We start from the raw sequence: 144179 nt of genomic DNA on the forward strand, positions 1-144179 counted from the left end.
CTGATCCAAACTTAACGTGGGTAAGAAAGTGTAAGAAACAGAAAATGAGCACTCAGGGCCGGACAGAAGGACCAAGACAGGGAAACGGACGAAGACTGCGGGACAAAAGCAGATTCTGGGCAGGTCCATGGCTAAAACATGACAGCACCCTCCACCAAGGCAGCCAACACCGGGGGCTGCTCACACCCCCCCCCCCCCCCCCCAAATCCCGAGCGGGACAACACCACCTACAGATGACTACAGGTGGGAAGGAAGGTGGACGGAGGAGGGAAATAAGACCCCTGAGACCTGGCAGGGTCCCACCCACAGCCTAGGGGAGAAGAGGCAAGTGGCCGACATAACAAAAAAGGACTCACAGATGGGTGACGGAGAAGCATGCAGGGGTTAGCCAGGGTATCAGGCAGGTGAGCACCGACAGGGTCCGGGGGGCGACCATGTCAACGGACAAGGCCAGAAACTGAGGTAAGGGGTCTGTCAGGAGGATCACTAAAAATCGAAGCCGTGAGACCTGGAGGACTAGGAGCAGAAACAGAATCAAAAACAATGGAATCATGGGTCTTAGAAAAACTGTCAAAATGGGAGGGGCAAGAACCCCCACCAGGGCCACAAGCACAGTTAACCTGCTTCTGCTAGGAGAAACAAAAATGAGGAAAGAGATTAAACAGCCAAGCAATCAAAAGCATAAAACAAATAAACACATGAATCCAAAGAAAAGAAGGAACACAGATGAACAAGACAGGAAACAAAAACCAAAGTATTTCTGAACCCAAGAACCATAGTACCTCAAATACTAAGAAAAACTTAAGAACTGAATCAAGAGAACCAACCAAACATTGTTTTGACAGATAGACACCATCCACTTGCTCATGGAATGCAAAAACTGAAAAAAGTTACAAAAAGCAATGCAGTGAGAGCTGCATACAGAAAACGGATTAGTAAAGGTGCCACGTGGAGGCAAAACTGCATGGCCAAACACAAAAAAACCCCAAATGCACAAAATGAATGTGAGCAAATAGGAAAAAAACAAAACATATATGTACGTGAGGAGTAAACTAAGGTAATTATACTGTGAAATGAGCGGGAAACTAATTCAAATACTGAACTGTGAACAGGCAGAACTGAAAAGGAACACCACAAAATATAAAGGCGCAGGCATAAAAAAATGCGTAAGATGATAAATCCACAAAAATACATTCAGGGACCACTCAAAGATGGAAACCCTAGCCAGAAAATAGCGAATGGTGCGCACAAAAGATTCCAGTGAAAAAAGAAATTGCCTAAACCAAAAGGATGAAAATTAAGAAACCCACCAAAAATAAATAAATAAATAATGCAAGAACCAAAGAAACCAGCAACCAGATTGCATGAAGAAAAATGCTTGGCAAAAGAAAACAAAAAATGTGAGAACCAATAAAGCAAAACCAGGAAGTAATCCAAATATATCCAAAAGACATAACAGGTGTGGAATAAAAAAGAAAAGCATGACCAATAAGTAATATAATGTCACACCAACTATCCAGAAAATTGAGTCCAACAGTTGTCTTTGGGGAGGTCACTGAAGGTTGGACACGAAGAGGAGGTTCTGGAGATGCTGGCTGGGCTGCAACGGTCAGGTGGAAGTGAGTGCTTGTGGACGCATCGGGTGATGCGCTCTCAGGGAAGTGTAGTGATGGTTTCAGCACCCTGGGTGGTGTAGCTGCAGCAGGAGATGTGACGGGTGCACAAACAGGAGATCCTGCAGGTGCCACCGGAGGTCCGGAAGCAGGGCACGCTGTACAGTGTGATACGAGCTGTTCTGCAGATGGTGCTCCGTAGATCTTCCACAGTGCCACTGATGAGTTGGCAGGTGCACATGTTGCTGAAAGCTCCAGCGATGTGATCTTTTCCATCGGCTCCTCTGCCTGTGGTTCTGGGACCGCAGGAGGTGCAGATGACTCTGGAGGTGCGCGGGCCGCTGAGGATGCGGGGAGCGCCGCAGGTGGAGTCCTCAGTCTGCACAATTCAGCTGGTGGAGCCATGGTCTTCTGGTGCGCAGATTCCGAGGGAGGTGCTCTCACAGCTGGATAATGCAGTGGAGCGCATGCCGCGAGTTCTGCTGGCATACAAGCGGCGAGGCGCAGAGCTGACGAAGCACTTCTTGATGGCTCCGATGAAAATTCAGGAGATTGTGGAAGCGGAATCACATCAGAGATGTCAGGCAACAGTGGAGCTCCTGCTACGGTGTCAGATGCAGCCGGGTACCACAGCAGTTGCGCTCCGGGGCATTTATGTGGCATTGGCACCAGGGGCATGGCCAAGGCGGTGCGGAGATTTGCCTCGGGGAAGGTATTGGTGGCTGGCCACGTCGAGTGCGATGGCAGCACTGAAGGCTGACTGGGTGCCGGCGAGGAAAATCGGAGAAACAAGATGGCTGCGTCGGCCAGAGTGATTGATGAGGGTGTGTCACAACAGAAGTCATTTAGCTCTGATTCAAAAAGAAAGTCCATCGGATCTTCATTATAGGGAGGAACTTGACCCTGCTTGAACCATGTCTTAATCTGAGCCAGTTCCGGGTAAGCAGACACAACATCAGTGTTATGTGTCGGACGCAGCCCGGAGAACCGACCAGCGTTTGAAGGACCCAGTATAAAATAAGCAGAGCACGGTACAAAGGATAACAGAGTTTAATAAACATAACAGTGATGTGATGAATATAACAAAAGAGTGCGCGGTCTGGCGTGGTGGATTACGGTGCGCTCCCAGCAGCACTAACGGTCCGGAGCCAGAACCAGTTCTGACCCAAGGACCCCGCCGACACCCCCAGGTGGCCGAGACAAACCGAGTCTGTGAATGAAAGAAATCATCATGTGAGTCCACACTCCACACACAGAGAGAGACCGCTCAAAGGTGTACAAACAGCAAACACTTCCTGGCTTAATTACTAATCAGCTTCCCACCCTGCAGGCATGGAACACCCCTGTTCACAAACTCACTGCAGTGGAAGCTGATTAAAACGACTAACATAACAGTCTCAATATAATAAGGTGTGAGGGACACCACATTTACTGACTGTACAAATGTTAGTCACAAAACCTAACGTACCTCAGAAGTGTGCTGACGAGCGTGAGACCTCACCCTCTCCTCTTTCACAGATCATGCATTCAAACCTGGACGTTCTCTGCATCCACTGATGATGAGATGGCTCTCGAGAACAACGATCTCACCCGTCTGGTCACAAGGTCGAGTCTCTGGCAAATACACACTGTGTACTCCAGACTTAAATGGCCACCATGTTCCAATCCGTGTAGATGCACCACAGCTGTGAGTCCTGACGAGCCGCAGATGATCAGGGTGAGGTCCTGATAACTCAGCCACACAGCCACTCAGTCCTAAATGCGCACCACCTGGAAGGAAAACCAAAAGACAGAAACAGAAGACCAACAAAAGCCAGCCAGGCACGCCAGCCACAACAATCAGGTTCTGTTTGCAGGATTTGATCAAGTGCATACAAAATCCGTTTTCTGTTCTGCCGGTCTGGGTTGTCCTGATATTCAAAAAATAAGTCTTGAATCCTGAAAAATATATTTGCCGTGTCTTGGAGAGCCAGCCCTTCAGCTTCGGATTACGTGTCATCTTCAAGGTCAGTCCATTCTGATTCGCTGTCATCCAGCGGGGGGCTGGCCGGCAGGTGCAGCGCTGGTTCTTTAATCCAGGCTGGGAGCTTTTTGCTAAGAATAAGTTGTCCAGATCTTCTAACTCTGGAAATAAATCATAGAGCCATGAGTTTCCCTCTAGAGTTTCCCACGCTTGATCTAAATAATCAAATATCTCCCTTGGAGAGATACAGTTATGATTGAGTGCAGCCATATCCGGGTTTGAGTCCGCGGAATGACTGCTTACCAGCATGATGGGATCTGAGTCCGCTGTGTCCAGGTTCTGGCTAGTTCATCCTGTCAAGAACTGTGAGGACATGGCACGACAGGCAGGTGGACACAAATGCAGACTCATCGCTCAGAGGTGGGATTTAGGAAAAGGTTTAATCAAAAACAGGCTCAGGTCAATACACAGGGTGGGAAGCAGGCAGGCGGCGGTACAGACAGTCTTGAGGCAGTGGCATGGTCAGTAACAAGCAGAGTTCCAGCACGGGCAAACAGGTGTATCAGAGGAGACAAAAATGGAGTCAAAAAACAAGCAGGGTTCAGGCACAGAGAAGCAGGTTAACTGGCTCAGGCAAAAGGCAAGGTCAAAACAGGCGAGGGTCATACACGGCAAGAAATCAGACTATGGCAGAACAAGAAGATGCTTGGAACGAGGCAATACGCACAACAAACTAGCAGTGAGTGGTGGAAGACAAGGGATTTAAAAGCAGAGGATAATCAGGGCGTGATGAGATGCAGGTGCAGGAAAGAAGGCGTGGCTGAGTGAGATAAGAGTGGAGTGACAGGCAAAAGAGGAATGTGACAGAACAAATGTTAAACAATTAGGTAATAATCATACCTAGAATCCAAATGTGAGAAAGAATAAACAATGAAAGGCAGAGAAACAGAACAACAGAAAATTAAAGGCTGGATCTAAACTAGAGAAGAAACTCAACATGTGGCAGGAGTGTACAGAAAAAACCTGAGGGACTAATGTGCTCAAAACAGAGTGACTGAATAACCAGAAAAATAAAAGACGAAGACTAAACTAGAACAGAACTCAATAAGTGGCTAACGTGTGACATAATTCTCAAACCCTAACTTGATAACACAGAATGACTAAATAAGAAACAGAGACTAAACTAGAACCAAACTTAATGTGGGTGAAGTGTAACAGATCATAAAACCAAGTCTAAAGTGTAGAAACAGAAAATGAACACTCAGCCGGACACGAAGGACCAAAACAAGGAAACGGACGAAGACTGGGGGACAAAAGCAGATTCTGGGCAGGTCCAGGGCTAAAACATGACACTGTCAAGGAAACCCATCAGAGGTGAGGGTCCAAAAATATTCTTTTTTTTCCCTTTTACTGCATATATAGTGATGGTAAATGCCAGACTGGCACAACCGTTTATGAACATTAATACACATATATGCAATTTATTCTTGCAGGACAGAAGGTATGTAGTGCGTGAGTGAATGTGGTGTGCGTGGTGTGACCCCCATCCCGCCCTTCCCGATTCAGCCTACAACATCCTACTCAAAGCCGACTAACAACTTCTATCAGGAGGGACCGACCACCAAAACAACATGAAGACAGACAAAAATGAAAAACAAGTGGTGAAAGCAATAACTGTGAAGTGAGACATTGAGAAGACAGGTCCCCAACATAAAACATGCCAGGACAAACCACCACACATGAACAAGCAGTGACAGAGATAGTCTTTTGTCTAGTTAGTGAGCATTCATACCCTAATGTAGGACACCAGAGTCTTGATCCCCTTGAGAGCACCCAAAACCGAATTGTGGTGTCGGCCACGAACACATAACCAACCACACACAGAGACCCAGATCACAGCTATATATCAAATCACTACTGTGGCTGGTGTGTTGAGCCAAGATAAAATCACAGAACCCTATCATATGACATGGACCACTCCGGCACGTTGGAAGCCACACGGCCGACCACAAGCGACGACGGAAATGGGTCCAGGATGCAGGGCCCCAGGATGAACCACGCAAAAAAGGGAAGTGGAAAGGCACAGGGGCCAGGAAGGGCAGCCACCAGGGCAGCACAACGGACCAACAAGGGAGCGGGCCGACGGCGCCGGAACGCACCCCGATACCCGACGGTTATGGGTTTGTACCCTATTGTCTTCCTCCCCGGATTTTATCCTTTTGGTTACCTTTTTGATCATTTTGTATTATGTTTTCTCTGGTTGCATTTATTATGTATCTTTGGTGTTTTATTATCTTGCATTCTTTTTGGTTTTGGTATTGTTTTCTGTGATCATTTGTTCTGGTCATTCCATTGTTTTATTGTAGGTTCTGGTTTTGTTTCTGTTCTTTCTTTATTTTCTGTGATGTCAGATTTAGATTTGGTTCAAGTGGTGTTTTTAGTCTTATTATTCTTGTGCTTTTTTTAGGTCTGTTACTGTGTTTCCTAGTTTGCCCTTTATTTGGTTCATGTTTCCTTTTGTTGGTCTGTGGGCACGTTATACTTTCACCATTGGTTTTCATTCACAGACTCCTTTTGCTTTTGATCTGCTTCATTTTCACTCACACTCTCTTTCTCTCTCTTGCTTCTCATCCCGTCTCTTTGGTTCACCAGACCACACCTCCTTCCAGAACCCTCGATCACACGTGCACCTTGTTACATCACCTGTTATTTAGCGCTCACTTCCCTAACCGCGGTGCCAGCTCGTTGATCTTCGTATCTTCGTTCCAGCCCTGATCTCGTCTCGTATACCTCAGTGTTTTTTGACCTCACTTTGTTTTTCCAGATTTTGCTCTCTGCCTCTGACTCTGATATTGTGTCTCACTGTGCCTTCGACCTCAGCCTGTTCCTGACCACGTATTTTGCCTTGCCCTCATCTGTACCTTTGCTATGTGGCCTGCCTTTCTGTGTACCGGACCCTGGACTGTCTGTGAGATAAAGATTATTATTACACCTTACGCATTGTCTGAGAGTTTGCATTTGTGTTCATTCACCTTCTGTGTCACGCGACCACAAATCCTGACAGAACGAGCTGGCCAGAACATGGAGTATTAGGCTCTCACCCAGTTATGAACTTAGCCTTGACGGATTCTGACATTGCCACTATCAAGGAGGTTTTTGCTGATCTGAATTTTTTTGTGTGTGTGCTTTCATGGCGTCCTCTCTTTGAGAGAAAAGTTTGATTATTTGGATCAAGCTTGGGAGTTACTGGAGGCTCACTCATGGCTATTTAAGGTCTTCCCTGACCTTCAAGGGCTGGATGATTTATTTGCCGAAGAAAGACTTCCTGACTGGGTGAAGCGCCCTGAGGCATATCTTTTCAGTCACACCGCCACCTCCTGACAGCAAGTCGGAATGGGAGTACATCGAGTATGACGAGGATGAAGATTGTGATGCCGATGAGTCCTCATCTGAGTCGGCGGGATTTGCGCTTTAGAGACGCTGTTTAAAATACAGGACTTATTTTTTGAATTTCTGGGCAAATCAGGACGGCGACACAAGCAGCATATTTTTTCCGCTCTCGATCAGTTACTTCTAGCGGAGCCAAATATCATCTCAGCCTTCCCGGAACTGGCAGATATTAAAGCCCAGTTTGAGCGAGCTCAAATTCCTCCATGCGTGAAAGACCCAATGGACTTTTTGTATGAATCCGAAATCCATGATTCCTTGTAAAACACGCCAAAGACCATCATATTATCCCCTGCGGCAGTCTCGCCACCTTAGATTTTTGCTCCTTCATTGGTGACGTCACGCCCGCCAACGTTACAGGCCCCACAGCTTCCTTCTTCCATGCCAAGTATGCATGACGTGCCACCTAAACCAGCTCCGCGGCACATCTTGGTATGGGAGTCGGCGGTGCCAAGTCTCATAACCAGAGCAGCGGTACAGCCATGTTCGGACTCCATGCCCCGTTTGCCTCCGGTCCCTGCACCACGCAGATTACGTGCACTCATGGTGTCCAAAGCCTTCATGTTGCCTGACTGCCTTCCAGCGTTCTCGTGTCCTGGGTCACTGGAGGAGCCATCAGGAATGGCTGATTCCATTCTGGGGCGCACGACATAAACTGCGGTGACACCCCCCCCTGCTGATGCATCAGTGAGGATGGCGGACCCGGCTCCAGCATGCATCGCTGCTCCACACCTGTTCACAGCACAGGATGATGCAGTTACGGCACGCACTGCTCCACATCTGATCAAGGCACAGGAGGACGCAGTCACGGCGCACGCTGCTCCACATCTGATCATGGCACAGGATGACGCAATCACCGCGCGCTGCTCCACATCCGATCACGGCACAAGACGATGCAGTCACGGTGCGCGCTGCTCCACATCTGATCAAGGCACAAGACGATGCAGTCACGGTGCGCGCTGCTCCACATCTGATCACGCAGTCACGGTATGATTATTTATTAGAAAGTGGAGCAGCGTTTATCCCAGAACTTTACGGCCTGCCCACCGAAGGTTTTACTGACCCGACAGTGTACAGATTTTACGCGCTGTTCCGTAAGTGGTCTTTTCATCTCTTTTTTTTTTTCTTTCCCAGAATTTACACCTTACAGGCTGACTTTACCTCACACCTTATACCTTACACCTTATAGTCAAAAGACAAACCTGAAGACATTATGGGGTTTTTTTACGCTGTGACTCCCAGCCACACGCCATGCATGCACCAAGAAAAACAGTTCTCACACGTGGTCAATCTCTGTTGCTGAAATTCGAATGCATTCACCCTGATAAGCGCCGACCCATCAGGGAGGAGTCCGCCCCCAGAAAGGGTCTTTAGCGGGATGTAGTCCCGGCCGCGGTCTGTAAACGGAGTCATCCTCCTCCATGGCCCAACAACTCCCAGGTCTATTGGCATCTGGCTCCGAAGGACCATGAAATGTCAGAGTTGAACCTGTGAAAGAGACAACTCAAATTATCACAGAAAATGACCACTCAGAAACACTGTATTTCTTTCCTGATCAGGAGAGAGCCCGGCGGGCAAGACCCCTCTTCACCACTCGCCAGTCAGCTCTGAAGGGCCCGCCCACTCATCTCCTGTATTTATTGAAGAAAAATGAATACAGGCAGATGCAGAAACCAACACAAAACATCTTGGAGTCACACAGTCTGTTCTCACATAGATATCACATTGTTATGAACTTCTTAAACAGAGACAAAACAGGATCAGTTTGAGCTGGTGTGAACAGGGCGCAACGTTCCTACTCAAGGCCAATCTACCAATTAAAATGTACTACTGTGCTCAGTAAACAAGATTTACACTCTCACATATTAGGCAGCAAGAGGTCATTTTACCATGTGAAAGGTTCAGTGGTTAACCTGGAAAGTAAAATCACACAAATATACAGGTATATGAAAAATCAGGATAGAGACATTATAATTGGTAACATATATTTGAAATTTCTACCACACACAAGAAGAAAAGATGGTCCAGTAGGTCTTCAGTTCCAGTCTCACAGAAGCCACAGTTACCAACATCCATCTGGAATATCTGTTTTAAAAACTACTTAATTAATCATAATGGTTCTGGTGATGACATCAGACTAGGAGCGGCCGAGCCAGATAGCTCCCGACATACCGATAAAGTTATACATTTAAGTTGTCTTTGCAGCTATATGCACGTCCAGCTGATAGATAAGCGTCCGCAATTATGTCTGGGAAAGAAGGGGCAACGAAGAGCTCCGACAAGCGGAGAAATACTCAGAAAAACTACCTCCAAGCGGCCGAGTCCAAAGATGGCGAAGGTGGCGAGGCTACACGGGCTAACGCAGGTAGATAGCATTAAACCATGCATGCAGGACGACTTGGTTGCCTTATCAAAGAATATAACTGACAAGATTGTGGCTATTATAGACATTAAAATGATGGAGGTCTCCAACAAGCTTGACACGATTAATGCTAAGCTGGATGCTGAATCCCTGCGTATGGACGTGGCTGAGCAGCGCATTTCGGTCACAGAGGAGAGCGTGGAGGAGCTGGAGACTAGATTGGCAAATGCCGAAAATAAATTGGCGCTCATGAGTGAACGGCTGGACAACCAAGAGGCAAGAGGGCGCAGAGACAACCTCAGAATTTATGGTGTAAAAGAAGGAATTGAAATGGGTAATGCTCTGACCTTTTTTGAAACCTGGCTGCCCAAATTGCTCAACTTTGAAGCCCCCAAAGGCCGTCTGGTACTGGACAGATGTTACCGGACTGGGGGTGCTGGTCGTGTTGGATCAGATACTCCCAGAGCTGTAATCATGAAGCTTCACTATCCAGCAGATAAAATGAGAGTGTTGTCACTGTGCGCCGGGCGTAAATTGACGTGGGAAGGTGCCACAATCACCATCCGTCAGGATTTTCCTCAAAGTATTGTCCAGCGAAGAAGAACGTTCAACACTGTGTGTCAGAGACTCATCGCCAAGAACATCAGGTTCCGGATGAGGTATCCAGCGATCCTCGCGTTTTCACATAACAAGAAGGACTACTCTTTTGACAGCGTGGCAGCAGCTGCAGTCATCATGGACGCAATGGAGCAGGAGGTCTCCTGTGAGTAGTTGCAGACGTTGAGTCGGTCTGGGAGCGAGTGGGCGCAGGTGAGGAATGTAGATTGGGCAGATTCTGTACATGCGCCTGCAGTTTGCTTGGTTATCTCCTGGTATCTCGGAGCACGGACTTTAGAAATAGGGGACGTTATTCTCCCTTTTGTTAGTATGTATGTGTGTTATGGTGTGTTTGGGAGTGCATGTTTGTGGCACTCATTTTTTTACACTGAGCAGACTCTTTATGTTGTATTTTAATGTGGATTTTATTGGTCGAGATTTAAATCTTGCATTCTGGTTTTACATTTTGAAAATTTGTTTTTGTGAAGAATAATGGAAACGGTTAAATATATTTCTTTCAACGTAAAAGGTATCAACAATGTAATTAAACGTAAAAAATTATTAACCTGGCTAAAAAAGGAAAAAACAAATATAGCTCTGTTGCAAGAAACCCACCTTACTAATAAGGAGCATGATAAATTAAAGCGAGACTGGGTTGGGCAGATTTTTTACTCTTCATTTTCCTCTAATAAAAGGGGAGTTGTTGGGAAGGTGTCGTAGCACGGACCCACAACAGGGGGTGCAAAGGAACGGACAATGAATAAGCCAAAAAGTAACAATTTAATGTTGTGACAACACACAACTAAACACACAAGATCTGTAAAGTCAATTAACACCAGGTGACGTGTGGGCAGACTCGAAGATAGAAGACCCCCGACGAGAGATGAGCTGCGTCCCACACGGCTTCCACCACCAACGGCCTGAAGAACACCGGAGCCGCCAAGTCCCAAGTCCCCAGGTGGCCTCTGTCTTCGGCTGTCGACCCTGGTACTGCTGGCAGAAAACAAAAACAGTTCTGGATGAGTGTGAATTCGCACACTCAGTAATCCACAGTCTGCACTCAGTTAGGAGGGAGCACCTCCACCTCCAATCACACACTCGTGCAGCTCCTGTTTAAACCACTTATCTGGTATGGGGTGTGAGGCGAAGCCGTCGCTGTCACACCAAACGCCAATCCCACAGATAAGGACAAACACCACAGGATAACGGCTGCAAAAGAAGTTCAGATTATCACTCAACGATTTGAGTCAGCAGAGAAAATTACCTCTTCGGTAGTTGATTTCTCGGCGAGGGGGTGGAGTTGCAGTCCGGCCTTTATGGTGATGATGATGATGATGAATGAGTGACAGCTGGTGCTGAGGATGAGTGACAGCTGTCACTTCTTCTGGGTCTGGCGCCCTCTCGTGCTTGGAGCCCGCACTCCAAGCAGGGCGCCCTCTGGTGGTGGTGGGCCAGCACTACCTCCTCTTCAGCGGCCCACATAACAGGAGTGGCTATTCTTATTAATAAAAACACTCCGTTTACTTTGGATAAATGCATAAAAGACACTCAGGGTAGATATGTGCTAATAACAGGTTATTTATATGGGGAATATGTTTTTATAGGGTTTGTTTATGCTCCCAATGTTTATGAGAAAGACTTTTATTCTAAACTTCTGGCAGATGCTTCCACCATGACACAAATATTCAGTATCTTAGCAGGAGACTTCAACTGCCCGATGGTTCCAGAGATAGACCAGTTCCCCTCAGCTAAACCAACCAGTTCCAGAATGAGGGATGCTACTAAACAGCTTTGTGCTGATCTTCAGCTGCTGGATACATGGAGAGTGATTAACCAAACAGAAAGAGATTATAGTTTCTATTCTAATCCTCATCGTAGTCACTCCAGAATTGATTCTATTTTTTCTACCAGAATATGGTGCTTGACAGAAGTGAGGAATGTAAAATAGGTGCACGTTTACTCTCTGATCACGGTGAAGTTTCTTTGGTGGTTGCCCCCCCTTCTCTTCAACCTTCATCACATTAATGGCGTTTAAATACGTCACTGCTGCAACAACCAGATTTTGTAATACATTTAACTAAACAGATTAAAGAATTTTGTGCTTTTAATAATAATGAAGACACTAATCCCTCTATTCTCTGGGATACATTGAAAGCATACGTTAGGGGTGTTATAATTTCTTATAGCTCGTGCAGAAAGAGGGAAGCATTGAAAGCTCAGCTTGAATTGGAAACGCAGCTCAAGACACTTGATCAATTAATGAAAACAAATCCATCTCCCAGTCTGTCTAAAGAGCTGGACGTAACTCGATCGGCCCTTAACCAACTTCTATCCCAAAAAGCTGAAGCTAGTCTATTATATGCAAGACACAGGATATTTGAAATGGGAGACAAACCAGGCCGTCTGTTAGCTCGCTTAGTAGCCGGTAGACGGGAAATATGATCAATTTCTTCTCTTCAGGATGAAAATGGTAAAAATCACTATGAGTCTAAAAAACTGATTGAAATTATGAAATCATTCTACATAAAGTTATATACCTCGGAGCTGAAAAGTTCTGAAAGTCAAATTGAAGATTTTCTGAGTGGCCTTAGCCTCCCTATCCTTTCAGAAGAAGATAGGGTGTCTTTAGGAGATCCAATTACCAAAGAAGAAATTACTAGTGCCATTAAATCGCTCCCAAATTCAAAGGCCCCAGGGCCAGATGGATACGGCACTGAGTTCTACAAAACCTTCCATGATTTAGTTAACCCACTCTTGCTGGACATGTATCTGCACTCTTTGCAACAGGGATCCTTGCCCCCTCTTTGTATTTAGCAAATATTTTGGTAATATTGAAGAAAGATAAACCTAATGATAAATGTTGCTCATATCGCCCTATAAGTTTAATAAATGTAGATAGTAAAATTCTGTCTAAAATATTGGCCAAGAGGTTGGAGGCTCTCCTTTCCTTATTAATTAACAAAGATCAGACAGGTTTTATAAAACACAGGACATCTTTCACAAACATGAGAACTTTACTTAACTTAATCCAACATACAAAACATAATAATAAAAAAGGTATCATTGTCTCTCTTGAGGCTGAGAAGGCGTTCGACCGGGTCGAGTGGCCTTATCTTTTCATGGTCATGCAAAAATTTGGATTGGGTAGTAACTTTATAAATTTGGTCAAACTCTTATACTTTTCCCCAATGGCTTGTGTATTGGTTAACAGAGTTAAATCTCCACTCTTCCAATTGGGCAGATCCACTCGGCAGGGGGAAACATTATCACCATTAATGTTCGCTCTGGCAATAGAGCCCTTGGCTCAGGCCATTAGGGGTGATGATATTATTTCTGGATTCGAGATGTACAATAAAATATATAAAATTGCACTTGCTATGCTGATGATGTGCTGTTGTTCATCTCTGATCCAGAGGAATCTATCCCAGAGCTTATGGAAATTATTAAGTTATTTTCTTCACTTTCTGGCTATAAAATAAACTTGGATAAATCAATGGCACTACCACTGGGTTATGGTGAATGCCTTCCCTCTATACCTAATTTTCCATTTACATGGTCTGTTTCAGGTTTTACTTACTTGGGAATTTTTGTTTCCCCATGCATAAAAATCACTCTTAAAGTGAATCTTCAGAATGTGTAGAAATATTAAAAGTGACCTTCTCAGGTGGAGGGATTTGCCAATATCCTGGATGGGTAGAATCAACTTGTTAAAAATGAATGTAATTCCAAGACTTTTGTACCCATTGCAAATGTTACCTGTGTATGTGTCAAGAACAAAAGCTAAAGAGATTGAGAGAGACTTGAGTAAATTTATCTGGAAGGATAAGAAGCCCAGATTAAGGATGAGTGTTTTACAATGTTCAAGAGACAAAGGAGGTTTGGGCTTTCCTAATATACTTCTGTACAACTGGGCTTGTCAAGGCAGGGTCATCCGGGAATGGTTTCAGTTTTATCTCGCACCCTTTGGAATCCTGGATATGTGCCCCATACAATCTTCTAGGGGAAATTTTGGCCAAGAAGATTCAGCCAGAGATGCGGTCTAATCCAATCTGGATGAAATATCTGAAAACGTGGAGGGACATGTCTACTCATATGGGACACAGGAGCAACTTTTCTTTTAATATGCCTATTGTGGACAATAGACTGTTCCCCCCGGGGATTAAAAGTAAAGTTTTTTCAGACTGGTATAAAAAGGGAATACGTGTTATCAAAGATCTTTATGATGAAGGAGGCAAGCTTATGTCTTTTGCTCAGGCACAGAGCCGTTTTAGCCTTTCTAAGAATGATTTTTTCGCTTTTCTTCAATTTCGTCATTTCATTAACACATGCAAACTGCAAACTCCGTTGTTAAATCCAATTGAGGTTTTTATGGTTACATTTAAACTGTCAAAAGGTTTTATTTCACACTGCTACAGGACTTTACTATGCGTTAAGAGAGACGAAATGGAGAAAGTTGTCGGAAAGTGGGAGGAAGATCTCCAGGGCACATTTACAGAAACTGATTGGCAAGAATCCATCAAAAATATTCAAGCAGTGTTTCTGAGTATTAAATACAGAGAAATGCATTTTAAAATTTTTCATAGACAGCATAGAACTCCTTATGTTCTTAACAAAATGGATCCTAACAGATCTTCAGCCTGCCTTAAGTGTTCACAGTGACCCGCTACCTACATACACTGTTTTTGGAACTGTCCCAAAATATCTAAGTTTTGGTCCTATATTACTAAAGAAATTGGTACAATTGTGAAATGCAAAATTAATAAGGATGCGGGACAATTTGTACTTGGATTACCAACAAAAAATATATACCCACATTTTGAATTAATTAAAAAGTTTCTTTCCCTGGCTAGGAAATGTATACTAAATAATTGGATTAAAGACAAACCTCCATCAGTTACAGAGTGGTATCGAGAAATTTTTAAAGTGCTGCCTCTGGAAAGAATTAGTGCTAAATTGAAGGGTAACAGTAAATTATTCAGTGAAATATGGCAGCCATTTATAAATTATTTGCCTCCTCATCTGAGATTTACTATTATGAGAGGTTCGGGTACTTAAGGTTAAATATTACTTTGATTTCCATTTCCAATTTTTGAGTGCGCTGGTTGAAAATGCATTTTTTTTATTCTTATTATTATTTTTAGTTATTTTCCTAAATGACTCACTACATCCCAGCATATCCTTTTGTATAACTTGTAATTATACATTATTGTTTTGGTTTACATTTGGTCTGCTCAGTGGTGTTTTTGGTGTTGTTAATGTTTGTCTGTTTTAATATGTTAAAACCAAATAAAATATAATAAAAAAAAACTACTTAGTTGGATAAATCTTTTTAGTAATTTTAAATTGGAGTTCTTTTTTCTTTGGTCAGACTGGAAATGTTAAATATTTACTTCTAATCTTTTGTATTTCCTCCTTTCTAAAATCTTTAAGAATATAATCTCTTTTGGGCAAATTGGTGAGATGATTATTAAGTAAGCTGCTTCTTATTAATTTGTTGTTACATTTGTAATCACAGAAATCAACACCGTGAATGTAAAGTTGTCCTAAGGCAGGGGTGACTTTCACATACATCATATCCTGGTTAATCACAGCTAGAATGGATGTTGGAGAACTTTCACAATCTGTTTATATTTGCTCTGGGTACAATTGATTTAAAATTTGTCACAGAATTCAGTATGATGTAAAATATTTCCATTATCATCCATGAAGTGGACCAAAGCCCAGATTCCTCTCGGGAACCATTCAGATATAAAACAGAGTTTTTTTGTTAACGAGCATATATATATATATATATATATATATATATATATATATATATATATATTAGCGCCATGGCCTCGATTCGCCCTAATTAAATCAATACATTAATGCTGTCTCAACAAAAACCTGAGTTTGAACTGCAGACAAAAGACTGTGTTTTCCCTCTCAGTTGAGAAATTCCTAAGTCATCTGAAGATCTTCAGATAAGCTTGGAGATATCCCCCATGGGCCAACACTGGGATTCACAGCAAAACAAAACTGTAATTCAAATTTCTTCAAAGAGGAGCCCTTACCTTTTTATCAGTGAATTTCGGTCATTATGAATTAACTGACATTATAATGGCTTTACATCAGAATCTGAGTTTCTCCAGGCCAGGAGAGCCCAAATTTTATGACCTCACGCCAAGGCCAGACCCTCTCAAGACTGCGAGACGAGATCCCTTCCACAATACAGGGCCATAAAACTTTGTCTTGATAACAGATATTATCTTTAGGTTTAAGTGAAGAAAGACATTATTTTAAAATAAAAGAATTGCATCAGTATTCTTTGATTCATATATCTAAAAAACTTATAATGTTGGTGGTATTGATTAATCAAATAAAATGCTTTGCATATAATCATTACATTTAATTGACGTGTTCCTTAACTGATGTGTGTTTAAATGTGATCTTTCTGCATTATCAATATTGTTGATGGTGAAATATTCTGGTTTATCCAAAGGATGTGTTTAAGTGACGATTAATAATGTGTATCCATTTGAGTGTCTTAAAACACAGTATAACAAAATAGTTAATGTGTTTAAATAATTGAACCATTTGTGTCTGCACTGTGACCACATGAAGTGTCTGTGAGATTACATACCCTAAATGGGTGGAGTTTGGTGACATCAGTCCCCTTTAAAAAGTTAGAACAGAGTCTTGCTGTGCTCTCTGCCACTCTTCTCTTGCTTCTCTCTCTTCCTTTCTTAAATGCTTAATTTTTATTCTTTTTGCCAAGGCCCCACTGCTAAGCTCAGCTAAAGCTACCATGTGGCATTCATTCTTTGTTCATTTTTGATAATTTTAACAAAGTTTTAACCTGGCGCTTGAAGGTGCATCAAGTCTTTTGAATTTTTAAGAGAACTTCCCAGCTGAACTTTTCCAATTAATAGTGAATTTACAGAAAAGCGACTCTCCTTTTCTGTCTGCTATTTTGTTTTTTAAACGCATTTAAAGTTTTAATTTTTTTCCTAAATTCACAAAGATTTTTAATCTGGCTTCAACAAACCTTTTAAAAGCTACCAGAAACCCAGTGCTTAATTTGTAAAGTGGGAGGTCCCGGAGCATAGAGGATGGGTGGCTCCGGTGCAGAAAAAAAAAGAAGGGCGGGGGGCTTGTGAACAACGCTGTGCGCCACACCGAAAATAAACTGGGCAAGTATTGTAGGCCTAATAACACTAGTCACACCAATCCGGATAGAGTACAAATTCCTCAGTGGTCCCTCATTTATCGCGGGAGTTACGTTCTCCGCGTTCACACCGGGTGCGACGTGAGCGACTGCAGCCACAGGTTGCCATGTAATCCCTATGTAAGGATGCGTTTTGGCGCCAAACCACGTAGCGCGACGCGAGTGAAGCCATTTTGCGTGTTTGTGGCGCGATATTGCATCACGTCACGTCGTGTTGCTCTCCTCCCCGAGTTGAAAAATCAGAACTTTTTTGTCTCGTCACGCCGCAATGACCAATCGGGGACTGAATATGTAGTGACGTGGAGATGTCTGGAGTTTGACTGAGGATGTCCTGTCTCTGGTAGCAGCCTGTGAGCAGGACTTATGTCTCTTTTGTCCTTTATTTCACAATTATGACAGAATTTTTGGGGGGAATAGCGAGCTGCAGCAAGCAGCGGAGTTTCTTTTTTTTTTATTGTTTACATGTGCGCGCGTGAACGGGACAGTTGGTCCTCAAACTGGTTCCCGCAGAGGCGGAAGGACCGCTGAAAGCGGCTGTCATCCAGACGCAGCTCCTGCAGCAAATAATGATACTCTCTGTATTGGGAGCTTTTCACAACAACTCGCTCCGTTTGATCAAGGTCCGTCATGATGACTTGACGCCGAGCGGAATGGAAGGTCCTCCTATTTGATGATGCACCGGGGCGAATTTTCGCAGTGAAAGTCCACCCAAGCAGAGCGCACCCCCGGGCGAAGGAGGCACATCCGTCACCACGCGACCCCCGTGAATTTGTAGCGTCTGATCATGCCCGGTGTGAACGCGGCATTACATCCGCGAAGTAGCGCTATTTTTTTACACTTATTATTGTTGTGTGTTGGGGGGGGTGTGGCTGGACATTTTGGTGTTCTTTTCTTTTCTTTGCTCTCCAGGTGGTATGCAAACTGATTTATTGTCTGTGGAGAAGGTGCTGGCAGAAGAGTCCTTCACCCTCATCAACGTTATGTGCAGCACCTGTGGATGGTGCTCACGTGCAACCTTAAAGACTTTCAGCTGAAGCAGATAATGAGATGGCGTTCTGCATTAAGCCATGTGTGATTCAAGCAGAATTGCCGGGAACTCGACCTTGTGATGTTCGTTTGTGAGACGCTGAGGACCGCGCCTGGGTTTGACACATCGTGCCTGTGAAGAAGGAAGGGTGAGGGACACATGCTGTCAGCACACATCAGAGGTGATTAATTGTTTGACTAATTGTTGATAGTAACTTGGTATTTTGTTACGCAGTATATTTGAATTGTGATGAGAATTGTGCAGCTCGCTTCTCACTGCCGTGGCGTGCGGACTGGTGATCCTCCACCTGTTGTGAGAAGCTGCTCATTTACATAAAGCTTAAATACAGACCTGAATGTGTTGCTGATAGTGTGTGCCTTTTGAAGGATATTGGTTGTAGCTGCTGACTTACCTCACCTTTTCGATCCTTCACAGAGAGTCGGTTTGTCATGTCCACCTGGGGGGTGTTTGGCGGTAAATGTGGGTCCAGAAGCGCCGGGCTTCGATCCTTTAAGGCGCTGGAGAGCGTGCCAGCCTTCACTCCACCAGACTGACGCATCTTTTGTTCATACACTTTATTATGCACCAGAGGGTGGAAAAATAATTGTTTTGTTATTGGAACCGCTTTCTGGTTATTTTAGCGCTGGGTTCCGTCAGACACAGGTCCGCTCCTCAACCCGCGTCGACACAATTATAGATGTTTTAAGGCTGTAAAACCCTCACTACACACTTTTCTCAAACAGGCATTACATTTTCTCACTTTTCTCTCTTGTGTAAACACTCTTTTTCTTCTGTGCGAGAAGATTATAACAGACACACGCAGAACACAATACGCGGCTCTCCCTTCACTCACTGCCTCCGGGGGTACGGATGCGGGACCCGCAAAGAATCCAAGTCCTCTCTCGGTGGCCATGGAGCTCTGCGGCTGCGGTCAACATCCGGATCAAAACAGTGAGTGTAGCCTCTGGACCTGTTGCCAGATTTGGTGCAATATCGCACAGCAGACAGGAGGGCAACGGTGTGATTGGCAGTGAGAGCAATCACAGTGATTTTTTTTTTTTATATATATTTTGTTAGTCAAGAGAGGTGGCGGATCACAGATCCAGTATAAATAGCTGGCGGAGCCAATGTCAGAGGTTCCGGAGCGCGCATCCGAGGTTCCGGAGCGCGCTCCGGCTTGCTCCCCCTCAAATTAAGCCTTGCAGAAACCATGTTCAACAAACACCTTCCACCTTTGGGTTGCTGCAAGCTAACGATGGTGCTGATTTCAAACTTTTATCAGCCATCCTGTCGGTAAAGCAGACACAAGCCTTTGTGATCGCCTGGGGAGACCGCTGAGTTAACCCTCTGGGGCCGATGCCATCGTATACGACGGCTGACTACAAGTTTTACTAAATTATAAATAACTTTTTAATGATATGAGATAGAAACTTACTTTTTTTTTGCAGAAAAGTGAACTCCGTGGACCTTCAAGCCAGTTATCCACCATGTTTATACTCCTCATAGAAGCTGTGTCATGATGTGTGCAGTGTGAGTGTCCAATCAGAATTGGTTCACTGTCGCATCGTTTTTCCAGTATCCAATCGTAGGGCAGAGCAGCCTCACATGGTATTCCAAAGATTTTTCGGAGCAGCGATATGTTACTCTTTGGGATGTGAATGCTGTTTGAACAGCCCTCTAGCTGCTGGCTCCATGTGTAAAAGCGCAGCATTGCGCATATGAATGAAGTGATCAGCATAAGAGCGTCTCATACAATCTCACGTGGTCGACCAAAGAGTGTCATTGCAAGCAATCCAAGAGGGAGTCAACTCCATAGAATTAAAAAGTTTGTGTTGTAAGCCTTTGTGTAGTAGCAGACAGAAAATGCTTTGAGATGTGGCATAAAGACAAACAAAACACATGGACCATTTTGTATATAGTGTTCAAAATGTGCATTTGTGTTTATTGCTTTAACATTTATTTTGTAAATTCTCTTTGTACAAGACCCCAAACTGCCTTTATAAAGTGTCAAAATAGTTGTTTATTATAGTTTGCTGTATTTTGAATAAATGTGTGTGAAAATTATTTTTCCCTTTATTTTTTCCTTTCTTATTTCTGATTGTAAACCTTTAATACACTTATAAAACCACCACTATAACATATATATTCTGAATGTACAGGTTGTCCTGAAAAAAAAAAAATACATAGCACTTGATTGTGGGATGCAGAGTGAGCTGTTAACAGCAATAATAAAACATTTATGCCAGGTGAGTAAACTGTCCAAAAAATGCCCTCGGACCCCAGAGGGTTAACCCCTTGACCCAAGTGAGCACGACGGACAGACGGATCCCTCCGAACCACCATTTCAATGGACCAGCTAAGTGACCCAGTAAAGGTTCCAGAAAAAGGGTTTGTTGTTAATGGATACAAAGTGGCTCCTCCTTATTATTCCTCCTTTTATGCATATTCATGTTTGTTTAATATTTTTCTTAATAATCGGCTTCAAATTTCATCTATAAATTCTAATCAGATTTATTTACTTATAGTCTTTAAGCTCTATCTCTCCTTCGCTTCCACTATCTCATGAGTGAGTAAGAAAATTGTTTCCATGAATAAACTTGTTTAATCACTGTCCACGAAAATGCCAGTAAACTGTTCATTACTTGTAAATAAATTATAAATATTTCTGCTGTGGTTCATTTTGTGTTCAGAAGGAAACCCTTGGTTAATTGTATTGTGAATTTAGACTTTCAGATCGGAGACTGATTAATTGAGACTGATAAATTAAGTTGAGACTGATAAATTAATTTATGTTTAAAGTACCTATGCTATAAATAGGTGGTGCCCCGAATAATAATTAAATAATAAGTGATAACCCTAAATTGTTAATTATTTTGGTGACTCATCAGATCGGGCCTAACCCAATCTAATTCAATTTGGGAGTTTAACTGCTTATACACTACATTATTTATGTTGCCCGAGTGTGACGTTTTATTTACTAGTTTGGTTACATCTTTATGGTCCTCCGATGTGAGGCCTGAATATTTTTTAATTATATTACATTTTATTGGTGCCCCATGTGAGGCAATTCAGCAATGACCATTTGTTTCTGTGACTGACACAAATTAACCCCTCATGAGACGTTCTTAAAAAACTTTTCTTTGAATGAAACAAAGCCACAAATTTAAATTTCTATGAATGAATTAAGCATTTATTTATGTCATTTAATGCATGCAAATTTATTAAGGCCTTTGACAAAAGTATTTATTGTGCGACTTTTCCACATAACTACTTTTCGTCTGGACCAAAGTTTATTTGTGCGATTCTCCAGAAATTAAACCACTGATTCCAATGCTACAGAATAAATATCAGGCTGGATGGTCTGGAATTGCAGGACACAAATGCACGGCTCAGACAAAAAGCTCTGGTTTTTAGAAGGTTTTACTATTGAGGATAGCGGCTGTCGGTACATGAGTAAGCAGTCCAGAAAAAACAGCAGTACAAAAAGCATCAGGCAAACAGGCGTGGTCGAAGCAACAGGCTGGAGGTCAGGTACACACAAAGAGGCAGGCAAGACTATGGAACAAAGGGACAGAGTTGGAATGAGGGCAAACTGGCGGGGGATAAACACACCCAGTGAGCTTAAATAACTGCAGGTGGTAATCAACAAATCAGGAACAGGTGTGCACAGAAAGCACCAGAACTAGGGCGGGCCAGAGAGAGAAAGAAACACCCATTACCAAGATCCAAGGGAGAGAGACAAGAGAAAGAAAAACAGACAGACCCAAGCAGAAAAACCCCATCAAGAGAAGAAACCAACCGAACCCAATGAAATGCAAAAATAACAAACAGAAAAAAAGAACAAAATAAAACAGAACACCTAGCAAAACTCAAACCTTGACAGTACACCCCTCTACGGCCAGCTCCAGACGGCCCAGGCACAGCAGGACGAGAGTCACAAAACTTACGGATCAGAGCAGGATCAAGGATGCAGCAAGAGGGAACCCACAACTGCTCCTCGGGGCCATAACCCTCCCAGTCCACCAAATACTGAACCCCACGACCACAGCGGCGAGAGTCCAAGAGCCACCGCACGGTAAAAACAGGGCCCCCACCCACACACCGGGCGGAAGGCGGGGGAATGACCAGAGGGCACAATGGGCTGGAACAAACAGGCTTGATGTGGCTAACATGAAAGGTCGGGTGGATACGCATAGTCCTCGGGAGGTGGAGGCAAACAGAAACTGGATTAGTGACTTTGGAAACCAGGAATGGACCAACGAACCTGGGAGCCAGTTTTCTGGGCAGTCCTTTGAGAGGAAGATGATGCGTTGAGAGCCTAACTTTCTGCCCAGGTTCGTATACAGGCGCGGAAGATCTTTTTTGATCAGCTGCCATATTATAGGCCGCTGAGGACCGTAGGAGGGCCCTATGTGCCCGCTCCCAGGTTTGTCGGCAGTGAAGGATGAGTCCTAGGGCAGAGAGAATGAATGAATGAAAACTGTTTATTTCGAACATTTGATACAACAACAATTACAAGATAGATCAGTAAAGACAACAACAAAAAAGTTCCTACTGTGTACCCAACATGTCCGAAAAGGGGTAGGGTGAAGCATCAGCTTATTTATCCCTACCCCTTCTTCCCCACAACCAGTAATACCCTTTGCCACATATACACATAGATTCCTACACACCTAAACCGATATCAATATATATATATATATATATATATACATATATATACACATACACATATACATACACACATCAACATACATACACATATACATACACATATATACACATATACATATATACACATATCAATCAATCAATCAATTTTTTTATATAGCGCCAAATCACAACAAACAGTTGCCCCAATGCGCTTTATATTGTAAGGCAAGGCCATACAATAATTATGTAAAACCCCAACGGTCAAAACGACCCCCTGTGAGCAAGCACTTGGCTACAGTGGGAAGGAAAAACTCCCTTTTAACAGGAAGAAACCTCCAGCAGAACCAGGCTCAGGGAGGGGCAGTCTTCTGCTGGGACTGGTTGGGGCTGAGGGAGAGAACCAGGAAAAAGACATGCTGTGGAGGGGAGCAGAGATCGATCACTAATGATTAAATGCAGAGTGGTGCATACAGAGCAAAAAGAGAAAGAAACAGTGCATCATGGGAACCCCCCAGCAGTCTACGTCTATAGCAGCATAACTAAGGGATGGTTCAGGGTCACCTGATCCAGCCCTAACTATAAGCTTTAGCAAAAAGGAAAGTTTTAAGCCTAATCTTAAAAGTAGAGAGGGTGTCTGTCTCCCTGATCTGAATTGGGAGCTGGTTCCACAGGAGAGGAGCCTGAAAGCTGAAGGCTTTGCCTCCAATTCTACTCTTACAAACCCTAGGAACTACAAGTAAGCCTGCAGTCTGAGAGCGAAGCGCTCTATTGGGGTGATATGGTACTACGAGGTCCCTAAGATAAGATGGGACCTGATTATTCAAAACCTTATAAGTAAGAAGAAGAATTTTAAATTCTATTCTAGAATTAACAGGAAGCCAATGAAGAGAGGCCAATATGGGTGAGATATGCTCTCTCCTTCTAGTCCCCGTCAGTACTCTAGCTGCAGCATTTTGAATTAACTGAAGGCTTTTTAGGGAACTTTTAGGACAACCTGATAATAATGAATTACAATAGTCCAGCCTAGAGGAAATAAATGCATGAATTAGTTTTCAGCATCACTCTGAGACAAGACCTTTCTGATTTTAGAGATATTGCGTAAATGCAAAAAGCAGTCCTACATATTTGTTTAATATGCGCTTTGAATGACATATCCTGATCAAAAATGACTCCAAGATTTCTCACAGTATTACTAGAGGTCAGGGTAATGCCATCCAGAGTAAGGATCTGGTTAGACACCATGTTTCTAAGATTTGTGGGGCCAAGTACAATAACTTCAGTTTTATCTGAGTTTAAAAGCAGGAAATTAGAGGTCATCCATGTCTTTATGTCTGTAAGACAATCCTGCAGTTTAGCTAATTGGTGTGTGTCCTCTGGCTTCATGGATAGATAAAGCTGGGTATCATCTGCGTAACAATGAAAATTTAAGCAATACCGTCTAATAATACTGCCTAAGGGAAGCATGTATAAAGTGAATAAAATTGGTCCTAGCACAGAACCTTGTGGAACTCCATAATTAACTTTAGTCTGTGAAGAAGATTCCCCATTTACATGAACAAATTGTAATCTATTAGACAAATATGATTCAAACCACCGCAGCGCAGTGCCTTTAATACCTATGGCATGCTCTAATCTCTGTAATAAAATTTTATGGTCAACAGTATCAAAAGCAGCACTGAGGTCTAACAGAACAAGCACAGAGATGAGTCCACTGTCCGAGGCCATAAGAAGATCATTTGTAACCTTCACTAATGCTGTTTCTGTACTATGATGAATTCTAAAACCTGACTGAAACTCTTCAAATAGACCATTCCTCTGCAGATGATCAGTTAGCTGTTTTACAACTACCCTTTCAAGAATTTTTGAGAGAAAAGGAAGGTTGGAGATTGGCCTATAATTAGCTAAGATAGCTGGGTCAAGTGATGGCTTTTTAAGTAATGGTTTAATTACTGCCACCTTAAAAGCCTGTGGTACATAGCCAACTAACAAAGATAGATTGATCATATTTAAGATCGAAGCATTAAATAATGGTAGGGCTTCCTTGAGCAGCCTGGTAGGAATGGGGTCTAATAAACATGTTGATGGTTTGGATGAAGTAACTAATGAGAATAACTCAGACAGAACAATCGGAGAGAAAGAGTCTAACCAAATACCGGCATCACTGAAAGCAGCCAAAGATAACGATACGTCTTTGGGATGGTTATGAGTAATTTTTTCTCTAATAGTTAAAATTTTGTTAGCAAAGAAAGTCATGAAGTCATTACTAGTTAAAGTTAATGGAATACTCAGCTCAATAGAGCTCTGACTCTTTGTCAGCCTGGCTACAGTGCTGAAAAGAAATCTGGGGTTGTTCTTATTTTCTTCAATTAGTGATGAGTAGAAAGATGTCCTAGCTTTACGGAGGGCTTTTTTATAGAGCAACAGACTCTTTTTCCAGGCTAAGTGAAGATCTTCTAAATTAGTGAGACGCCATTTCCTCTCCAACTTACGGGTTATCTGCTTTAAGCTACGAGTTTGTGAGTTATACCACGGAGTCAGACACTTCTGATTTAAAGCTCTCTTTTTCAGAGGAGCTACAGCATCCAAAGTTGTCTTCAATGAGGATGTAAAACTATTGACGAGATACTCTATCTCACTTACAGAGTTTAGGTAGCTACTCTGCACTGTGTTGGTATATGGCATTAGAGAACATAAAGAAGGAATCATATCCTTAAACCTAGTTACAGCGCTTTCTGAAAGACTTCTAGTGTAATGAAACTTATTCCCCACTGCTGGGTAGTCCATCAGAGTAAATGTAAATGTTATTAAGAAATGATCAGACAGAAGGGAGTTTTCAGGGAATACTGTTAAGTCTTCTATTTCCATACCATAAGTCAGAACAAGATCTAAGATATGATTAAAGTGGTGGGTGGACTCATTTACTTTTTGAGCAAAGCCAATAGAGTCTAATAATAGATTAAATGCAGTGTTGAGGCTGTCAACATATATACACATATATATACACAAACATAAATACACACCTACACATACCTACTTACATACAAAATACTATATATTTACAAGCCAAAGCAAAAAACAAAAACACCCTAACCCTCATTACCCTTCCTCCTCCCTATACCTAGAAAGTCTATCCACCATGGTTAAAACAGCAGTATTTCCTATTGAAGGTGGCAGACCAGTTACAAAGTCCAACATGATATGTGACCAGGGACGAGTAGGGAAAGGCAGTGGCATTAAAGAGCCTGCAGGCGGGCAGTTAGAGGACTTATGAATTGCACACGTTGCGCAAGCATTAACATAATCTGTAATATCTTTTAACATCCCGGGCCACCAAAACCTTTGCTGAATAACAAACTCTGTCTTTTTGATTCCCGGATGACAAAAGAATCGACTGTCATGTCCCCACCTGATCACATCCCAACTGAGAACAGCCGGAACGAATAGTCTACCCTGGGGAAAAACTGGAGGAACCGGAGTATTGCCTAAGGCAGACTGGACCCTAGATTCTATGTCCCACGTTAATGCTGGCACAAAGCAAGATGCTGGTAAGATAGTCCCCAGATCGGTCGATGCATCGACTGGGTCGCCTGCCACGATTTTGCATCAAACTTGCCATTCTTGGAGCCAGCTCGGTAAGAGATCACAAGAAAATGGCCCACCTGGCCTGGCGAGCATTAAGCTGCTTAACGGTTCGTAGGTAGGCTAGGTTCTTATGATCGGTATAAACCAAAAAGGGAATCTGTGCCCCCTGCAACCAGTGGCGCCACTCCTCCAAGACCACTTTAACTGCCAACAGCTCACGGTCGCCGATGCAGTAGTTTCGTTCTGCCGCAGTCAACTTCTTTGTCAAAAAGGCGCACGGGTGCAACCTGTCAACCTGTTGTCTGAAGTTTTAACTTGTGACAGAACAGCTCCAACACCAGTGTCTGAAGCATCTACCTCAACCACGAACTGTCAAGCAGGGTCAGGGAGGAGTAGCACGGGGACCATGGTGAAGCAATGCTTTAGAACCCTAAAAGCCTCGTCGCACCTCGGTGTCCATACGAACGTCTGGAGGGACAATGTGACCTCGTGAAGTGGAGCTGTGACTGTGCTGAAATTACGGATGAACTTGCAGTAGAAATTGGCAAAACCCAGGAACCTTTGGATTTCCTTAGGGTGGTAGGAACCGGCCAATCCCGCATGGCCACAACCTTCTCAGGGTCCATCTTAATCTCTCCCTCTGCAATAACGAATCCGAGGAATGATACAGTGGGTTTGTGGGATTCATATTTTTTGGCTTTACCAAATAGATTGTTTTGCAGCAAAGTTTAAGAATGGTGCAGACGTGGTGTGTGTTTCCAGATTGGTGGAAAAAATCAGAATATCATCTAGATCAGGGCTATTCAACTGGCAGCCTGTGGGCCAGAACCGGCCAGGAACCCAGGAACCTTTGGACTTCCTTAGGGCGGTAGGAACTGGCCAATCCCGCATGGCCACAGCCTTCTCAGGGTCCATCTCAATCTATCCCTCTGCAATAACGAATCCGAGGAATGATACAGTGGGTTTGTGGAATTCATATTTTTTGGCTTTAACAAATAGATTGTTTTGCAGCAAAGTTTGCAGAATGGTGCGGACGTGGCGTGTGTGTGTTTCCAGATCGGTAGAAAAAAAATCAGAATATCGTCTAAATCAGGGCTATTCAACTGACGGCCCACGGACCAGAACCGGCCCTTTAATAAGTTTGGACCGGCCCGTGGCCCATTTACCCATAAATATTAATAAATACACGATCAAAAGCCACTACAAAGCGCATTCACCAATTTTCAGCATTTTACGACACTTTGTGGCGCTTTGCGGCACGTTGAATCCTTTACGGCACGTCAGCACTGTTTCCAAACAGCCCCACCTCACGTGAAGGCATTGCGGGCACTTGAACAGTTGGTGGCCGGTAATGTACCGTATTGGTTTGCAAACCGCCAATAAACTCGAACGAAGAAGAAGACAACAACAGAGCGCATTCAAAGGAGAAGAGACGTAAAGTTGACAACGAAAATAGAAGATTTAATAATGACTGGACTGATGAATACGTGCACGTAGAAAATGCAGAAGGCAATCCTATGTGCCTGCTGTGTTCTGACTGTTGCTTGGTGAATAAGGAATGTAGTGCGCGGAGGCACTTCATTACAACTCACTCCCGTTTTGACAATGAATATCCACCAGGTTCTGATGCTCATCAAATAAAAATAAAAGGACTTAATATGAACTACAAGCGATGCACTGCAATCTTCTCCCGTAGCTGCACTCTGCAACAGAAGACAACAGCAGCATCCCTGCGTGTTGCGTGGGTTCTTGCTAAAAAGAAAATGCCGTTCACTGACTCCAAAACAGTGAAAGAATGTATATTAGCTGCCGTCGACGAGGTGGTAGCGCACAAGCTAAAACAGCAGGTAATATCTTCGTTCAAGTTAATCCCTCTGTCAGATACAACAGCTGCAAGACGACTGGATGTTTTAGCCACAGACGTTTTCGAGACTCTTCTAAGTCAGTTGAAGAAAGCTGAATTCATGTCGCTGGCTGTGGATGAGTCAACTGACAGCTCCGATATAGCACAACTTTGATGTATGTGCGGTTTTTCAACGGTGACTGTTTCAAGGAGGATCTGTTGGGTCTAATTCCACTGGAAGGACAAACAACAGGGAAAATAATTTTCCAAAAGCTTATTGCTTTTTTAAAGACAATGGACTGGACCTGGAGCGTGTTAACCTGCTGGTTACACATGGAGCTCCCTCAATGGCAGGAAGCGTCAAAGGACCATCTGCTGTTGCACCAAAACTACAGTCTGTCCACTGTCTCGTTCACCAGAGTGTCCTCTGCTCTCAGCTTAGTGGTGAGTTGAAAAGTACCATGGACTCTGTGATTGCTGCAGTGAACTTTATCAGAGCAACATCCAGTCTTCAGCACACTGACCTACTTTTACACAACGTCAGGTGGTCTGTGAACTGAGGGAGGAAATTATCACCTTTCTATGTGAATGCAAGCACAAGAAGGCTGAAACATTTCTGACAAAAATGCTGGATGAGAAATTTCACTCAGAAATGTGCTTTTTAAGTGATATCATGCATCATTTGAATGGTCTTAATCTGAGTCTTCAGGGGAGGATAAAACAGTGGCTGATGTGGTTGAAAAGCTGACTGCTATTATAAAAAAAATTTGACATTTTCATATGTGAGCTTAATGACAGGCTGCTGCACTTTCCCACACTCAGTGACTTCATTAGTATATATACTTTTGATGTTCTGTTAAATAAAAAGGGAAAAAGAAATGCAGTAGCATTTGTCTCAATTGTACATCCGAGAGTAATAGTACAGGTCACGAGAATGTCCGGCCCACAGATGAAAGTATTCTGACAAATTTGGCCCCCGGAAAAATATAGTTGAATAGACCTGGTCTAGATAAACGAAAATAAACTTATTCAGATACTCGCGCAGCACGTCATTAACCAGGTTCTGGAAAAACACTGGGGCATTAGTAAGACCAAAAGGCATGACTAGGTATTCGTAGTGTCCTGAGGGCATATTAAAAGCGGTCTTCCATTCATCGCCTTGCTTTATATGAACCAAATGATATGCATTGTGGAGGTCAAGTTTTGTGAATATTTTAGCTCCTTCTAAGAGCTCAAAAGCAAACACGATGAGTGGCAGTGGATATCAGTTCTTTACTGTAATGTCGTTGAGCCCCCAGTAATCAATACATGGGCAGCGGGATTTGTCCTTCTTTTCTACAAAAAAGAACCCCACTCCTGCAGGTGACAATGACGGTCTAATCAAACCAGTGGCAAGAGATTCTTGAATGTATTCATTCATAGCATTGCGTTCAGGGGCTGACAGAGAAAAGCACTTCCCTCAGGGTGGGCTAGCCCCGAGGAGGAGTTCTATAGCATAATCGTATTCCCGGTGAGGTGGTAATGATTTAGCTTTGCTTTTACTAAATACTGGTGCCAAATCATGATAGCACGATGGCACCCCCACCAGGTCCGGGTTGGAAGTGGACTGAACACATACAGGTTTAACACTTTAGAGCCTGAGCCTGCACAAATTTGCGCAGGGAAAGGTACCCCCCACCTCTACTCCAAGAGCCCACCATTGTGGTACAATGGTTCATTAACAAGCCATTCACTAGCCTAAACATATGTTAATGCAGCATGCAGTCCTCAATCTGCATAGACAACAGGCTGCGTGGGGTTAGGGTTACCTGATGTAACCCCTGGCAATAATTATGGAATCACCGGCCTCGGAGGATGTTCATTCAGTTGTTTAATTTTGTAGAAAAAAAGCAGATCACAGACATGACACAAAACTAACTAACTGGCTTTAAGAAACACTATAAGAAATCAGGAAAAAATAATTGTGTCAGTCAGTAATGGTTACTTTTTTAGACCAAGCAGAGGGAAAAAAAATATGGACTCACTCAATTCTGAGGAATAAATTATGGAATCACCCTGTAAATTTTCATCCGCAAAACTAAAACCTGCATCAAATCAGATCTGCTCGTTAGTCTGCATCTAAAAAGGAGTGATCACACCTTGGAGAGCTGTTGCACCAAGTGGACTGACATGAATCATGGCTCCAACACGAGACATGTCAACTGAAACAAAGGAGAGGATTATCAAACTCTTAAAAGAGGGTAAATCATCACGCAATGTTGCAAAAGATGTTTGTTGTTCACAGTCAGCTGTGTCTAAACTCTGGACCAAATACAAACAACATGGGAAGGTTGTTAAAGGCAAACATACTGTAGACCAAGGAAGACATCAAAGCGTCAAGACAGAAAACTTAAAGCAATATGTCTCAGAAATCGAAAATGCACAACAAAACAAATAAGGAACGAATGGGAGGAAACTGGAGTCAACGACTGTGACGGAACTGTAAGAAACCGCCTAAAGGAAATGGGATTTACATACAGAAAAGCTAAACAAAAGCCATCATTAACACCTAAACAGAAAAAAACAAGGTTACAATGGGCTAAGGAAAAGCAATCGTGGACTGTGGATGACTGGATGAAAGTCATATTCAGTGATGAATCTCGAATCTGCATTGGGCAAGGTGATGATGCTGGAACTTTTGTTTGGTGCCGTTCCAATGAGATTTATAAAGATGACTGCCTGAAGAGAACATGTAAATTTCCACAGTCATTGATGATATGGGGCTGCATGTCAGGTAAAGGCACTGGGGAGATGGCTGTCATACATCATCAATAAATGCACAAGTTTACGTTGATATTTTGGACACTTTTCTTATCCCATCAATTGAAAGGATGTTTGGGGATGATGAAATCATTTTTCAAGATGATAATGCATCTTGCCATAGAGCAAAAACTGTGAAAACATTCCTTGCAAAAAGACACATAGGGTCAATGTCATGGCCTGCAAATAGTCCAGATCTTAATCCAATTGAAAATCTTTGGTGGAAGTTGAAGAAAATGGTCCATGACAAGGCTCCAACCTGCAAAGCTGATCTGGCAACAGCAGTCAGAGAAAGTTGGAGCCAGATTGATGAAGAGTACTGTTTGTCACTCATTAAGTCCATGCCTCAGAGACTGCAAGCTGTTATAAAAGCCAGAGGTGGTGCAACAAAATACTAGTGATGTGTTGGAGCGTTCTTTTGTTTTTCATGATTCCATAATTTTTTCCTCAGAATTGAGTGATTCCATATTTTTTCCCTCTGCTTGGTCTAAAAAAGTAACCGTTACTGACACAATTTTTTTTCTTGATTTCTTATAGTGTTTCTTAAAGCCAGAAAGTTGCCATTTGAAATGACTTTAGTTTTGTGTCATGTCTGTGATCTGCTTTTTTTCTACAAAATTAAACAACTGAATGAACATCCTCTGAGGCCGGTGATTCCATAATTTTTGCCAGGGGTTGTATGTGGGCGTATGTGTGACATTTTGACTATAAAAGCAGATACGTCTTCAAGTCAAGAAGACAAACATCACAATGGCAGCAAGACGGTCAAGCAAGAAATACACTCCTCTGGAAGCCTTAGCTCTTTTGCAAGCACTCCCAGATGTGGACTCAGGGAGTAGTGATGAAGATTCCTTCGTTGGTGAATCAGAGTTCATCCCCTTTGATTCCTCCTCTGATGAGGACATGCCAGCACCAACAGATTCACAGCCGAAACAGCCTCTTCACACGAGACTTGCACATAAGCGGACTAAAAGGCTAATAATTGTTACAGAGGAGGACGACAAAGAGAAGCCTTCATCTGTGAAAGGAAAGTCTTCCTAATTCAGAAATGTCAAACAGCATGCTGAAGACAAACTACGGTGCCAAAAACGCAGGCGCACTGGAGAAAAGTCTTCTTCATTCCAGAAGCGCAAGCGCACTGAACAGAAGTCCCAGAAAAGAGAAGAGAAGCGAAAACTCCAAGGTATTTACATTTTGCTTTTATATTGTAGCATTGTCTGTGTTCACGTCTTTCTGTTTATGGTTTTATTTATATATGCTCCTAAATGCAAAACAATTCTTCCATTTTGGGCAATAGAGGTTTCATCTTATCTCATGTTATCTTTAGGCAGGACCTTGTGAGAGAGCTAGAGACGGAACTGTTTGGGTTCGGCGACAAATTGAGGACTTCATCACCGTTCAGCCAACGTAGACAACCCAAGATATCAGTCAGCAATGCAGGACCGACGGAGATCGCAAGACCCAAAGTGATTAGTTGCTTGCAAAGCTTCCTTTGTCTATTTGACATCCACAATATGAGGACCATCATAGACTGCACAGTACACAAAGCCCGCAAAACAAACCCTGACTGGAGCACAAGTGTCTACAAGCTGATGGCATTCATCGCTGTTTTATTCTTCAGAGGAGAGATTGGCAGAACCGGTGCCATGCATGACTGCTGGTCAATGGTCAAAATGCTTCGGCATTCCAGAAATCATGTCCACAATGTCCCGAGACTGATATGAAGAGTTGATGCGCTATTTACGCTTCGATATCAAAGACACCCGTTTGGAACGCATGCAGACGGACAAATTTGCTGCCATTTCAGACATTTGGGGGTGCTTTGTTCAGAACTGTGTGCTGTCGTACAACCCAGGGCAACACATAACAGTTGATGAACAGTTATTTCCAACAAAGGTCCAATGTCCTTTTCTGCAATACACTGCATCTAAACCAGACAAGTTTGGAATAAAGTTTTGCATTGCAGCAGACATGGACACTAAGTACATGTGCAATGCCATTCCTTACTTAGGAAAAGACCTGTTAGGAGAGGGTCGTAACACGAACCCGCAACAGGGGGCGCAAAAGAACGGACAATGGATAAGAAAAGGAGTAACAATTTAATGTTGTGAATCGCACAACTAAATACAAATACAGATAGTGCCAATTGTACACAAGGTGACGTGCCGGCAGGCTCGAAGATAGGAGACCTCTGGCGATCTGAGAGCTGGGACCCACACAGCTTCCACCACCAATGGCCTGAAGAACACCGGAGCCGCCAAGTCCTGAGTCCCCAGGTGGTCACCGTCTTTTGTTGCAGACCCTGGTACTGCTGGCAGAAGATGACAAAAATGGTTAAGGTGAGTGTGTATCCACACACCCAGCAATCCTTGGAACTAGTTCCTTCGGGAGGGAGAACCTCCACCTCCAATAAAGAACAAACGTGCAGCTCCTGTCAGTCGCTTCCTTAGGAGGAGTGAGAGGCGAAGACGTCACTGACTCTCACTGTATACCACTCCAGCAGGGACTGAGACGCAGGAACACGGCTGCAAAGCAGAATAATAATGATAATAATATCGTTAGGTACAGCAGAGAAGATTACCTGTGACGGTAGTAGATTTCTCGGCGAGGAGGTGGAGTAATGATCCGGCTTTATAGCGATGACGGTGATTGTTGACAGCTGGTGTAAAGGAGTGACAGCTGTTACTCTGTCTCGGCGCCCTCTCCTGCTTGAAGCCCGCACTCCAAGTAGGGCGCTGACTGGTGGTGGTGGGCCAGCAGTACCTCCTCTTCAGCGGCCCACACAACAGGACCCCCCCGACCAGGCTTGTCCGGGTGTCGGCGGTAGAAATCGGCCAGGAGGGCCGGGTCCAGGATGAAGCTCCTCTTCACCCAGGAGCGTTCCTCGGGTCCATACCCCTCCCAGTCCACCAGATATTGAAAACCCCGGCCCTTCCGACGGACGTCTAGGAGCCGACGAACAGTCCATGCCGGCTCCCCGTCGATGATACGGGCAGGAGGTGGTACGGGTCCAGGAGTGCAGAGTGGTGAGGCGTGGTAGGGTTTCAACCTAGAGACATGAAAAACCGGATGAATCCGCAGTGAAGCCGGGACCGATGAACCGGTCTTTGAGCTTCTGTGATTCCACCTGCAGTGGGATGTCCTTGGTTGACAACCACACCTCCTGCCCAGGCTGGTATGCAGGGGCCGGGGAACGCCGGCGGTCTGCATAGGCCTTAGCCCTCGTCCGGGCCTGCAACAGGGCAGAACGGGCGGTCCGCCACACCCGGCGGCACCTTCGCAGGTGGGCCTGGACCGAGGGGACCCCGACTTCTCCCTCAACAAGCGGAAACAAAGGGGGCTGATACCCCAAACACGCCTCGAAAGGGGAGAGGCCGGTAGCAGACGAGACCTGGCTGTTATGGGCGTACTCGATCCAGGCCAGATGGTTACACCAAGCCTCCGGATGCGCGGAGGTTACAGCAGCGGAGAGCCTGCTCCAACTCCTGGTTCGCCCGCTCTTCCTGGCCGTTCATCTGCGGGTGATACCCGGACGAGAGACTCACGGTGGCCCCCAGTTCCTTACAAAAACTCCTCCAGACTTGCGAAGAGAACTGGGGCCCACGATCTGAAACGATGTCCGCTGGTATCCCATGCAGACGCACAACATGGTGGACCAGGAGGTCTGCTGTCTCCTGGGCCGTCGGGAGCTTCGGGAGGGCCACGAAGTGGGCCGCCTTGGAGAATCGGTCCACTATCGTGAGGATGACTGTGTTTCCCTGGGACGGCGGGAGGCCCGTGATGAAGTCCAGGCCGATGTGAGACCAGGGGCGATGAGGCACAGGCAGGGGCTGGAGGAGGCCCCTGATCTTGTGATGATCCGCCTTGCCCCTGGCACAGGTGGTGCAGGCCTGGACATAGTCCCGGACGTCGGCTTCCAGTGACGCCCACCAGAAGCGCTGCTGGACTACCGCCACGGTCCTACGCACCCCGGGATGACAGGAGAGCTTTGATCCGTGGCAGAAGTCCAAGACGGCAGCCCTGGCCTCTGGTGGGATGTAGAGTCTGTTCTTAGGACCGTTCCCCGGGTCCGGGTTCCTGGTCAGGGCCTCCCGGACGGTCTTCTCCACGTCCCATGTGAGGGTGGCCACGACAGTGGACTCGGGAACGATGGTTTCGATGGGGTCTGACAACTCGGCCTTGGCTTCCTCTTCGTGCACCCGGGACAGTGCATTGGATCGTTGGTTTTTAGTCCCGGGACAATAGGTGATCCGGAAGTCAAAGCGTCCAAAGAACAGGGACCAGCGGGCTTGCCTGGGGTTCAGCCGCTTGGTGGTCCGGATGTACTCCAGGTTCCGATGGTCCGTGAAAACCGTGAAAGGCACCGTAGCTCCCTCCAACAGGTGTCTCCACTCTTCAAGAGCCTCCTTCACCGTGAGGAGTTCCAGATTGCCCACGTCATAGTTGCGTTCTGCGGGGGTCAACCTGCGGGAAAAGTAGGCACATGGATGGAGAACCTTGTTGGACTCCCCACTCTGGGACAGAACGGCTCCTATCCCTGAGTCAGAGGCGTCCACCTCCACTATGAACTGGCGAGTATGGTCAGGCTGCACCAGAACTGGTGCAGACGAAAACCGGCGTTTCAACTCCCTAAACGCGGCTTCGCACCGATCCGACCAAGTGAAGGGGACTTTGGTGGAGGTCAGGGCAGTCAGGGGGCTAACAACCTGACTGTACCCTTTAATGAACCTCCGATAGAAATTTGCAAAACCGAGGAACTGTTGCAGCTTCCTACGGTTTGTTGGTTGGGGCCAATCTCTCACCGCCGCAACCTTGGCCGGATCCGGGGCGACGGAGTTAGAGGAGATGATGAACCCCAGGAAGGACAAAGAAGTGCGGTGGAACTCACACTTCTCGCCCTTCACAAACAACCGGTTTTCTAATAACCGCTGCAGGACCTGACGTACATGCTGGACATGAGACTCAGGGTCCGGAGAAAAGATGAGTATATCATCCAGATATACGAAGACAAACCGGTGCAGGAAGTCCCGCAAAACGTCATTAACCAATGCTTGGAACGTCGCGGGGGCATTAGTGAGACCGAACGGCATGACCAGGTACTCAAAATGACCTAACGGGGTGTTAAATGCCGTCTTCCATTCGTCTCCCTTCCGGATCCGAACCAGGTGGTACGCATTCCTAAGATCAAGTTTGGTGAACATTTTGGCTCCATGCAGGGGCGTGAACACCGAATCTAACAGGGCAACGGGTATCGATTACGAACCGTAATCTCGTTCAGCCCTCTGTAGTCAATGCATGGACGGAGTCCGCCGTCTTTTTTACCCACAAAAAAGAAACCCGCACCCATCGGGGAGGTGGAGTTCCGAATCAACCCGGCGGCTAAGGAGTCCCGGATGTAGGTCTCCATCGATTCGCATTCCGGACGTGAGAGGTTGTACAATCTACTGGACGGGTACTCAGCGCCCGGAATCAAATCGATGGCACAATCGTACGGTCGGTGCGGGGGAAGAGTGAGTGCCAGATCTTTGCTGAAGACGTCAGAGAGATCGTGGTACACCTCGGGCACCGCCGTCAGATTGGGGGGGACTTTGACCTCCTCTTTAGCTGTGATTCCGGGTGGAACCGAGGATCCAAGACACTCCCGGTGGCAGGTTTCGCTCCACTGCGTCACCACCCCAGACGGCCAATCAATCCGGGGATTGTGCTTCACCATCCATGGAAATCCCAGAATCACTCGGGAGGTAGAAGGTGTTACATAAAACACAATCTCCTCCCTGTGATTCCCAGACACAACCAAGGTCACTGGCTGTGTCTGATGTGTAATCAACGGGAGTAGAGTGCCATCTAGTGCTCGTACCTTCAATGGTGAAGGCAGGGCCACCAGAGGAAGCCCTACTTCCCTAGCCCATCTGCTGTCCAGCAGATTCCCTTCTGACCCCGTGTCTACCAGTGCTGGGGCATGAAGGGTTAAATCCCCAAACAGGATGGTTACTGGGATTCGTGCTGATTTATGGGTTTTCTCTGTGTAAATATTATGACCCACCCTTAACCCAGTTCCTAAGGATGGGCGTTGGAGTTTGATCGTTTGGGGCAGTCTTTTAACATGTGCTCAAGAGAGCCACAGAAAAAACACTCCCCGCGGGCCAGCCTCCTTTGTCTGATATTAGATCTTAATTTGGCCCTGCTCGTGTCCATAGCTTCGTCAGCAGGGGGAGCTGTTGCCACACGGAGCCCTCTGGCAGTGGAACGTGGGGAAGACGACCCCCTTTCGGACCCGGAGGAGAGAGGGACGGCTTGAGCCCGACCACGCCCCCCGGCCTGCTCCCGACGGTGTTCACTCAACCGGTTGTCTAAGCGTATAACCAAACTGACAAGCCCATCGAAGTCTTGCGGTTCGTCCTTAGCCAATAAATGCTCCTTCAGTACTGGAGACAGTCCGCTTATGAAGGCGGCGCGGAGCGCAACATCATTCCAGCCGGACCTCGCAGCCGCAATGCGGAAGTCGACTGCGTAATCAGCTGCGCTCCGGCACCCCTGTCTCATTGACAGCAGCACGCTCGAGGCGGTCTCGCCTCTGTTGGGATGATCAAACACCTGTTTGAATTCCCGTACAAACCCAGCGTATGACGTCAGGAGCCACGAATTCTGTTCCCAAAGCGCCGTAGCCCAAGCGCGTGCCTCACCTCGAAGCAAATTAATCACATAAGCCACCCGGCTGGCGTCTGATGCGTACATAACTGGACGCTGTGAAAAAACGAGCGAACACTGCATTAGGAAGTCTGCGCACGTTTCGACACAGCCTCCGTACGGTTCTGGAGGGCTTATGTAAGCTTCAGGGGATGGTGGGGGGGTTTGTTAAACGGCCAGTGGAACGTCTGTACGTGGCCCAGAGCCAGCAGGAGGAGTCACTGCAGCAGCGCTCGAGTCGCGCGCTTCCACTCTGGCGGTGAGAGCCTCCACCCTCCGATTGAGGACTGCATTCTGCTCGGTTACCAGATTTAACTGAGCAGTGAAAGCGGTAAGGATTTGCTGCAGATCACTTACCACGCCTCCTGCTGACGCCTGCGCTCCTTGTTCTCCCATTGGCTGCTCAAGCTGTGGTTGACGCCCCTCAGGATCCATGACGAATGGCCGAGAAATCCTGTTAGGAGAGGGTCGTAACACAAACCCGCAACAGGGGGCGCAAAAGAACGGACAATGGATAAGAAAAGGAGTAACAATTTAATGTTGTGAATCGCACAACTAAATACAAATACAGATAGTGCCAATTGTACACAAGGTGACGTGCCGGCAGGCTCGAAGATAGGAGACCTCTGGCGATCTGAGAGCCGGGACCCACACAGCTTCCACCACCAACGGCCTGAAGAACACCGGAGCCGCCAAGTCCTGAGTCCCCAGGTGGTCACCGTCTTTTGTTGCAGACCCTGGTACTGCTGGCAGAAGATGACAAAAATGGTTAAGGTGAGTGTGTATCCACACACCCAGCAATCCTTGGAACTAGTTCCTTCGGGAGGGAGAACCTCCACCTCCAATAAAGAACAAACGTGCAGCTCCTGTCAGTCGCTTCCTTAGGAGGAGTGAGAGGCGAAGACGTCGCTGACTCTCACTGTATACCACTCCAGCAGGGACTGAGACGCAGGAACACGGCTGCAAAGCAGAATAATAATGATAATAATATCGTTAGGTACAGCAGAGAAGATTACCTGTGACGGTAGTAGATTTCTCGGCGAGGAGGTGGAGTAATGATCCGGCTTTATAGCGATGACGGTGATTGTTGACAGCTGGTGTAAAGGAGTGACAGCTGTCACTCTGTCTCGGCGCCCTCTCCTGCTTGAAGCCCGCACTCCAAGTAGGGCGCCGACTGGTGGTGGTGGGCCAGCAGTACCTCCTCTTCAGCGGCCCACACAACAAGACCCCAGCAATGCCATAGCAGAGCGACTTGCAGACAGTGTTGTGACAATGCTTATGTAACCCTTTATGGACAGAGGCAGAACTGTCACTATGGACAATTTTTTCACATTGTTGTCTCTGGCAAACAGGCTTCTACAATGCAACACAACTCTGCTTGGCACAATAAACAAAATTCGATGGGAAGTTCCAGAGCAGGTAAAAAACACCAGAGAACGTGAGGAGTTTTCAACAGAGGTGTTCACTTCTTGCACTGCCGTACTAACAGTTTATGCAGCTAAAAAGAAGAAAAATGTGTGTCTTCTCAGCACGCTGCATAAGAAAGTGGCGCTTGAAGAAGATTTGCAGCGAAAACCAAATGTAATCATAGACTACAACCATTTGAGTGTTGATGTGCTGGATCAAAAACTGTGTGCTTACACAGTGTGCACAGGAACACGGAGATGGCCTATACCTGTCTTCTACTACATCCTGGACATTGCTGCTGCTAATGCACATGTACTGTACAAGGCATGTACAGGATCAAAGGAGTTGAGGCAAAAGTTCCAGCATAAGCTTGCAATTGAACTGAGAAATAGACACATGCAGGAACACGCACTGGAAAGAGAGAGAGGGGAGGTACTACGAGAAATGAGAAGAGTTTCTGAAGAGTCAAATAAATGTTGTTTTTTCACTGAAGTCCTTTGTTTGGTCTATCCTTCAATTTAAGCCAGGGATGCTCATCCCTGGTCCTCAAGACCTGTTTTCCTACGTCTCCCTCTTTCAACACCGTCTGAGTGGCGCAAGGGAGCAGATACTGATCTAATTTGCAACTCAAAAGAACCAGTCACTAGGGTGATCACCACAACACTAATTTGAGAGGGGGAGGAGGGCCTTGCAGCAGCAGCAGAATGTTCCAGGCATTCTAGTGTTAAGCATATTCATGTTTGTTTTAATATTTTTCTTAATAATCGGCTTCAAATTTCATCTCTAAATTCTAATCAGATTTATTTACTTAAAGTCTTTAAGCTCTATCTCTCTTTCACTTCCATCGTCTCATGACTGAGTAAGAAAATTGTTTCCATGAATGAACTTATTTAATCACTGTCCACGAAAATGCCAGTAAACTGTTCATTACTTGTAAATAAATTATAAATATTTCTGCTGTGGTTCATTTTGTGTTCAGAAGGAAACCCTTGGTTAATCGTATTGTGAATTCACACTTTCAGATCAGAGACTGATTAATTGAGACTGATAAATGAATGAATGTTTAAATTAAAGTACCTATGCTATAAATAGGTGGTGCCCCGAATAATAATTAAATAATAAGTATTAAACCCTAAATTGTTAATTATTTTGGTGACTCGTCAGATGGGGCCTAACCCAATCTAATTCAGTTTGGGAGTTTAACTGCTTATACACTACATTCTTTATGTTGCCCGAGTGTGACGTTTTATTTACTAGTTTGGTTACATCTTTATGGTCCTCCGATGTGAGGAGGAATCACCCTGTAAATTTTCATCCCCAAAACTAACACCTGCATCAAATCAGATCTGCTCATTGACATTGACCCTATGTGTCTTTTTGCAAGGAATGTTTTTGCAGTTTTTGCTCTATGGCAAGATGCATTATCATCTTGAAAAATGATTTCATCATCCCCAAACATCCTTTCAATTGTCCAAAATATCAACATAAACTTGTGCATTTATTGATGATGTAATGGCAGCCACCTCCCCAGTGCCTTTACCTGACATGCAGCCCCATATCATCAATGACTGTGGAAATTTACATGTTCTCTTCAGGCAGTCATCTTTATAAATCTCATTGGAAAGGCACCAAACAAAAGTTCCAGCATCATCACCTTGCCCAATGCAGATTCGAGATTCATCACTGAATATGACTTTCATCCAGTCATCCACACTCCACAATTGCTTTTCCTTAGCCCATTATAACCTTGTTTTTTTTCTGTTTAGGTGGTAATGATGCCTTTCGTTTAGCTTTTCTGTATGTAAATCCCATTTCCTTTAGGCGGTTTCTTACAGTTCGGTCACAGACGTTGACTCCAGTTTCCTCCCATTCGTTCCTCATTTGTTTTGTTGTACATTTTTCGATTTTTGAGACATATTGCTTTTAAGTTTTCTGTCTTGACGCTTTGATGTCTTCCTTGGTCTACCAGTATGTTTGCCTTTAACAACCTTCCCATGTTGTTTGTATTTGGTCATCAGTTTAGACACAGTGGACTGTGAACAACCAACATCTTTTGCAACATTGCGTGATGATTTACCCTCTTTTAAGAGTTTGATAATCCTCTCCTTTGTTTCAATTGACATCTCTCGTGTTGGAGCCATGATTCATGTCAGTCCACTTGGTGCAACAGCTCTCCAAGGTGTGTTCACTCCTTTTTAGATGCAGACTAATGAGCAGATCTGATATGATGCAGGTGTTAGTATTGGGAATGAAAATTTACAGGGTGATTCCATAATTTTTTCCTCAGAATTGAGTGATTCCATATTTTTTTCCTCTGCTTGGTCTAAAAAAGTAACCGTTACTGACTGCCACAATCTTTTTTTCTTGATTTCTTATAGTGAATGAACATCCTCTGAGGCCGGTGATTCCATAATTTTTGCCAGGGGTTGTATAAGCTCACTGGGTGTTTGTCCCTTGCCAGTTCTGTCTTGCCTCCATCGCATTGAGTCAGCTGGCTGTTGTGTAACCTTCACTTGGATTCCTGGGCACTCTGGCATTATAGGTAATGAGATTGCAGATTCATTGGCCAAAGAGTCCCTTCTGAAGAATAAAGTTGATGTTACTATCCCTTTGGGAAAGGTTGATTGTTTTAGTATTTTTAAAGAGTTGAGTGATCAGAAGTGGCAAAAGCAGTGGGAGAGTGAGTCGGTAGGGAGGCACTATTTTATGTGTCAGCCTTCGATTAAAAATAAGAGACTTCTCTTCTCATCCTGTCGTAAGGATCAAGTCAAATTGATTAGATTGAGACTGGGGCATTGTGGGTTGGCAGCATATTTAAAAGTGATTGGAAAACATCCAGACGGGTTGTGTCAGTGTGGTCAGTTGGAAAGTGTTCATCATGTTTTAATGTGCTGTCCTATGTATTCTAGTGATAGGCGGAAATTGTTCAAAGATTTGTCAGACTGTGGATTGACTGTGTTTTCTTTTAGGTCAAATTTTTCTGAGAGCAGTTACTTGCATTTAGTGGACAAAGCTGTGATTAAGTTCCTCCATTCCACCAACCTCTATCTGAGAGTCTAACATAAGATAAAGTATTTAACTATTACCTGTGGGGGGCAGCATTATGCTACGCCAGCATACAGCCTGCCGGAATCTATTAGAAGAAGTCCCTTGCCAGTTTGTCGTGCCTTGTGCCTTCATTCCAGCTTTGTTTCTGTGTTCGTATTCCTGCCTGCTTCTTTCTGTGTTCCTGATCTCCAGCCTGTTGCCTCAACCACACCATTTGCTTGATGTTTTTTGCACTTCTGCTTTTTCTGGAGTGCTTACTCGTGTACAGACCGCTGCTATCCACAACAGTAAACCAGTTCACTAAACCAGTTTGTACGAGCTCTTTGTACAAGCTGTGCATTTGTTTCCTGCAATTCCTGACCATCCAGCCTGATACACCTGTTCAACAAAGATTTGCAATTGTCAACATTGTCTTTTATATTTAATTTTTCAGAGATCGCTTTGTCTTTGATCACCACAATACCCAAATACTTGATCTCTTTTTTCACCTTTACATTGTATAATGATTGCATGGACTGCTCCTTTAATGACAGTAATTCACATATGTTTAAATTTGAGTCCAGAGGCTTTTGAGAAAACATTGAAACCCTGCAATGCTATGGGAATTTGGAATTCATTTTTAAGTAATAGTGTTGTATCATCAGTGACTTATCATTTTTTGCCCATAAAATACAGTCTGTTTATCACACTGTTTTTAATTCAAATAGAATTTCTGCAGCCATTATTAACAACAATATTGAATCTTTTACAGGTCCCATGTCCTAAAGTCACACAGCTATTTAGAGTGTGGCAAATAAGTATTTGATCCACTGCTGATTTTGTAAGTTTTCCCACCTACAAAGAATGCAGAGGTCTGTAATTTTTATTGTAGGTACACTTCAACTGTGAGAGACACAATCTAAAAAAAAAAATCCAGTAAATCACATTGTATGATTTTTAAATAATGAATTTGAATTTTATTGCATGAAATAAGTATTTGATCCAATAGAAAAACAGACCTTATTTGGTACAGAAACCTTTGTTTGCAGTTTCAGAGGTCAGGTGTTTCCTGTAGTTCTTGACCAAGTTTGCACACTGCAGCAGGGATGTTGGTCAACTCCTCCATACAGATCTTCTCCAGATCTTTCAGGTTTGGAGTTTCAGCTCCCTCCAAAGATGAGGGAAGGAGGTTGTTTGACAAAACCTTATGACCCCATCCATCCTGCCTTCAGTATGGTCCAGATTTGGACTTTTTGTTGTTGCGCATTCTTAGATTATTTTGTTGTTTTTCCATTAATTTTATTGTCCTTATGGTGTTTTGTTATGTTTATTTTGTTGATTTTATGTCAGTTTTATTATGTTTTGTGTTTATTTTGTTGATTTTATATCAGTGTTTTGTTTTCTTGTATTTGTGTTATTTATTTGGACTTATTGTTGTTGTGCATTCTTGGATTATTTTTTGATAATGTTTTTGCTCTTCTGTTTTATGTTTATTTTGTTGTTTTTACGTTAATTTTATTGTCCTTATGGTGTTGTGTTGTTTTATGTTAATTTATTGTCCTCATGGCATTTATTTTGTTTTGTCAATTGTTAATGTACTTATGGTGTTGTGTTGTTTTATGTTAATTTATTGTCCTCATGGCATTTATTTTGTTTTGTCAATTGTTAATGTACTTATGGTGTATGTGTTTATTATTATTGTCCTCATGGCATTTATTTTGTTTTGTCAATTGTTAATGTACTTATGGTGTTGTATGGTGTGTGTTTTTGTTGCTTTTATGTTCATTTTCTTTTTTTTCTTTTTTTTGTTTTGCAGAAAAAAAACAGCGCCACACGCGGTGGAAAGAAGCACAGACTATGACAGTAGTGGCCAATCAGAGCGGAGGCATTCGACACACTTGCTTGAGTGGCATGACCTTCAGCCAATTGGCTTTCGTTTGGCTCACTTCAGTGTAAGGGCGGGACTAAGCGACGCTTCGGAAAACAGCGGAAGAAAATGGCGGCCGTGGCTGCAGAGCCAGCGGCTGCGGTGGTTCCAACAACGGCGTCAGCGGAGGAGGACTCGCCGCAACCGGGTCCCAGTGGGTCGGAACGTCCACGGAGCGATTGGGACAGCGATGGATCGCTGGGGCCGGCTGCGGACCAGGTGGGTCCACGTGTGGAGGACGGTTGTGAGGGAGAGGAGCGCCGCCATGTCAGGCCGGAGTTCGCGGCGGGAAAAGCTCGGCCCGAACCCGAAGAACTGCTGATCAAAGCGCCGCTGGACCGGGTCGGACCCGCCCCGGAGCCGGAGGTCGGTGGGAGCGTGTACCGCAGCATCCTGGAGGACCCGCAGCCCCCCGCGGTCTTCCTGCACTCCTTCCCGGAGGCGCCGCGGGTCTCCGAGGCCGGACTGTCGCTGGCGGAACCAGCGGTACCGACCACGGAGCGGCCCGACACCGAGGACCGAGACGCTGGCTACACGGCTCTGGTCCAGCCGGAGCTTAGACCCGACCTTCAGGCAGACGGGACTCTTGCCCGGCTGTCGGTTCCGAACAGCCGTGACGCAGAGGGGGGGCGCGGAGAACCTGCTTCCAGCCAGCTGCCGGGGCGGGCAGAGACCGACTCCTCCCCTGACACGAGTCCGCCCGAAGAGGGCCTGCCCCATCCCTTGTCGGCCATCGTCGCTCCGGGACTCGGCTCCGTGGAAGAACTGAGTCCCGGGACCGAGGTCCGGGTCTCTCTGGACCACGTCATCGACGACGCGCTGGTGGTTTCTTTCCGGCTGGGAAATAAGGTTTTCTCCGGAGTGCTGATGGATATTTCCAAAAGGTAACTAAAAACAAAACAAATTCATCGTAATGTTTTTGAATCACGTGACGGAAAAAAAAGAATCAAAACAAGATCCCTAAAAATAATTAAATAATAATGTGACGGGCAGAAATGAAATTGAAAAATTTAGCTTTCTTATTTAAGCTCTTAATCCTGAATAAGGAAAAAGGTTTTTTAATATATAAACTCAAACACAAGATCTCTTGCGACGCACCACCTCTCACATTTGGCCTTTTTATATGTCGCGCCTGCACTCTGCGTTGTGTTGTTATGACTCCGCCCATTCGGTCCCCTCGGGACGCGCACTCACGATCCTCGTCATGGAAGTCTCGAAGCAAAAGCTTAAAACCCAGGGCTCTGGTCTTGTGAGCAGTGAATCCTTTTGAGCTGTTGGGAGTGAGGTTTACGAACCACATTTGCACAGCGACACCTGCTGGCCTCCGTTACATATGGTAATACTTCCACGGTTTTTAAGTGAAATTTAGCAATTGTGCTAAACTGCATCCTATATTTTGTACTGCTTTTCATCAATATGCACTGTCCTATGTCAAATAAACTAATTAATAGAACAGACCAGAAGGAGTTACATTGTGTGTATGTGTATTTAGAGAAAGTTTATGACAGGGTGCTAAGAGTTGCAGTGTTGTATGAGGAAGTCTGGAGTAGCAGAAAAGTATGTGATTGTAGTACAGGACATGCACAAGGACAGTGTGACAGCAGTGAGATGTGCAGTAGGTGTGACAGACTCATTCTAAGTGGAGGTGGATTACACCAAGGATCAGCTCTGAGTCCTTTCTTGTTTGCAGTGGTGATGGACAGGTTGACAGATGAGATCAGACAGGAGTCTCCATGGACTGTGATGCTTGGAGATGACATTGTGATCTGTAGTGAGAGTTGAGAACAGGTTGAGTCTAGTCTGGAGAGGTGGAGATATGATCTGGAGAGAAGGGGAATGAAAGTTAGTAGAAGCAAGACTGAGTCCATGTGTGTGAATGAAATGAAAATAAATTGAAGGAGTGGAATAGTGCCATTACAAGGAATAGAAGTGGTGAAAGTAGATGAGTTTAAATATTTGGGGTCAACTGTCCAAAGTCATGGAGAGTGTGGTAGGGAGGTGAAGAAGAGAGTGCAGGCAGGGTGGAGTGGGTGGGCAGGAGTGATTTGTGACCGAAGAATATCAGCAAGAGTGAAGCAGAAAGTCTGCAAGACAGTCGTAGTGAGACCAGCTATGTTGGACGGCTTAGAGATGGCGGCACTAACAAAGACAGGAGGCAGAGCTGAAGATGTGATTCTCTCTGGGTATCAAAAACTGATTCCTGTTAAGAATTGATAATTGATTCAATCCACCAACATCGGTAGCCTTTTTGCTTAATGATTCCCTTATTGGTCCTTCAGTTGACATTACACCAGAGCGGCCGTTGCTTTTTTGGGTGTGTATCAGGAAAATGATCATTTCTCTTCCTTGATTGTGGACCTGCTGCTTCTTCAGCGGGTCTGTAATTTCTTAATTACCCCCCACCCAAAAGCCATTTAAAGATGTCAATCGTGACTCACCTTTGTGCTGATTAAAGTCACAAACTGGAACTCTTTTCTTGTTGTGAGCAAGAAACGAGAATCGTCCTCTGTTCCACACCGGAGTTGTGCATTCCTCATTAACTTTTCGTGGGGCAGCGCACGCGAAGGTTTTCTGGCGTGAGCTGGACCCACTTCACTGGTTTGTAAACTGAAGTTACTGCCCATCAGGTAAAGGAAATAATATAATGCGCGACGCTCCGCCACAGGAAAAACACCTCTGTTGGAAGCCTTAAGGACAAGTTGGAACATGTCCAGCTGTTAAACAATTTCTCATATACTCACTCCACTGAAAGCCATCAAAAGCCACCTGGATTTTACAAATGGTTATCAACACGGAGGTGTTTTTCCTGTGCCGCCGCTCCGTGCCGGCTGCGTCCCGACGCGCGGACCCGTCCGCACGTCTTTCATTAAAAAAAATCTCCTTTAACAGTGGAATATCCGGATAAAATGCTGAAACCGACTTCTTCTGAAACTTCTCTGTTCTCTCACGACGTCCTGGATCAATAGAGCCTGAAATGTGGAGGTTTTCAGCTTGAAATGATGACGCCGCCTGAGAGCGCAGCGCGACGTCTCGCACCGTGGGAAGTCCTTAAAGCCACAGTGTCACCTCAAAATCTCTCATCAGCTGTTAAAATTTTCACTGAAAACCAGCTTAATTTTTCGAACCATGTCCACTTCAATGTGTCTCACAGGTTTAGAAAAAATTTTGATCAAACAAAGCGCCAGTCTCTCAGCAACTTCTCAGACAAAGGAATTCCGACGAGGGGCTGGACGGCTCCTCCCACAAGGAGTGCTCACAGGCGAATGACGTCACCGACAGGCGTGGAAAAACACACGCATGCACACGAGGGTTCATGCATGTCTGACGTAAAAACATATGAATGAAATCCATATAGTTTTTGAAAAAAATAAAAAGGACCTATACTTTATGGACAGCCCTCGTATATTGACAAGCGCTCACTTGCACAGTGTCTATGGCTTCTCCACTTGACACAGAGGCAAAACTGAGTATTTTCAGATTTTTTTTTTGTTTCATTGTTTTGTGGATCATGGCATAATTTCGTCACATGAGATGTTATGAGCAGATGAGGAACTCTGGGAGTCTTTTAACTTGCAGCGCAAAGCGGCTCGTTAAGAGCAAAGACTCGATCCATCAAACACAGTAAAGGATTGCAGCGGGCGCTGGAACCTGGCACTAAACTGGACTTTTCTTCAACCAGGACAGAAGGAATTAAATTTTCAGGCATTGTTTTATGAAGTTGGATAAGTTTAAAGATGCTCTCACTGAAATGGACAGGTAAGACTACAGGCATTGACATTAAGCTTTTTAGTGTACTTATCCATAGGACAAGTAACCCTGGCAGTTTACTTTTCCTATAGGAAAAGCTGGTTGTCTGGGCGACCCGTGAGTGAGATTCAAATTAAATATTTATCACATATACTTTCTCTGACTTGTCCCTTAATAAAAACCTGTTATACTTCTTTTGTTTGTAAGTACTTTAACTTTTATATTCCAACATAAGAATTGCAGCTGAAATAGAAAAATCATTACATTTCAACATTTTCTGGGACTGAGATTCAGATTAAATATTTATCACATCTACTTTGCTGTGACATATCACTTCATGAAAAAGTTGATACTGTTACTCTCCTGTGGGTGGTAAAAGTTTGCAGTTTTATTTCAGATGTGGCAACAGAAACAGTTCATCTGTGGTAATACAGGGAGGCACTTATTGCCTTAATCCAAATAAAAAAAAAACCTTCAGTAAAAGACACAAAACATAATGCATGGCCTGTGGTCTTAGTTTTTTCAAAATGTGGTGGTGGTGGACACGTAATGATCCTGACATTTACTTTGTCTTCTTTTTCTGTAACTGCAGACTGTATGAAACCAACATATTTCATTCATGTTTTGTGAGACCAGCTTTATTTTTATTTATTTTTTGTTAATATATATCCATTCTTGCAGCCGGTCTCCTCTGTGTCAGCCTGATCCCGTCAGATCTCAGAAGCTAAGCAGAGCAGGAGCTGGTTAGTACTTGGATGGGGGACCTCTTTGGAACACCATCGGCTGTGTATGTTTCTCCAGGTAAAACTGGAGTTGCATCAGGAAGGGCATATGGCGTTAAAAAAAACCGTGCCAATTACCAATGCGGATCTGGCTATATCTGCTAGAGCCCGACCGATATGGATTGTTTGAGGCAGATGCCGATAACGACATTTGGATGAAAAAAATGCCGATAATTGATAAATCGGCTGATTTGCCGATAAATCAGCTGATATATATTTTTTTAAATGAATAAAATATTATTTTTTGGACCCTTAACAGAAAAGGTCTGAGCTAAAAGCTGAAGCTTTGTCCTCATATTGATTAATTTTATAACAGAAGAATTTTCAAATTCAAAAAAATGCAATCAAGAATTAAACCTTTGTGAAAAGAGTTGTGAAATACATCTGATCTTGTACCTCTTGTTGCTGCAACTTAGATATAGGTTCAGGATAAGGATATAGATCCTTATAAACTTACTTGTATGCTTTTGTCAGCCGAACAGTGCAGTGTGACGGCGAACTACAGGGGCTGGTGATGAACACATTTAAGCAGGGGTGTAAGCAGCTCTCAGTTGAATGGAGTCAAAGCTCCATCTACTGGACAAACGGTGCAAGGACATTTTAAATTGCAGACACAAACATTATTTCAGTAACTGTTCTGTTTATGAGAAATTATCAGCATTCTGTCATCAAAATTTCATCCGATAGTGAGTACTTTGAAAAGGGCTTATATCGGCCGATAATATCGGCCGGCCGATATATCGGTCGGGCTCTAGTATCTGCTGTGGCGACCCCGAACATACCGGGAGCAGTCCAATGAACAACAACATATATCCATTCCTACATTTGAGGCCTGCAGCATTTTCCAAGAAAAAAAGCTTGGGACAGGGCAGTTTATTGTTAATGGAAGAATTAGTTAATAATATTTACAGCCAGTTTTCTTGGGAAATGTCAGAGGATGAATACATGAACATTTCCAACTCACTGAATAGTTCTTAGACTTCATTTACATCAATCAATCAATCAGCAATACAAACAGTGTGGTGCTTTATGGTAAATCTGTGTCAGGTAGGCAGTTCTCAAAAACTAAATGTCCATGCAGGAAGAAAAGTGAGGGAAGCCACCATGACACAACTTTGGAATAATGTTTGGCTTCTGTGGGTGTGAGTGGAGAAACTGGGAATATAACATTTTTATTTTTATTTTCATTTTACATACAGTCCCTACTTTTTTTTATTTGTGGTTGTTTCTGTTCCATTTCTGAAATTAAAGAACTGCTATAAGGAAAAGTGTTAACATTTTATTGTTTTTCAAACTTTGTAGTAGAATAAACTAGTGATGGGATGATGACGATGATACCTCAAGGAGTGTATTTATTGACACACTACACAAACTGTGTCGGCACTGTGTTGGTTGCTCAATAGTGACCCCTGCAGTAGTTATAAAATCATTGCAGGTAAATAAAATGAAAATAAGATGGAAAAGCTAACGTGCTGCAAATGCAACATCAGCCTGTGGAATAGTTAATCGCCAGTCCTCTATTTAAAATATGATCTCACCATTGCATAATTTCATGTGCTTAATTTGTGTGTCGAGTTAAGCTGTTTATGATAAGAGTTTTTAACATTTGCTTAAAACCTTGTTTGTGTAAATGCTAAACTGAGTTGGTATGTAGAATATAGCAAATTTGTCTGTAATAAAATTCAGAGTTAAAACTTGTAACTTATGTAAGGAAATTTCTTAACTTAAGTGTTAAAGCATACGAAATAAAAGACTAAAAATAGATTCATTTATGCATTTTTGTTGAGGAACAAAGGTTTCTGAAGTGTCTTTGCTCCAAGGCGATTTCTCCTCTTACACACCAGTTCCCCTGCCTTAGAAAAAAACTTTCACAGGGTACAGATGAAGATGGTGAGCATAACAATTTCAGTGTGAGTTGATAAAGGTGTGGATATGTTTTGTGGTTATTCTTCCAGTACTGTAAAGGAGTACAAACATATCTAATTGGAAAAATAACAGTAAACAATGCTCAAAGGAGAAAAAGATTTACCTTATTCAAAATCAAAATTATTCCAGACTAGGGAAACGTCTTTGAACGATCCATGAAGTCAGTGGAACAAGGTGAGGGCAATCAAAAATCCAACATTAAAACTCCATCCAACAAATCCGCAACATGTCAATACAGTTTGTTTCCTTATAAACACAATTTGGCACGGCGCAGTCGAACGACACAGTTCCTGTATCGGTCACATGATTTTTTTCTTAAAGCGATACACGCACCAATACAGGGTTTCACTCTTGTGTGCTCGGCACAGTGTTGACGCACCAGTGTTGTTCATCCAATCACTAGAATAAACACAAAAACCAGACTCTTACAAAGAAGGAAAAAATACACTTAAACGTGCAGGAAAAACTGAACAATGCAGACTGGTTTGACTCGTGATTTTTTAAAATAATAAGCAGTAATTTATTTTGAAATAAATGAAACGCAGAGCTGCAGCCTCATTTTGAAAAATAAAAATCAGCAGCTTGTATTGTTATTCAGACGAGAGTTCATTTCCTCTTTTCTCCTCCTCAGTCACGTTTTGTGCTTGAACATTAAACTACATGAAGTCATCTAAAATAAATATCGGAGGAAAATAACAGCCTGTTAAAGTTCAGAGTTCTCAGCTGCTTTATGTGATTTCTGCTTCTGAACATCACTGCAGAGTTTCTCCACATCAGGTTTGTTTTTTAAACACGTTTGTGTGATTTTTTTTTTTTTTTTTTTTTTTTTTTTTATAAGGTTCATTCATATATTCTCATTTTAAGGAATTCTGACCAATTTATTTCACGCACACAGTGTGAACAGGACGTACCGTCAGAACAGTCCAGAGAGAAATAAAGGCAGCGCCACAGTTTAGTTTGTATTGTTTTTCACTCTGCACTCAACACACCCATCTTTTTCGAAAATTGGCCGCTCAAATGACAGCAGGACGGCTCACTGCCTAAAACCTTGGTTCCCGCTCCCGTCTGCTCCCTTGAATTTTTAATCCCGTATCGTCCCAATCACGTGATAAATAGCAAAGTTGACTCCCATCCCGTGGGATTCTCGAAAAAATGTCAGCCTCTACTACGAACACACACTCCATACAGTGGTCTCGCGCACACGTTGTTGTCATGTTTTCCGATTGTCCGCTGCGTGAAGAGTGGCGGAAAAAACCGAAGACGCTCTCTCGTGAGGTGCGAGACAAGACATGATGTAAATTACAAAAACAAGAAGGCGGCAGTCAGGTATTTTGGTTCCGAGCGATGAAAATAAAGAATTTGAAAGTTTTAAACCAAAAAAATGCCACTTGTCCGGTCGGACAATGATTAGAGCATATTGCTTGTTCGATCACATTTTACACTTGTACTGGACAGTTGGACAAGCGTTCATGTCGATGCCTGGACTATATTATTTACTCCTTCTGTGAATGGTTTTAATATTTATTAATAACTTGTTATGCTCCTAATGTACAGTACACTAACTGTATTCAAAAAGGAAACAATATTTATTTTAAAAATAACTATTTTCAGTCCCTCATTGTTATTTTCCAGATTTGAAATGTATGTACCTTTTTCTAAGAAAAACCCTAAAAAAAAAATTCACACTTCACATTTTTCTGATGTGAAGGACAGTATAACAAACTTAATAAAATTATCACTCAATTACGACCACAGTGCTGGGGAAAAAAGTTTATCATCTGCTGCATGCCAAAATTGCCTGCATTATTTATTTTATAGTCACTATTCTGTCTTCTGAATTCTGCCAATAAGTATCATCACTGTTGTTAGACTGAAGGTTTTCCTCCAAGGTTTCGTCTCCCTCATTGTGGTCTAAGTAAGGCTCAAAACCATAAAGCTGTGTTCCCACAGCTGCTTCAGAAAAATCTTCAGACTGGACTTAAAAAAAAAAAAAAAAAGCTCCACACTAGGAAAAAATCGGCCAAAAGCAGCTCGACCTCCGCTCTGTGTACAATTGATTTAGGCTTGAATCAGCAGGTCCCATTCTGGTTATGATGTAGCAACAGTATGGCCGCGGCTGAGGACTTCAGACAGCTGTTCTTTGTCCTTCACCTGCGCACTCATCAACCCCTTTTATTGTTCAGGATTTTTTTTAATATCAACATTTCATCATTTTTAGTGATTAGCATAATTTCCAGACTATTAGCCATTACTTTTTTCAGACCCTTTGAGCACTGCGGCTTTTACAATGATGCGGCTAATTTATGGGTTTTTAAAGGATTTTTCATAAGTCCAAATATGTCAGTTGATGCTGTCAATTGATTTCCTGAAAGCCACACTCCTCATGCAGTGTAAATTCACACACAGTGTAAATATAAGGTCTTACCTGTTTGTTTTAGTGAAGAAAAGTCCCTCTCTGGCACCAGAGTTACGCCGTCAGTGGAGCAGCGCCTTCTCCCCCCACCCTTCCACACCGGTTGTCTGTCTTGGCGCAACAAGTTGAAAAAGTCACAGCGCCTCATTAATGTCTCATTTACCACAGACTCCATCCAATCAAATTACTCAGTTCTCCTCATGGAGCAGAGAAGCCGCACGGCGCTGTGAACGTCAGTATTTACGTGTAAGACTTCAGGGGACAAAAGCATTTACGGTACGTATTTAATTAAAAGTTAAAAAAAATCTTTGTCAGCATCTTTCTGTGTAAATATCTCATCTTACAGTGTGGAGACCTGCAGTTTATAGACAAGTGCATCCTATTTATGTACAATTTATTTTTTCTTTTTAAAATTGGTGAGTGTGTCTAATATTCAGATGTGCTCTATAGTCTGGAAATTGCGGTATTTGTGCACACGTTTGATGTCAACTACACTTCAAAGCCTGATTTATGCTTCTTAAGCTGTAACTCTGTCATGACATCAACATGCGTGACAGTTTTAAAGTTCTCCATTGCTGGATTATGCTTTATTCTGGATTAATTTGACCCTCAACAAGCTTTTCTTTCTAATCAACTTCCAATTCAAAGATAGGATGTACAATTTCCTCTTTTTCTGACACTGTTATAAATTTGCGGACTTTTCTGCATTTGATCTATTTGTAATCGGTGCACACACTGTAAAAACTATTAAAATATGAGAGGAAAGAGTGAAAGCAGAAAAGTGTCAAATTACAGCATTTTGTGGTGTCTGATTTAGCAGGTGCATGTTAAGCTGTGGGTCCAAGTCTGAACACGGTTTGAAAAAATAATCAGGTTTTTAGTCACGGGAATGAGTCTGGTTCCACTTTCCTTGAATTGGCGCGTGTCAGAGTGCTGAACTTTAATTTTGTACCTCTGTTACTGTGCACGTCTAGTCTGCTCTGGGTTTTTAATGGAAATACATTGTGATCGGGCGAGACATTTTATCCGATGCGAGTGAAAAAATCATTATACAAAATCCGTTATATACAGTGTTTATTACATGAAAAGCAATACAAAACATTGGGACTTTTTTTGTTTTTTTGTCCAGTGACTGAGAATATCTAGTTTATACAGTGACGATTGACGATGAAGTTGCTTCCATCCCAAATTCTCGCAGTCGGACATCCGGGAACTAGCCGGAAGCGAGCCGCCATCTTAGTTTGGGGGAATTGAACGACTTCGGTAACATTGAAAGCAGGACGAACATGCCCAAAAGTTGTTGTGTTCCGGGTTGTACAGCCAACCAAGAGTTATGCCAAATGGATAGAACGACAGTTCTGTATTATACCATCTGAGAAATGCAGGTGTGAGAAAAATGGCTCGCTGCAATCAACAGGGCCGCTGTAAACACCGATTGGAGTATCAACAAAAAGAAACGATGGAGTCCCAAGTCTGGTTCTGCTATCTGTTCTGCCCATTTCATCTCGTAAGTACTTTTTGTGTTAATATTTATGATTTATGAATTGAGGTTGTCATTAGGATCTGTTTTTTTCAACAATTTACAAATTCTGATAAAGCGCCAGCCACATTAATGAAGCTGGATGACGGTTAAATGATGTCTCCGAAAGTCAACGTAAGTCCAGATTTCTTGTGTTGTTTTGGCTTTGGTGTCCATCGTTAGTGCCGCTTGGCCGGGACTTAACTGATACAATTATTAATATATTCTTATTTATATATATATATATATATATATATATATATATATATATATATATATATAAAGAATACTCACGAGGACACTTGATGAAGTATGTGTAGACATCTTTGTAATCAATCTCTGGCCATTGTTTAACCAGTCGTTTGCAATAATCCTATATGGGTATTTTCGGACTCCTGCCAACTCCAGCTTCTTTGTGTATCAATTCTCTTCGTACTGATACATCATCAAAAAAAACAAACTTGGAAGTAGAGAAACAAACTTTGCGGACGTGCTCATGTTCCCCCAAACAAAGATGGCGCCTAGAAATTATGTCGGGTGACATCACGCCGACTGCAAGGATGGGTGACTTTATTTTCCTAAATTTATCTTCTGTTCAGCAGGGCTGTGAAAACTCAGTGGAACCGTGGGATTCTGCGGATTTCATCATGGGGAGGGGCTCATCACTGAGTTTTTGAAATGCTTATCGCAAAGCGTTCTCTTTTTTTACGACATCGTGTAAGTTTTATAAGTCTGTGGAAACTGATCTGTGTGTTACCTCGGATCTGCGGAGTTTCACGGAGGAAAAATGCCACTCAAAGTGTAGCTGTTACAACAGTTGTTGCAAAGCAGGACTGGTTGGTTGCTGCGGTGACGCTGTGTGGCTCCTGTGCGATGCTTAAGCTAAACTTAACATGTGGACATCCCAAACTTTTAGAGCTTTCAAGTTTTTAAAAGATTTGTGCAGCATGTCTGTGTCACGGACCAACGTCGCACAGAGAGAAGATGGCGAGAGACTGTTTGAAAAAGTCTGATAAGGACAAGAATCCGTGGAATCATCGCTGGCTTCATCAACACACCTGAAAGATAAAAGAAACGGGAAAAGTGAACTGTGCTCTCTCAGGAAAACACGGTAAGAATTTTTCTCTCCCTGGAAAATAAACATTCTGCTGTTCAAACAGGATTTTAGACAAGATTATGTGACTTTTTTTTCACTAATCTCGACTTTCTTTCATTGTAAAAAAGACATTGTGGCTTTGAATGGATTTAGGCTGCATGAATTTACACAAGAATATAAGTGACTTTGTACTATAAGGTATGTTATTGATATTTTACCCTGATTTTCCAAATATTCTACAAGCTTTAGCTGTGGTTTTTGAAATGCTGTAACAGTCTTTTCAGTCTTCATAAATTTCATGTAGTTTAATTGTTCTGAGTTAATGCATAATTTGGTTTACAATTAAAAGGAAAATCATTCCAGGTCCTACTTCCACGTCATATTCTGTTATTTCAACATCATCGCTGACACGTCAAATAAAAGGCTGAATATAGGATCATTTAAATATCCACTAATTTTGAGATTTGTTCTTCCAGGAGATGCTGAAAAGTATCATTAGATAAAAAATTTAATTCTGGGGCCCCACAGGGCCCTAGACCCCGGCTCCTAGGGAGCTGTACCCCCGACCCCCTGCAAATTTTCCTCGGCTTTCACAATTTTCGTTTCACAGCCCTGGTTCAGATCTGAAGGGAATCTGTACGTCTTGAAGCCCTTCTTGTGTCTATTTGTGTATCCAAATGCATAGCAACCCGCCATTTTCAGATAATAAATAAATAAAATAGCTGGATTTACATGCAGACAGCTTAACAACGAATGCTATTTTTGGCCCCAAGATGGCACCATGAGTCAAGTAACTGACAACCCCCCCCCCCCGACATGTCGCTACTCTCTGTATAAAGGGACACAAATCTAGGTGGGTCATCCTGCTGTGTTTGTGTCTCAGCGCTGTAACGACACAGCGAGCAGAGTACGCAGTTTTACAAACATATTTTGAATCTTTTCTTTCAAAGTCTGTTCTGAGTGTCTCCTTGAGTGTCCTCGCTGTGCTTAAACTAAAACCAGTTAGAGCCACGGCGCATTAACATCACACACGAAAAGTGCCAAAACTTTATCAGAGGTACTTTATAGTGTCCTGAAGTATATAAGATCGGGAGACATTGAATCCATAAACATCTACACTCTAAAAACTTGGGTTTAAGAGAATAACCATTTTCAGCCTTCTACAGCATACAACCCCTGGCAAAAATTATGGAATCACCGGCCTCGGCGGATGTTCATTCAGTTGTTTAATTTTGTAGAAAAAAAAGCAGACATGAAACTTGATTTGAAAAGCAGACATGACACAAAACTAAAGTAATTTCAAATGGCAACTTTCTGGCTTTAAGAAACACTATAAGAAATCAAGAAAAAAAAATTTGGCAGTCAGTAACGGTTACTTTTTTAGACCAGGCAGAGGGAAAAAAATATGGAATCACTCAATTCTGATGAATAAATTATGGAATCACCCTGTAAATTTTCATCCCCAAAACTAACACCTGCATCAAATCAGATCTGCTCGTTAGTCTGCATCTAAAAAGGAGTGATCACACCTTGGAGAGCTGTTGCACCAAGTGGACTGACATGAATCATGGCTCCAACACGAGAGATGTCACTTGAAACAAAGGAGAGGATTATCAAACTCTTAAGAGGGTAAATCATCACGCAATGTTGCAAAAGATGTTGGTTGTTCAGTCAGCTGTGTCTAAACTCTGGACCAAATACAAACATGGGAAGGTTGTTAAAGGCAAACATACTGGTAGACCAAGGAAGACATCAAAGCGTCAAGACAGAAAACTTAAAGCAATATATCTAAAAAATCGAAAATGCACAACAAAACAAATGAGGAACGAATGGGAGGAAACTGGAGTCAACGACTGTGACCGAACTGTAAGAAACCACCTAAAGGAAGTGGGATTTACATACAGAAAAGCTAAACGAAAGGCATCATTAACACCTAAACAGAAAAAAACAAGGTTACAACGGGCTAAGGAAAAGCAATCGTGGACTGTGGATGACTGGATGAAAGTCATATTCAGTGATGAATCTCGAATCTGCATTGGGCAAGGTGATGATGCTGGAACTTTTGTTTGGTGCCGTTCCAGTGAGATTTATAAAGATGACTGCCTGAAGAGAACATGTAAATTTCCACAGTCATTGATGATATGGGGCTGCATGTCAGGTAAAGGCACTGGGGAGATGGCTGTCATTACATCATGAATAAATGCACAAGTTTACGTTGATATTTTGGACATTTTTCTTGTCCCATCAATTGAAAGGATGTTTGGGGATGATGAATCATTTTTTCAAGATGATAATGCATCTTGCCATAGAGCAAAAACTGTGAAAACATTCCTTGCAAAAAGACACATAGGGTCAATGTCATGGCCTGCAAATAGTCCGGATCTTAATCCAATTGAAAATCGTTGGTGGAAGTTGAAGAAAATGGTCCATGACAAGGCTCCAACCTGCAAAGCTGATCTGGCAACAGCAATCAGAGAAAGTTGGAGCCAGATTGATGAAGAGTACTGTTTGTCACTCATTAAGTCCATGCCTCAGAGACTGCAAGCTGTTATAAAAGCCAGAGGTGGTGCAACAAAATACTAGTGATGTGTTGGAGCGTTCTTTTGTTTTTCATGATTCCATAATTTTTTCCTCAGAATTGAGTGATTCCATTTTTTTTTTTTTCCCTCTGCTTGGTCTAAAAAAGTAACCGTTAACTGACTGCCACAATTTTTTTTTCCTTTTTTCTTATAGTGTTTCTTAAAGCCAGAAAGTTGCCATTTGAAATGACTTTAGTTTTGTCATGTCTGTGATCTGCTTTTTTTCTACAAAATTAAACAACTGAATGAACATCCTCCGAGGCCGGTGATTCCATATTTTTTGCCAGGGGTTGTAAATTCATGACAAACTCTTATCCAAATGTCTTTTTAAGTTCATAATATAAACTTGAAGGTTATGAAAAATGTATTAAGGCTAAGTAGGGATGCTTCGAATGTACTTCAGTGTGCTTACACTCTTAGAAAAAGCGTTAATCTAGGGAAAGTGACTAAATATTTTCTTAACTCATTGTGAATATCATTATACCTATGCAATATAGCTGTTTGCGAGCATAGGGCAGGAAAGATGCTACTCATGCACTCTAACATATTTACACTCTAAAATAAGTGTTTGAATGGAAAGAAATGCTTTGTTATTATTATTTTATGTTATTGGTATTAAGACGATTATCACCATATTTTTTTTTAACTGAAAACATTTTAAATACCTGGTTGGCAAACTTCCTAGATATGCACAAATGTTTCATAAATATTTTTAATGAACTACTCTCTACAGCTTTCATGCTAGGAACATCACAGTGACCTAATTTTATGTCTGAGGTACAGGCCTGTTAAAGATCCCTACAGGCCTGAAATGAGTCCTGTACCTCTTTCCATTTTGAAACATACCACCCTGCTAATGTATAAGGATGTATGACGCCGCACGACGGACGATACATGATCACATAAGCTCAGTATAGCTTTGCACTAGTTGCAGTAGCCATTCTCTACAGCTTAACAATGTCCAATCTTGATCAATGGCCCCCTACATAATAACCATATGATCGTATTGTCATATGAATAGCAAAATATACACTGTATTATAACCATGCAAACACCCTTTTAAAAAAGCAGGATACAGGGCTAAAATCAAATGTCTCCCGCTTTGACATGACTTAATATAACCTAGAGAGTCCCTGGACAAAGTTTGGTGCTTTTGTAAAAAAGTGCAAGATTCTATCCCTTAACTGCTGGACTAGGGCTACTTGTGTCCCTAGGGTGAGTAAAGTGACTCTGCTTTTCTCCCTTTATATAGCACCTCTTGGGCACATATTGCGATGTTTTGGGATTACCTTTCACTGCTATGCTGATAATACTCAGTTAAACATGCAGATAACTGCTGGTAATCTCATCCACATAAAATCCTTAGAAGATTGCATTGCATCAGTGTAGGGCTGCAGCTATTGATTATTTGAGTAATTGAGTTTTCTATTGGTTATTCTGGCGATTAATCGAGTAATCGGATAAAAAAATCAATATAATTTCATGCTTTTACTTAAGATTAATTTAACAGTAATACCTGACAGAGGAAATAATAAGTCTGTTTAATGAACAACCGATTCAACTCTTAAACATTTTTTTGACAGACTTTGGTGGCCTAACTTAATTGGTAACTGCTTCTTTAAAGAAAGAAAAGGAGTCCATTTAATATTCTGGATTAATTTTAAAGAGGACAAAAAGATGATCAAAAAACTTAAAACATGTTGCCATATTTGGCTTGAAAGAAGATTCTGTTGGAAGTATTTTAGACATAGGATTAGCAGGTTAGGTGGTGAATTGGAAACTTTGTCATTGTCGGTGTTTCAGCTCAGGTGCTGTAGCATGATGTAGTTAATTAAATTAAGCCTTGAAGCAGAGGATTTTGCCTCAACGCATTTTAGTAATCGAATTACTCGAATTATTCAAGGAATTGTTTCAGCCCTACATCAGTGAGAAGCTGGATGTCTTGCAGCTTCCTACTTTTAAACTCTGATAAGACTGAAATGATGGTTCTTGGTCCAGTGTAGAGCCTGACCGATATGGATGTTTTTTTTTTTTGTTTTTTTTTAGGCCAAAGCCAATAACGATATTTGGATGAAAAAATGCTGATAATTGATAAATCTGCTGATTTGCTGATAGTCGATAAATCAGCTGATTTTTTTTTTTTATGAATAAAATGTTCTTTTTTTGGACCCTTAACAAAAAAGGTATGAGCTAAAAGCTGAAGCTTTGTCCTCATATTGATTAACTTTATAACAGAAGAATTTTCAAGTTCAAAAAATGCAATCAAGAATTAAACCTTTGTGAAATTAGCAAATACATATCCTTAAAAAGAGTTGTGAAATACATCTGATTTTGTACCTCTTGTTGCTGCAACTTAGATATAGGTTCAGGATAAGGATATAGATCCTTATAAACTTACTTGTATGCTTTTGTCAGCCGATCAGTGCAGTGTGACGGTGAACTACAGGGGCCGGTGATGAACACATTTAAGCAGGGGTGTAAGCAGTTCTCAGTTGAATGGAGTCAGAGCTCCATCTACTGGACAAACGGTGCAAGGACATTTTAAATTGCAGACACAAACATTATTTCAGTAACTGTTCTGTTTATGAGAACTTATCGTCAAAATTTTTGGCCGATAGTGAGTACTTTGAAAAGGGCCGGGCGATAATATCGGCCGGCCGATATATCGGTCGGGCTGTAGTAGGCAGTTCTCAAAAAATAAATGTCCAGGCTAGAAGAAGACAAGTGAGGGAAGCCACCAAGACACAACTCTGGAAGAACTTTTGGCTTCTGTGGGTGTGAGTGGAGAAACTGGGAATAGTGCAACATTTTTATTTTTATCTTCATTTTATATACAGTCCCAACTTTTTGTCTGATGTGTGGTTGTTTCTGAAATTTCAGAACTGCTATAAAGAAAAGTATGAACATTTTTATTGTTTTTTTTTAAACTGTAAAAATTTGACCAGTTAACGCTTAGGCAAGGCTCATGTGTCATACATCACACTGACAAAGTGAGGAACCTTGGGGTAATTTTTGATCCTACGTTGTCCTTTGACCTCCACATTAGAGATATTAGGAGCAGAGATTTGTCCCATCCTGTCTATGGCTGATGCTGAGACCCTGATTCATGTGTTTATCTCTTCTAGATTGGACTACTGCAATGTTGTATTTTCTGGTTTACCACAGTCCAAAATTAAGGCTCTCCAATTTGTTTAAAATGCTGCTGCCAGACTTTTGACAGGAAGTGTGACCACATTACACCCATTTTAGCGTCTCTTCGCTGGCTTCCTGTCCCTAAGAGGTCAGATTTTAAGGTTCTTTTACTAGCCTATAAAATTGTTCATGGACTGCCACCTCCCTACTTAGCTGACCTAATTAAACCCTACATACCGGCCTGGGCTTTGGAGTTTTTTTTTTATTTTTTATTATTGTTTACATGTGTGCACGTGAACGGGACAGGAGGTCCTCAAACCAGGTCCTGCAGAGGCGGAAGGACCACTGAAAGCAGCCGTCATCCAGAAGCAGGTCCTGCAGCAAATAATGAAACTCCCCGAATTGGGAACATCTTGTGACGTTTGTCAGCTTTCCACAACAACTCGCTCCGTGTGATTAAGGTCCGTCATATTAACTTGGCTGATAACCAGAGCTGGCGAGCGGAATGGAAGCTCCTCCTATTTGATGATGCAGTGGGGCGAATTTTCGCAGCGAAAGCAGAGCGACACACCGGGCGATGGTGGCGCGTGTGTCGCCACGCAAATTTGTGGAGTCTGGTCATGCCCGGTATGAACGCAGCATTAGACCTTACTTGTGTGAAGCACCTTGATGCAATTTTGTTGTGATTTGGTGCTAAATGAAAATAAATTGAAAATTGAAATTGAAATAAACTATTTTTTTAATGGGGCTTAATGTATTCCATCTTTAAATCAGAATTGAATTTATTGCCAAGTAAGTTGTTGCATACAATGAATTTGATCTTGTCATTGGTCCATAAACAACGGTGATCCGCAGACTTTTTATTCACGCTAGGGACACAAAGTAGTCCTGCACCCTGAGAACGCAAAACCCGGGCCGGTACGTAGGGTTTAATTAGGTCAGCTAAGTAGGGAGGTGCCAGTCCGTGAACAATTTTGTAGGTTAGTAGCAAAACCTTAAAATCTGATCTCACAGGGACAGGAAGCCAATCAAGAGACGCCAAAATGGGAGTAATGTAGTCAAACTTTCTGCTTCCTGTCAAAAATCTTGCAGCAGCATTTTTTTTAATACTTTATTTATAACTTTTAATTTTACAACAAACCAAACACAATACACACACATAACCCTCTGCTCCCCCCAACCCACAGAGCCCTCTCAGCCCCAAACAAGAAAAATTAACTGTAGAGGAAAAAAAGAAATAGCAATAATGGCAGTACAATCTAGTAATAATACATTTATAAATATGTAAAAACAGATATTTATAAAATAATCACAACAGAAAAAACTGCTCCATCACATTTATGGTTTATATTTTGACAAAAAGGAAATGTTAAATTTGTGATTTTTTTACATAGTCAAAAAAGGAGACCAAATCACCCAAAATTTCTCACAACAGTTAGTTCTACAGCATCTCGATATTTATAGCTATAGCATGGAGAGCATTTCCTTAATCCAGCCATCAAATGAAGGTTTGTCTAATTTCCACTGGAGAAGAATGAGTCTTTGCGCCATTAATGATTAATTATGTGAGCCATAAAACTAGGTCTGCAGCTATCGATTATTTTAGTAATCAAGTATTCTATCGAATATTCTGGCGATTAATCGAGTAATCGGATAAAAAGTACTTTTGCATTTTTAACAACATCAACAGTAGGGTGGCTCAAAAAACACTTTTTTTGAAAAGTCATACTCCCCTGGTTTTATTTTGTGCGTGTTGGTGAATATATCATGCTGTAATTTTTTCAGAATTTTTGAAGTGGTCCCTAGGGGTGCCGTTGGACCATTTTTGGGGAAAAAGTGCGATTTTTGGCAAAAAACATTTTTTTTTTTTTACCTAGTTTGCGAATGGATGAAGATATTTTGATGAAATTCTGGATTTAAGTACCTCTCATTATAAGCTGTCTGTGAATATACAGTTTATTACGTTATTATAGGCTAAAGCATTTTATTAAATATTAAAAGTATTTTTGGGGGCGTAAAGTGTCATTTTTTGACAGACTCATCCGCATGCGTTTTATATATTGCCATATTATCATTTATTTCAACATTTTTGAATATTTTGGTCTTACTTTCAACAAAAGGTTCATTTGAAATCATTTTATTCCCCAGTATTTGAATGAAGAAAGCCATTCATACCGCAAAACATAATTTTATTACGACCTCTATATACTGACTTGGCACATAAAACAGCCATGTATGACACATCAATCACGATGGTGGAGTACAAGTTCAATAATTATCATACACTCTACATTCTGCAAATGAATAACCATTCAGGCTATCATATGATGTAAGTATCAATACTGAGAATTCAATATATGAATAAATGAATATTGACTGGAAACATGTGACATAATCCATCAAATGTATGCCCGTTCATACTAGGAACTCCTTTACAATCTGGCATCCATGATGTCATTCAGATCTGCCTCGCGGAGACGAGAGAAGCGACAGCGATGGTCGGTGCCAACAAGTATGACACTGTCAATGTGCGCTGCATCACGTGTCATGTTGGCGTACTCCTGTACATCCTTCACCACCCGCTCGGCACTATCATTCACAACCTTCATATCTCGGGTCAGGTTGAGGAGCTCCTGGTAGGCCGCAGACTGGGGCCATGTTGAGGGATCGGTGAGCAGCCAGGTTGTCAATCCCGAAGAGCTTGAAGAGCAGCCATGATCGCTCAGACACAAAAACTACCAGACTTGGTCGGCTTTCCGTGAGAAGTCGAGCAACTGGTTCAAACTTGGGTTTTCCAGGACTGAAGTAGCGTGGAGCAGGCAGTGCCATGAGTGCTTCAGCAACCTGTTTTTTTCTCTTCGCTTTGGACAGCATCATCAATGAGACAGAGCACTACCTGCTCTGGTACGAGGTACCATAAGTGACGCCTTACGCTCTCCATACGCTTCCTTGCTGCAGCAGGCTCGATACTTGTGTACGCCTTTAGAGAGTAGTAGAAGTCCAGATCATGGCGAGGAGCGGCAGTGGAGAGGCGCGATCTCAGGAAATAGGACCCGTACAGCAGTGCCACAATCTGAGACATCTTCTCTACAGTGGTCTGCTCCCGTGGAGTCATCGGCCAGATGATGCTGAGTGACCGCATCTTCAGCAGATAGATGGAGCTGGCCATTAACCAAGCTGAGTGCATAGTGCCAGGCCTTCTCATCCGGAATCCATGGGGAACCTGCAGGGGAAGCATAATTGATGACTAGGGATTAAATTTAAGTAGTTGTTAATAGGGATTATTATAGCACAATCAGTTTTGAGCTTGTTACTGGTTACTTACGTCTCCACCGAGATAGTAGTAGATCAACTCTGTCAGCTCCCTGTAGTCCTCCCGCTCGAAGGTGTTGGCCTCCAGCTATATTCTGGCCCAATCCTTTGTTGCTAGGGCAAGTGTCGTTGTGATGGAGTAAGGACTGATGTGAGGAGAGCTGGTGAAGTCCTCTGGCCATTCCCACCGCACATAGATGTTTGGGTCAGGGAACTGATAGGGTGGAGTAGCTGCTTCAGCTTCGCATACGAGTGGCAGGTACCAGTTCTGGAAACAGTTGAACATGGGCTCCTCTGGACCTGTAGTAATGTAGTAGATACACTTTATATTAGGTTAAATAGTACATTGTTAGTATATACTGTAACACAATGTGCAATATTCTACTACAATTGATTTATTATACTTGCCCTTGGTTAGAGGCATGAAGCTCGACCACATGTGTTTGACATGGAGCTCGGCCATGTGGTGGCGGCAGGCATTCTACAGGATAGCATGCTGTACAGTCTGCTCCAGTCTTGTGCAGCAGCCTTGCTGAATACCTGTGTTGGCCACAGTGGTGTCAAAGACAGCTACGATGATTGACTCTATGGGAATGTTGTAGACAGCTCTACCACCGGGATTGGTATTCCTTACAAAGCTGTTTTATGTGCCAATTCAGTATATAAAGGTCGCAATAAAATTATGTTTTGCAGTATGAATGGGTTTCTGCATTCAGATACTGGGGAATAAAATTTCAAATGAACCTTTTGTTGAGAGTAAGACCAAAATATTCAAAAAATGTTGAATTGAATGATAATATGGCAATATATAAAACGCATGTGGATGAGTCAGTCAAAAAATGTTTTTCGCTCCAAATATACTTTTAATATTTAATAAAATGCTTTAGCCTATAATATAATACAAACTGTATATTAGCAGAAAGCTTATAATGAGAGGTACTTAAATCCAGAATTTCATCAAAATATCTTCATCCATTCGCAAATTAGGTAAAAAAGACTTTTTGCCAAAAATCGCACTTTTTCCCCAAAAATGATCCAATGGCACCCCCTAGGGACCACTTCAAAAATTCTGAAAAAATTACAGCATGTTATGTTCACCAACACGCACAAAATAAAACCAGGGGAGTATGACTTTTCAAAAAAAGTGTTTTTTGAGCCACCCTAATGATTAGGGTGACTCAAAAAACACTTTTTTTGCAAAAAGGAAAAAAAGCGAAAATGAAAAAATGAAACACTCATTGCGTGTCTGAGCAAAACACAGAAGGAAGAGTGGACTTCTTCCACAGACTGTTTGTCAGAGTTGGCCGGGACGGAGCTGTGAGGGCAGAGCTGAACCGCTCACACTGGGCAGAGAGAGGCAGCCAGCTTCGAGGCACAGAATTTGCCTCGAACATTTTTTGTAATCGAATTATTCGAGTTACTCGATTAATCGTTTCAGCCCTACATAAAACGGTCATATTCGACCGTATAACAGCATGAACGTCCGCACATCATCAGACACAATAGGGTTATTCCCATTCTAATCCATTTTCATGTTTGCATGGTTTATTTTTCTGTACGTAATTTGGCTTACCGTGAAGCAGCGATCATCTCTCCAACAGCTGTCAGGGGGCGGAGTAATCCATCAATTTTGAAAATCCATCAAACATGAAATGGTAATTCTGTATCAGAATTAGGGATGGGTATCGAGAACTGTTTAGAAATGATTCGATCCACCGACATCAATAGCCTTTTTGTGTAACGATTCTCTTATCTGTCCTTCAGAGTGGCCGTTGTTTTGGGGTTTTTTTGTCGGGGAAATGGTCTTGTCTCTACTTTGATTACAGAACCCCTGCGGGGTTTGTAAACCATTTCTACAGCGTGGCTCTGCTTTGAAGCAATGAAGCATTGATCCGACCTTCGTTGGTTCTTTATTTTATTTTGCTGTATCTTAATTTTTCCCCGCTAAAACCCTAAAGAGCATATGTCTGAGTAATATTTACTTTTTTTATGTTAACCTGACCTGTATGTTCTTCTGAAACAGTTGATAGATGTATTTTATAACTTAAAAACGGAACCGATGCTAACGCGGTAGCATGTCTATGGCATTTTCAATGTTTAAATTAAGCTGTTCGTATCTCAGCACGTTTATGTGCATTTGTTTTTGTGCAATAATTAATGGCTCAGTATTTGTTGTCGTTAAAGTGTCAAATGTATTACAAATTGTAATATTTTAAAAAATTTTATTTATATATTAATAATAATAATAATAATAGCAACAACAATAATAGTAATAATAACTAATAATGCTACAATTTTAGAGAAAGAGACAAAAAGAACCTGATAAAACAAAACACAACAGAAAAGATAAAACCAACTAACAATGAACATAAATAATAGAGCCCGATCGATATGGATTTTTTGAGGCTGATACCGATAATGATATTTGGATGAAAAAAATGTCTAATTGATAAATCTGCTGATTTGCCGATAGCCGATAAATCAGCCGATTTTTTTTTTTTTTTTAAATTAATAAAATGTTCTTTTTTGGAACCTTAACAAAAAAGGTAAGACCTAAAAGTGAAGCTTTGTCCTCATATTGATTAACTTTATAACAGAAGAATTTTCAAGTTCAAAAAATGCAATTGGAGCAGTTAGGGGGCTATTCAAACGAGCCAACTAGTAAGATATCACTCCTGAAAACAATCTTTGCCGTATCACGTGAGGTAAATCTGCCCTACGATTGGATTTTGGAAAACCATGTGACGGAGAACCAATTCTGATTGTACACTCACATTGCGCACATCATCGCACATCTTCTATGAGGAGTACCAAGATGGCCGACGGTGGATCGAAAGTCCGCGGCGTTAACTTTTCAGCAAAAAAAGGTAAGTTTCTATCTCATATCATTAAAAAGTTATTTACAATTTAGTAAAGCTTGGTCTCAGCCATCTACAATGTGGGCTTAATAAAAAGCGTGACCGACGCAATGAAGCACATTTGACACATTAATACATAAACTGTGTTAATAAAACTGAGTTGCACTGAAATGGGAGACATGTAGGATGAATGTAATAGCAAAGTTATTATAAACATCCTTATAAACTTATTTGTATGCGTTTGTCAGCCAATCAGTGCAGTGTGACGGCGAACTACGGGGGCCGGTAAAGAACACATTTAAGCAGGGGTGTAAGCAGCTCTCAGTTGAATGGAGTCAGAGCTCCATCTACTGGACAAACAGTGCAAGGACATTTTACATTGCCGACAAACATTATTTCAGTAACTTTTGTTTATGAGAAATTATCGGCATTCTATCGGCAAAATTTCGGCCGATAGTGATCACTTTGAAAAGGGCTTATATCTGCCAATATATATTGGTCGTGCTCTAATAAATAAATAAATAAATATCAGGGTTCTAGCTAGGATAAAATTTTAGTGTAGTGGTAATGTCGAGGGAGCGAAGCGACGGGCGGGGGGGGGGGGAGCTTTTGAAAATTCAAGGTAAAAATTGGCCATTCTCGGGGTACCCAAAGGGGAAAAGCCAGGTATGACAGCCCAAGTCCCTTCATCATGTCCAGAAGACTGGGGAAGATTGTTGAGTGGGCAATCTCATTCTGGGTTAGCCAGTACATGGCCCTCAGTGAGGCATTTGGAGTCCGTGGACATTTTTAAGTCAAGACTTAAAACCTATTTTTATTCTCTTTCTTATGAGTAGTTTTTATTTTGTTATGTTTTATTCTTTTACTTCTGTTTTTAATTAGGTATTTGAATTTTTTTTTTTTTTTATTTATTTAAATTTTTTTATGTTGAACTGTTCTGTGTGAGGCACCTTGAGACGGCTTTTGTTGTAATTTGGCGCTTTATAAGCTGATTAAGTTGAAATTGAACAACATTTTATTGAGTGTTAAAGTTAATAAATATGAAATTGCTTACTGGATGTTATGTTTCGGACGCGGTCGGAACACCGACCCAGCGTTTGAAAGGAGCCAGCATAAAATAAGCAGAGCACGGTTCAAAAGATAACAGAATTTAATAAACATAACAGTGTAGTGATAAACAACCAAAAATGTCCACGGTCTGGTGAGGTGAAAACACAGCGCGCTCTCAACAGCGCAAACGGTCCGGAGCCACAGCAGTTCGGACCCAGGGACCCCGCCGACACCCCCCAGGTGGCCGTGACAAACCGAGTCTGTGAAGAAAGAAAACATGAGGTGAGTCCAACTCCACACAGAGAGACACAACTCAAAGGTGCACGCAATCAGCAAACACTTCCTGGCTTAAATCTATACATCAGCTTCTCACCCTGCAGGCACGGAACAACTCAGTTCAAATCTCCACTGCAGCAGAAGCTGATTAGACAATTAGCATAACGTGACAGCTCACTAACACAAGGTGTGAGGGACACCAAATCCACTGTCATTACTTCATAAAAGTCACCAAAACCAAATTACCTCAGGAAGTGTGCTGAAGAGCGTGAGACCTCACCCAATCCTCCTTCACAGACTGTGGTGTCAAACCTGGAGCGGTCTCTGCGTCCGTGATGGTGAGATTGTTCTCCTGACGTCGATCTCACACGTCTGCTCACAAGGTCGAGTCTCTGGCAATCACACACTGTGCATTCAAGGTTTAAATGCAGCAATCTCTGATTAAGACAAAATACACCACAGCTGTGAGTCCTGATGACCTGCACGTGATAACAAGCCTCAGGTGTTCAGGGTGAGGTCCTGATGCTCAGCCACTCAGTCCTGAATGCATACCACCTGGTGGGAGAAACAGAAAACAAAAACCAAGCCAGCCAAACACCCCAGCCCACAACACTGGATCCTTAAACTCTGGACATAATAAACTCTACATGGTGGATCCTTGATCTCAAACAACAAAAATAAAATGTTAGTTTTTGTCAAAAGCATTTCCTTTCAGACATTATTGTTGGCATGAATGTCCTTCCATACCTATGAGCTGCAGCTCTTGCAGATGTGCGTCTCATTTTGGGAGGAAAAAAGTTTTAGTCGATTGTAGTTTGTCTGTATTGCAACGTTTGTAAGAGGTGTCATTTTATTTAAAGCGGCGATTCGTTTTGAAGTTATTAATTCCGAGCGGACTCTGTCTCAGGAGAGAGCCGCGCAGCGTTTAAAGCTGTGACAACGGAACGGAGGATGATTCTCGTTTCTCGACTGCAACAAGACAAAAGTCCCAGTTAGTGACTTTAATCCACACAAAGTGACTCATGATATTTTAATGGCTTCCAGAGGGGTTAAGAAGCAGACTTACCGCTTCTGAAGAGCAGCAAATCAAAGAGCCACGAGCCATTGAATCGAAGCATTGCTTCGATTCACGCTTCAAGCTGGAGTCGCGCTGCAGAAACGGTTGATTACAGGCGCTGTATTGAAAATCGTAACGGTCCAAAATTATAGCGTAACGGGCCGTAACGCAAGTTTGCGCTAGCTAGAACCCTGAATATAGAAATAAGTGTTTCCTGTGAACACCTAGTGACTCTTACACCTCCACTTCATCCCTGTTTTATTTAAGTTTAATGACAATTTGTTTCGATCAAACCATATTTTCAGTTTGTTAATTTCTTCAGTGATTTCCTCCAGAACTATCTGCCAAGTTAGAAAACTGCTGCATCCTAGTAAGAGCAGAATACTACTGAAATTTTGAATAAGGAAAGTTGGGTTTTTTTTCTCACTAAATGGATGCTGCACTCACTGCAGTTTATTGTCTGGAATAGTCCCAGATTAGATTTCAGAGCTTCTAGAATTCAAACATTTTTGTGTGGGTGGTGCTGGGGGGGTAATTTTGGGTTTCAGCTTTTTTTTGTTTTTTTTTTTTTCACCACTTTCATCCCTGTGAGTCACTTTTGTGCAGATTAAAGTCACTAACTGGGACTCCCGTCTTGTTGGGAGAAAGAAAGAGAATCGTCCTCCGTTCTGTTCACACAGCTCCAAATGCTGTGCGGCTCTCTGCCGAGTCAAGTTAGAATGATCGACTCCAGTCAGAATTAATAAATTCAAAGCGGAATGCCGTTTAAATCAAATGTCACCTCTTTCCAAATGTTATAATACAAACAAACTGCAATCGATCAAAACATTTTTTTTTTTTTTTTTTTTTTTTCATCCCAAAATGAGACGTCCTGCGCTGACGTGCAGCAGCTAGCTGAGCTCAGCTCAGAGGTACGGAGAGACGTTCATGCCAAAATGTCTGAAAGGAAATGGTTTTAGCAAAATGTACAGATTTTATTTATTTTATTTATGTCCAGAGTTAAAGAATCCAGTGACCGTTTCATATTTATTTACTTTAAAGTGGATATGACACCTAAAAAAAATTAGGTAAAACTGATATAGATATCAAAATATACATACCGTATAGTAAGTTGAAAGTGGTTTTAATCATTATCACTGAGAAATAAAGTTTGTACCAGTTCTCAAGTGTGTTTCTTGGAAAGTGCGTTGGCAGCGTTCCATCAGTGGTCACATGATGCCGTGACGTCACAATGTGTGGAGTCCCGTCTTTGTCTGTTCGATCGACAACAGGAACAGATGGACCTCAGCATGGACAGTGACGAGATTGAGAACTTTTCTGACTCCTCTTCAAGTGTGGATTATTTCTGTGAGAAAATCGAGACTGACTCGGATCCTGAGGATGTTGCAGCAGTGATTAGACCCTACAGATTGGAGCCGTATCTTTCGGACGAACATTCAAACCAGGAGCATTCTGGTAGCGAAAATAATGCCGATGGTGCTTATGGCGGAGCCGAAGCAGAGGCAAGGGACGTGCCAATTCCGATGGATTTTGAAAGGCTGCAGAATATGGAATAGTAAGGGAGGCTTTGATTTTTGTTGCTGCTGTTTATAACACTATAATTATAGCATTTTCGATTCTAGCGTCTGTTTACTGCCTTTGTTATTGTTCCGGAGCCGCGATAGTGTAGCTACTACTTGTGGACCACCGTCATTACCTTCGGGTTTTTGCTGTTTTTGAGTGCCTGGCATTGCATTCATCCGTGTTTAGTTACGTTATTTTCACGAAAGAATAGAAAATAAACGGCGCAAGTTTCGAAAAAGATCGCCGAAAACAACAGTGAACATGGCGCCGCCGTGTTTACTATGTATCACACTGATATTTTTACAAGTTCCTTGACCATTTCAAGATTATTGTGAACATATTATTTGGGGTTGACATTTTATGTGTTCCTGTGAGCGGTGCGAGAACATGGAGATGGTAGAGGAAAGTGTCTATCAGCAGCAAATGCGGGTGTGCGAGCGGAGGGAGCGGCAGCCTGACATTTTGTGCATCGCACAACACCGCGGTTTTCGATCAATATGCCTGGACTTGAAAAGGCTAAAACCTTTCACCCTTGTGTTTGTGCTGTGACACACTGGTCAGGCATATGAACAAACAAGTCCCTGAGAGCTGTGTTTAATCAAAGTTTCTGCCGCTACAAAAGTGTAAACAACGGCCGCCAGGTGCGCAAGCCGATACGGTCTACATGCAATGACGTATATCAGGCTTGGTGCTCAGCGGAAAGTGGTCATGTGGCGTGCACATTATTCAGTGGCAGAACGTTCAAATGTTTTATATAACGGGAGAATCGCATCCATCTTCCCAAAATGCTTAGGTGGACCGAAATATATAACCTTTGTTACATGTAATAAGACTGTTGTCTTTAAGTGTCATATCAACTTTAAGACTCATTAAAATGTTGTTGACATAGAAAACCTGTCTACGTTTAGTACACAGAAAATTCACAAGAGGTATCGATAAGGGAATCCATAAAGAATCGGATCGATAAGCGGAATCGATAATGGCATCGATATCGATAAAATCTTATTAATACCCATCCCTAATCACCCATTTCAGCGGCATCACGCGGCTTTCTCTCACTCTGAGCTAGTAGCACTAACAGCTAGCAGCGCGCACAGCCGGTGTTCTGAGGAATCGTGCGTCTCGAAAGTTCCACGTCCCTTGACAATACTGCGCATGCGCAGTTGCACGCAGAGGACAAGAATGACATTCAACAGTAATCAGGTTTCGTCAGACCACCGGTCAGGGCGCGGAGTAATACATCTTTTGCCACCGTTGTTGCAAAAATTACATGTATATAAGATATTATTTGGTCTGCACTCTCACACAATTAACCAATCAGATTCCTGGAAACATGCAATTGGATTAGAATTGGAGATGGCTGGAAAAGGTGATTATTTAACAGAAGAGAAAATGAGGATAACTGATTAATATGGAAATGCTTCCTAAACTGGAACCAAATTTTTAAGGAATGTTTAAGAATTGGATTAAGGATCTGTGGTTGTGGACCTGTAGGGATTGCAGAATTTAATAAAGAAATAGGGCAAGTTCCTGGGTTACTAAACAATTCCATATTAGCCCAAACTGTACCTTGATTATTGCCATGTGCCATGTGCACCACTGCAACGCGCGGAATTCCTCCGCACGTCTGTCTCAATGTGCTGAAAAAGTGCTGATGTCAATGTCTTTTCACAATTCCTGTGCTAGTCAGATGACATCCCGGATAAAACACAGCGTCCAGTTTGGAAATGAACGGCACATTCCACTGTTACAGGAGTTTTTGTCATGGAAAGAGGAGCGGAGGTTTCGCGCGTCGCGGCGGTGCCGCATGGCGCACAGCAATGCTGTGATGAAGCCTCACGGGACATGTTCTGGCATGTCCAGACACATCCACAATTTCTTGGATAATCACTCGATGGAAAAACCACTGACGGCTGTCTGAACGCCATCTCAAAGCCGTCCTGTGAGCCCAAAACGGAGGTGGTTTTGTCTCGCTCCAGTAGAGAATCCATCGTGACGCGCGAAGCCTCCGCTCGGCTTTCCATGACAAAATCTCTTGTTAAAAGTGAAATCTGAATGGTTGATGTCCAGCTCTTGTGATAACCAGAGAAATGGCACACGATGGTCACGGATCCAGACAGCCATCCGTTTAGAAATGAAATGGTTGTTCAGCCTATTGATGGTGGCTTCGGAGCGCGGCGCGCCCCACAGCCACTGGGGGCCGTCCTTAAAGCGACAGTAACACTCCTTATTCTCTACCAAGCCCGTAACATTTTCACCGAAAGCCAGATAAATTTTTCTAATGGTTTCCAGCTGCCAGTCTCTAACAGTTTCTGAAAAAATTCTGATGGAAAAAAAAGCCCAAATCATTCCGCCATTTCCTGGCAATGAAACGATGATGGGACTGGACCACTCCTCACTCAAAGCCTGCTCACAGACGAATGACGCAACCGACAGGCGTGGAAAACCTCACGCATGCTTACGAGGGTTCAAGCTTGTCTGACGCAATCACACATGATTCAAATCCATATGGTTTTTGAAAAAAATAATAAGGTGGGATACTTTTCTAATAGACCTCGTATATTTGCAGCCCAATAGTACTTAATGAAGCAGGCCAAGCCCAGACCACCTGCTGGCCTGGGCACCTCCAGAAACCATTTCCGATTGTTGGGACAGACAAAAGATGAAATCAAGGTATCTATCTCCTTAAATACAGATTAGGGTTAAAAAAAAGGGGGGGGGGGATCATTTGAAATAGATACAGTAAGCGTGGTAGGACTGTCATCTTACTTGTATTCACTCTTCCAGCCAAAGAAATGGGTAATGTGGACCATCGTGACAAATCTTGTTTGGTGCGTTCTAACAAGGTTTTAAAATTATATTGATATGCAACCCCTGGCAAAAATTATGGAATCACCGGCCTCGGAGGATGTTCATTCAGTTGTTTAATTTTGTAGAAAAAAGCAGATCACAGACATGACACAAAACTAAAGTAATTTCAAATGGCAACTTTCTGGCTTTAAGAAACACTATAAGAAATCAAGAAAAATTATGGCAGTCAGTAACGGTTACGGTTACTTTTTTAGACCAAGCAGAGGGAAAAAAATATGGACTCACTCAATTCTGAGGAATAAATTATGGAATCACCCTGTAAATTTTCATCCCCAAAACTAACACCTGCATCAAATCAGATCTGCTCGTTAGTCTGCATCTAAAAAGGAGTGATCACACCTTGGAGAGCTGTTGCATCAAGTGGACTGACATGAGTCATGGCTCCAACACGAGAGATGTCACTTGAAACAAAGGAGAGGATTATCAAACTCTTAAAAGAGGGTAAATCATCACGCAATGTTTCAAAAGATGTTTGTTGTTCACAGTCAGCTGTGTCTAAACTCTGGACCAAATACAAACAACATGGGAAGGTTGTTAAAGGCAAACATACTGGTAGACCAAGGAAGACATCAAAGCGTCAAGACAGAAAACTTAAAGCAATATGTCTCAAAAATCGAAAATGCACAACAAAACAAATGAGGAATGAATGGGAGGAAACTGGAGTCAATGTCTGTGACCGAACTGTAAGAAACCGCCTAAAGCAAATGGGATTTACATACAGAAAAGCTAAACGAAAGCCATCATTAACACCTAAACAGAAAAAAAACAAGGTTACAATGGGCTAAGGAAAAGCTGTCGTGGACTGTGGATGACTGGATGAAAGTCATATTCAGTGATGAATCTCGAATCTGCATTGGGCAAGGTAATGATGCTGGAACTTTTGTTTGGTGCCGTTCCAATGAGATTTATGATCAGTCATTGATGATATGGGGCTGCATGTCAGGTAAAGGCACTGGGGAGATGGCTGTCATTACATCATCAATAAATGCACAGGTTTACGTTGATATTTTGGACGCTTTTCTTATCCCATCAATTGAAAGGATGTTTGGGGATGATATCATTTTTCAAGATGATAATGCATCTTGCCATAGAGCAAAAACTGTGAAAACATTCCTTGCAAAAAGACACATAGGTTCAATGTCATGGCCTGCAAATAGTCTGGATCTTAATCCAATTGAAAATCTTTGGAAGTTGAAGGAAATGGTCCATGACAAGGCTCCAACCTGCAAAGCTGATCTGGCAACAGCAATCAGAGAAAGTTGGAGCCAGATTGATGAAGAGTACTGTTTGTCACTCATTAAGTCCATGCCTCAGAGACTGCAAGCTGTTATAAAAGCCAGAGGTGGTGCAACAAAATACTAGTGATGTGTTGGAGTGTTCTTTTGTTTTTCATGATTCCATAATTCTTTCCTCAGAATTGAGTGATTCCATATTTTTTTTTTCCCTCTGCTTGGTCTAAAAAAGTAGCCGTTACTGACTGCCACAATTTTTTTTTTTTTCCCTGATTTCTTATAGTGTTTCTTAAAGCCAGAAAGTTGCCATTTGAAATGACTTTAGTTTTGTGTCATGTCTGTGATCTGCTTTTTTTCTACAAAATGAATCAACTGAATGAACATCATCTGAGGCCGGTGATTCCATAATTTTTGCCAGGGGTTGTAGATCATTATACAGATGTGTAACTTTGACTTTTAAATGTGAGTTATTCATCTTTGTTGAAATGGAAAGGACTAAAGTCTATTAATTTTGCCAAATCATTAATCGAGAAAAGAGTACTCTTGGAAAAGTTTAATTTGTACCCTGACACATTGCCGTATGTGCCTAATACAGTAGTCTTTAGAATAATAGTAGTGCTATGTGACTAAAAACATTAATCCAGGTTTTGAGTATATTTCTTATTGTTACATGGGAAACAAGGTACCAGTAGATTCTCACAAATCCAACAGGACCAAGCATTCATGATATGCACACTCTTAAGGCTATGAAATTGGGCTATTAGTAAAAAAAAAAGTAGAAAAGGGGGTGTTCACAATAATAGTAGCATCTGCTGTTGACGCTACGCTACAAACTCAAAACTGTTATGTTCAAACTGCTTTTTTAGCAATCCTGTGAATCACTAAACTAGTATTTAGTTGTATAACAACAGTTTTTCATGATTTCTTCACATCTGTGATGCATTAATTTTGTTGGTTTGTAACCAAGATTTACTAGTGTGCTTGGGGTCATTGTCTTGTTGAAACACCCATTTCAAGGGCATGTCCTCTTCAGCATAAGGCAACATGACCTCTTCAGGTATTTTGACATATCCAAACTGATCCGTGATACCTGGTATGCGATATATAGGCCCAACACCATAGTAGGAGAAACATGCCCATATCATGATGCTTGCACCACCATACTTCACTGTCTACACTGTGAACTGTGGCTTGAATTCAGAGTTTGGGGGTCGTCTCACAAACTGTCTGCAGCCCTTGGACCCAAAAAGAACAATTTTACTCTCATCAGTCCACAAAATATTCCTCCATTTCTCTTTAGGCCAGTTGATGTGTTCTTTGGCAAATTGTAACCTCTTCTGCACGTCTTTTATTTAACAGAGGGACTTTGCGGGGGATTCTTGCAAATAAATTAGCTTCACACAGGTGTCTTCTAACTGTCACAGCACTTACAGGTAACTCCAGACTGTCTTTGATCATCCTGGAGCTGATAAGTGGGTGAGCCTTTGCCATTCTGGTTATTCTTCTATCCATTTTGATGGTTGTTTTCTTTTCTTCCACACGTCTCTGTTTTTTTGTCCATTTTAAAGCATTGGAGATCATTGTAGATGAACAGCCTATAATTTTTTGCACCTGCGTATAAGTTTTCCCCTCTCCAATCAACTTTTTAATCAAACTACGCTGTTCTTCTGAACAATGTCTTGAACGTCCCATTTTCCTCAGGCTTTCAAAGAGAAAAGCATGTTCAGCAGGTGCTGGCTTCATCCTTACATAGGGGACACCTGATTCATACCTGTTTGTTCCACAAAATTGACGAACTCACTGACTGAATGCCACACTACTATTATTGTGAACACCCCCTTTTCTACTTTTTTTTTACTAATAGCCCAATTTCATAGCCTTAAGAGTGTGCATATCATGAATGCTTGGTCTTGTTGGATTTGTGAGAATCTACTGAATCTACTGGTACCTTGTTTCCCATGTAACAATAAGAAATATACTCAAAACCTGGATTAATCTTTTTAGTCACATAGCACTACTATTATTCTGAACACTACTGTATATCAATGAGGGCTGGTAGGGATTGCATAGGATTTGACAGGTGTACTAAAAGGTCGTCCGCACAAAGTGACACCTTATGCATCTTGTCATGTCTAGACACACCACTACTGATCCTGTTATCCATTCTCAAGGCAGTAGGCAAAGACTCTATGGCCAGGTCAAAAAGGAATGGTTACAGGCAACAACCCAGTCTCATGCCACGATGCAACAGGAAATAGCTTGATGTCAGAGTTGTTGCGTACTACGGCCAGCGGTGTTGGATAAATTGTTTTGACCCAGGATATAAAGGTTGGGTCAAATCCAAATGTGTCCAGGGTAGGAAATAATTATTCCCACTCCACCCAGTCAAATGCCTTTTCAACATCTAAAGAAATTACAACCTCCGGTTGTCAGGTGGAGTGGGAAGAATACAACACATTAAAGTCAAGACTTAAAACCTATTTTTATTCTCTTTCTTATGAGTAGTTTTTATTTTATGTTTTATTCTTTTACTTCTGTTTTTAATTAGGTATTTGAATTTTAATTAATTTTAATTTTTTTATGTTGAACTATTCTGTGTGAGAATAGAATAGAATAATTCTTTATTGTCCACCAATGTGGAAAATTATCTTTGGCTCACCAGCACAAAAAAGACAAAAAAACAGTTATAAAACATTCATACAAACACACGAATAAAACAAAAATAAGATACATAAAATACATGGAAGTAAAAGAAGAAATAGAATAAGACCTAGTAAGATAAAGAAAATGTACAGTAAGATCTAATAAAATCAAATAAAACAGAAGTAAAGCAGTTCAGGTTTAATTTGTGGAGTGGTCACTTTCTTTGAGTTCAATATGGTGACGGCATTTGGTATAAAAGATTTTTTGAAAGAACCTTTGACCAGAGGAGCTCTGTAGCGCCTCCCAGACTTCAAGAGCTCAAACTGACAGGAAAGAGGATGAGAGCTGTCTGCCAGGACTCTCTCAGCTTTCCTCCTCATCCTGTCAGTGTAAATGTGGGCCAGAGTCTTCTGGGGTTTTCCCACAATTTTCCCCGCCATTTTTACAATTTTATTTAATTTGTCCTTACATTTATAACTCAAGTGACCAAACCAAACACAAAGATGAAATGTTAAAATACTCTCAATATGTGCAGAATAGCTCTAAAATCTGCGGATTAACACCAAGACAACTCAATCTTCTGAGAAGACTGAGTCGCTGTGAACATTTCTTAAAGATAAAATCAGTGTTTTCAAAGAAGCTCAAGTGACTATCAAGAACTGTACCAAGATACTTAAAAGTTTCAACCGTTTCAACAAGCGGGCCATCGAGTGAAACTGGCTGCACGGTCAGTTCTTGCTTTGTGTGAAAAACAAGCTCCTTTGTCTTAGACACATTGATTTCCAGCTGGCTGTCGAGACACCAAGCTTCAAGAGCCTTAATGTGAGCGAGATAGGAGGCTTCGCCAGAGGACCTTGAGACGGCTTTTGTTGTTATTTGGCGCTTTATAAGCTGATTAAATTGAAATTGAACAACATTTTTATTGAATCTTAAAGTAAATAAATATGAAATTGGTTACTGGATCCTTCAACTCTCGACATAATAAACACTACATGGTGGATATTTGATCTCTGGACATAAACAGAAATAAAATCTGTTAGTTTTTGTCAAAAGCATTTCCTTTCAGACATTATTATTGGCATGAACATCTTTCCATACATATGAGCTGCAGCTCTTGCAGATGTGCTGCAGGTCAGGTTCATAAAGAATGCAAGACGTCTCATTTTGGGTGGAAAAACATTTTAGTCGATTGTAGTTTATTGTCTGTATTGCAACGTTTGTAAGCGGTGTCATTTTCTTTAAAGCGGCGATTCGTTTTGAAGTTATTAATTCCGAGCAAACTCTGTCTCAGCAGAGAGCCGCGCAGCGTTTGAAGCTGTGCGGAATGGAGGACAATTCTTGTTTGTTGACTGCAACAAGACAAGAGTCCCAGTTAGTGACTTTAATCCACACAAAAGTGACTCATGATATTTTAATGGGTTTCAGAGGGGTTAAGAAGCAGACTTACCGCTTCTGAAGAGCAGCAAATCAAAGAGCCATGAGCCATTGAATCGAAGCATTGCTTCGATTCACGCTTCAAGCTGGAGTCACGCTGCAGAGACGGTTGATTACAGACACTGTATTGAAAATCAGAATGTCCAAAATAAGCGTAACGGTCCAAAATTATAGCGTAACGGGCCGTAACACAAGTTTGCGCTAGCTAGAACCCTGGGATAGTTTAGCTGAAAAAGTTTAGTAAAATTCGACTGGCAGTCAAACTGGACCAGGCAGTTTGCCATTTTACATATAGTTTATAGCTTGTTATTTCTGGAAGTTCCTAGATGGCGCCGCCTATGACGGCTTGCCGCCAGTCCTCTTTGTAGCGTTGGCCAGGTTTTTGCTGTGTGCAGTTATCTTTCTGCTTTCTGCTGTCGCCGCTCTAGTCGTATATAACCGCCAGACTCTTTTCGACATAAATGGTCTTTGTGAGCCGCTGCTGTCATCTGGGTCTGGACTGGTGGAGTCTCATCCTGATCTGCTGCCTGTGCTCGTGGAGGTCCCGGTGCACCTGCTTTGTTTCCCTTGTGCTCCTTGTCAGAGGAGGTGCTTCAGGAGATGCAGTAAATGGAGCGGTGCATCAGGAAGATTTAAGGCTTACCTGGCAGCCTTTGCTGGAGTGTTTGATCCTCGCCTCGTCCAGGATGGACGCTATTTTTATGCGTGGGAGCGCTCGCTGCTCACGAGGGGCTGCTGGATCCGTCCTGTCTTCCCTGGACCACCGTCTCCGATGACTGGACTGACTCCACCCAACCTGTGCTTGTCCTCGCTGGAGCTTCCTGTTGCTTCCTCTCACCAGGCTGTGGAGTTTCTACGCCGGTGCTGTCGGCTGTGGGCTTGGAGACGCGGCGCTTCACTTGAGCTTCTTCGACCGCTGAAACCCGCTGCGTTGCCGACTGCTGAGGAGCTAAATCTTCGCATGGTCTCATCAAAATCTGCTGATCCCACTGAGATCCTTAGTTTGGGTCTCATCAACATATCATTGTCTCTGAAGTCATTACTAGTTAATGATTTAATTGTGGATCATCGCCTGGATATGCTTGGGTTATGTGAAACCTGGCTTAAACCCACAGCTGTCCTTCCTCTGAATGAGGCCTGCCCACCAGCATACACTTTAGTCACGTTTTTTGTGATGTGAGGCAGGGCGGGGGTGTTGGTCTTATTTATAAATCCAAGTTTACCTTAACTGTTGGGTCATAAATATAATTAGTTTGAGCATCTGATTCTCCGCTATGCCCACAATGCTACGTATTGCCAAGGTCACAAAAATGGAAATCAGTTTTTGTTATATTGTCACTGTTTATAAGCCTCCTGGCCCATATTCTGATTTTTTTCCAATGAATTTGGTGCGTTCATATCTAGTCTGTCAACTAGTGCAGATAACATTTGATTATTGGTGACTTTAACATTCATATAAATAAGACTTCTGATCCCCTTTGCAAATCATTTATGGAAACTGTGGATGTATTAGGATTCCAGTAATACGAGGGCTGTCCATAAAGTATAGGTCCTTTTTATTTTTTTCAAAAACTATATGGATTTCATTCATATGTTTTTACGTCAGACATGCATGAACCCTCGTGCGCATGCGTGAGTTTTTCCACGCCTGTCGGTGACGTCATTCGCCTGTGAGCACTCCTTGTGGGAGGAGTCGTCCAGCCCCTCGTTGGAATTCCTTTGTCTGAGAAGTTGCTGAGAGACTGGCGCTTTGTTTGATCAAAATTTTTTCTAAACCTGTGAGACACATCGAAGTGGACATGGTTCGAAAAATTAAGCTGGTTTTCAGTGAAAATTTTAACGGCTGATGAGAGATTTTGAGGTGACACTGCCGCTTTAAGGACTTCCCACGGTGCGAGATGTCGCGCTGCGCTCTCAGGCGGCGTCATCAGCCTGTTTCAAGCTGAAAACCTCCACATTTCAGGCTCTATTGATCCAGGACGTCGTGAGAGAACAGAGAAGTTTCAGAAGAAGTCGGTTTCAGCATTTTATCCGGATATTCCACTGTTAAAGGAGATTTTTTTAATGAAAGACGTGCGGACGGGTTGATAACCATTTGTAAAATCCAGGCGGCTTTTGATGACTTTCAGTGGAGTGAGTATATGAGAAATTGTTTAACAGCTGGACATGTTCCAACTTGTCCTTAAGGCTTCCAACAGAGGTGTTTTTCCTGTGGCGGAGCGTCGCGGCGGCTGCGAGCCGACGCGCGGACCCGTCCGCACGTCTTTCATTAAAAAAATCTCCTTTAACAGTGGAATATCCGGATAAAATGCTGAAACCGACTTCTTCTGAAACTTCTCTGTTCTCTCACGACGTCCTGGATCAATAGAGCCTGAAATGTGGAGGTTTTCAGCTTGAAACAGGCTGATGACGCCGCCTGAGAGCGCTGTGTGACGTCTCGCACTGTGGGAAGTCCTTAAAGCGACAGTGTCACCTCAAAATCTCTCATCAGCCGTTAAAATTTTCACTGAAAACCAGCTTAATTTTTCGAACCATGTCCACTTCGATGTGTCTCACAGGTTTAGAAAAAATTTTGATCAAACAAAGCGCCAGTCTCTCAGCAACTTCTCAGACAAAGGAATTCCGACGAGGGGCTGGACGACTCCTCCCACAAGGAGTGCTCACAGGCGAATGACGTCACCGACAGGCGTGGAAAAACTCACGCATGCGCACGAGGGTTCAAGCATGTCTGACGTAAAAACATATGAATGAAATCCATATAGTTTTTGAAAAAAATAAAAAGGACCTATACTTTATGGACAGACCTCGTACATTCAGGATTCGACGTACATGAGTGGAAATTACCTGGATTTGTTTCTTGCATGTGGCTTTGTTGTCACAAATATTGATATCTTGCCTCTTGCATCGGTGGCCTCTGACCACTCGTTTATTAGGTTTACATTTATGCTGCTGCATTTAGTGGAGCAACAACCTTGTCTATTACTGCGGCGACGCATTAAACCCTCAACTGTGACTGAAGTCGAAGCTAGACTGCCTGAAATTTTAACTTCAACTTTGGAGAATGTTCAGTCAATGGACAGTCTTGTGGATAGCTTAAATTCAGCGCTAAAAACCACACTCAAGGCACAGTCGCCTTGGTTCAACAGTTACTTTCACCATGGAAATATAGACCTGGAATGGACGTGCGTGCCTCAATCTATTAGTGTCGCTCAGGACAGGAAGGCGCTATTAATAAGGGTGGAGATGTGCCGATCATAAATAATAAACTGACCGCTTTATTTGCACTAGCGTCGCTATTTCTTAACGGATTTTAATGAATGTAGGCTTGTTTTAAAGCCCTTTGAAAGCTCTTTCCAATGAACCTATGCATGTGTGGGTGAAAAAAAACCTTTATGTAAAATGCAGAAATTTGGGGAAATTATGACAAACTGTGCTGCTTTTCTCACTCTATTGTTGCTATTTGTTAACAGATTTTAATAAAAGTAGGCTTGTTTTAAAGCCTTTAATTGCTCTTTCTAATGAACCCATACATGCCTGAGTAGAAAAAAAATGTTTTATGTAAAGTGTGGAAATTTGGGGAATTTACTGTTTTTTTTTGTTTTTTTTTTCCCCGTCAGAATTCTCGATGGATTTTTATAAATGAAGCCTTGTAAGTTGTATTCAAGCTGATTAAAAGCTCAGATAAAAAAAAATCCTTATGTATTAAAATATAAATCTGAAATATGCCTTGCCACTGTGGTCATTTACCTTGCTGCTTTCTCCACTGTAATATTACTGCTAGTCTTTTAATAACAACATATACATATATATATATATATATATATATATATATATATATATATATATATATATATATATATATAAAAACCTGGCAACAGGTCCAGAGACTACACTCGCTGTTTTGATGCAGAGCGCTCCAGCAGCGAAGAAGAAGCACGCGCATTGTGTTCTGCGTGTGTCTGTTTATAAGAATCTTCTCGCTCAGAAGAAAAAGAGCGCCAACAACTACCCATAACTGTGTTTTTCACTCGGAAAAGACACCTGCAGCGAGGTGGGAAAAACATGCTGCGGTGCCATGACGAAGAGGCGCGATCAGAGGAATACTGGTCAGTTGCTATTAAGATCCAAGATGGCGCCACGTGAAGGTGCCCTGGTATTCTGGTGCTCCCTGTTTTGTCTGTTTTTGTGCGTAAATCGCGTGTTATCATGCTCCTACACCCGCGAGGAGCTTCTAAACTTCAGATCAACACCCACGGACATTACGCCAGTTTTGTTTAGTGCCTGCAGCTGAACTGGTTCACTTTTTGGCCAAAAGAGTGAGACGCCGGCGGAGAGGAAAACGAGCTGGAGCTCTCGTGCGCCTCAGACGAAGGGGCACGCGCACGCCCCTACCTGGGATATTTCTCTCCAACGTCTGCTCACTCCACAACAAGATGGATGAGCTGGCACTGCTGATGAAGAAGAATAGAGATTTCTCCTCATCTTGTGTACTGTGCTTCACGGAGACACCGGACTGCGCACTCCAACTAGGGGGATTCCAACTGCTCCACGCAGACAGAGACCGAGCACTCTCCGGTGGAAAAACAAGAGGTGGAGAACTCTGCTTCTATATCAACAACGCCTGGTGCTCCGATGTGACTGTGATCTCCCAACACTGCTGTCCCTCTCTGGAATATCTCATAAACTACAGACCGTTCTACTCTCCACGTGAGTTTAACTCTTTCATACTTTGCTCTGTGTATATTCCACTGAGCGCGGACGTGCACGAGGCCGAGCGCGTGCTCGCGGATCAGATTATGAGCGTGGAGAGAGACTTTCCGGACTCTCTTGTTATAATTCTTGGTGATTTTAACAAAGGGAATCTCAGTCAGGAATTACAAAAATACAGTTTGTTAAATGCCCGACCAGAGAAGGGAGCATGTTAGATCATCGTTACACGACAGTGAGTGGCGCCTACCGCGCGGTGGCCCGTGCAGCTTTGGGACTCTCAGATCACGTGATGGTCCACTTGATCCCCGCATACAGACAGACTAAAACTCTCTAAACTTGTTGTGAGGACATCTAAAGTGTGGAGCAATGAAGTTGTGGAGGAGCTATGCGCGTGCTTGGGCACTACGGATTGGAATATGTTTGAGGCTTCAACAGACAGTCTAGATGACTACACGGACACTGTGACATCTTATATTCATTTCTGTGAAGACAGCATCATCCCACAGCGTACCAGGGTGAGATATAACAATGACAAGCCCTGGTTCACACCTAAACTCCAGCAGCTCCGTCAGCAGAAAGAGGTGGCTTTCAGAGAAGGAGACAGACAGCTATAGAGGTGCAAAGTACAGATTTAGCAAGGAGGTGGCAAAGGCTAAATCCGTCTGCAGCAAAGGTTCTCTGCCAACGACTCGGCCTCTGTGTGGAGGGGGTTGAAAGAGATCACCAACTACAAGCCCAAAGCACCTCGTTCTATTGACGACCTGAAGCTGGCCAACGACCTGAACATCTTCTATTCACGCTTTGAAGACAAGGACTCGCACCTCCCCACCCCCCACACAACTGGATATTCAAACACCCTGGACCCCCCCCCCTCACCGCTGCCCTCCCCCCATTGTCCACTCCATCCAAGAGGACGTGAGAAGACATTTCAAAAGGTTGAATGCACGTAAGGCCCCAGGCCCAGACTGTCTCTCTCCTGCCACCCGAGACACTGTGCTGATGAGCTGGCCCCAGTCTTCACGGGGATCTTCAACACCTCCCTGGAGTCATGCCATGTTCCAGTCTGCTTCAAGTCCTCCATTATAGTTCCAGTCCCCAAGAAACCACGCATCATTGGACTTAATGACTACCGTCCTGTGGCTCTCACGTCTGTAGTCATGAAGACCTTCGAACGCCTGGTTTTATCCCACCTGAAGTCCATCACCGACCCCCTCTTGGATCCCCTGCAGTTTGCCTACAGAGCCAACAGGTCTGTAGACGATGCCATAAACCTGGCCCTGCACTCCATCCTGCAGCACCTGGACTCCCCAGGAACCTATGCTAGGATCCTGTTTGTGGACTTCAGCTCTCCATTCAACACCATCCTTTCGGCTTTGCTCCAGGACAAGCTTTCTCTGCTCCACGTGCCCGACTCCACCTGCAGGTGGATCACAGACTTCCCGACGGACCGGAGTCAGCATGTGAGGCTGGGAAAGAATGTCTCGAACACTCGGGCTCTCAGCACAGGATCTCCACAGGGCTGTGTCCTTCTCCCTGTACACTAACTGCTGCACCTCCAGCCACGACTCCGTAAAGCTCATCAAGTTTGCGGACGACACCACCCTCATCGGACTCATTTCGGATGGGGATGAGTCTGCCTACAGGAGGGAGGTGGACCGGCTGGTGACCTGGTGTAGCAGCAACAGCTTGGAGCTCAACGCCCAGAAAACAGTGGAGATGATCGTGGACTTCAGGAAAGCCACAGCCCCCTCGCCCTCACCAACAGCCCCATCACCACTATGGACTGTCACCTCTTCCTTGGCACCACCATCACCCAGGACCTCAAGTGGGAGTCAACCATCAGCTCCCTCATCAAGAAGGCCCAGCAGAGGATGTACTTCCTGCGGCAGCTGAAGAAGGCCAAGCTGCCTGTCCAGCTGATGGTGCAGTTCTACACGGCCATCATCGAGTCCATCCTCTGCTCCTCCTTCACGGTGTGGTACGCTGGGGCCACAGCCAGGGACAGACACAGACTGCAGCGCATTGTGGCCTCTGCTGAGAAGGTGATCGGCTGTAGCCTTCCATCTCTCCATGACCTGCATGTCTCCAGGACTCTGGGCCGAGCAGGTCGGATCACAACTGACCCTTCTCACCCTGCACACAGTCTATTCAAACCACTCCCCTCGGGCAGGAGGCTACAGTCCATCCGGACCAGAACCTCCCGCCATAAGAACAGTTTCTTCCCCTCTGCCGTTAGACTCATGAACTCCTCATAACTCAGTCACCTTAACCTTAACTCTGTCACTTTATCATTTTATCACGGGTCACTTTAGACAATGTACTTTGGTTTTAATTGCACTCCTCCCACTGCACTGTTTTTTTTTTTTTTCTGTTTCTCTTTTTCTGTTTTTCTGTTGCACACAGCTTTTCATATTTCATATGTCATTTTTTTTATCTCATATTTTGTCTTATTTTGGCACATATTGTATATTTTATCTTAGCATTTTATATTGCTCTGTTTAATGTTGCTCCGTTATATCGAAGCAAATTCCTAGTCTGTGAATCCTGTTCATTGGCAATGGCAATAAACTTCTTCTGATTCTGATTAATAATTTATGTGTCCAACCCCGCAGGTTGATCATTAAAATTAAATTTGTTAGTTCTAAAAGCCATCATAATTATTTATAGGAAATGTTCTATTTTTATTTCTCAAACAAATGTTTGGGCCTGAAAACAGGTTTTGATCTTTGGTTTCATTCTATAATACTGGACTTATTTTTCTACTAAGGTTTGAACTTTGAGAGTTTTTACACAGGAGAGAAAAGTGAGAAAATGTGTGTAGTGAGGGGTTTTACAGCCTTAAAACATCTAGAATGTAAAAAAAATAACGCTGACTACTTCGCGGAATTCACCTATCGCGGGCTATTTTTAGAACGTAACTCCCACGATAAACGAGGGACCACTGTATATAATATATACAGGAGGGAGGAGGGAGGAGTCGAGCCGCTGCTCCTCCACATCGAAAGGAGTCAGTTGAGGTGGCTCGGGCATCTTTTCCGGATGCCCCCGGGTGCCTCGCTGGTGAGGTGTTCCGGGCACGTCCCATTGGGAGGAGGCCCCGGGGAAGACCCAGGACATGCTGGAGGGACTACATGTCTCGGCTGGCTTGGGAACGCCTTGGGTTTCCCCCGGAGGAGGTGGGGGAGGTGTGTGTGGAACGGGAGGTCTGGGCGGCTTTGCTTGAGCTGCTGCCCCCGCGACCCGACTCTGGATAAAGCGGAAGAAAATGTATGTACATGTATGTATGTAATCTGATTACTTTTGGATTACATTTCAAAGTAATCCTACCCAACCTTGTATATATATTTAAACATTTTTGTTTGTTTTGTTTGTATGCTTGTGAACGCAGCTTAATGAAAAGAACTTATGGCGTTGAGTTATAGTCTCAGTATATCTATTAAATTGCGGCATAACGACTTTAAAATAGACATTTGTTTTACATAACTCATGCTGTTGATGGTAAATCACTGGCTGCCTTTTTCCCCTCATTTCGCTTCTGTTTAACTGGCTCAAGGTGCTCTCTCCACCCTTAGTAATGTCTGCCGTGCGGCACGCCGCTCGTCACGTGACGTCCATTCCAGGTCTCTATTTCCATGACTTGCACATCCTTAGGCAGAAGGTCAGAGGTTTTGAATGGAAATGGCGTAGTTCCAAATTAGAGGTATTCCACCTTGCGTGGTGTGATGCTGTCTTAGATTATAGGCATGCACCACTGGCTACAGAGTGGGCCCATTACTCTGATTTGATCAATAAAAACAAGGATAACTCAAAAGTTTTTATTTGACACAGTAGCATTTCTCATTAATGGACAGCCACCTGTTAGTCCTTCTCCTTTCTCAACACAGAACTTCCTGGATTATTTTGAGAAGAAAATAGAAGATATTAGGTTGATCATATCTTAGCATACTTTGGTTCAGTCACTGCACCCAGTTATTGAGGTGGGGGTGACCATTGAGGTGTTACTTAGATTTACAGAATTTAATAGTATTTCTCTCGGTGTGCTGACGAAACTCGTGATGTCTGCAAAAAGCACAACCTCTTTATTTGATCCTATACCAACACAACTGTTTAAGGACCTGTGGCCCACTCTTGGGCCGACTTTGCTGGAAATTATTAATCTTTCTTAACTTCTGGATCTGTTCCAAAATGTTTTAAATCTGCAGTAATTAAACCATTACTTAAGAAATCCAATCTTTACCCTGGTGTAATTGTAGGCTGATATCAAATCTATCATTTTGCTTTAAAATTCTGGAAAAGGTGGTTTCACAGCAGCTCATGGACCACCTTACTAAGAATGATCTTTTTGAGCCACTGCAGTCTGCTTTTAGAAATTGTCACTTCATAGAGACAGCGCTTATTAAAGTAGTGAATGATATTCTGTGAGCAATAGACTCGGATGCCACTACAGTCTTGGTGCTGTTAGATCTCAGTGCTGCGTTTGATACTGTTGATCATCATATTTTACTTGATAGGTTGGAGAATCATTTCAGGATTATTGGAACTGTCCTTGCGTGGTTGACGTCATATCTGTCCGGTCGTTCCCACTGTTTCTCTTTATGTAGCACCCCTTGGGAATATACTGCAGCGCTTTGGGATTGCCTTTCATTGCTATGCTGTTGATACTCAATTGTACATGCAGATAACTGCTGGTAATCTCATCCACATAAACTTCTTAGAAGATTGCCTTGCAGCATTGAGAAGTTAGATGTCTTCCTACTTTTAAACTCAGATAAGACTGAAATGATGGTTCTTGGTCCAGCGAGGCGCTTAGCTTAGGTTCATGTGTTATACATCATACGGACAAAGTGAGGAACCTTGGAGTAATTTTTGATCCTGCGTTGTCTTTTAACCACCACATTAGAGACATTGCGAGGACTGCTTTCTTCCATCTGCGAAATATAGTGAAGATTCGTCTAGGGCTGAAATGATTCGAGTAATTCGATTACAAAAAATGTTCGTTTAAAGCTGTAGTACATACACCAGGCCTGTATGTGGTGCTGTAACGCTCCCACAAAAAACACAGAAGACCATAGCACTAATCAATGTAGCAGGCGATGCTACAAGTTTGCAAAACCACACGCTGAGTAAAGCCTTTAAAGAGGAAGGGTCCGCGCGGATTGTCTGAAACTGACTTATTGCACATTTAAAGTGAAGCAGCGTGTTTGTATATATTAAAAAAAAAAAACACGTTTTGCTCTACTGCCGTTCTCCACCTCCGCAGATGAAGCAAAAGGACGCGCACTTTAAATGAGTCATGTTTAATGATTAAAAAAAAAAAATGCTTTTATTCAGATTTGGTAAGAGTTTTTAACAGCAGGCAGCTTTTGTGGAAACACTGCAATCCACAGCCGTTTTTCAAAGGCTGTGTTATTCACCAAGTATCCATAAAAACAAAGAACTTGACTTTGGTTTGAGCTACACTCTGTACGGCATATATAAATATACACTGAACAAATAACACTGAATAAATCACAGTAATAAAAAGTGCAAATGAAAAAAAGAATGCACTGTCCGCAGACTGAAGATTTCACAGACTGCCTGGGCGTATGGTTTGGTAACGATCTAAAACTCTTAATATGAAAAAATAAATGATAACCCGACAAAACAGAGAGAGGAACTCCCTAAACTTAAAAATCTGCATGATGGCACAGCAACATTGTGCCACTGCTTAGGGAGAGCCCTGCCACTACTGATATTGTTTAAAAACACAAAGGTACTTTTTATCCGATTACCCAATTAATCTGTTATGTGTCGGACGCAGCTCGTAGAACCGAACAGCGTTTGAAGGACCCAGTATGAAATAAGCAGAGCACGGTACAAAGGCTAACTGAATTTAATACATAACAGTGATACAAAAAATAACAAAAGAAAGTGCGGTCTGGAGTGGTGCGCTCCCAGCAGCGCTAACGGTCCGGAGCCAGAAGCTGTTCGGACCCAAGGACCCCGCCGACACCCCCCAGGTGGCCGCAACAAACCGAGTCTGTGAAAGAAGGAACCATTATGTGAGTCCACACTCTACACACAGAGAGAACACTTAAAGGTGTACAAACAGCAAACACTTCCTGGCTTGATTACTAATCAACTTCCCAACCTGCAGGCATGGAACATCCAGTTCACAAAACTCCACTGCAGTGGAAGCCGATACATGACTAACATACAGCTCAATATAAAAGGTGTGAGGGACACCACATTTACTGACTGTATAAATGTTAGTCACAAAATCTAACGTACCTCAGGAAGTGTGCTGACGAGCGTGAGACCTCACCCCCTCCTCTTTCACAGACCGTGCATCAAACCTGGACGTTCTCTGCATCCACTGATGATGAGATGGCTCCCGAGACGACGATCTCACCCGCCTGGTCACAAGGTCGAGTCTCTGGCAAATACACACTGTATACTCCAGTCTTAAATGCCACCATGTTCCAAATCCATATAGATGCACCTCAGCTGTGAGTCCTGACGAGCCGCAGGTGATCAGGGTGAGGTCCTGATAACCTCAGCAACACAGCCACTCAGTCCCAAATGCAAGCCACCTGGAAGGAAAAACAAAAGACAGAAACAAAAAGGCAGCCAGGCCCCCCAGCCATACAACATAATCGATAAAATAATCGATAGATTATTCAATTCCAAAAATAGTTTATCTGCAGCCCTAGATTTGTCCCATCCTATCTATGGCTAATGCTGAGACTCTGATCCATGCTTTTATCCCTTACAGATTGGACTATTGCATTGCTCTGTTTTCTGGTTTACCACAGTCCAGCATTAGGGGTCTTCAACTGGTTCAAAATGCTGCTGCCAGATTTCTGACATGAAGCAGAAGGTTTGCCCATATTACGCCGGTTCTGGCATCCCTTCATTGGCTTCCAGTCTCTTTGAGGTTCGACTTTAAGGTGTTGTTACTGGCCTATGGGATTGTTCACGGTCTGGCACCTCCCGACCTGGCCAACCTGATTGAGCCCTATGTGCCGGTTTGGGCCCTGTGTTCACAGTTTGCAGGTCTGCTATGTGTTTCTACAGTAAATAAAAAGTTGGAGCTGGTTACAGAGCATTTTCATACCGTGCCCCAGCTCTTTGAAATGATCTGCCCGTCCAGATCTGGCAATCAGCTCAGAGACTTTTAAATCTAGACTGAAGACATTTTTTTCTCTGTTTTATAGTGTTTTATGTTACTGCATATCTTCTTTTATTCTTTTTACTTATTTGTGTTTTTATTCTATTGTGTTTTTAATTCATTTTGTTCTGCATTTTAAGTGATGTTTTGTGAAACACCTTGAGGCGACCTCGTCGCAGTTTGGCGCTATATAAATTAATTTGATTTGAAATTTGATTTCTTATATTGAAATTTTGGAGTCCATGACAGACTGGTCTTCAGGATTGGTCTTTTGGATTTCAAGCTGATCACGGAAAATCTGTCTCACATGGATTGGTGGAATCCTGTGATGTGTAAAGGTTAGTATAAAACTCTTTAAATTGCTCGTTTATAGTTACGGGATTATAAAACAGTAATCCCTGTGCCGTGCAGGTTTCAATTATTGTTTGATCAGCTGAAGTTTGTATAAATTGAGGTAATAATTTGCCAACCCTATCCTCGTGCTCATAGTAGGTTTTCTTTGTTTTCAATAGTAGTCTTTATGTTTGTTCAATGGAAAGGTCATTAAATGTGTCTTGAAGTACCAGTCGTTCTTAATACAAATTCGGATTTGGATAGGTAACATACTTATTATCTAACACTTTAATTTGCTGAGATAAATCAGTGAGGCGATGACCATGTTCTCTTTCCTATGAGCTGCATATGACAGGCATTGTTAGTGTACTTGTCCATAGGACAAGTAACCCTGGCAGTTTACTTGTCCTATAGGAAAAGCTGGTTGTCTGGACGACCCGTGAGTGAGCTTTAAATTAAATATTTATCACATACTTTGCTCTGACTTGTCACTTAATAAAAACCTGTCATATTCTTTTGTTTGTAAGTACTTTAATATTCCAACATAAGAATTGCAGCTGAAATATAAAAATCATTACATTTCAACATTTTCTGGGACTGAGATTCAGATTAAATATTTCACATCTTAAGATGTTTGCATCTCAGCACATGTGTGCTTTTGTTTTTTGTATAATAATTAATGGCTCTGCATTTCAAATGCATTACAAATTGTAATATTTTTTTAAATTTTTATTTCTATATTAATAATAATAGCAACAACAGTAATACGAGGGAAGTATTGCGCAACGGTGCATAGCTCACTCATGGCACAGGGAGTCCTAATCAGGAAGTGCCAATTTCTTAATCTACAATAAAACAGGAAATGTTCAAATGTCAAATGAAATTAGTGAGTCACATTGACTGCTAGGTTCCTCCTGTCCAGTAGTTGGTGCTGTGTACCACAAAAAGTTCTAATCCACCTTAGAAGAAGAAAATGTTTGCTTCAGATTTGAACTGAACAGGTTGTTTGAACTATGGACTTCTAATTACACCAAACTTATATTGGTGAGTAAACGACTGTATTTTATGCCAGAAATTAGGTCTGGGTGGTCTATGTTGTTAAAAGTAGCATTTCTCCATTAATTAGGTTGCCTTATACACACGTTTAAGGTATCAGACAGCAGGTGGTTCATGCTCTGTTGGCTTATTAGTGCAGCAGGTAACTGAAACATTCCTTCAGATGATGAAGGAATGGGGCTCCTTCAATAGAAAACTCATGTCGTCAGTCAACTCTGGCTGATCATCCGAAATAGCTTACTGCAGTGATTGCAAGCACAGAGCATGCATTTTCCACTGACAGGTGCAGTGCTTCAACCTTCCAAGATGGACGGGTCAGCGCTCCAGGTCACGTGACCAAACATTTACACTGTGGGAGAAAAGAAGAACTCTGTGGCAGTGGTGACAGCTCTGCTTCAGAGATTAAAGATATGATACGATACAATACACTTTATTGTCCCCTCCGGGAAATTTGTCTTGGACTCCAAGAGCTGCACAGATAAAACTGCCATGACATAATTACATAGTTCATGCATATTGCACATAACGTAATACACATACCAGTATTGCACAGATGATTCATGCATATTGCACATACACATATCCAAATTGCACATAACCCTATTGCACAGCCGTCTTCCACATATGGTTAAAAGGAAAATGCTGACAATATAGTAAATGACAATGAATAAATAACACTGAATAGTAATGCCACCGTGACATTAATGCACAATCCTACTACCTGTCCCAGGAACCATTATTTAAAACTCCAATTGACATAGGCACAAATGAGTTCTTAAAGTGATTCTTAAAGCTGCTGTATGTCAGTGTTCAGGAAGGCAGAGAACGCCATGTCAATCTAATATTAACGTTTTTAACCTTTTAAACATTATTGAGACCTATGCATAAATCATTTGACATGAAACATAACATAAAATAGTGACACGATATTTCCATGTTGAACTTTAACTTAAATTGCTCAAGTTGTGGCTCTTACAGCAGATAAATAAAAAAATTGTAAGTCTTGAATAATTTATTTAGCCACACCCCACTTTTTGAAATATGAATGGCCGCTGTCTGGTCTTTAGCGATGTCCCACCTACAGCACCACCTGAAAGCTGGGTGGCTTCGTGGTTATTACTGTTGTCTCACAGCAAGAAGGTTGTGTGTTTGCTTCCCACCTGTGGCCTTTCTGTGTGGAGCAGTGGCGGCTGCTGGTCTGTCTAATTGTCGGCTTGCGTCATAAAATTTGTCAGTTTATTTATAAGTAAATTCAAATATGTAAAATGGTCATAACAGTCCGAGTTGCACAGGCATTTCATAATTTATATCTCTATTACATACAGTATTTTATGATGGCACAATCACATTTGATTAGATTAGATAGAACCTTATTCAGAATTTTATTAATCCCCTGGGAAGACTCCTTCAGGGATTTAACACAAGTATATTATTAATGTTTTAAACAAAAATACCATCAAAAATTTCATGAAGCACAGAGAACCTTATTATTAGACATACATTACAGAGCCTGACTGTTCATGACATTGTTCCATGCAAATGTTATGTTAAAGGTTTGCCAGCAGATGTGCCATACCTAATTGTATCAAAAGCTTCGAAACACTGAACCATTGCTTCACATTGATTCAGTGGTTCAAATCAATTTTTTATATAGCGCCAAATCACAATAGTGCCCCAAGGCGCTTTATATTGTAAGTCAAGCCATACAGTAATTACGGAAAAACCCCAACGGTCAAACGACCCCCTGTGAGCAAGCACTTGGAGACAGTGGGAAGGAAAAACTCCCTTTAAACAGGAAGAAATCTCCAGCAGAACCAGGCTCAGGGAGGGGCAGTCTTCTGCTGGGACTGGTTGGGGCTGAGGGAGAGAACCAGGAAAAAGACATGCTGTGGAGGGGAGCAGAGATCAATCACTAATGATTAAATGCAGAGTGGTGCATACAGAGCAAAAAGAGAAAGAAACACTCAGTGCATCATGGGAACCCCCCAGCAGTCTAAGTCTATAGCAGCATAACTAAGGGATGGTTCAGGGTCACCTGATCCAGCCCTAACTATAAGCTTTATCAAAAAGGAAAGTTTTAAGCCTAATCTTAAAAGTAGAGAGGGTGTCTGTCTCCCTGATCCGAATTGGGAGCTGGTTCCAGAGGAGAGGAGCCTGAAAGCTGAAGGCTCTGCTTCCCATTCTACTCTTACAAACCCTAGGAACTACAAGTAAGCCTGCAGTCTGAGAGCGAAGCGCTCTATTGGGGTGATATGTTACTATGAGGTCCCTAAGATAAGATGGGACCTGATTATTCAAAACCTTATAAGTAAGAAGAAGAATTTTAAATTCTATTCTAGAATTAACAGGAAGCCAATGAAGAGAGGCCAATATGGGTGAAATATGCTCTCTCCTTCTAGTCCCTGTCAGTACTCTAACTGCAGCATTTTGAATTAACTGAAGGCTTTTCAGGGAACTTTTAGGACAACCTGATAATAATGAATTACAGTAGTCCAGCCTAGAGGAAATAAATGCATGAATTAGTTTTTCAGCATCACTCTGAGACAAGACCTTTCTAATTTTAGAGATATTGCGCAAATGCAAAAAAGCAGTCCTACATATTTGCTTAATATGCGCATTGAATGACATATCCTGATCAAAAATGACTCCAAGATTTCTCACAGTATTACTAGAGGTCAGGGTAATGCCATCCAGAGTAAGGATCTGGTTAGACACCATGTTTCTAAGACTTGTGGGGCCAAGTACAATAACTTCAGTTTTATCTGAGTTTAAAAGCAGGAAATTAGAGGTCATCCATGTCTTTATGTCTGTAAGACAATCCTGCAGTTTAGCTAATTGGTGTGTGTCCTCTGGCTTCATGGATAGATAAAGCTGGGTATCATCTGCGTAACAATGAAAATTTAAGCAATGCTGTCTAATAATACTGCCTAAGGGAAGCATGTATAAATGAATAAAATTGGTCCTAGCACAGAACCTTGTGGAACTCCATAATTAACCTTAGTCTGTGAAGAAGATTCCCCATTTACATGAACAAATTGTAATCTATTAGATAAATATGATTCAAACCACCGCAGCGCAGTGCCTTTAATACCTATGGCATGCTCTAATCTCTAATAAAATTTTATGGTCAACAATATCAAAAGCAGCACTGAGGTCTAACAGAACAAGCACAGAGATGAGTCCACTGTCTGAAGCCATAAGAAGATCATTTGTAACCTTCACTAATGCTGTTTCTGTACTATGATGAATTCTAAACCCTGACTGAAACTATTCAAATAGACCATTCCTCTGCAGATGATCAGTTAGCTGTTTTACAACTACCCTTTCAAGAATTTTTGAGAGAAAAGGAAGGTTGGAGATTGGCCTATAATTAGCTAAGATAGCTGGGTCAAGTGATGGCTTTTTAAGTAATGGTTTAATTACTGCCACCTTAAAAGCCTGTGGTACATAGCCAACTAATAAAGATAGATTGATCATATTTAAGATAGAAGCATTAATTAATGGTAGGGCTTCCTTGAGCAGCCTGGTAGGAATGGGGTCTAATAGACATGTTGATGGTTTGGAGGAAGTAACTAATGAAAATAACTCAGACAGAACAATCGGAGAGAAAGAGTCTAACCAAATACCGGCATCACTGAAAGCAGCCAAAGAGAACGATATGTCTTTGGGATGGTTATGAGTAATTTTTTTTGTCTAATAGTTAAAATTTTATTAGCAAAGAAAGTCATGAAGTCATTACTAGTTAAAGTTAAAGGAATACTTGGCTCAATAGAGCTCTGACACTTTGTCAGCCTGGCTACAGTGCTGAAAAGAACCTGGGGTTCTTATTTCTTCAATTAGTGATGAGTAGTAAGATGTCCTAGCTTTACGGAGGGCTTTTTTATAGAGCAACAGACTCTTTTTCCAGGCTAAGTGAAGATCTTCTAAATTAGTGAGACGTTATTTCCTCTCCAACTTACGGGTTATCTGCTTTAAGCTGCGAGTTTGAGTTATACCACGGAGTCAGGCACTTCTGATTTAAGGCTCTCTTTTTCAGAGGAGCTACAGCATCCAAAGTTGTCCTCAATGAGGATATAAAACTATTGAAGAGATAATCTATCTCACTCAGAGTTTAGGTAGCTACTCTGCCCAGTGTTTGTATATGGCATTGGAGAACATAAAGAAGGAATCATATCCTTAAACCTAGTTACAGCGCTTTCTGAAAGACTTCTACTGTAATGAAACATGCGTTCAGAACGCTTCGGTTTCTCTGTCACTAAATAAAGTACAGCGACCACTAATTATTACCACATGTCCATGGATAGACTTACAATCATGAATACTTTGATGTTGTGTTGCGAACCTGGACATTAATTACAGGGCTGTGAAAACTCCACAGATCCGTGGAATTCCGCAGATTTCATCATGGGGAGGGGTGCGGGAGTGTCAGTGTTGTACTATTTAATTGTGATCCTTACTGACTTTTTAAAATGCTTATCGCAAAGCATTCTCTTTTTTTACGACATCATGCAAGTTTTATAAGTCCGCGGACACTGATCTGTGTGTTACAGATACAAATCAGTTTCCTCGGATCCGTGGAGTTTCGAGGAAAATAAATGCCACTCACAACGTGGCTGTTACGACAGTTGTAGTAAAACGGGACTGGTTGGTTGTTGCGGTGATGCTGTGTGGCTCCCGTGCGAAGCTAGCTAAACGTAGCATGTGGATGTGGACATCAGACAGAGCGAAGATGGCGAGAAAGACGGTTTGAAAAAGTCTGATAAGGACAAGAATCTGTGGAATTGTTGCTGGCTTCATCAACACACCTGAAAGATAAACGGGAAAAGTGAACTTGTAAGAATTTTTTTCTCTCTCTGGAAAATAAACATTGTGCTGTTCAAACAGGATTTCAGAAAAGATTATGTGCCTTTTTTCTTTCATTAATCTAGACTTTCTTTGATTGAAAAAAGATATTGTGGCTTTGAATGAATTTAGGCTACATGAATTTACACAACAATGTAAATTAGTTTTTATTAATGTAGACTTTTTTTTCATGGGAAAAAGACATTGTGGCTTTGAGTGGATTTACAGGAATTTACACAAGAATGTGTGGCTTTTTATTATTAGGTATGTTATTGATATTTTACCATGATTTTTTTTTAATATTCTACAATCTTTAGCTGTGGTTTTAGACATGCTTTAACAGTCTTTTCAGTCTTCATGAATTTCATGTAGTTTAATTGTTCTGAGTTAATGCATAATTTGGTTTACAATTAAAAGGAAAATCATTCCAGGTCCTACTTCCACGTCATATTCTGTTATTTCAACATCATCATTGACGGTTCAAATGAACGGTTGAATCGAGGATCATTTAAATATGCACTAATTTTGCAATTTGTTCTTCCAGGAGATGTTGAAAATGTATCAGTAGATGAAAATTTTATTTGGTTTCTGGGGCCCCACAAGGCCGGAGACCCCGGCTCCTCGGGGGGGGGCTGCGAATTGTCCTCAAATTTCACAATTTTTATTTCACAGCCCTGTAATTAATGTGCAATGACCTTAAACACTAACTTACTGAAGAACAAAGCAGAGAGTAACTCACATGGATGTTCTCAAATAACATCTAATCCAGTACCTGATGTCTGCAATCTGTGATTGTTCCTGCATCCAAATCACCAGTTTCATCCATTTCTATTGTCTTTCTGCAGATTTAGACTCATTTTGTTTGGCTGCGGTACATTTTTTCTCTTTTTTTTTAGTTTGGTATCATTGTGTAGGGGTGGTGGCCAAGTGGTTAGTGCACTTGGTTTTGGTGCGGATGGTTTCCAGTTCAAATCCTGCCCCTGCCACATTTCTCCATGTAATGTGGAGTTGCATCAGGAAGGGCGTAAAACTTGTGCTAATTCAACATGCAGATCCATCTCGGATTTGCTTTGAAATTGATTTTATCTGTTAGTAATGTTACTGTTATACACATCCTGCTTCAGCCATCCAACGTAAGCTGCAATGAATGTGAGATACAGCTCTGCATGCTCAGATCAGCGGCGACATCGACAGCGGGTGACGTTCTTCCCCGACGCCTCACTCTCTGCCTCCGATACGCTTACTGAGCCTGAAGGCTCAGTAAACGCTGAAGCGGGCCACTCACATCACCCTCGTGTCTGCTGTGCAGCCGGTACCATGTCCCTGTCTACTGAATGGAGGTGCAGCCAACTTGGCACAAGTCCAGAGAATACGCTTGCTGTTTTGATGCAGAGCGGCCGGTGACACCTGTTGCTGCAAGGACAGACTTTCCGCAGCGCCGCACATCTCGGTAATCAGAGCCGCAGAGCTCCATGGTCGCTGAGAGAGGTTTATATCTTTTTAATGACTTGGATTCTTTGCGGGTCCCGCCTCTGTACCCCGTGACGGTAACACCGGAGGCGAAAGACAGATTTTCAGTGCGACACCACTCAGTCAAACGAGCGTATGAAAAAGTCCCCAAAAATAATTTTCAAGCACAAATAAAAGAAATGAGTACTCGCCAAACGTGCCGCAAGACAATATGAAGTTTTAAAAAAGTAGATCCTTCCGTATAAGACAAGAAAAAGGTGCAGATGCAAACTGACGTAAATCCACAAATTACAGTTGGCGCGCGCAATGCATGCTGGGATAGGGTCTTTTCCCTGATGTCTCGGCAGCCTCCCGGATGTGATGACAGTTTTGCGGAGGGCTAAATTTTAGCTGTAAATTTGTCATTTTTAAATGAAGATTTCTCCATTGAATGACACATCTGGGCTTGCAGATTTACTTTACTACATTCAGAAGGATCTTATGTGTAAATATGTCATTTTTTGGTCCAAAGATCTGACTGCATTTATTTCAATGCAGGTCTACTTTAACAAACTCTACATATTTGACCCCTTAATTTTTTTTGGACATTTTAGGGGAAGCTGAACTTCTCTTGCAGTCTTAGAGAAATAGCCTCTGGGGTGAAGTTTGCATGTTCTCCCCATGTTTGTTGTGGGTTTCCTCCGGGTGCTCCGTTTCCTCCCACATTTAAAGACATGTGGGTTAGGTGGATTGGAGACTTTATAATTGTCCAGCTCTTCCTTGCAAAAGAGGTCTCACTCTCAGTGGGACAAACCAGGTTAAATAAAGGTTAAATTAACAACTAAAATTAAAATAAAATTTGTTAGACGTCAGGAGTTCAGCCTATCGGCGCTAACAGCTGCTGTCCAACAAACTGGCACAGAAGTTAGTGTGCCAGCTGTTTTTATTCATTGATTTTCTTTTTTGTTTGTTCATCTTCATCTGAAACCCTCCTGTCCTGTGCACCAGCAACGTTTCCTGTATATTCGTTTTGTAAATTGTTTTGTCAATTGTGTCTGTAGTATGGCTCAAGCAGAGGGTCACCCCTTTGAGTCTGGTCTGCTTGAGGTTTCTTCCTCAAATCATCAGAGGGAGTTTTTCTTTACCACTGTCTCCTGTGTTCTTGCTCTGGGGGTTAGTAAGGTTAGACCTTACTTGTGTGAAGCGCCTTGAGGCAACTTTGTTGTGATTTGGCGCTATATAAATGAAAATAAATTAAATTAAACCTTCATAATAATGTTATTTATAGACCCTGCATATTTTTAGGGGAAGGTCATGTTGAAAACTTCTGTGAATTAAACATGTGCTGTCAGGAGTTTCCATCCGCCCGCGTAAAATGGACGGCATTCATATGGCGCTTTTCCATCTTAATCAAAAGCTCAAAGCACTTTGCGATGATTCCTCACATTCACCAGTGTCAGAGTGCCGCCTTGCAAGGTGCTCACTACGCACCGGGAGCAGCTTAGGGATTAAGTACCTTGCCCAAGGGTCCTTAGTGATTTTCCAGCCTGATGGGGTTTGAACTGAAGATCCTCTGGTCTGAAGCTCACCGCTTGACCAGTAGACTATCACCTCATCTATTGTCTATCCCTGCTTACACCAAGTAAGGGTCTCCGGGGGGGTGAAGCCTATCCCAGCAGTCATAGGGCGTGAGTCAGGGTTCAGTCTGTGGCAGGGCCACATATAGACAAAAAGTGGCGTATAAATGCAGTCCATTTACCGTGAACTGGTATGGACCCCGCGTTTGTTTATTTGTTTACTTGTTTCTCATTTTGTGTGTGTGTGTGTGTGTGTGTGTGTGTGTGTGTGTGTGTGTGTGTGTGTGTGTGTGTGTGTGTGTGTGTGTGTGTGTGTGTGTCTCACAGGTTTGGACCGTATGGGATTCCCATCACAGTGTTTCCCAGGCGGGACTACAGGGAACAGGCTCAACCGTCTATGCAGTCACAGAATGAAGTAGATACAAAGCAGGAAGATGTCACCTTAAACCTTCTGTCTCCACCCCTACCTCCTCACTCCTGGGCTTCAAAACCTCCACCACTGTTCCAGGAGGGTGCACCATACCCCCCTCCTTTGTTCATCAGGGACAGCTACAACCAGGCCTTACCTCAGCCACCGCCACGAAAGATCAAAAGGCCAAAGCGTCGCTACCGCTGTGAAGAGCCAACGTCCATTATGAATGCCATCAAGCTTCGTCCTCGTCAAGTGCTTTGTGACAAATGCAAAGGTGTGGTAGGGACAAGTGTGTATCGGGACGCCCGGCGGGGATCATGTGACCTGCGGAGTGAGGAAACACCACGCAGGCGGAGATTAGCAGAAGGACCAATGTCGTCTGAAGTCAAAAGGCTGAGGAACGACCATGACAAGGCAGGTCGAAGCGCAACGGACAGACGCTCATCATCAGGAATACGTGTGTCGGCCGCATCACAGCCGTCCTCTCACCGTGTCCTGAGAGGTGTCTTGTCCTCGTCGACATCCTCATCACCTTCATCTGGCCGGATGTGTCTGAAGCTGAACTCTAAAAAGGTTCTGGCCAAAGGTTCTTGCATGGATAATACCAAAGCACGACAGGTTCTGAAGAAACTGGCCAGAGGCTCACAACCACTTCCACATCACCAGCCCAAACACCCAACCCAGAACCAGAATCTCACAAAGGCTGTAACCCGAGCCGCTGCTTTGAAGAACCACACCCAGAAAGTCCACTTCACCCGACGCCTACTGCATCTTGGCACGGTCTCCGTGACCTCAACCGCCCCTACTGCGCTTCCACCAAGGACACGCCTGAAGCCCCAAAGGTATCGTACCGATGACAGTCAGACAGCCTGCTCCCTGTCCCCTTGCAAGCAGAGCCAGACAACATGCTCCTCCTCCCCTGCTGCCAAACAGAGTGCCCACTCATTGCACCCAAAGCCTGCTGAAAACTCCACCCAGACCTTGTCCCATTCTGCAACGACTCCTTCCTCCTCATGTGCAGCTACTGTTGCCATGGAAATGCAGGCCCTCTGCCCTGCTGCTGTTGAACATGGAGAGGAGGAGGGGCCTGAGCAGGAACAGAAACAGTGTGTAAGTGATGGACAGTTGATGGACCCTCTTTCCTCCTCTTCAGACTCCTCCCATTCAGAGTGCAGCTCCACAGAGACCTTTGACCTCCCTCCGCCTGGGGACTTTCCTCTTCCACCCTCCTCTTCCTCCCCTGTTCCCCACTCTGCTCCCCCTTCCTCCTCGTCTACAGTGCGTCACTGTACCTCCTCTTCTTTGTCAGCTAGTCCCTCTCCTAAAACGGCGGGTGAGGAGACGCAGGCTGCCACCCCACGGGACAAGGATGATGGAGGTGAACTAAAGAGGCGTCGAAAGTCTTCCACATCTTCTTCCTCTTCCTCCTCCTCTTCCTCCTCCTCTTCTTCTGTCTTCTCCAAGTCAGTGTCAAAGTGCTCTGCCCCTGATGGCCGGGTGGTGTGTGTGGGGGACATTGTGTGGGCTAAGATCTACGGCTTCCCCTGGTGGCCGGCACGTGTGCTGAACATCACTCTGTCACGCCGCGGTGACACGGGCATGGCAGTGCGGCAGGAGGCACGTGTCTCTTGGTTTGGCTCTCCCACCACCTCGTTCCTGCCGCTTGTCCAGCTTTCACCCTTCTTGGAGAGCTTCCAGTCTCGCTTCGACAGGAAGAGGAAGGGCCCATACCGTCGTGCCATTGCTGAGGCTGCCAGCGCTGCCAAGCAGCTCACACCTGAGGTGCGAGCGTTGCTCACACAGTTTGAGACGTAGCATGTGAGTCTGTGCGCTCAGGTTTGTCTCTGGCACTGCCAACAGTTCCCGCCCACCTCTGACCCCAACCCCGACTACAGGGAGGAGGCGCTAGGCCCTCCCTCTTGTCAGACTGAGTCCTGTCTGTCTGTCAGGTGGCCGCTGGATACGGACGGATGCATGTTTGATGGAGGGCGGAGGGGGCGGAGCTTCCTGTAAGTGTTTGCAAGAGTGTTAATGTCACTGGTGATTGGAGGGCGGGATTCCATCAGCAACACTATCTGCTGATTCCCTGCATCTTCATACAAATGCAATCATGCATGTAAATATATTTTCTTGAAATCTGCTGACGAGCCGCCACGTCCTCCACTAACGTTTAACGACAACACTTCTGAACACGTGCAGGCATTTGAATTCTGTCTGCTGAGAACAAACTGAGGCTGGGGGTCCCAGAAGGTGTCACCAGTGAGTCCGTATCCAGTTCTAGCACCTTCTGCATGTTCAGGTTCCATGTCTTTGGTTTGTTGTCGTGAGCGCAGCTTGTTTGGAATAATGTCAAGCATTTGAAGGGTTGATGCAGTCCAGTCCAACATGAGTGTGTAACATTTCCATAGCAGCGTGTGCTACCCCCCCCCCCACCCGCACCTCAGTCATGTATATTAAGTTTATTTAAGCCTCAGTTTTTAATTGTCACATCATCTGATTGCTATGCAGTTAATCACATCTCAGTCGTAATTGTGACATTGGTTTAAAAAAGTGTGTTTCAGTAAGAATCGTCTTTGTGCAGTGCTTGCCGCGCTGTGGTCTAAGTGCACAGTGCTCTTATAATGCAAACTTTTCCTTCCATTAGGAGAGGTGATGGCTTAGTGGTTAAGCGTTGGGCTTCAGACCAGTGGATCCTCAGTTCAAAACCCAGCCAGACCGGAAATTCGCTAAGAGCCCCCTGGGCAAGGTCCTTAGTCCTCTAGTTGCTCCAGGTGCGTAGTGAGTGCCGTGCATGGCAACACACTGACATCATTAAAAAGTGCTATATAAATGCAGTCCATTTAGAGTTCCATTGGGACGCCGTGTCTGGGGAAGGAGACAAAGTGACAAGCTGCCTTTCATTTTCAATTATAGCGTGCGTTTTGCAACACCAAGACAACAGTCGCTATGCTGCCAGGTAGGCAGGGCTAAAATAGTCCGTTTTCTGCAAATACTGAGTGACAAGACATGGCGATGTCAGCTGGTAGCTCGCTTGAGCAAAATGATCCAACATGACGAAATACCTGCCAAACAGCAGTATTTCTGTAAAGCGCTAATCTCTTCGCCATTTTTCCTCATATTTTGTAAAAAAGTCTTAATCCAAAAACTCCATTTTTGTAACCAGGTCACACCTCTGAAGTGATTTAAAGAACTCGTACAGAGATGGTAGCATGCTAACTCAAGCTAGAGGAGCGTCACTGTGAAAGATGTTAGAAACAAATCAAGTGGGCTCTGGTTCCATTCAGCGGTCGAGCCCATGGTGACAGTGGCACCTTTACACAGTGCCACCTAATGTTAAACATCCTAATCCATTAGGAAAAAATTATTCAGGAAGAGTTTCAAAGATCTGAAAAAGTAATCAGTCCAGATTTAAAGATGATTATTAAAGTCAGTTTTGATGTAGTTTTTGTTAAATATTTCAGTAACCATTTAGAAATGAGAATTTTACAGCACAACGGACAGTTTGTCTTGTCGCAGCCTGAGGCATGAAATTCTGCCTCCAGACAGATTTACTGAACAGCGCTACAGTGTTTCCATTTCCTCCTGATTGATGACTGTCTGCACACATTTTGATTTCTGTTAATAATTACTTCTGGGCTCTGAACATCCAGGCGCCAGACATTAAAAAGCAACAAAACATACACCACAAGAACGTCTGGTTGGTTTGTTTCAACTTCATTATCTCCGTCAATGTCTGTGAGCAGCTGGTAGCCCGCAATTTTTCATATATTGTTATGAAATTTTGAAAGAGGATTCATACCTTGATAAGCAAGAACATATTCAATTTTCAAGGTAAAATGGTAAATGGACTGCATTTATATAGCGCTTTACCATCCGCATCAGACGCTCAAAGCGCTTTACAATAATGCCTCACATTCACCCTGATGGCAGGGTGTTGCCATACCGCAAAAGGTCAAAGTCAGGAAAAATTTTGGAAAATTGGGAAAATTCCTATTCTTTAACATTGAATGAATTTTCACAAATGCAGAACTCTGTCAAAAAAGATTGAATTTATTTCATATTTGAGAGTGTTATGTAGGATGGTATCCTTTATCACCTGACAAAGTTTGATCTGGATCTGATCCAGACTGCTTTATGTTTTGCTTTGCTTTATGTTTCATTATGCCTAAAATAATACCTCTTTGTTTTTGTTTTTTTGGTGTCCGTGTGAGCTTTAAGAACACTGGCACCCCCACTGGACACCAAAACATATGTGTCAGGTTTGCACACAGTGCACTCAGCCCAGGGTGCTGCCAGGGATTTTGGGCCCCATGAATGGAAATCTTACTGCCCCCCAAAAATATTATTTTGCCAGTATTATAATAATATTAGGGGCCTTTCTGGGCCCCTGTCAATCATGGGTCCCTAGAATCCTTCTCCTTATTCTCCCCTTTTTGGCACCCCTGCACAAAGCCTCCCACTTGTCAGGACAGGGATGGTAAGTGGGGAATTTTTTCTGCAACTCGTCTGTAAACGTGCACTTGGGTTTCGGCATTTTGCGGGCAGAAGTGACTGCTGGCTCGATGTGAGTGGAAAGAGAGCCGCCTACATGGCAGCCTCTCAGGGGTTAGGTCACATGCAGCAGAGTGCCTTAATGCCAGTCAATTTAATGACCCAATGAAAACCAGGACATTTTCATCACTTTCTAAAAAAAAAAAACAGGATGGGCAGGACAGGGTGTGAAAACATATGTCCTGGGAAAACAGGACTGTTGGTCACTCTATTTTAGCCGTAAATTTAGGTATAATTGGAGGTGTACTTGTGTGACAGTGGCTGAACCGATCCCGATTGTTGTAACGTCTTTAGCTCGTTGTCCGCTCGCTGCAGCTGCTAGCTGTTGTGTTGTTATTGTGTCTGTTGTTTTGGAGTGTTTTATTACAAACACCTGGAATAATATGGCTTGTGCGGTGAAACATCCTTATGGATCTTCAAAGATGTCCTTGCTGCAATATTCCCATTGAATGAAATTCTTGTTGTATGCTAACAGTGTTAGCACTTTTAGTGGCTATCGGTAGCCTGATCCAATAACCCCATTAATGCACAATTACTGAGAAAATAAGCAGCTCATAACTTTTAATGTCCACAACAAACTAAACTGTTAGTAGAACAACTGTACTGCCCCCAAAAATATGATTTAATAAACACCTGAACCGAGGCTAGCCTGCTAGCTTAGCTTGTTCAGACTTGAAGAAAGGTGTGTTCAGGTGGCTTTCCTCACAAACTGAACCACCCACACTCTGCCTCTTCATGCATTGAGTTCATCCAGATGTAGTTGCACTGTGTCCAGGATAGAAAGTCTGTGTGAGCGCCCTCTTGTGGACACAGGAGGGAAGGAAATGTCTACTTGGTAATTTGATGAATTAACTCTTGTTTCGTCATTTGTTGCTGAATGTTCAATTGCTGCATGTTAATTTAATTTGATCTCTCTGGGTTTTAACTGTGGTGCGTTCGGGACATTTTGGAGCAGATCCTGTTACTTTGAGAACAGATCTGTTCTTCTTCTTTTGGCTGCTCCCCTCAGGGGTCGCCATAGCAGATCAGTCGTTTCCATCTCATCCAGGTCTCTAATTTTTGAAATTTGTGTCTGTGGACCTGTGGAGACCAGTTCAGACTGACACCATGTTGGACCTCATGCGGTTTTCATACAGTTTTCTGTCAGATGTTTGGATGTTGTCCGGCTTTTCCCGTTAGAATTCTCCAGGATTCTGCTTCCTTGGGAAAGTTTCTCTCTTAGTGTCTGACGCTCTTCGTATGTTGGCTCGGACCCTCGACCTCCGTTTTCCAACTGACAGGCGGACAGGTCTCAGCTGTCAGACTGTTTTTACTGTCTGTTAGCAGATCAGATGTGTTTCACAGACAAAAACTGAAACCATGAAAGAATTTCACCAGTGTACATTTTTTTTTCCTGATGTTTAAAGTCTATAAATAAACCGTTGAACTCTTTGGTGTCATCATTTGGTTTCTGTTCGGTTTCAGGAGGATTTGCTCAGCAGCACGCTGGCAGCAGACGTCACATGTTTGGTAAACAAACAGTTGGAAAGAACTTCAGCAGCAGCCACACAAAAAAAAGCTGACTAGAAATCAAATGTCAATAAAATCACATTGTGATGGTTTCACAGAATAATCTCATGATTTTACAGCAAAACAGTTTGTTCAGTAACATTCTGGCCTCCTCACACAAATATACCCACGTTTTCTAAATCAAGTAGAGGAAATAAATATTATTGAATAGTGAACTCAGCCTGAATTCTTCAAAAAAATGATTTTACATCAAGCTGATTCAAACTCTCTGTGAGCTTTGACTGAATTTACCAAATTTCTAAAGTAAACATATCCTGTTCAGTGATCTCTGAACTATCCTGGACTCCATGACAGCATTTTTTTTTTAGAATATTTAATACTTAATATTTTAAGAGATTGAGATATATATATATATATATATATATATATATATATATATATATATATATATATATTTTTTTTTTATAAATTTGCAGGCTGTGTAATCTTGTTACCTTTCCTTCTTTATGTCCTCCCGTCTCTCCCAACAAAAGGTCTCCATCTGGAGTTTCTAAAACAGCTTAGAGTTTTGCATTGAGGCCTCGGAAGGTCATGGGATCACTTCCCTGGTCTTTTCTGTATGCAGCTTGCATGTTCTTCCAGTGTTTGTGTAGCTTCCTCCTACTTCTGAACAGGGGGTGTATAGAATTTTTTTTCTTGGGTGAAGGGCACGAATGGGCACAACCTGTCGAAAGGTGGCAATTATTTAATTTTTTTAATGCCCCGAGGCTTAAAGATTGTAATGAATGGTAGGCCAAAGTATGAACATGTGCTCTAAGCTCAGGCCCTCCGTGTATGTGGTGGAGCTTTCAAGATGTCATCAATTCCAGCTCTTCAGAAAGAGGCTGGAGAATTACCTTTGACCTTGAGGTGCTGCCAATTATCTATGGGATATTAGATGAATTTACAGGTCACAGACTGACACATCCTACCAAATCTGTTCGAAGCCCATATTGGGACCACGGTAAGATTACGTCTAATAGTTTTGGTTGAGTAGGAAACAGTCAAGACTTGGAAAATAAGCTTGTCTAAGTTAACACAATTGTGTAGTACTATGGTCTGTTGCTCCTCCTTGTTTTTCCCATTTCAAGTAGACTTTGAAATAGTGAAAGTGCCAAAGGACAGTAAGATGGACGGTGTAATTCAGTGGTACCTTCAGATGACAATGCTGCTGGAACCTCAGTTTCCCGAGGGAGTCTTCCCACAGGATCATTAAAGTTCTATCTAATGAAATATACGGATAAGATGCACATATTTACAGATACATCTAAAGATCCAGTCTCAGGAAAGGCAGGAACAGCAGTTTATATTCCCCAGTTTCACAAATCATCCACAAAGACTGTCAGATCATTGAGCAGTCTATGGTCTGGAGCTGCAAGTGATTTTGCACTGTGGTGGGTGGAGGAGGTGAATTTCAGTCACCAGGTCCTCTGTTCGGATTCAGAGGCAGCATGACTCAGCATTTCAAATGGCAAATCTGTTTGCAGGCCAGACTCTTCAAAGCGTATTTAAACTACAACAGAATGTTTCAGGTGGGTTCCATCTCATTCTGGAACTGGGGCCATGAAGCAGCAGATCAGCAGGTAAAAGCAGCTCTGATCTCAGAAACAGATCTCAACATTCCACCATAGAAGTAGAGAGATGGTACGCTAACTCCTGATGTCAGGGGCTGAGGTGCCGCACATGCGCGAGAGCAGTTTGGGTCGTTCACTTCCGGTGTTGTGTCCTCACGATTAAATCGACAGTTCTGTGGGTCGGGATGACCTATGACCCCGTTGATTTGTGCACCCAGTCGAGCTTCACTTTCACTGAATGACCTCCCCCAAAGACCCCCCAGTCAGCAACATCACTACAGCTGAGGTGAGGAACGTGCTGCAGAGGATCAAGGCCCCGGGCCCTGACAAAATACCAGAGAGGGTCCTTAAAGACTGTGCAAACCAGCTGTCTGAGGTTCTGGCGGATATATTCAACACCTCTCTGTCCCAAGCCAGAGTTCCGCCATGCCTCAAGACATCAAGGATAATCCCGGTGCCAAAGACCTCTGCACCATCCTGCCTCAACAACTACAGGCCAGTTGCACTCACCCTCATCACCACAAAGTGCTTTGAGAGGCTGGTGATGAGGCGCCTGAAGCAGACCATCGATGTGACTGTAGATGAGCACCAGTACGCGTACAGGCAAAACCGGTCCACAGCTGATGCCATCTCCACCGTGCTGCATCAGGCACTCTCCCACACAGAGAACAAGGACTCCTATGCAAGGCTGCTGTTCCTGGACTTCACTTCTGCGTTCAACACCATCATCCCGCAGAAACTGGTGTCCAAGCTGGCTGAACTACAAGCCCCCTCAGCACTGTGCGACTGGATCCTGGACTTCCTGACTGGGAGGCAACAGAGTGTCAGGATCAACACCACCTCATCCTCCACCATCATCCAGAGCGCTGGCTCACCCCAGGGTTGTGTGCTCAGTCCACTGCTGTACACATTGATGACCTTCGACTGCAGAGCCCAGCACAAGAATAATCTTGTTAAGTTTGCAGACAATACAGCAGTGATTGGGCTCATTAGCCAAGGGGACGAGACAGCATACAGGTGAGAAGTGGAGAACCTGACACGGTGGTGCAGAGACAACAACCTCATCCTCAACACCCAGAAGACCAAGGAGATAGTTGTTGACTTCCGCAGGTCAGCCCCCACCACCCCCTCCCCCCTCTACATCAATGGAGCAGCGGTGGAGATCGTCTCCTCCATCCGGTATCTTGGAGTCCACCTCTCCAACACTCTCACCTGGCACACCAACACCACAGCTGTCATCAAGAAAGCCTACCAACGTCTCTATTGTTTGAGGAAATTGGGAAGGGCCGGACTGAACACCGAGGTCCTCAGGGCCTTCTACAGCTATGCAGTGGAGAGTGTCCTGTCCTGCTGCCTCCCTGTGTGGTATGGTGGCTGCACGGGGGCGGGTAAGAAAGCGCTGCAGCGGGTGGTGAAGTCTGCACAGAGGACCATCCAGATGTAGAGACAAAGCCACCTGCATCCTCTGAGACTCCACCCACCCTGCACACAGTCAATCAATCAATCAATTTTTTTATATAGCGCCAAATCACAACAAACAGTTGCCCCAAGGCGCTTTATATTGTAAGGCAAGGCCATACAATAATTATGTAAAACCCCAACGGTCAAAACGACCCCTTGTGAGCAAGCACTTGGCTACAGTGGGAAGGAAAAACTCCCTTTTAACAGGAAGAAACCTCCAGCAGAACCAGGCTCAGGGAGGGGCAGTCTTCTGCTGGGACTGGTTGGGGCTGAGGGAGAGAACCAGGAAAAAGACATGCTGTGGAGGGGAGCAGAGATCGATCACTAATGATTAAATGCAGAGTGGTGCATACAGAGCAAAAAGAGAAAGAAACAGTGCATCATGGGAACCCCCCAGCAGTCTACGTCTATAGCAGCATAACTAAGGGATGGTTCAGGGTCACCTGATCCAGCCCTAACTATAAGCTTTAGCAAAAAGGAAAGTTTTAAGCCTAATCTTAAAAGTAGAGAGGGTGTCTGTCTCCCTGATCTGAATTGGGAGCTGGTTCCACAGGAGAGGAGCCTGAAAGCTGAAGGCTCTGCCTCCCATTCTACTCTTACAAACCCTAGGAACTACAAGTAAGCCTGCAGTCTGAGAGCGAAGCGCTCTATTGGGGTGATATGGTACTACGAGGTCCCTAAGATAAGATGGGACCTGATTATTCAAAACCTTATAAGTAAGAAGAATTTTAAATTCTATTCTAGAATTAACAGGAAGCCAATGAAGAGAGGCCAATATGGGTGAGATATGCTCTCTCCTTCTAGTCCCCGTCAGTACTCTAGCTGCAGCATTTTGAATTAACTGAAGGCTTTTTAGGGAACTTTTAGGACAACCTGATAATAATGAATTACAATAGTCCAGCCTAGAGGAAATAAATGCATGAATTAGTTTTTCAGCATCACTATGTCAAAATGTCTTGAACTTTATTGACATCAATTACAGACAAATACAGTCTGGCACTTTATGGTAAATCTGTGTGGAGCATTTTTTAAATTTCATTTACACAGCACCAAATCGCAACAAGGCTGCCTCGAGGCGCTTCACACAAGGTCTAACCTTACCAAACCCTAGAGGAAGCACACAGGCAACAGTGGTAAGAAAAAACACCCCGTGATGATTTGAGGAAGAAACCTCAAGCAGACGAGACTCAAAGGGGCGACCCTCTGCTTGGGCCATGATACAGACACAAATTACAAAACAAAAATACAAGAAAGAGTAAAATGCATAGTAACATACTGTGCCAGTATGCTAGCCATATGAAATGGAAAATAAGTGCGTCTTAAGTCTGGATTGAAAGCCTCTACAGAATCTGACTGTTTAATTGATGCAGGGTGATCATTCCACAGAACAGACTGGACATAATGCTGGACTACAGTAAACCAGAAAACAGAACATTGCAGTAGTCCAATCTAGAAGAGATAAATGCATGAATCAGGGTCTCAGCATCAGCCATAGACAGGATGGGACAAATCTTCACTATATGTCACAGTTGAAAGAAAGCAGTCCTCGTAATATCTCTAATGTGGAGGTCAAAGGACAACGGATCAAAAATTACCTCAAGGTTCCTCACATTGTCAGTGTGATGTATGACACATGAGCCTAGGCTAAGCATTAACTGGTCAAACTGATGCTGATGTCTTACTGGATCAAGAACCATCATTTCAGTCTTATTAAAGTTTAAAAGTAGGAAGTTTCTTGACATCCAGCTTCTCACTGATGCAAGGCAATCTTCTAAGGATTTTACGTGGATGATAAATGGTCCACACAGGAAAAAGTCCACACAGGCGTCATAACCACAGGCAGGGGCCATCAAGCATTCTTCACGTCATCAGTGGGCCTGTGAAACGCAGACTGCAGCATGCACCACCCGTCTTAGGTGTTCCACCTCACAGTTCGTGGGCCCTCCAGTTCAGTTCCAGCTGCCATTCTTACCTCGGACTGAGTGAAAAAGAGCAGAATCAGTCAGCTGGGGGAAGAAAAAAAAACCTAAGGTAAAATTCATCAGCAGTAAATCAGCAGGAAAACAGAGAAATTACAAAAGGGCTCACCAGCCACTAGTCCTAAATTTCACTCACAGCCCCCAAATTTAGATAAGGTGTCCCAACGAGATGTCATTCCTATCGAGAAGCCAGCCCCCCGCACAACTGCGCATGAGCAGTTCTCTCTCCCTCAGACTATCACACAGATTAAGGAGCGGTACAACCGGTTTAAAGATGGCCGCACAACAGTGGAGAGCGCGTCACATTCCGGTCAGCCATCAACATGCTGAAATGACCAGATCATTTCCAAAGTGGAAATGATCTGGTCATTTCTCAGATAGTCACACAACTGAAAAGCCACCGAAAGCCGTCTGAATCTTCTGAATGGTTGAAGAGGTGAGCATGTCACAACGTGTCCTGGGAGGCTTCAACACAAAGGCACTTTTGCTGCGCCATCAGCTTTATGCCAAAGCCATCGGGATGAATTTCGTTGCAACTCTTTTCATGGGAAAATCTTCTGTCACAATGGAATGAACCAAAAAAGTGCTGATGTCCACCTCTTCCACAACTTCTCGGATAGTCACACGACGGTCCCGTATCACCACAGCGTACACTTTGGAAATGATCTGGTCATTTCAGCATGTTGATGGCCGACCAGAGCGTGGCACACTCTCCACCGTTGTGCGGACATCTTTAAACCGGTTGTACCGCTCCTTAATCTGTGTGATGCCCAGAGGATCGTCACCGAAAGCCGTCTGAATAATCCAAATGGTTTCCACCTGGATGTCGCCCAGTTTCTGGCAAACTTTGATGCAGTCACGCTGCTCCAGTCGTTCCGCCATTTTCCTTGCAAAGAAAAAACGACAAGAGGCTACACCCATTCTCACACAAAGGCTGCTTACAAGCAAATGACGCAATCGACAGGCGTGAAAAAATTCACGCATGCGTACGAAGGTTCAAGGTTGGCTCATGCAAGCACACGTGATTCAAATCCATCAGGTTTTTGGAAAAAAATAAAAAGGTCAGATACTTTTCTAACAGACCTTGTTGTGAAAGTGTAGGAACACGGACCCACAACAGGGGGCGTAAATGAACGGGCAATGGATAAGCTAAACAGTAACAATTTAATGTTGTAAATTGTGCACAACGGAATACAGACAATAACAAGTTTGGAACTACAGTCAATTACACGTTGGGTGACGTGGGCAGGCGCGAGGATAGGAGATGCCCATCCAGAACCGAGCCGGATCCCTCACCGCCAACGGATCTGAAGAACACCGGAGCCGCCAAGTCCTGAGTCCCCAGGTGACCACAGTCTCCAGCTGTCAGACCTGGCACTGCTGGCAGAGAACAAAAACAGCACAGGTGAGTGTGAGTACGCACACTCAGTAATCCCACAGTTTGTGTTCTTTTGGGAGGGAGCACCTCCACCTCCAATCACACACTCGTGCAGCTCCTGTCTAACCACTTATCTGGTTGGGGTGTGAAGCGAAGCCGTCGCTGATCACACCAAACGCCAATCCAGCAGATAAGGCACACCCCAGGAAAGCGGCTGCAAAAAGAGTTCAGACTATGACACAGTTTTTAGTACAGCAGAGAATTACCTCCAAGGTAGCTGGTGCTGATGATGAGTGACAGCTGTCACTCCCGGTTGCTATGATGCCCTCTCGTGCTTGAAGCCCGCACTTCAAGCAGGGCACCATCTGGTGGTGGTGGGCCAGCAGTACCTCCTCTTCAGCGGCCCACACAACAGGATCCCTCCCTTGTCCGGGTGCCACCGGTAGAAGTCGGCCAGGAGGGCCGGGTCCAGGATGAAGCTCCTTTTCACCCAGGAGCGTTCTTCGGGTCCATACCCTTCCCAGTCCACCAAATACTGGAACCCCCGGCCCTTCCGACAGACGTCCAGGAGCCGGCGCACGGTCCAAGCCGGCTCCCCGTCGATGATCCGGGCAGGAGCCAGCGCCAGTCCGGGGGTACAGAGGGGTGAAATGTGGTGAGGTTTGATGCGTGACACATGGAAAACCGGGTGGATCCGCAGCGAAGCTGGCAGCTTCAGCTTCACTGCGGCTGGACTGAGGATTTTGAGTATGGTGAAAGGTCCAATGTATCTGTCCTTTAACTTCTGGGATTCCACTTGCAGGGGAATGTCTTTTGTGGAAAGCCAAACCTCCTGCCCAGGCTGATACGTAGGGGCCGGGGCACGCCGGCGGTCTGCATGGTTCTTGGCCCTCGTCTGGGCTTTGAGCAGGGCAGAGCGGGCGGTACGCCACACCCGACGGCACCTTCTCAGATGGGCCTGGACCGAGGGCACCCCGACCTCTCCCTCCACTAGCGGGAACAATAGGGGCTGGTACCCCAAACACACCTCAAACGGGGAGAGGCCGGTAGCAGACGATACTTGGCTATTATGAGCGTACTCGATCCAGGCCAGATGGTTACTTCAGGCCGTCTGGTGCACCGAGGTCACACAGCGGAGGGCCTGCTCCAAGTCCTGGTTTGCCCGCTCTGCCTGTCCGTTCGTCTGAGGATGGTACCCGGACGAGAGACTCACGGTGGCCCCCAGTTCCCTGTAGAAACTCCTCCAGACCTGAGAGGAGAACTGAGGACCACGGTCTGAGACTATATCCGATGGAATCCCATGCAGACGCACGACGTGGTGGACCAAGAGGTCTACAGTCTCCTGGGCCATCGGGAGCTTCGGGAGGGCCACGAAGTGGGCCGCCTTGGAGAACCGGTCCACTATCGTGAGGATGGTAGTCATGCCCTGGGACGGCGGGAGACCCATGACAAAGTCCAGACCGATGTGAGACCAGGGGCGATGAGGCACGGGCAGAGGCTGGAGGAGGCCTTGGGCCTTGTGGTGGTTGGCTTTGCGCCTGGCACAGGTGGTGCAGGCCTGGACATACTCCCGGATGTCGGCTTCCATAGACGCCCACCAGAAGCGCTGCCGGACCACTGCCACGGTCCTTCGCACCCCTGGGTGACAGAGCTTGGAACCGTGACAGAAGTCTAGGACCGCAGCCCTGGCCTCTGGTTGGACGTACAACTTGTCCTTCGGACTTGTCCCCGGGTCCGGGCTCCGTGTCAGGGCCTCCCGGACGGTCTTCTCCATGTCCCAGGTGAGGGTGGCCATGACAGTTGGCTCGGGGATGATGCTTTCCGTCAGGTCTGACAGCTCGGTCTTCACCTCCTCTTCGTGCACCCAGGACAAGGCGTCAGATCATTGGTTCTTCGTCCCGGGGCGGTAGGTGATCCAAAAGTCAAAACGCCCGAAGAACAGTGACCAGCGGGCTTGCCTGGGGTTCAGACGCCTGGCGGTCCAAATGTACTCCAGGTTCCGATGGTCCGTGAAAACCGAAAATGGTACCGATGCTCCCTCCAACAGGTGTCTCCACTCCTCAAGAGCCTCCTTCACCGCAAGAAGTTCCCGATTGCCGACGTCATAGTTCCTTTCAGCCGGGGTCAACCTGCGGGAAAAGCAGGCACATGGATGGAGAATCTTGTCGGACTCCCCGCTCTGGGATAGCACGGCTCCTATCCCTGAGTCAGAGGCGTCCACTTCATCTATAAACTGGCGATTGGGATCGGGCTGCACCAGAACTGGTGCAGTCGAGAACCGGCCTTTCAACTCCCTAAACGCGGCTTCGCACCGATCCGACCAGGTGAAGGGGACTTTTGTGGAGGTCAGGGCTGTCAGGGGGCTAACTACCTGACTGTAGCCCTTGATGAACCTCCGGTAGAAATTTGCAAAACCGAGGAACTGTTGCAGTTTCCTATGGTTTGTGGCTGTCAGGGGGCTAACTACCTGACTGTAGCCCTTGATGAACCTCCGGTAGAAATTTGCAAAACCGAGGAACTGTTGCAGTTTCCTACGGTTTGTAGGTTGGGGCCAATCTCTCACCGCCGCAACCTTGGCCGGATCAGGGGCGACGGAGTTGGAGGAGATTATGAACCCCAGGAAGGACAAAGAAGTGCGGTGGAACTCACACTTCTTGCCCTTCACAAACAGCTGGTTCTCCAACAACTGCTGCAGGACCTGACGTACATGCTTGACATGGGTCTCAGGATCTGGAGAAAAGATGAGTATATCGTCCAGATATACGAAGACAAACCGATGCAGGAAGTCCCGCAAGACGTCATTAACCAACGCTTGGAACGTCGCGGGTGCATTGGTGAGGCCGAACGGCATGACCAGGTACTCAAAGTGACCTAACGGGGTGTTAAATGCCGTCTTCCACTCGTCTCCCTCCCGGATCCGAACCAGGTGATAAGCATTCCTAAGATCCAATTTTGTGAAAATTTGGGTTCCATGCAAGGGCGTGAACACTGAATCCAACAGAGGTAACGGGTATCGGTTGCGAACCGTGATCTCGTTCAGCCCTCTGTAATCAATGCATGGACGGAGTCCGCCGTCCTTCTTGCCCACAAAAAAGAAACCAGCAGCCATCGGGGAGGTGGAGTTCCGGCTCAACCCGGCAGCTAACGAGTCCCGGATGTAGGTCTCCATTGATTTGCGTTCCGGATGTGAGAGGTTGTACAGCCTGCTGGACGGGTAGTCAGCACCCGGTATCAAATCAATGGCACAATCGTACGGACGGTGCAGGGGCAGCGTGAGTGCCAGATCCTTGCTGAAGATGTCAGCAAGGTCATGGTACTCGGCTGGCACCGCCGCCAGATTGGGGGGGACTAAAACCTCCTCCTTAGCTGTCACACCGGGTGGAACCGAGGATCCTAAACACTCCCGATGGCAGGTTTCGCTCCACTGAACCACAACCCCAGACGGCCAATCAATCCGGGGATTGTGTTTTAACACCCATGGAAAACCCAAAATCACTCGGGAGGTAGAAGGTGTTACATAAAACACAATCTCCACCCTGTGATTTCCAGATGCAACTAATGTCACTGGCTGTGTCTGGTGTGTGATTAGTGGAAGAAGGGTGCCATCTACTGCCGCACTGACAATGGTCATGGTAAGGCCACTAGAGGGAGCCCAACCTCCTTTGCCCATCTGCTATCCAGCAGATTCCCCTCCGACCCCGTGTCCACCAGTGCTGGGGCGTGAAGGGTTATATCCCCACTCAGGATCGTGACTGGGATGCATGCAGATTTTTGGGGTCTCCCCGCGTGGGTATTGTGACCCACCCTTAACCCAGTCTCTAAGGACGAGTGCTGCTGTATTGACCATTTGGGTCATTTTTTCTGTGTGTGCTCGGTTGAGCTGCAGAGAAAACACTCTCCACGGATCAGCCTCCTTTGTCTCTGATCTGATCGCCTTTTGGCCCTGCTCGTTTCCATAGCAACGTCAGCAGGGGGAGCTGTCATCACGTGGAGTGCCCTGGCTGTGGAGCGTGGGGAAGTCTGCTCCCTTTCGGACCCGGGAGGAAGAGGGACGGCTTGTGCCTGACCACGCCCTTCGTCTCGCTCCCGTCGGTTTTCTGTTAATCGGTTGTCTAACCGTATAACCAGGTCGATAAGCCCGTCTAAATCCCGCGGCTCGTCCTTCGCCACCAGGTGCTCCTTAAGGACCAGGGACAGTCCGTTTACAAAGGCGACGCGGAGCGCAACAGCATTCCGGCCGGCTTGCGCTGCCGCAATGCGGAAGTCGACTGCATACTTCGCTGTGCTCCGACTCCCCTGTCTTATCGACAGCAGCACGCTTGAAGCGGTCTCGCCTCTATGAGGGTGGTCGAACACCTGTCGGAACTCCCTCACAAACCCAGCATATGTCGTTAGGAGCCGTGAATTCTGTTCCCAGGGCGCCGTAGCCCAGGCGCGTGCCTCTCCTCGAAGCAAATTTATAACATAAGCCACTCGGCTAGCGTCTGACGCGTACATGACGGGACGCTGTGAAAAGACGAGCGAGCACTGCATCAAGAAGTCCACGCACGTCTCAACACAGCCTCCACGGCTCCGGAGGGCTTATGTATGCTTCAGGGGAAGGTGGGGGGGGGGGGGGGGGGGGGGTTCGTTGAACGACCAGTGGAATGTCTGTTTCTGGCATTCGGTCAGCAGGAGGAGGTGCTGCAGCAGCGCCCTGGGCATGCGCTTCCACCTGGGCGGTGAAAGCCTCCATCCTTCGATTGAGAACAATTCTCTGCTCGGTAACTAAGTCCAACCGAGCAGTAAAAGCGGTTAAGATGTGCTGCAGCTCACCTAATACGCCTCCTGCTGGCGCCTGTGCACCTCACTCTTCCATTGGCTGTTCAAGCGATGGTTGACGCCCCTCGGGATCCATGACGCTGGCCGAGAAATCCTGTTGTGAAAGTGTAGGAACATGGACCCAGAACAGGGGGCGTAAATGAACGGGCAATGGATAAGCCAAACAGTAACAATTTAATGTTGTAAATTGTGCACAACGTAATACAGACAATAACAAGTTTGGAACTACAGTCAATTACACATTGGGTGACGTGTGGGCAGGCTCGAGGATAGGAGACGCCCGTCCAGAACCGAGCCAGATCCCACACGGCCCTCACCGCCAACGGATCTGAAGAACACCGGAACCGCCAAGTCCTGAGTCCCCAGGTGGCCACCGTCTCCAGCTGTCAGACCTGGCACTGCTGGCAGAGAACAAAAACAGCACAGGTGAGTGTGAGTATGCACACTCAGTAATCCCACAGTCTGTGTTCTTTTGGGAGGGAGCACCTCCACCTCCAATCACACACTCGTGCAGCTCCTGTCTAACCACTGGAAAGCGGCTGCAAAAAGAGTTCAGACTATGACACAGTTTTCAGTACAGCAGAGAATTACCTCCAAGGTAGCTGGTGCTGATGACGAGTAACAGCTGTCACTCCCGGTTGCTATGATGCCCTCTCGTGCTTGAAGCCCGCACTTCAAGCAGGGCGCCATCTGGTGGTGGTGGGCCAGCAGTACCTCCTCTTCAGCAGCCCACACAACAGACCTTGTGTAACTGAGTATCATCTGCATAGCAGTGAAATCCCAAAACGCAGCAATATGTGCCCAAGGGGTGCTATATAAAGGAAGAAAAGCAGGGGGCCTAAGACAGACCCCTGTGGAACCCCAAATTTCATGTCACTAAGGTTAGAGGTAGTGTTACTGTACAAAATACAGTGAGAACGACTGGTCAAGTATGATGTCAGCCATGCAAGGGCACTCCCAGTAATCCCAAAATGATTTTCCAGCCTATCAAGTAGAATATGATGATCCGCTGTATCAAATGCAGCACTTAGATCTAACAGCAACAGAACCGTAGTGGTGTCCGAATCCATTGTAAGCAGAAGATCATTCACCACTTGAGTGAGAGCCGTCTCTGTGGAATGATATTTTCTAAAAGCAGACTGCAGTGGCTCAAAGAGATTATTCTCAGTAAGATAGTCTACGAGCTGCCGTGACACCAATTTTTCCAGAATTTTAGAGCAAAACGATAGATTTGATATCGGCCGATAGTTTTCAGTAGGGTCAAGATTAGCTTTCTTAAGTAATGTTTAATCACTGCAGATTTGAAACATTTAGGAATAGATCCAGAAGTTAAAGAAAGATTAATTTCCAGCACGATCGGCCCAAGAGTGGACCACAGGTCCTTAAAGAGTTTTGTTGGTATAGGACCAAATAAACAGGTTGTGCTTTTTGTTGATCTTACAAGCTTTGTCAGCATGCCAAGAGAGATACTATCAAATTCTGTAAATCTAGGTAATACCTCAGTAGTGACACCCACCTCAATAGCAGGGTGTAGTGGCTGGGTTAAGGCATGCTGGCATATGTTCAACCTAATGTCATCTATTTTCTTCTCAAAGTAATCCAGGAAATCTTGTGCTGTAAAAGGAGAGCGAGCTACAGGTGGTTGTCCATTAATAAGTGTTGCCACCGTGTTGAACAAGAACTTTGAGTTATGATTGTTTTTGTTGATCAGAGTAGTAGGCAGGGTTGGGTAGGATTACTTTGAAATGTAATCCAAAAGTAATCAGATTACAAGTAATCCAAATGTATGTACATACATACATGTCATCCACATGTATTCTTTCAAAGTAATCCTACCCAACCTTGGCAGAAGGTCCGCTTTGTAGCCAATAATGCATGCTTACAGTCTAAGATAGCATCACGCCATGCAAGGTGGAATACTTCTAATTTTGAACGATGCCATTTCCGTTCTAGACCTCTTGCTTTATGCTTGAGGTCACGCAGGTAATCATTGAACCAAGGTGACTGTGATTTGGGGGAGCGCGGTTTCAACACAGGTGGTGCAATCATGTCAAGTGTAGTTTTGAGCACTGAGTTTAAACTACAAGTCTGTCTACTGACTGGGAATTTGTCAAAAGTGAGGCTACGACATCAGGCAGTCGAGCCTCTAGTTCAGTCTTAGTTGAGGAGTTGATGCATCGCTTCAGTGATAAATAAGGTTGTTGTTCCATTAAACACGGCAGCGAAACTGTAAACTTAATAAGTGAGTGATCAGAGACCACTGATGTAAGAGGCATGATGTCAATATTTGTAACAGCAATACCACGTGCAAGAACCAGATCCAGGGTATTTCCACTAATGTGCGTCGAATCCCAAATGCATTGCCGAAACCCTAATGCATCCACATTTTCCATAAATGATTTACAGAGGAGATCAGAAGGCTTATTTATATGAATGTTAAAGTCACCAATGATCAGAATGTTATCTGCATGAGTTGACAAGTTAGAGATGAACGCACCAGATTCATCTAAGAATTCAGAATATGGGCCAGGAGGCCTATATACACTGACAAAGTAATACGGCTGATTTTTATTCTTCTGACCTTGGCAATGCATAATATCCTGAGCAGAGTGGAGAATCAGATGCTCAAACGAGTTATATTTGTGACCCCCAACAGCTAATAAGTTAAACCCAGATTTATAAATAAGAGCAACACCCCCGCCTTGCTTCGCATCACGACGGACATGACTAAATGTACATGCTGGGGAGGACAGCTGTAGGTTTAAGCCAGGTTTCACATAACCCAATCATATGTAAGTGATGCTCAATAATTAAATCATAAATCAACAATGATTTTGAGGACAGTGATCTTATGTTAATGAGACCCAGTCTAAGGACCTCAGTGGGGTTGACAGTTGAACTGTTTGGGTTTAGGGGTGGTTCCAGAGTAGCATATATAAGATGCCTAGAAGTAAGTTTAGGTTTGAGACATTCCACGCGCGTTGTAGGTAGCAGACACAAAATCTTTGCTATTGCTGGAACAACCACTGGGCCATCCACAATTTCAACATCATCCAATATAGTAATGGGTATTAAGTTTGCAAAGCATATCCCTAAATGATTTTTATGGACACGTCTACGGAAGCAGGCCACAGTCTCAACTTGTTGTATTTCCCTCCCTGGCAGATAAACTGCACTATCACCATAGTGGATTTTCTGCACTAATTTCCCCACTAAGCTAATGGATTCCACACCCACATTTGTCATAAGCCTTGCAGGGTCTCTAATCACCTGCTCCGTGGACTGCTGTAGATTCCTAATGTTACCCTCCCTGTACAGCTCTATATTTGCAGACAAGATGGCGGCGCCTTCCCTAGTAGGGTGGAGGCCATCCGGCATCTGCAGGCCACTGCGGCCCCAGAACGAAGGCCAGTTATCAATAAAGCTAAAGCCTTGCTGTCTACAAAACTGCGCCAGCCACCTATTTAATGATGTCAGCCTGCTAAACGCCTCGTCAGTACCCCGGGAGGGGAGGGGACCAGAGACTATTAATCGATGCCGACACATCTTTCTGGCAAGGTCACAAGTCCTCTCTATGTCCATTTTTGTGACCTCTGAGTGCTTCATCCTGATATCATTGGTGCCGACGTGAATAACTATGTGACTATATCTCATGTCACGTTCCTTCGTCTGTTTTCCCTTCTGCAGCATCAGCACCCTAAGATGGGATGCAATGTCAGGAGCTCTGGCCCCAGGAATACATTTAACGAGAGCTGGCGTCTGTAACCTGACTTTGCGGGTGATAGAATCCCCTATCACTAAAGTCCGGTGTTTCGGCCTGGAGATAGGAGCGGAAGTCACTTGTGGGCTCGGAGAATTCACATCAGTTAAATCCACGGGGGAGAACCGATTCACAGTTTGTTGTGTCCAACATTCACAAATGTTGGACACAATGAAGTATAAAGTAACACAGAGGAAGAAAACAAAAAAAATTCACTTAGCTCCTGTTTCTCCACAAGAATATCAAGATATGCATCTATAACCTGTAACACACACGAGTTGTAGCATAACAATGATTGAATAATGTTCATGTTTTCAGACTTGAATGAATAAATGAATAATGTTTTACATCATCAGCCAGCCAGTGTGACCCCTGAAGAGTTCCAAAGGATGTCATACAAACTATAAGGGTCAACAGCAGCTTCCACTTTTCCAACATCATCTGAAGCCCAAATCTTTTTGACTGCAATTAAAACAAACAAACATTAGATGTGGGTGAGATGCCATTATGTGCCATAACTGTTGGTAAATATATACAGGCCATGTAATATGCATTAAACAGGAGCCCGTTTCAGGAACGAGGTGCACACAATCAAAAACATGCTTATTTAGGCTCTGCTCCTTTCTGTGCCCCTGAGCACGGCAGCGGCTCACCATCTGGAGTTGGTCTCCGGGCGCCGGACTGACACTGCACACTGCCCCTAGTGGTTGGATTGTGTCTAATTCGTACGTGCGATGACAAAGTTTCTACTGTATTCAACTATTCTCTTAAAAGGACGTCACTGAATTTAGACAGTGTGACTGAAAGAAATTCTCAATGGGGCCCCGATATATGAAGCAGAAAGACCAAATGAGATTTTTAATCACGTAAGTATGTAATCCATGAAGTGGACCTGATTTACCGAACAATTATACCATGTTATGTGAAATCTAAACTGACTTAGTATTTTCATACTGTATTTACTGCATTGGAATAAAGGCAAAATTTAGCAATGATGAATATATATATATATATATATATATATATATATATATATATATATACGAGGTCTCTTAGATAATAAACCGACCCTTTTATTTTTTTTTTAACTATATGGATTTGAATGACATGCGATTACACCAATCATGCTTGAACCCTCGTGCGCATGCGTGAGTTTTTTCACGCGTGTCGGTGACGTCATTTCCCTGTGGGCAGGCCTTGAGTGAGATGTGGTCCCGCCCTCTCGGCTGAATTCCTTTGTTTCACACGCTGCTCGAGACGGTGCGCGTTGCTTTATCAAAATTTTTTCTGGACCTGTGAGGAATATCCGAGTGGACACTATTCGAGAAATTAAGATGGTTTTCTGTGAAAAGTTTAACGGCTGATGAGAGATTATGGGGTGTTTCTGTCGGTGTAAGGACTTCCCACGGAGCGGGACGTCCTGCAGCGCTTCCAGGCGCTGTCGTCGGCCTGTTTCGAGCTTAAAACATCCTAATTTAAGGCTGAATTCACCCAGGACATCGTGAGAGAACAGAGAAGATTCAGAAGAGGCCGGCATGAGGAATTTATGCGGACATTCCACTGTTTAAGGACATTTTTTTAATGAAAGACGTACGCGCAAATTCGCCGAGTCGTTTCCGTGACGACTCGGCAAATCTGTGTGCGCCGCGACAGGAAAAAACACCTCGTGTTGAAAACCATTTGTAGAATTCAGGCGGCTTTTAATGGCTTTCAACAAGTGAGTAACTGAGAAATTGTTTAACAGCTTGGGCATGTTCCAACTTGCCCGTTAAGATTTCCAACGGAGGTGTTTTTCCTACGCGACCCCCCGCGGTCGGGTCCAGCCCGACATGCGACTCTGCCCGCACGTTCTTTCATTACAAAATGATCGTTAACAATGGAATTGTTGGGATTGTTATGGAGCACGATCCGTGGTCACAGCGCTGACTGCAAAGACAGCGAGCTGAGCTTAACTTGACATCTACGTGTGTGTATGTGACTCTCATATCTCTCTGACTGTCAGATCGGCCTCATCATTGAGGTCATTGAGGTGCAGACTGGCACTCTCAATGAGTAGACTAAGTTTGATCCGCATCTGGAGTGAGATTGCATCAGAATTTTGGCTCTCTGTTGGGACTGTTTACACAGAGACTGCTACCTGCTGCTTTGGACTTGAACTAACAGTCTTTTTCAAGACTTTTTTATTTTTTACTTTTTTTTTTTATACTTTTTTACTGTGCTCCAACGCCTAAGGAAGACCTCTAACGGTCGAAACATCGCGACGGAGCACTTTTATCAGCTAACTTTTATCAGCGTTGGCAAGCTAACTAGCTTGCTAACGCTTTCGTTTTTATTTATTTATTTTTTTAGCACTGTTGTCGTGCGTTGTCTGTGCTGCTCCACAGCGTGTTTAGTCGATTTTTATTTTATTTTAGCACCGTTGTCGTGCGTTCGCTGTTGTCGTGCGTTGCCTGTGCTGCTTCATGGCCTGTTTGGTGCCTTAATTAAGGCACTCCTTCTGCTGAATCACCTCTAAATTATTTACACATTATTCACTTTGTGTGTTTTTAGGAATCCGCTAGGTTGCGTAGCTACTAGCTCTTAGCCGGTTTAGCATGGCGGCTTCTCCTGTCTCTCCCGTACTTTTCTGCTCTGGGTGTGAAATGTTTAGTTATTCCTCGGCCTCCTTTAGCAGTAACGGTACTTGTAATAAGTGCAGCTTATTCGTAGCTTTGGAGGCCAGGCTGGGCGAATTGGAGACTCGGCTCCGCACCGTGGAAAATTCTACAGCTAGCCAGGCCCCTGTAGTCGGTGCGGACCAAGGTAGCTTAGCCGCCGTTAGTTCCTCCCTGGCAGATCCCGAGCAGTCGGGAAAGCAGGCCGACTGGGTGACTGTGAGGAGGAAGCGTAGCCCTAAACAGAAGCCCCGTGTACACCGTCAACCCGTTCACATCTCTAACCGTTTTTCCCCACTCGACGATACACTCGCCGAGGATCAAACTCTGGTTATTGGCGACTCTGTTTGAGAAATGTGAAGTTAGCGACACCAGCAACCATTGTCAATTGTCTTCCGGGGGCCAGAGCAGGCGACATCGAAGGACATTGAAATTGCTGGCTAAGGCTAAGCGTAAATTTGGTAAGATTGTAATTCACGTCGGCAGTAATGACACTCGGTTACGCCAATCGGAGGTCACTAAAATTAACATTAAATCGGTGTGTAACTTTGCAAAAACAATGTCGGACTCTGTAGTTTTCTCTGGGCCCCTCCCCAATCAGACCGGGAGTGACATGTTTAGCCGCATGTTCTCCTTGAATTGCTGGCTGTCTGAGTGGTGTCCAAAAAATGAGGTGGGCTTCATTGATAATTGGCAAAGCTTCTGGGGAAAACCTGGTCTTGTTAGGAGAGACGGCATCCATCCCACTTTAGATGGAGCAGCTCTCATTTCTAGAAATCTGGCCAATTTTCTTGGATCCTCCAAACTGTGACTGTCCAGCGTTGGGACCAGGAGGCAGAGCTGTGGTCTTATATACCTCTCTGCAGCTTCTCTCCCCCTGCCATCCCCTCATTACCCCATCCCCATAGAGACGGTGCCTGCTCCCAGACCACCAATAACCAGCAAAAATCTATTTAAGCATAAAAATTCAAAAAGAAAAAATAATATAGCACCTTCAACTGCACCACAGACTAAAACAGTTAAATGTGGTCTATTAAACATTAGGTCTCTCTCTTCTAAGTCCCTGTTGGTAAATGATATAATAATTGATCAACATATTGATTTATTCTGCCTAACAGAAACCTGGTTACAGCAGGATGAATATGTTAGTTTAAATGAGTCAACACCCCCGAGTCACACTAACTGTCAGAATGCTCGTAGCATGGGCCGTGGCGGAGGATTAGCAGCAATCTTCCATTCCAGCTTATTAATTAATCAAAAACCTAGACAGAGCTTTAATTCATTGAAAGCTTGTCTCTTAGTCTTGTCCATCCAAATTGGAAGTCCCAAAAACCAGTTTTATTTGTTATTATCTATCGTCCACCTGGTCGTTACTGTGAGTTTCTCTGTAAATTTTCAGACCTTTTGTCTGACTTAGTGCTTAGCTCAGATAAGATAATTATAGTGGGCGATTTTAACATCCACACAGATGCTGAGAATGACAGCCTCAACACTGCATTTAATCTGTTATTAGACTCTATCGGCTTTGCTCAAAAAGTAAATGAGTCCACCCACCACTTTAATCATATCTTAGATCTTGTTCTGACTTATGGTATGGAAATAGAAGACTTAACAGTATTCCCTGAAACCCCTTCTGTCTGATCATTTTTAATAACATTTACATTTACCCTGATGGACTACCCTGCAGTGGGAATAAGTTCATTACACTAGACGTCTTTCAGAAAGTGCTGTAACTAGGTTTAAGGATATGATTCCTTCTTTATGTTCTCTAATGTCATATACCAACACAGAGCAGAGTAGCTACCTAAACTCTGTAAGGGAGTTAGAGTATCTCGTCAATAGTTTTACATCCTCTTTGAAGACAACTTTGGATGCTGTAGCTCCTCTAAAAAAGAGAAGTGCCTGACTCCGTGGTATAACTCACAAACTCGTAGCTTAAAGCAGATAACCCGTAAGTTGGAGAGGAAATGGCGTCTCACTAATTTAGAAGATCTTCACTTAGCCTGGAAAAAGAGTTTGTTGCTCTATAAAAAAGCCCTCCGTAAAGCTAGGACATCTTTCTACTCATCACTAATTGAAGAAAATAAGAATAACCCCAGGTTTCTTTTCAGCACTGTAGCCAGGCTGACAAAGAGTCAGAGCTCTATTGAGCTGAGTATTCCATTAACTTTAACTAGTAATGACTTCATGACTTTCTTTGCTAACAAAATTTTGACTATTAGAGAAAAAATTACTCATAACCATCCCAAAGATGTATCGTTATCTTTGGCTGCTTTCAGTGATGCGGTATTTGGTTAGACTCTTTCTCTCCGATTGTTCTGTCTGAGTTATTTTCATTAGTTACTTCATCCAAACCATCAACATGTTTATTAGACCCCATTCCTGCCAGGCTGCTCAAGGAAGCCCTACCATTATTTAATGCTTCGATCTTAAATATGATCAATCTATCTTTGTTAGTTGGTTATGTACCACAGGCCTTTAAGGTGGCTGTAATTAAACCATTGCTTAAAAAGCCATCACTTGACCCAGCTATCTTAGCTAATTATAGGCCAATCTCCAACCTTCCTTTTCTCTCAAAGATTCTTGAGAGGGTAGTTGTAAAACAGCTAACTGATCACCTGCAGAGGAATGGTCTATTTGAAGAGTTTCAGTCAGGTTTTAGAATTCATCATAGTACAGAAACAGCATTAGTGAAGGTTACAAATGATCTTCTTATGGCTTCGGACAGTGGACTTATCTCTGTGCTTGTTCTGTTGGACCTCAGTGCTGCTTTTGATACTGTTGACCATAAAATTTTATTACAGAGATTAGAGCATGTCATAGGTATTAAAGGCACTGCGCTGCGGTGGTTTGAATCATATTTGTCTAATAGATTACAGTTTGTTCATGTAAATGGGGAATCTTCTTCACAGACTAAAGTTAATTATGGAGTTCCACAAGGTTCTGTGCTAGGACCAATTTTATTCACTTTATACATGCTTCCCTTAGGCAGTATTATTAGACGGTATTGCTTAAATTTTCATTGTTACGCAGATGATACCCAGCTTTATCTATCCATGAAGCCAGAGGATACACACCAATTAGCTAAACTGCAGGATTGTCTTACAGACATAAAGACATGGATGACCTCTAATTTCCTGCTTTTAAACTCAGATAAAACTGAAGTTATTGTACTTGGCCCCACAAATCTTAGAAGCATGGTGTCTAACCAGATCGTTACTCTGGATGGCATTTCCCTGATCTCTAGTAATACTGTGAGAAATCTTGGAGTGATTTTTGATCAGGATATGTCATTCAAAGCGCATATTAAACAAATATGTAGGACTGCCTTTTTGCATTTACGCAATATCTCTAAAATCAGAAAGGTCTTGTCTCAGAGTGATGCTGAAAAACTAATTCATGCATTTATTTCCTCTAGGCTGGACTATTGTAATTCATTATTATCAGGTTGTCCTAAAAGTTCCCTAAAAAGCCTTCAGTTGGTTCAGAATGCTGCAGCTAGAGTACTGACGGGGACTAGCAGGAGAGAGCATATCTCACCCGTGTTGGCCTCTCTTCATTGGCTTCCTGTTAATTCTATAATAGAATTTAAAATTCTTCTTCTTACTTATAAGGTTTTGAATAATCAGGTCCCATCTTATCTTAGGGACCTCGTAGTACCATATTACCCCATTAGAGCGCTTCGCTCTCAGACTGCGGGCTTACTTGTAGTTCCTAGGGTTTGTAAGAGTAGAATGAGAGGCAGAGCCTTCAGCTTTCAGGCTCCTCTCCTGTGGAACCAGCTCCCAATTCAGATCAGGGAGACAGATACCCTCTCTACTTTTAAGATTAGGCTTAAAACTTTCCTTTTCGCTAAGGCTTATAGTTAGGGCTGGATCGGGTGACCCTGGACCATCCCTTGGTTATGCTGCTTTAGACGTAGTTTGTGGGGGGGTTCCCATGATGCACTGTTTCTTTCTCTTTTTGCTCCGTATGCATCACTCTGCATTTAATCATTAGTGATCGATCTCTGCCCCCCTTCACGGCATGTCTTTTTCCTGTTTTTTTCCCTCAGCCCCAACCAGTCTCAGCAGAAGACTGCCCCTCCCTGAGCCTGGTTCTGCTGGAGGTTTCTTCCTGTTAAAAGGGTGTTTTTCCTTCCCACTGTGGCCAAGTGCTTGCTCATAGGGGGTCGTTTTGACCGTTGGGGTTTTTCATAATTATTGTATGGCCTTGCCTTACAATATGGAGTGCCTTGGGGCAACTGTTTGTTGTGATTTGGCGCTATATAAGAAAAAAGTTGATTGATTGATTGATTGAATGTCCGAATAAACTCCTCATGCCGACTTCTTCTGAAAGTTCTCTGTTCTCTGATGACTTACTGCGTCAACAGAGCCTGAAATGTGGAAGTTTTCAACTTGAAAGGGCGAGACGCTGCCGCCTCGAAGCACAGATCGCCGTCAGGCGCCGTGGACCGTCCTTAAAGCGACACTACCAGACCAAAATCTCTCATCAGCCGTTAAAATTTTTACCGAAAACCAGCTGAATTTATTGAATGGTGTCCACTCAGTTGTGCCTTACAGTTTTGAAAAATTTTTTATCAAACAAAGCAACAGTCTCTGAGCCATTCCTAAACAATGAAAAAAATCGACGAGCGGGTGGACGACTCCTCACTCAAAGCCTGCCCACAGGCGAATGACGTAACCGACAGGCGTGAAAAAACTCTTGCATGCCCAAGAGGGTTCAAGCATGTCTGATGTAATCACACGTGATTCAAATCCATATGGTTTTTGAAAAAATAATAAGGTCGGATACTTTTCTAATAGACCTCGTATATGTATATGTATATATATATATATATATATATATATATATATATATATATACACACACACACACGTGGGCTGTCCGTAAAGTATCGGTCCTTTTATTTTTTTAAAAACTATATGGATTTCATTCATATGTTTTTACGTCAGGCAAGTTTGAACCCTCGTGCGCATGCGTGAGTTTTTCCACGTCATTGAGCCTGTGAGCATGCCTTGCCTATCTCGGCTTTCAATGCTTACCAGTCCAGTAAGTATCAGAGAAATTGTGGAGAGCTAGACATGTCCAAAGCTGTCCACTGACATGCCGAAACGGAGGTGTTCTTTGTCTCGCTCATCAAGCAAATCGGTCGTGACGTGCGAAGCCTCTGCGCGGCTTTCCACGACAAAATCTCTGGTTAAAAGTGAAATATGCCGGAAAATGGCTGATGTCCAGCTCTTGTGTTTACCGGAGAAAGAGCACACGACGTCTTGTATCCAAAGAGCTATCCGTTTAGAAATGATACGGTGTTTTGCGTTGTCGCAGCTCGGAGTGCGGCGTACCAAGCGTCATTAAAGGGGTCTTTAAAGCGTCAGTTAACAGTCCTTATTCTCTGTGAAGCCCGCAAAATTTTCACCGAAAGCCAGATAAATTTTTGGAATGGTTTCCAGGTGCCAGTTTCTAACAGCTTCTGAAAAAAATCTGATGGAAAAAAGTCCTTTTCATTCCGCCATTTCCAGACAATGAAATTCCGACGAGGGGGGGGACCACTCCTTCCCAAGGCGTGCTCACAGGCGAATGACGTCACCGACAGGCGTGGAAAAACTCACGCATGCGCACGAGGGTTCAAACTTGCCTGACGTAAAAACATATGAATGAAATCCATATAGTTTTTAAAAAAAATAAAAAGGACTGATACTTTACGGACAGCCCATGTATGTATATATATATATATATATATATATATATATATATATATATATATATGTATATATATATGTATATATATATATATATATATATATATATATATATATATATATGTATGTATATATATGTGTGTGTGTATATATACACACGAGGTCTGTTAGAAAACAGACCTTATTATTTTTTTCAAAAACCATATGGATTTGAATCACGTGTGATTACATCAGACATGCTTGAACCCTCGTGGGCATGCAAGAGTTTTTTCACGCCTGTCGGTTACGTCATTCGCCTGTGGGCAGTCTTTGAGTGAGGAGTCGCCCACCCTCTCGTCGATTTTTCATTGTTTAGGAATGGCTCAGACTGCTGCTTTGTTTGATAAAAATTTTTTCAAAAGCTGTAAGGCACAACTGAGTGGACACCATTCGATAAATTCAGCTGGTTTCGGTAAAGATTTTAACGGATGATGAGAGATTTTGGTCTGGTGGTGTCACTTTAAGGACGGCCCACGGCGCCTGACAGCGATCTGCACTTCAAGGCGGCAGCGTCTCGCCGTTTCAAGTTGAAAACTTCCACATTTCAGGCTCTGTTGACCCAGGAAGTCGTCAGAGAACAGAGAACTTTCAGAAGAAGTCGGCATGAGGAGTTTATTCGGACATTCCATTGTTAACGGACATTTTGTAATGAAAGAACGTGCGGGCAGAGTCGCATGTCGGGACGGACCCGACCGCGGGGGGTCGCGACAGGAAAACACCTCCGTTGGAAACCTTAACGGGCAAGTTGGAACATGCCCAAGCTGTTAAACAATTTCTCAGTTACTCACTTGTTGAAAGCCATCAAAAGCCGCCTGAATTTTACAAATGGTTTTCAACACGGAGGTGTTTTTCCTGTCGCGGCGCACACAGATTCGCCGAGTCGTCACGGAAACGACTCGGCGAATTTGCGCACACGTCTTTCATTACAAAATGTCCTTAAACAGTGGAATGTCCGCATAAAGTCCTCATGCCAGCCTCTTCTGAATCTTCTCTGTTCTCTCACGACGTCCTGGGTGAATTAAGCCTTAAATTAGGATGTTTTCAGCTCGAAACAGGCCTACGACGGCGCCTGGAAGCTCTGCACGACGTCCCGCTCCATGGGAAGTCCTTACAACGACAGAAACACCCCATAATCTCTCATCAGCCGTTAAACTTTTCACTGAAAACCAGCTAAATTTCTCGAATAGTGTCCACTCGGATATTCCTCACAGGTCCAGAAAAAAATTTGATAAAGCAACACGCGCCGTCTCGAGCAGCGTGTGAAACAAAGGAATTCAGCCGAGATGGCTGGACCACATCTCACTCAAGGCCTGCCCACAGGGAAATGACGTCACCGACACGCGTGAAAAAACTCACGCATGCGCACGAGGGTTCAAGCATGATTGGTGTAATTGCACGTCATTCAAATCCATATAGTTAAAAAAATAAATAAAAGTGTCGGTTTCTTATCTAATACACCTCATATATACACAGTGGTGGGCACAGTTCCGATAATATGATAATTATCAAAGATAATGTTTTCATTATCGGATTATCTTTTCAGATAACTTTGAAAACCATTATCGGACTAATTATCTTCCGATAAATTTTTGTCCGATAATTTTTAGATCGATAACGTGGTAAACAAAGCTGAACAGCTACAAACTCGTATAAAATTTAAAATCAGTTGAGCATCTACCTATTAAATGTTTTGTAGTAGATGTGTGGTTCTAGCCTCTGCAAAAAGAGGAGAGCTGCTTCTAGAAGAAACTGCGCTATCCTCTGCAGGCAAAGGAGAACTGGTAAAAAAAAAAAAAAAAAAAAAAACTCATTTCTTTTAACCCCATACTGATATGACGGCAATATCACCCAAGTCATCCAGAGGCTTACATTTTTAACTTATGGTTCAAATTTTAACCAAACTAATTTTGGACAAGTTATTTAATTTAATGTCATGTCTGAAGTTTTATAAAGTGAAAATATCAGATATATGTTTTAGTTTTAAAGTAATGCGCTAATTTTTAAGGTTTTAGTGTGGACATGCTGTGTCCAGGTTCATTATGGGTAGAGGATAATCTCAGTATGTTCAAAACACGAAAATGCATTTGAGACACTCTGATCAGGCTCCACGGACAACAGCATTAAACTCTAGTGCCTAAAACTCTTGTGAATATATTCTCTGGGTTTACAGACATTATTGTGTTTGCATTCCACACATCTTAAACGTAGCAGAGTAGCAGCAGACATAGATTATCTGGAATTTTGTTTTGGCAAGTCTCGACTGCCATCTACTGGCCAGTAGTGTTCATGGCACTATTCAAGCTGAAGCTGGGCTGATATTTTAAATCACTGTACTCAGTTCCAGCTCAAACTGTACCACAGAACCGCACGCTGTAAAAGTTCAGAGCACACGATTTATGTTCTCACACACATTCTACGTTCAAAAACCACACATCGGACTTCTGTTTCCGGAAGTAAAATGTAAACAGAAGCTTTTTTTCAAACTTAATTTACAAAAACTCTCGATGGGGACATCAAAGTTTAAAAAAAAATCATAAGACAGGTCTGCGGTGTTTGCACAGGCACAGTGCGAGAGTTGGTCGTGAGATGTTAAACGCAGCTCGTTACTCCATGTATACTAAACAATGCAGGACATGTGATTAACCTGATACTCTGTGCGATACAAAAAATTCTCGCACCAATGAAAAATCAACTCAAAAAAGGGCCAAAACGCGCACTGGCACCAGGAGATCATGGCAGTGTTCTATTTATTTTGACACCGGTTGTGTCAGACGGTTATCTAATTACAACTTGTTTTTTTTTGGGTTTTTTTGAAAATGCCTTTTTTGGCATATTTTACAAAAGCACATTTATCTGTAAACACCAACACACCTCACATTAACGTGTTGGTTTACATAACCAATCAGTGTTAGCGGAGGCACATTTTACCCAGAATGCCATCTGTCTGTGTTTGTTACAAAACTTCAGAATTAGTGCATTATTCAACATTAAAAGATAGATGTTATATCTTAACTTTGCACAAATGACATAACTCCATTAATGTCAATTCTATCAGTATTCATTTTATTTACACCAAACCATAACTCAGCACTGCTTGGCCTGACGGCAGCAGAGAGTTGAGTTTTGTGGCTCCTCTCAGCTGCGTTTGTGCTGGAAGCCATGTAGTAAATTGGAGCTTCCAGCAGGGGGCAGAACGCTCAAAGGCAGAAGTGCTGACTCATTGTTTGAGTCTGTCGTCACCTTTGATGCTTTCATAAGCAATTGTGGTGTTAAACTCAAAATCAGCTTGTTATTTGCAAGTCTGCCAGAGACAGTACTGGAAGTTATCGGTTATCTGTAACTTCCGATACATTTTTGGGTGGTTTATCATTTTAACTTTATCAAAGATAACTTTCTGTTATTGAAGTTAATTTTTTGGTTTTCTGTGCCCACCACTGTGTATACAGTATATATATATATATATATATATATATATATATATATATATATATTCCTGTAGGATCTTAAGTTGTCCCATTACTTCTTCAGCAGGGACATAGTCAATAACTGTAGGCCTTTTCTTTGAATCATCCATCAGAGGTTCCAAAGTGTGGGCTAAAGGGAAAAATAGGAAAGAGAGATTAAGTTGATTGATTTAAATTCAATACAGAAAAAGAAAGATGTGTCTCATCTCTTTTTTTGTTAACTTCCACACCTTGTTGAATATATGGAAGTGTACAGATTCCAAAATTACAATTAAAACAGTGTTATAAAGGACGTTAGAGTACTGTCTTATGTACAGTGTCACAGGTGGTGTAGTGGCTAAAGATGTTGGTTACTAGAGCGGGTGACTAGGGTTCAAACCTGCTCCGAACTTTTGTTTTACATTTTGTATTTATACACACAATAGGACAGATAGACGAAGAGATTTTGTAGACAAATAAACCTTAGAATATTTGTTTTTTACTTTTCTCTCTTTTCCTTTCGCAGTCTGTCGTGATCCTCCTCTGCCCTTCTCACCCCGGTTTTGATGGTGGACCTCCACAAGGTGCGGTTTAGGGCAATGTTCTCCCAAGACTCAATGTCAATATGTGCTGCCCTGAGGTCCCTCTTACAGACGTCCTTGTATCGTAGATGTGGGCGGCCTTTTTGCTGGGTTCCATGCTCAAGTTGGCCATACAGTAAGTCCTTTGGTATGTGGTCTTGGTCCATGCGGCGGACATGGCCTAGCCATCTCAGACGACACTCACTGAGAATTGCGTACATCTGAGATCCTGACCTCCTGCGGACGTCTGAGTTTGTGATCCTGTCCATCCAGGTAATGCCCAGGATCCTTTGTAGGCATCTCATGTGGAAAGCGTTGAGTTTGGCTTCTTGTTCTGCATAAGTTGTCCAACTCTCACTTCCATAAGCGAGTGCCTAAGATGCAAGCCTTGTACACCCTGAGCTTTGTATGTTCATGCTCTAAATGTGAGTTTGGACATTACAGAGGCCACTCTGCCGATTCTGGTGTTGATTTCTATGTCAAGGGACAGGTTGTGGGTGACCGTCGATCCAAGGTAGGTAAACCTGTCGGCTACAACAAGCCTGGAGCCGTTGACTGTTATGAGAGGGGGACATGGAGCATTTTGGGCCATAACCACAGTTTTCTCTATACTGATGGTTAGTGAGAACTCATGGTATGCACTTGAAAAGCAGTCCAAGGAGACACTGAAGGCCTTGTTCTGAGTGGCTAGCCAGAGCTGCATCATCAGCAAAGAGAAGCTCCCTGAGGAGGACACGGATTGTCTTGGTTTTGCACGTAGGTGAGCCAGGTTGAATAGCTTGCCATCGTGATGAGTATGGATGTAGACACCGTCAGTAGAGGACCGGAAGGCATAGCTCAAAAGTAGAGAAAAGAAGATACCAAAGAGTGTTGGAGCGAGCACACAGCCCTGTTTGACTCCGCTGAGGACTGGGAACGGCACTGACGTGTTTCCCTCAAAGCTGACCGGACTTCTCATGTTGTCATGAAATGACCTGATTATACTCAAAAGAAGCCTAAACAGACCACTGCGACTGACCAGATCAAAGGCTTTCGTGAGATCAACAAAAGCCAGGAAGAGGGGTTGATTAACCTCACATAACCCCAGCAGAAATGCAACAATGTATTAACACGGGTTTCAGAGAGTCTGAAATGAATAATATTATATGACATATGTATTTCTAAGTAATTTATTAACACTTCACGTAACAGCCTGTCTGAACCCACATGAACAGAAATAAATGACGTGGTTCATTAAAAAAAAAAAAACAACAAAAAAAATCTCTGCATTGGCCTGTGAACCAGAAGTGTTAGGAGCTTTCCGCACATGTGCACTGAGAAACTCGAAACTGGCTTATTTTCATGTTAGACATACTATGTTTATCTTAATGTATGGCAAGAAAAATGATTTGGACTTACAGATGATGGTAGCTGGTGCAATTCTTCGGCCATGATTTCACTGCAAGAGCTTAAGTGCAGCAGAGCGCACACTATAGCCAGCAACACTGCCATCTACTGGATGTGAAACAGAATGTCTCAATATTATGGAACTGAGCAAAGTGGTGAATGTGCGTAATCAGTGATCCACAAATGTTGAATCACACTTCACAAACAGAATTTTCAGTTTTGCTAATTTTGTTTTTAACAAATGAAAAAACGATGTATTTACAAATACACAAATTTAATTCCATATGGAAGAGGAGTAGCGCAGTGACAAGGCGAGCCTATGTTGAAATGGTCATAGAAAGGGAAAGTCTCATGATAAGTACAATGTTCCATTCACTCTGTAAAAGTGAAAGGTTGCATTGGCCAAATGTAAGAAAAGATGAAATCTGCTATTCCATGTTAAGACACTTAAGTGATGAGGGACTTAAAAAACTGTTAAATGTGTATAATAAGGTGTGGGTGGAAGGAATCCTGGGAAAGATGCAAGTAACCAGGGTTTCAACTCTCAGTTGACACTCACACAGTTCCAACAGCATAGAAAAGCACATCTCAACCAACGTTGGTGCACCTCAGGGCTGCGTACGTTCTGCAATACTTTTCACTCTATACACAGATGATCTCCATTCAACTTTAAATAACCAGTACATTTTGAAATACTCTGACGATACTGTTTTGCTGACATTACTACATGATTCAGAAAGTCTTGATTTGCACCAACAAGGTGTTAACAAAGTGGTCACATGGAGCAAAAACAACACTCTGGAGATAAACATATTGAAAACCGAGGAAATTGTGTTTAGTCCAAATCCAATAAGGGTAAATCATCAATAATGAAATAATCCAACAGGTGGAGTCATATAAATATCTTGGCATCATGAGATGCCACTCTATCTTGGAAACATCATATTGACTACATGTGTAAGAAAACCACAGAGGATGTATTTTCTCCGTCATTTAAGATCGTTTGGAGCTACACCACAGATACTCCTACTGTTGTATACTTCTGTTATTCTCAGTGTACTGCAGTATTGTAATGCTGTGTGGTACAGCTGCCCGTCCACTTCTAGACTGAAACACTTGTTAAAAATCTGTTCAAAAATTGTCATTCAGCCTTTAGAGGGTCTGTATGAGACCTCTTATCACAACAACACAATAAGGCTGGAAAAAAACATCATCTCTGACACTAACCGTGTTCTGAGCAGTGAATATGTCGTCCTCCCATCTTGACGTCCATACAGGGTTCCACAGTTTTAACAAGGTCAGACAGACTTTCTTTTGTGCATCAGTCGATACTTAAACTATATAAGGAGCTTAATCCATAACAACATTATCAAGGCCGCAATGCGAGCAAATTTTTGTTGTATGGATTGTTTGTTTGTCCATACCGGATCGGTCGCGGCCTGGGTTAACAACATCCGCCACCGATGCTGTTACCCAACAGGTTGCCGGTGGAAATTGGGCTACTGATGGGTGAAGACGACAAAGAAGAGAACGTTTCCACAAACAGCGGGAAAAGAAGAAAACTAGAAGGGTGGAAATGAGAGTGGGGACTTTGAATGTTGGTAGTATGACTGGTAAAGGGAGAGAGCTGGCTGATATGATGGAGAGGAGAAAGGTAGACATATTGTGTGTGCAAGAGACCAAGTGCAAGGGAAGTAAGAGCAGGAGTATCGGCAGTGGGTACAAGTTGTTGTACCATGGTGAAGACAGGAAGAGAAATGGTGTTGGGGTCATTTTAAAGGAAGAGTATGTTAAAAGTTTGTTGGTCAAGCGAGTGTCTGACAGGGTGATGAGTGTGAAGTTGGAAGTTGAAGGGGTGATGATGAATATCATCAGTGCATATGCCCCACAGGTAGGTTGTGAGATGAAGGAGAAAGAAGATTTCTGGAGTGTGTTAGATGAGGTGGTGGAGAGTGTGCCCAAGCATGAAAGAGTGGTGATAGGAGCAGACATCAATGGGCATGCTGGTGAAGGGAACAGAGGTGATGAGGAAGTAATGGGTAGATATGGTATCAAGGATAGGAATGGGGAAGGACAGATGGTAGTTGATTTTGCAAAAATCAACTTTAAGAAAAGGGAGGAGCACAGGGTAACATATAAGAGTGGAGGAAGGTGCACACAGGTGGACTACATTCTTTATAGGAGATGCAAGCTAAAAGAAATCAGACTGTAAGGTGGTGGCAGATGAGAGTGTCGTTAGACAGCATAGGATGGTTGTTTGTAGGATGACTTTAGAGGTAAAGAAGAAGAAGAAGAGAGTGAGAGCTCAAGAAAGGATCAGATGGTGAAAGCTGAAGGAGGAAGACTGTTGTGTGAAATTTAGCGAGCAGGTGAGAGAAGCACTGATTGGAGGGTAATCAATTTTGGACAACTGGAAAAGTACTGCAGATGTGGTGAAGGAAACAGCTAGGACAGTACTGGGTATGACATCTGGACAGTGGAAGGAAGACAAGGAGACTTAGTGGTGGACTGAAGAGGTCCAGGAAAGCATAAGAAGAAAGAGGTTGGTGAAAAAGTTTTGGGATAGTCATAACAGTAACAGTAAGGAAGGAGAAAAGGACTTGCACCGATTGGCCAGACAAAGGGACAGAGCTGGAAAGGATGTGCAGCAGGTTAGAGTGGTAAAAGATGCACATGGTAATGTGCTGACAAGTGAGGAGTGTGTGCTGATAAGGTGGAGGAATGATGAATGATGATGAATAAGGAAAATGAGCGAGAGAAAAGGCTGGATGATGTGGTGAGAGTAAATAAGGAAGTACAAGAGATTAGTAAGGAAGAAGTGAGGGCTGCTATGAAGAGGATGAAGAGCGGAAAGGCAGTTGGTCCAGATGACATTCCAGTGGAGGCATGGAAATGTCTAGGAGAGATGGCAGTAGAGTTTCTAACCAGATTGTTTAATAAAATCTTGGAAAGTGAGAGGATGCCTGAGGAGTGGAGACGAAGTGTGCTGGTTCCTATTTTCAAGAACAAGGGTAATGTGCAGAGCTGCAGTAACTACAGAGGCATAAAGTTGTGCAGCCACAGCATGAAGTTAAGGGAAAGAGTCGTAGAAGCTAGGCTTAGTGTGGCGAAGTGGAGTCTCGCTCCTGGGCTAGGGTTAATTGTTTATCCCAATTACAAAGACACTATAATTTAATTTCAATTTTAAAAAGAAGGACTGACAACACCACCCAGGGATACGGCCCTGGGACCAATCAAAGCCCAAATTGTAACAGAAGGCTGCACAAGGTACGGGAAACAGAGAGGTGTGCTTATCACAAGGTAGATTTATTCTGTCAAATTAGTTTAAAAGTATAAATAAAACATTACAAATTTCACATTTCATAGTACTGCTTTTCACATTCACCTTATATTGCACAGAATTACCTTATTCAGTTTCAACCAGATCTTATATTGCACTTAACTGAGCTAAATTATTCACCTTCAATCAAATTAATATTGGGTGAGCAAGGGTCCAAATCAGACAAAAACAAAACAACAACAAAAAAAACCAAATACAAATAAACACTGCAAACCAAAACATAAACAACAAACCAACACAAAGAAAGCAACCAAACATGCATCAAACTCGGCCGAGGAGGAATAAACCCCTCACCCCACCATATTAATCACAGCAGGTGAAATCAATCCGGTGTAGTGCGCCAACAGCACCCGCAGAGGGCGCCCTCTGCAAAGCAATGTACACAGCTGTTGGCAGCCGATGGAATGTGGATGAAGCAACAGCCCTTTAATAGGAGGTGGCGACTCAAACGTACACTCCACACACCGTGGTTCCTTGTGCCTGCCAGTGTAGGCGCACGCACCCACAGACAGCAGGAGGAGGAGGGGGAAAGAGCCCACAACAACTCAGGCTCTGAAGCAGAATTTGACATTAGGTTGTGGCACAGCACGCAAAGCCAGCAAGACCATGAACGAACTTACCACAGGAGAGAGCCCCGAGCCCATGACGCGTGCCCGACAGCACGCACTCCCAACAATCAGGAATCAAGCAAACACACTCAAGCCAGGCTGCTGCCCTGAACCCGAGACACATGCAATTAAATAACGCCAATGTCAACCGAGGCTACAGAAAAGCACAAAACCAACCTGTAAGAACTACTGGAACCCTCAGAGTCCGATGCAAATGTGCCCAAACAAATCGGCACAGAACCCGCAGCACAGAACCCGCAGCACAGAACCCGCAGCACGCCGCCACCACAAGCCCACTCCAGGTGGTACATCTCTATGCGTGCGCCCTGCGCACTTTAAAGGCCCCAATTGGCGCCGCCCACATTCACCTTAAAGATACACTGTGCACTAACATGCCACACATAGAAAACAGGTGAAGATCTGTGAGCAGCAATATGGTTTCATGCCGAGAAAGAGCACTACAGATGCAATGTTTGCTCTGAGAATACTGTTGAAGTACAGAGAAGGCCAGAAAGAGTTACATTGTGTGTTTGTGGACTTAGAAAAAGCTTATAATAGGGTGCCAAGAGAAGAGCTGTGGTATTGTATGAGGAAGTCTAGAGTGGCAGAGAAGTATGTTAGGATAGTGCAGGACATGTACAAGAATAGTGTGACAGCGGTGAGATGCACAGTCGAAATGACAGACTCATTCAAGGTGGAGGTGGGATTACACCAAGGATCAGCTCTGAGTCCTTTCTTGTTTGCAGTGGTGATGGACAGGTTGAAGGATGAGATCAGACAGGAGTACCCATGGACTATGATGTTTGCAGATGACATTGTGATCTGTAGTGAGAGTAGAGAGCAAGTTGAGTCTAGTCTGGAGAGGTGGAGATATGCTTTGGAGAGATGGGGAATGAAAGTTAGTAGAAGCAAGACTGAGTACATGTGTGTGAATGGGAGGGAGCCCAGTGGAATAGTGCAGGTACAAGGAGCAGAAGTGGCAAAAGTAGATGAGTTTAAATATTTGGGGTCAACTGTTCAAAGTAATGGAGAGTGTCGTCGAGAGGTGAAGAAGAGAGTGCAGGCAGGGTGGAGTGGGTGGAGAAAGGTGGCAGGAGTGATTTGTGACCGAAGAATATCAGCAAGAGTGAAGGGAAAAGTTTACAAAACAGTAGTGAGACCAGCTATGTTGTACGGCTTAGAGACGGTGGCACTAACAAAAAGACAGGAGGCAGAGCTGGAGGTGGCAGAGCTGAAGATGTTGAGATTCTCTTTGGGAGTGACAAGAATGGACAAGATTAGGAATGAACATATCAGAGGGACAGCTCAGGTGGGACGTTTTGGAGACAAAGTCAGAGAGGCGAGATTGAGATGGTTTGGACATGTGCAGAGGAGGGACCCAGGGTATATAGGGAGAAGGATGCTGAGGATGGAGCCACCAGGCAGGAGGAGAAGAGGGAGGCCAAAGAGGAGGTTTATGGATGTGCTTAGGGAGGACATGCAGGTGGTTGGTGTGACAGAGGAAGATACAGAAAACAGGGTGAGATGGAAACGATTGATCTGCTGTGGCAACCCCTAACGGGAACAGCCGAAAGACAAAGAAGAAGAAGATTGTTTGTTTGTGAAATATCTGTGTCTTATTTGTGTTGTTTATGTATTGTGTTGTAACGGAGCTACTGAATGTGTAAGACAAATTTGGGATCTCTGATCTGATAATAAAGTATTATCTTATGTAACAGAAAGCTGTGACCAACCTTCAACATCTTAAGTTTGCATTAAGCAGAGGCCATGAAAGCTTCTTCAAAAAGGAAAAACTCAACACAACAAGGCCTGGTATATCTCCAGGTGTCAAAGGGAGACTTTCCGAGCCGACACAGGATGGCTCGGTGTCATAAACCCCCACCCTTTCCAGGATTTAAGACTGCCCAAAGTGCATTCCTCACGGAGCTGTGAATTATCTTATCAAGACCCAAACCAGATGTGCCAGCTCCTCTCCTATAAAAAATTGTCCACAGAAAGACATACCTTCTTCCCAAAAGTCCTAAAATTATGTATTTATAACTAGACTCAAGGAAAAAAAAAACAGCTCACTGAAGGATTACCATCAACTCATTGATTACAGTAAAGTTTCTTTGGTTAAAATTGACCTAGTATTGACATCTTCCACATTTTGCAAGGAAATCCAAAATCCAGTCCCAATTCGTCCAACAGGAATCACTACCCTGTTGGACGAATTGGGGAAGGGCATGTGACCAGCTCGTGTAGATTTAAAATTGTAACCATGTTTTAAAAGAAAATTGCATTGTATTGTTGTAACAGAAAAAAAAGAAAATAAAAGAACACAACATGTGACTCTTGTTACCTCATGCATGAAAGGATCATACCTGATGTTATACTCTGTTCATTGTGGAACATTTACCTAATGTGCTTTCTCTCATATATATTTGTGTTGTGTGTGCAGTTCCATGGAAAACCAGTTACAAGAGTTATCCTACAGAACTTGTTTGGTTTTAAGGCGGGAATTTAGGAGCCCACGCTGATTTATATTTATAAAACCAGACAAAAGAAACTCAGAAGACTACATTACCCAGAATTCTTGGGGGTGGAGCTTTGAAACCTTTAAAAAGCCTGCGCCCGGGAAATCTTGCTCTTCCCTCTTTGCTTTCTCTGCCATTTCTTTTTCCTGAGTCGCAAGACGCCGCATAGCCGTCAACATTTACGACTCTTTGTTTGAAACCACGTGCTACTTAAAACTCATTTCTTGTTGTGCGCGCCAACAAGAAATTACTTTCTTCCTTTTCGACAGATGTTTGTTTCACTTTTGTAAAGTTAAATGCACAGGCGCATTTAACTTCCTTTTTTGATTTTTCAAATTAAAACCTTTTTCTTCAACTCCAAATTCCTTTCGTGAACATTTTTCTTCTAAAGTCAGCTATTTTTGTATTGAGTTTTGATTTGACCCAGCTTCCAAAGTTACGATGACGAAAGACAAATTTTTGATTTGTGATAGAGAATAAAGACGCTCAAACCTTTATTCTGACGGCCCAGACTACGGAGCGCTGCAGAGATAAAAACACCCGGGTCAGCTGAGACGTCAACAGTGATTTGGACCGCCGTCATAAGTTCCAGCATAACAGAAAGCGTCCCCGGTAACCAACGACACCGGGCGGGTTGACCGGCAGAGTTCCTGTGTCAAGGTCCCGGAAGCAGCTGGTGTGACGGATGGAGCACTGACTGAGAGGAGACAATCCTAGCACCTAACCAACGGAGACCGGTCTGCACCGCGCTCCCAAGTAAGACCAGGCTATGATGTCAGATAAACAGAGTGGCTTTATTTAACTCTATCCAACATCATTAATCTTCTCTCAAGTTAATAAATACCAAAGTAAATCCCCTGCTAATTAGGATGAATTTAACTCCTAAAACTCCTGCTACGAAACCAAATGATCTGAACGTCATATAATCATTGCTCATTGAATTTTGTCATCATTAAATTGCTCACTGTTATATGTCCTGTTATTTAATTCCTGCCAGAGTTAAATAAATATCTTAAACGTGTGAAGCTGTGATTTTTGTATGGTTTTATAGAGGGTGTTGGATCTGACCTGTGGAGTTTACACCTGAAATTTTGAGACTGATTTTAATATTTCCTATTGACTGACCCTAAAATCAGTGATATTATAACCTTGTTATAATTCAGTCCAATAGGTGGTGCCCTTTTCTGAGGTTAAATTATCCACAAGTGATCATTTCAAATATCCTAAAACACATATTTACTGTTTTTGCTGCAGTTATCTTATCTTACTGTTTACTGATGTGTCGAAGGATCCTGGAACAGGTGCTACTGGAGCAGCGTCTGTAGTCCAGGGCTGGAACATTGAGTTATACAGGAGAACAGATTTCTTGAATGTGTTCATAGTGGAGCTGTTGGCTATTTTAATGTCAGTCCAGTAGGCAGCACAGGTTTCTCATCATAAAGTGTCAGTGTGCAGTGACTATCAACTATCAGTACACTCACTTGCCCAGTTCTGGATCACTGCTGTAGTATTTGTGCCGCTGTTTCTCGTAATCAGCACGAATAAGATAATACTTGGTACCAATGGAAAGACTGATGTTTTGACTACAAACGACCACAAGCTTGACCGGATCCAACCATCCTTGTGATCAGCAGAGGAATCAAAACATCCCAGTGTCTGTGGTGTGTGCACGATTTCT

General features: G+C 43.3%; 1 protein-coding gene and 1 long non-coding RNA gene across 2 annotated transcripts; both read left to right on the forward strand.

Annotated features, from left to right (window-relative positions):
* Positions 1–13690: 13690 nt before the first annotated feature.
* LOC117516718 lies at positions 13691–27880 on the forward strand. The gene is made up of 3 exons (XR_004562530.1): positions 13691–13701; positions 24342–24353; positions 27528–27880. It is a non-coding gene; the product is annotated as an uncharacterized LOC117516718 (long non-coding RNA).
* A 16264-nt stretch (positions 27881–44144) lies between these two features.
* Positions 44145–105097, forward strand: pwwp2a (PWWP domain containing 2A). Its single transcript, XM_034177546.1, has 2 exons — positions 44145–45025; positions 101076–105097. Exons 1-2 carry the CDS (start codon positions 44211–44213, stop codon positions 102973–102975), a joined length of 2715 nt encoding a protein of 904 aa, XP_034033437.1. The 5' UTR covers positions 44145–44210; the 3' UTR covers positions 102976–105097.
* Positions 105098–144179: the final 39082 nt, after the last annotated feature.

The sequence above is a fragment of the Thalassophryne amazonica genome, chromosome 9, assembly GCF_902500255.1.
Source record: "Thalassophryne amazonica chromosome 9, fThaAma1.1, whole genome shotgun sequence".
In the NCBI taxonomy this organism is placed as follows: domain Eukaryota; kingdom Metazoa; phylum Chordata; class Actinopteri; order Batrachoidiformes; family Batrachoididae; genus Thalassophryne; species Thalassophryne amazonica.

Excerpts from the sequence above, each read along its gene's own strand:
- pwwp2a (XM_034177546.1), top strand. The coding sequence starts at position 44,211 with ATGGCGGCCGTGGCTGCAGAGCCAGCGGCTGCGGTGGTTCCAACAACG. Across the intron at positions 45,026-101,075 it reads CTGATGGATATTTCCAAAAG|GTTTGGACCGTATGGGATTC; the intron begins GTAACTAAAAAC and ends TGTGTCTCACAG.